General features: G+C 44.6%; 2 protein-coding genes across 4 annotated transcripts; one reads left to right on the top strand and one right to left on the bottom strand.

Moving 5' to 3' along the window:
- Nucleotides 1–25,786: 25,786 nt before the first annotated feature.
- On the top strand, nucleotides 25,787–39,861 carry LOC105029311 (stimulated by retinoic acid gene 8 protein homolog). 2 transcript variants are annotated; one of them, XM_020053186.2, is made up of 9 exons: nucleotides 25,787–25,877; nucleotides 26,189–26,366; nucleotides 27,162–27,237; nucleotides 27,454–27,535; nucleotides 28,339–28,503; nucleotides 30,410–30,674; nucleotides 32,207–32,268; nucleotides 37,654–37,762; nucleotides 39,433–39,861. In XM_020053186.2, the coding sequence occupies exons 2-9, from the start codon at nucleotides 26,193–26,195 to the stop codon at nucleotides 39,505–39,507; spliced, it is 1,008 nt and encodes a 335-aa protein (XP_019908745.2). In that variant the 5' UTR covers nucleotides 25,787–25,877; nucleotides 26,189–26,192; the 3' UTR covers nucleotides 39,508–39,861. The 2 variants fall into 2 exon arrangements, with proteins under 2 accessions (XP_019908745.2, XP_019908744.2); XM_020053185.2 differs by lacking the exon at nucleotides 39,433–39,861 and adding an exon at nucleotides 38,227–38,707.
- A 5,373-nt stretch (nucleotides 39,862–45,234) lies between these two features.
- On the bottom strand, nucleotides 45,235–143,510 carry large1 (LARGE xylosyl- and glucuronyltransferase 1). 2 transcript variants are annotated; one of them, XM_010902599.4, is made up of 15 exons: nucleotides 142,747–143,510; nucleotides 119,792–120,000; nucleotides 96,675–97,003; nucleotides 93,162–93,244; nucleotides 90,638–90,761; nucleotides 84,698–84,869; nucleotides 63,076–63,180; nucleotides 60,568–60,680; nucleotides 58,891–59,016; nucleotides 58,312–58,467; nucleotides 55,409–55,572; nucleotides 48,720–48,998; nucleotides 48,120–48,266; nucleotides 47,641–47,836; nucleotides 45,235–46,524 (listed from the first exon to the last, which is right to left on the bottom strand). In XM_010902599.4, exons 2-15 carry the CDS (start codon nucleotides 119,895–119,897, stop codon nucleotides 46,327–46,329), a joined length of 2,298 nt encoding a protein of 765 aa, XP_010900901.1. In that variant the 5' UTR covers nucleotides 119,898–120,000; nucleotides 142,747–143,510; the 3' UTR covers nucleotides 45,235–46,326. The 2 variants fall into 2 exon arrangements, with proteins under 2 accessions (XP_010900901.1, XP_034152820.1); XM_034296929.1 differs by having other exon boundaries at nucleotides 119,792–119,996.
- Nucleotides 143,511–144,179: the final 669 nt, after the last annotated feature.

The following is a 144,179-nucleotide window of genomic DNA, read 5'->3' as shown; positions in this document are numbered from 1 at the left end:
GTATTCAACCATGCATGGTTTTTGGTGTAATATTGATCACATCCTTTTGCTATACGGAAAAGGAGGGTTTTGCAATCATTCTCATGTCTTTTCACTAGACAAAAACCTCAGTTATCATTACCTGAGCTTGATACTTATTACATCAATGTCATTCACATACAAAAGAAAAACAAAATGTTGTTGCACCATGAAATGTAGCACAGAAAGAAACTATCCAGACAGACACTACCTACACAGTTACAAGCTTGTCAGACACCAGCCTGAAAGACACCAGCCTTAAAGACACTAGCCTGAAAGACACTAGCTAGTCAGACACCAGCCTTAAAGACACTAGCCTGAAAGACACTAGCTAGTCAGACACCAGCCTGAAAGACACTAGCCAGACAGACACTAACTAGTCAGACACCAGCCTGAAAGACACCAGCCTTAAAGACACTAGCCTGAAAGACACCAGCCTGAAAGACACTAGCCTTAAAGACTCTAGCCAGACAGACACTAACTAGTCAGACACCAGCCTTAAAGACACTAGCCTGAAAGACACTAGCTAGTCAGACACCAGCCTGAAAGACACTAGCCTTAAAGACTCTAGCCAGACAGCTACTAGCCTGAAAGACACTAGCCTGAAAGAAACTAGCCAGACAGACACTAGCCTGATAGACACTAGCCAGACAGCTACTTGCCTGAAAGACACTAGCCTGAAAGACACTAGACAGACAGACACTAGCCTGAAAGACACTAGCCAGACAGACACTAGCTCGACAGCTGCTACAGCAGTTAGACAGACACTAGCCAGACAGCTACTAGCCAGATGGACACTAGCCTGACAGCTACTAGCCAGATGGACACTAGCCTGAAAGATACTAGCTAAACAGCTGCTAGCTTGACAGACAATAGCTAGACAGCTACTTGCTAGAAAGACACTAGCATGAAATACACTAGCCTGAATGACACTAGCTAGACTGACAATTTAGCCAGCTACCAGCCAGACAGACACTAGCCAGATAGAAACTAGCCAGACAGACACTAGCCAGACAGACACTACATAGAAACTAGCTATCCAGACACTAGCTATCCAGACACTAGCTATCCAGACACTAGCCAGACAGCTACTAGTCAGACAGTTACTAGCAAGACAGTCACTAGCTAGACCTTCAAGTAATCGTATCTCTGTGCTCATCTATAAAGGTTAGTTCAACATTTCAGGTAATTGCTCGGTATTGCAGAACATTTCTTTAATCTGAAATGTGACTACCTGTTAATAGTGGACAGGTCATTTGACACTGTCATATCCTAGAAACACTTTTGTGAAGAAATTCCCACATTTGTTAACAAACATGAGCTGAATGGCAGGACTGGGACTTCCTCTTAAAAGCATGTCGACATTGTGTCTAGATGTGTTGCTTCCCATTTTGGTTAATTCCACCTGACATTCCTAAATGTGGAGTCACATTGTTGTTTTAAAGATGCATTCTGGGAATTTTGGCCACTGGTGGTAATATTGGCACTGTCGAGCCAAAATGAATCCCTAAAAATGACCATTTCTTGTATGCACCAATGTGTGCCCCATGTCATCAAAAGCATTTTCTTTCAAATGTTGAATTTCATAGCTAACTGAGGCATGATAGTGATTCTACTTATAGATGATACACATGAACAATATATTTAATATCCAGGCCGAAACAGGAGATTGAAACAAGCGGTGTGTCATTTAAAGTCCCGGATTGAATCAGTATGTCACTTGCAAAGGTGTGTTGGACTGTGTGCGTAAAATTATTATTTAAAATGTCGTATTCCACTACGATGGCTATATAAAGATCTACATTTAAAAAACTGTGCTTTAAAAACTTGCATCCTACTCACCATGTATTGTTGGACCCTGGTCAAAAGCAGTGCATTATATAGAGAAGGAAACAGGGTCCCGTTTAGGCCTCATTACACTGCTGACAACATCTGCGCCTGTCACACTCCTGGCAGGGCTATACGCTGAACGCTTCAGCCTCCAACACACCAAAGTGTTCGCTGCTTTGACCATGCAATCCTGAATGTCCGTGCTGTGACAGACTAGTTCACTTCAGAGCCTTTCATTACGTTAGCATCACACTGGCAAATCTCAATCCATCATCACAACTGTACAATTAAAACTGCCATCCTATTTGCAAAGAATGGAAGCTCAGTTAAAATATAACATAATTACCATTGGCCATCTAGGATCGACTATCCTTACTAGCATCATACTCAGAATGAAGCTAATGTCAGTGTCAGGCGGTCTTGCGTTCTAAGCTAATGTCAACCCCAGGCGTTCTTGCATTCCAAGCTAATGTTAACGCCAGGCAGTCTTGCGTTCCAAGCTGATGTCAGCGCCAGGCGGTCTTGCATTCCAAGCTAATGTCAACGCCAGGCAGTCTTGCATTCCAAGCTGATGTCAGTGCCAGGCGGTCTTGTGTTCTAAGGGCTATGCTAGCACTAAAACAAGTTATATGCCTGGGCCCCCTCGCTTATGATGAAATTGTAACGATCATTGGGCTTCTCCAAGCTATGGGCCCTGTGAATCGTATCCACCTTTCCCCATGTTAACGGCCCTGCTAGCGACAACCAGCAGGGGCACTGAAGCGTAGCTTGTGCACTTAGGCTGTCACCAATGGCTCCCTATTCCCAACATAGTGCACTAGGTGCTACTAAAGCCTTGTGGTACTGTAGTCGGTCACTGCGCCACCTGGACTGCCCTTCTTACTGTCTTTTTAATCTCCTCTCCTGTTCACCGTGGGTGTGTAACTGTTCATGTGTTCATTCTGAACCAGAGATGAATTAAGCCCCAGATTGCACTGCAGCAGCGTACAGTACATTATCCTCATAAGACAGACCATGTAGGTCCATTTCATCTTTATCCTAAAAGGACAGACCATGTAGGTCCATTTCATCATTGACCTAAAATGACAGACCATGTAGGTCCATTTCATCATTGACCTAAAAGGACAGACCATGTAGGTCCAATTCATCATTATCCAAAAACGACAGACCATGTAGTTCAATTTCATCATTATCCTAAAAGGACAGACCGTGTAGGTCCATTTCATCATTATCCTAAAAGGACAGACCGTGTAGGTCCAATTCATTATTATCCTAAAAAGACAGACCATGTAGGTCAAATTCATTATTATCCTAAAAGGACAGACCGTGTAGGTCCAATTCATCATTATTCTAAAAGGACAGACCATGTAGGTCCAATTCATTATTATCCTAAAAAGACAGACCATGTAGGTCAAATTCATTGTGCAAAAACAAACATCCATGCCATGCAGAAATGGTTCCTTAACATGACTGTGAAATTCACACCAAATATTGGTAAGTTAGCTGGCTATGCAGACAAGTGCGGAAGTGTTTTGTCTGTGATATCAGAAAACTTAAGATGTCATAGCTATCTGGAGATGCGGGATAACAGACTATTTCATTTTGTAATGCTTTTAAAGCAACGGCCTCCACTCCAGATCACCAAGTCAATCATGAGACAGTGCGGGCTTACAAGTGTTTAGTTTTCGTTGAGTTTACAATACAGTCTGCACCGTTAGACTGGACAACGTTCTTCATCCTGCTATGAAGCCAGGAACCTGCTATCCTTTTCTTCATTGCATCCCTGCTTCAGTGTTGCCATGTTTCCTGTAATCCTGCATTTATAGCTTTTTAGGCAGGATTCATGTGCCCATTGAACTTGAAATGTCAGCTAAATTTGGCAACCCTGCTGGCTTTCATGTTAATTTTTTTACTTTGCTATAACAACAAAATAAATTCAGATTATAGCTAGAAATGTACAAAGTTAAACATAGTATGTTTTTAAGTCAGACTCCAAATAGTTTACAACTGCATAACTGCTTTGCATGTGGATTCTTGTTGCTATTAGCAACTGAGGTAAAAAAAAAAAGCCAGAGCTTAGAGAGAGGCTTGAAGTGTGGGTATTGTAGTCCATGGGACTCTTAACAGATTTATTAAACATATTTCCTACATTGATTTGTACGTTTTTATTAACTAATGAAATTATAAAATATTTTACAACATATAGCTGTCACACATTTACGCTACTTCACAATGTACACTAAAGAGCAGGAATGTATGGTTTTGGTAGGATTGCCTTTTTAACACCACGTGAGCAGGCTTCAGTTAACGCATCTCTATTGGAGTCGTGGGACCTGAGCAGAGCGCACTTTGCAAAACCAATATTAAAAGATGAAAACCACAGAGCACACGGGGACACATCCGCCTCCAGGCTGGATCAGCCGAAAAGGGATGACGCTGCCTTGCTAATGTTAGCCAACCGATAGTGACACACACAAGCGCCCATGCTGTTAGCTAACTGTTGGTCGTTAGTCAACCACAACCTTTCTGCCGATGACTCTCATACCCCCCCCGTGCCTCCTTCACTCCTGTACACACGGCGTCACTCCCTACCCCCCCCCCCCCCTTCGCTTCATCTACCCCTCCCTTAGTGTTTGAATTAAAATCACGCGTCTGCTGGAGGCCGTTTATGCCGACCAACTGCCAAGCAGCCCCCTAAATGGTCCCAAATTGCACACTATTCCCTATATAATGCGATGCTTTCGACCAGGTCCCCATGCAGGTTCAGCTTATAAATATTAAAGTCCCTGGACAAATGAAGAGCACTACAAAGGGAATAAGGTGCCATTTGGGACACACCTACTCAGCAGGCTGGTTCCAGGTCTGTGCCATGTTAATGTATGCCATGGTAATGTATGATCTTGTGTGATAAAGAGCTGCTTACGTAACATAATTGTTTATCCCGGGAGAAGTGCAGTTATCTTAAAAACATGGTGAGCCCTTGAATTAATTAAATATGTGTAAACTCTACTGAGTATGTTGATGAGTCCTTCACTCCCTCCTCTATCCAAGTCCTACCACTCCTTCTGCCGTCTGAATCCATGTCCCCCTCACTACTCCCTCCATTTCTTTCTCCCTCACCCTGTTCTTATCCAGTCTCTGTCACTTTCCACCATCCCTTCCTGCCTTCCATCTCCCTACCCAGGTCAATAAAAGTGTTCTGTTATTGGTGTTTATGCTAATTGATTAGGGTCAGTGGCTTCATATCTTGATATCTTCATATCATTTTCATATCTTGATGAGCTGTGTTTTGACCTCCTTTACACTGCTGAGGTAAGGGAACCTGTTGTTACAAAACATTCAAAGGGGAACCATAGTACTTTGATTATGACAGCACTCAGTTTGACATTACTATTAGTTATGAATGGATTTCTAGTAATAACTATAATCAAATTGTCATTGGCATTAGCATAACAAGCATCATAGTAATTTGAATAACAGAGTCATTGGCATTGGTATAAAAAGCATCAGAGTCATTGGTATGACAGAGTCATTGGTATAACAGAGTCATTGGTATAACAGAATCATTGGAATTACAGAGTCTTTGGTATAACAGAGTCATTGGTATAACAGAGTCATTGGTATATGAGAGTCATTGGTATAACAGAGTCATTGGTATAACAGAGTCATTTGAATTACAGAGTCGTTGGTATAACAGAGTCATTGGTATAACAGAATCATTGGTATAACAGAGTAATTGGTATAACAGAGTCAGTGTCATCGGTCTAACAAGAATCAGAGTCATTGGTATAACAGAGTCATTGGTATAACAGAGTCATTGGTATAACAGAGTCAGTGTCATCGGTCTAACAAGAATCAGTGTCATTGGTATAACAGAGTCATTGGTATAACAGAGTCATTGGTATAACAGAGTCATTGGTATTGGTTTAACAAGCATCAGAGTTATTGGCACCGGATGTAGATCTGGATGTCACAGGTCAATGGGCAGAGCTGTGGAGCTCCTGGGTCCCTAAATTGAAGCCCACAGATAATATGGAGGCATCCCATTGCCAAGTGTACGTTTGTCTTAGCTTAATAGAAAGGTTAATATGCAGTTGGTCATTCATTGATATTCTGATTTGCTCTTGGTCATTGGACATTTAGTTCAACTGCTCTCCAGACAGGAAAGATCCTGTACATCTGCAAATATAATCAAAGAGAGAGAAGAATATATAAATATAGAAATATAGTCAAAGAGAGAGAAGAATAAATACATATACAAATATAGTCAAAGAGAGAAAAGAGGGAAAAAAAAGAAGGAAAAATTGAAAAAAAAGCAGAGTAAGATGGAGAAAAAGAAGTAAAGAAAGACAGAGGAGAGAGAGAAGGAGAGGGAGAAATAGAAGGAAAACAAGAAAGAGAAGCCTCTGGTCAAAAGTGACCCTGTCCTTTGTTATCTAAGACTAATGATGGATCATCTCAGAGCAGCGACAGTGAGGGTGGATTCCACATTAGACCATAAAGACTGACACTTCTCTACAGTCTGGGATGTTGTCTGTCATATCCATAAAGACTGACACTTCTCTACATTCTGGGCTGTTGTCTGTCATATCCATAAAGACTGACACTTCTCTACAGTCTGGGATGTTGTCAGTCATATCCATAAAGACTGACACTTCTCTACATTCTGGGCTGTTGTCTGTCATATCCATAAAGACTGACACTTCTCTACAGTCTGGGATGTTGTCAGTCATATCCATAAAGACTGACACTCCTCTACAGTCTGGGATGTTGTCTGTCATATCCATAAAGACTGACACTTCTCTACATTCTGGGCTGTTGTCTGTCATATCCATAAAGACTGACACTTCTCTACAGTCTGGGATGTTGTCAGTCATATCAATAAAGACTGACACTTCTCTACAGTCTGGGATGTTGTCTATCATATCCATAAAGACTGACACTCCTCTACAGTCTGGGATGTTGTCAGTCATATCCATAAAGACTGACACTCCTCTACAGTCTGGGAGGTTGTCTGTCATATCCATAAAGACTGACACTTCTCTACAGTCTGGGATGTTGTCTGTCATATCCATAAAGACTGACACTTCTCTACATTCTGGGCTGTTGTCTGTCATATCCATAAAGACTGACACTTCTCTACAGTCTGGGATGTTGTCAGTCATATCCATAAAGACTGACACTTCTCTACAGTCTGGGATGTTGTCTATCATATCCATAAAGACTGACACTCCTCTACAGTCTGGGATGTTGTCAGTCATATCCATAAAGACTGACACTTCTCTACAGTCTGGGATGTTGTCAGTCATATCAATAAAGACTGACACTTCTCTACAGTATGGGATGTTGTCAGTCATATCCATAAAGACTGACACTTCTCTACATTCTGGGCTGTTGTCTGTCATATCCATAAAGACTGACACTCCTCTACAGTCTGGGATGTTGTCAGTCATATCCATAAAGACTGACACTTCTCTACAGTCTGGGATGTTGTCAGTCATATCCATAAAGACTGACACTTCTCTACAGTATGGGATGTTGTCTGTCATATCCATAAAGACTGACACTCTTCTACAGTCTGGGATGTTGTCAGTCATATCCATAAAGACTGACACTCCTCTACAGTCTGGGATGTTGTCAGTCATATCCATAAAGACTGACACTCCTCTACAGTCTGGGCTGTTGTCAGTCATATCCATAAAGACTGACACTCCTCTACATTCTGGGCTGTTGTCTGTCATATCCATAAAGACTGACACTCCTCTACAGTTTGGGTTGTTGTCAGTCATATCCATAAAGACTGACACTCCTCTACATTCTGGGCTGTTGTCTGTCATATCCATAAAGACTGACACTCCTCTACAGTCTGGGCTGTTGTCAGTCATATCCATAAAGACTGACACTCCTCTACAGTCTGGGCTGTAGAGGAGTGTCTGTCATATCCATAAAGACTGACACTCCTCTACAGTCTGGGCTGTTGTCAGTCATATCCATAAAGACTGACACTCCTCTACAGTCTGGGCTGTTGTCTGTCATATCCATAAAGACTGACACTCCTCTACAGTCTGGGCTGTTGTCAGTCATATCCATAAAGACTGACACTCCTCTACAGTCTGGGATGTTGTCAGTCATATCCATAAAGACTGACACTTCTCTACAGTCTGGGATGTTGTCTGTCATATCCATAAAGACTGACACTTCTCTACAGTCTGGGCTGTTGTCAGTCATATCCATAAAGACTGACACTTCTCTACAGTATGGGCTGTTGTCAGTCATATCCATAAAGACTGACACTTCTCTACAGTCTGGGCTGTTGTCAGTCACTGACTGTGGTCAGTAATCAGCCATTCTAAACCTAGTAGTCTCTTGTCTGTGTGTAATCTGTCATGCTATCCCGAAACAGACAGTGGTCTGTTGTCTGTCAATAATCAGCACAGCCACAGTATTTGTATACAGCTAGTGTATACATCTATAAGAGAAAACTGACCCGAACCAGACCAGTTCATTCCAGTCAAAACCATTTCAGTCCAAACGAGTCTAGTCCAGACCAATTCAGTCCAGGGCTGAAGCTAGGATTTCTGAGGAGAAGGAGAGGGAAGGAGTGGAGGGAAGAGGAGAAGAGGGGAGCATGACAGATATATTAAGTCTTCCTGAGGCTTGTTCCTAGTCATAGGGACTGTTGGCCATCCACACACATTAATCTGGGGAGACAGGGTCCATGGTAGAAACAGAATGTGGAGAGAGTGGGTCCATGGTAGAAACAGAATGTGGAGAGAGTGGGTCCATGGTAGAAACAGAATCTTGAGAGAGTGGGTCCATGGTAGAAACAGAATCTGGAGAGAGTGGATCCATGGTAGAAACAGAATGTGAAGAGAGTGGGTCAATGTTAGAAATAGAGTCAGGAGAGAGTGGATCCATGGTAGAAACAGAATCTGGAGAGAGAGGCTCCATGTTACAGAGTCTGAAGACATGGGCAGTCATCTTGGTTAATCACAACTCCCCAGTCCTCTCTGCCGATCACACCTCTGCCAATTACACCTCTGCCAATCACACCTCTGCCAATCACACCTCTGCCAATCACAACTCTGCCTATCACACCTCTGCCAATTACACCTCTGCCAATTACACCTCTGCCAATCATACCTCTGCCAATTACACCTCTGTCAATCACACCACTGCCAATCACAACTTTGCCAATCACACCTCTGCCAATAATACCTCTGCCAATCACACCTCTGCCAATCACACCTCTGCCAATCACACCTCTGCCAATCACACCTCTGCCAGTTTTCTCTGCCAATAAACTCTTGGCCAATCACTGCTCCAATTCTTGGCCAATCACTGCTCCAATTTCACCTCCAACAGCAACCAAGACTTAATCTCCATTGTCACCCTACTGCCTGGGCAGGATCTGGTCTAAAGTGGTGCTGGACTACAGTAGTGTTCTATAGAGAGAATAGAGCCATGGTCTAAAGTGGTGCTGGACTACAGTAGTGTTCTATAGAGAGAATAGAGCCATGGTCTGAGGTGTTGCTAAGATATAAACTAGTGTAATATACAGAGGATATGGTTCTGGTCTGAAGTTGACTATTATATAGGGAATATGGCTCTGGTTTTAAAGTAGAGTAGAATACAGAGAATAGGGTGCTGGTCTAAAGTAGTGTACAATATAGAGAATAAGGCTCTGGTCTAGAGTAGAGTATTATATAGAGAATAGGTCTCTGGTCTAAAGTAGTGTACTATATGGAGAATCTGGTCCAAAATAGAGTATTATATAGAGAATCTGGTCTAAAGTAGAGTATTATGAAGAGAATTTGGTCTAAAGTAGAGTACTATATAGAGAATCTGGTCTAGAGTAGAGTATTAAATAGAGAATCTGGTCAAAAGTAGAGTATTATATAGAGAATCTGGTCTAAAGTAGTGGGGGGCTATTTATAGGGTGTTGGAGGGAAAGTCCTGCTCATGGTGTGTGTGTACGCCTCAAGTTATCCACAGACGAGGGGGCTCAACTGCGTCATGATGTAACCCTTTCCTGCCCCTTGGGCGTGCGGCCCAAAAGAGCTGTGTGTGTTTGGTGTTTTTGTGTGTGTTTTTGTGTGTGTTGAATTGCCATTCTGTGACTGGCACGTTCGATACCATGTGCTGCCTGCATCATCATCTACGCACCAATGAGCCGATTCAATTACCCAGGATGCATTCTGCTCTGTCCGCCTGTCTGCTTGACTGCCTGTCTGTCTGTCTGCTTGACTGCCTGTGGGCTACCTCCAGTAGATATATAAACTACAGTCAGTGACTGAAACTGTAATGTCCTCTAAAGCCTACATTAGATGTTAGCATTATGGAGTTATGATGTTGGATTGAATTATAAAACGATGGTATTTGTTAGCACTATGATGTTACCGTTTAATGTTGGTTAGAACAGTTGAAAATAAAAAAACAAACGTGGATTAAGTCGAAATGTTTCTATGTATTTCTATTGGTACAGGCGCACAATATGTTGGCCATCTGGGATATATTTTTCTATTTTCGCTACATTACATTTAGAAGCTGTCCTTTTCAAGTTTAGATGAAGAAACTGTTAATTGCTATCTGTTGTTCATATAAGCTGGTACCACAGCTAGGCAATACAAATCTGTTGTGGTAGTAGAAATCATTTTTGTGCGGTTGATTGGTTAGATGACATAAACATACTTTGGGATTGAGTGTGAAATACACCAATAAACAGCCAGAACTTCAGCACATGTTTTTTGGGGGGTGAAGCAGGAGATTCTGGACCTTTTCTCTAAGTGTTTCCTTGACATTTTCATGGTTGTATTTGAGTTCCTTTGAATAAATATAGGACATATATCACTGAGGAGGGCAGATACAGGACATATATCAATGAGGTGGGCTGATACAGGACATATATCAATGAGGAGGGCAGATACAGGACATATATCACTGAGGAGGGCAGATACAGGACATATATCAATGAGGAGGGCAGATACAGGACATATATCAATGAGGAGGGCTGATACAGGACATATATCAATGAGGAGGGCTGATACAGGACATATATCAATGAGGAGGGCTGATACAGGACATCACTGAGTAGGGCAGATACAGGACATATATCACTGAGTAGGGCAGATACAGGACATATATCACTGAGGAGGGCTGATACAGGACATATATCACTGAGGAGGGCTGATACAGGACATATATCACTGAGGAGGGCTGATACAGGACATCACTGAGTAGGGCAGATACAGGACATATATCACTGAGTAGGGCAGATACAGGACATATATCACTGAGGAGGGCTGATACAGGCCATATCACTGAGGTGGGCCTCAGCATGATATAAGTGTATCCCTCATTCTGGCTCATTAAATCAGAACTTACTGATTAAAGGGATGGTTTGGTCCTGGATGGTTTGGTCCTGGAGGGTTTGGTTCTGAATGGTTTGGTCCTGGATGGGTTGGTCCTGGATGGATTGATCCTGGATGGATTGATTCTGGATGGTTTGTTCCTGGATGGTTTGCTCTCGGATGGGTTGGTCCTGGAGGGTGAGGTCTTGAAGGGTTTGGTCCTGGATGGCTTGGGCCTGGATGGTTTGGTCCTGAAGGGTTTGGTCTTGAATGGGTTGGTCCTGGAGGATTTTATTCTGGATGGTTTGGTCCCGGGTGGAGATCTTGGTCCTGGATGGCTTGGGCCTGGATGGTTTGGTCCTGAAGGGTTTGGTCTTGAATGGGTTGGTCCTGGAGGATTTTATTCTGGATGGTTTGGTCCCGGGTGGAGATCTTGGTCCTGGATGGTTTGGTTCTGAAGGAATTTGTTCGGGATGGGTTGGTCCTGGATGGGTTGGTCCCAGATGGGTTGGTCCTGGATGGGTGGGTCCTGGATGGTTTGGTTCTGAAGGGTTTCATTCTGGATAAGGGGACCTGCAGAGTGTTCAAAAGTGGACAGAAGGAAACCGATAGGGTATACATTCCATCCTCCCCTGCCTCTCTGTCTACATGCCGACCCCACCCTTCTAAGGCTCAGTGTTGGCAAAAAAAATTTTTGGTTTTCCACATCAGAAATATCTTTCCCTCAATATGTCTTAAATCTGGTAATACTGTAGGCCACAGGGCCAGGAGCGGATTGGCCATTGGTCATTTCAGGCAAATGCCAGAACTGCCAGTTGGCCCAACTGCCTGCTCCACAGCTTTTTAAAATGTTGTATAGTCCATATTTATATGGCACCAACAAAGTCTATAACCCTTATCCAGGTGTTGTTTTCTCTATAAATAAAAGGGCCGGTGTGTTTGAAACACTAGGGCCGGTTTCTTGTCCCAATCCGCCCCTGTGACAGCACTGTATGGTGGATAGGGGAGCTGGAGTGAGATGGAGATCTATGGATTAGTGACGGTTAAGCACATACTTTAATGCAAAGCCCTGTGATCCCTCCTGCTGCATCTTCAGAAGGGTCGCCAAGGTCTCAGCCCGCCCGCCTGGCCAGCTCCCAGGAATCATGGGTAAAAAGCGGACAGTCCTCCCACAGTTGCGTTTCCTTATTTCACACTGAGTGGTGGGATGAGCGATGTGATGTCCTTCTGGTAGCCCACTATTTCTGAAGTGACATCATATTACCTATATTGGACCAGCTCAATTCTAGCCAGGTAACTTGGTTTCACCAGATATTGCACTTGGCATTCAGACCTAGTATTTCAGTTTTGATCTCCTCAGACCAGATAACCTTTTAGTCACTATCTCTTTTTCGTCCTTCAGGTGAAATGTCATACGCCTTCTTGAAAACACCTTTTTCAATCCAGCTGGTAAATGGTACCTCTTGAAGGAATTGGTATTTTGACTCAAGGTAGCTAATTTCAGTAGCTCTTGAAAGCCCTTGACGTCCATCACATTGATTGGTGACATGTCCTTCTCAATCATTTTGCACACTAGCTGTGATCTCACCTGCCCACCAACACTGAGGAGATGGTGGGCTGTCTGTCATCGGCCATATTTGTTCTTCACGTGTTATTGCATTGTAGTTGCACTACTGCTGAACTTTCATACGGCACCACAGAGTTTAAGTTGCACAGGACTGTCCTCTTGGATGACATTGTCCCATACAGAGCACAGTTTTGCACACTTTAATTTTTTGAGAGAGGCATGAGTAGCCTAGTAAGCTAGTAGTTTAGGCAGGAAAAACGTGCCTGCTCTACTGATGTAAAGAGGCTCTCGTTCCTATATTGCACCCACATGATAATTTTTTCCTCCCAGTTGCATTAACCGTAAAAAATGTGTACACACTTACCCATTCACTTGAATTCACTGGAGCAGGCGTGTCCAAACGTGAGTTGTATTGTGAGTCTATGACACAAGAAAATGTGGAGAAAGTGAAAGGGGCTGAATAATTTACAAAGGCACTGTAGATTGGGTTTCTTCTGCAGTGCATCACTACAGTGATACAAATGTGAGTTCTTCTTGCTGTTCTTACAGTTACCGATATAATAAATATGAGAAAAATAAAAGGAGACAGGGGAAGGATTCAGGAAGAGATGGTGAAGGAGACATGAGGGAAGAGACAGGAGGAGACAGGAGGAGACAGGAGGAGACAGGAGGAGACAGGAGGCCAAGGTTAGAGCCATACAAACACCTCAAAGTTAAACAATTCTATTCACATCATTATTCTAGGTTCCAAATATCACTTATGTAGCTTTACAGATAGAAAACATCATAGGAAATTAATAATTGAGCAAAAAAACTGAATTCCAGATGACATTTCATGTACCCACTTTACAACACATGTGAAACAGAAGACAACATGCATACATGGTGCCATAAGCCATTCTGAAGGTTTATCCTATTTTTAGAATTAAGTCTCCAACATGTCATGACACATCGTACATGATGTCATTCCTGCTGGACTATCACAGCTGATGCAGTGACTAACAGCCAACTGGACCCATCCTCGATTACAGGTCAAAACAATAAACTACTGCTCCAGCCCGCGTGGACACTCTGGAGCACTTCTATATATCCCCTGGACACGCACGCACACACACACACACACACACAAGGAATAGTGAATGTGTGCAAGCAAGCAAGTTTATTTATAATGCACAATTCATACAGAAGCAATTCAAGAAAATATCTACAAATACAATAGCATAAATACAGTGTGATCTCACTAAGCACCCTAAAGCTCACCACCTAAATGTAGATTATAGACAGCAGAAAGAGGAGCCCAAAGAAGTGCATTATATTGGAAATAGGATGCCATTTGGGATTCACAAATGATAATCTCCAAGCACTAATCACTACCACACAAAGACTAACCCTGTTTCTATAGTAACACACTAACCCTATTTCTATGGTAAGACAGACTAACCCTGTTTCCATAGTAACACAGACTAACTCTGTTCTGATAGTAGCATAGACTAACCCTGTTTCTATAGGAACAGGAAATGAAAACAACGCATGGTTTGGTACTAGGGGGTTTTGTCCAATTCACTTTGGTCCTGGTGGGTTTGTTCCAGGATAGTTTGGTCCAGGACAGTTTGGTCCTGGTGGGTTTTTTCCAGGTAGTTTGGTCCAGGACAGTTTGGTCCTGATGGATTTGTTCCAGGACAGTTTGGTCCTGATGGTTTTGTTCCAGGACTGTTTGGCCCATGAGAGTTTGGTCCTGGTGGGTTTGGTCCAGGACAGTTTGGACCTGGTATGTTTTTTCCTATGGTGTTTGGTCTGGATCCGTTGGTCCTGGTGGGTTTGTTTCTGTGCTGTTTGGTCTGGTTGGGTTGGTCCTGGTCGGTTTGTTCCTGTGCTGTTTGGTCTGGTTGGGTTGGTCCTGGTCGGTTTGGTCCTGTGCTGTTTGGTCTGGTTGGGTTGGTCCTGGTCGGTTTGTTCCTGTGCTGTTTGGTCTGGTTGGGTTGGTCCTGGTCGGTTTGTTCCTGTGCTGTTTGGTCTGGTTGGGTTGGTCCTGGTGGGTTTGAGAGATGTGATGAATGATGCTGTTCTATAATATGTTTACAATCCCTCCCCATCTCTGACTACATCTTTGTAAAACCGCAGACTAATCTTTTCTGAATCTGAACACTCTACATTAGGCTACTGAATGGGATATTTGTAACCATATACTCCTTAGAACATATACGCCCCCCAACCATATACTCCCCCCCCACCATGTACTCCCCCCCACCATATACTCCCCCCCACCATATACTCCCCCCCACCATATACTCCCCCCCACCATATACTCCCCCCAACCATATACTCACCCCCACCATATACTCCCCCCAACCATATACTTCCCCCCACCATATACTCCCCCCAACCATATACTCCCCCCAACCATATACTCACCCCCACCATATACTCCCCCCAACCATATACTTCCCCCCACCATATACTCCCCCCAACCATATACTCCCCCCCACCATATACTCCCCCCCACCATATATTCCCCTCTTCCCTCCCCCGGTTGTGACACTGATAACCAGAAAACAGCAGAGATTTTCCGCCAAATAATATTTATCAAATGGATTTGTGGTCTCTGCACCCAAGCCACATACAGTTTGACCTAACATTTATTTTAAAACTTCATTTAGACTAAAGACAGTACAAAAAGTACAGGCTGTATTAAGACCTTTATGTACTGAATGTGTTTACCGGGAAACCATACAAAACAGCGTCAACAAACCAAGCTTTGTCCAGTCAGACAGAAAAGCAGAAAGACATCTGAGAGCAAAACAATATGCGGTGGCTAACAGCCTTGCAGCTGTCGCCCTCTAGTGGTGATTCAATAACAACCTTTTTGAGAGATTTGTCATGTAGCAGATATTCTTATGTGAAGCAATGTATGCATCACAACCAGTCTGATTGCACATTGTTGTATTTCAACCAACATAACTATGGAATTCATCAGTTTGATTTAATTTCAAATTGTTCGTGGGTCTTTATGATCTAAGGGAAATGTTCGTTAAAAAGGGAAATGTTAAAAAGTGCAGCTTGTTTTGGACAGTGGGCAAAGCCTGTCTTCTCTGGAAAGCCAGGTTGCAAAATCTCTCTCACCCCCTATTTGACAGATGTGCCCAGGTGGGGGTCCTGATCTTTGCCCCGGCTTGCATCCCAGTCACAATTCTCAGGCAGGATATAGGCCAACCAATGACACACTAGGTCAAGAAAGGCTATGACCCCTATGTCTGGGATTTTTACAACTTCTGGAATACTGTTCCAGTCTGTTGACAACATGAAAGTGATTACATACAGTGAAAAGAGATAGTAAGAGTGAGAGACAGAGACTAGAGTGAGAGATTAATGAATTTAAGAAAACTTCGTACAGACTCAATGAACATTTCCTTGCTATTGAGAGAGGCCAGCACATACAGATTATGTGCAATATGAGGTCTAAACTGAGCTGCATTTCCTACCTTCCTGTCAAATGGATGAGCACATTAGAGACATTTCCCTCAGATCACAAAGACACATGAAGCATTTGAAATCAAATATGTAACTCTGATATGTTCAGGTATAAATACTACAATATGCGTTCACACCAGAAAGATTTGGGATCCGTCACCATGATAAACAAGCAACTAGTTTACACCGATCAGCCATAACATTATGACCACCTGCCTAATATTGTGTAGGTGTCTCTTTTGACGTGAAAACAGCCCTGACCCATCAAGGCATGGACTCCACTAGACCTCTGAAGGTGTGCTGTGGTATCTGGCACCAAGACAATAGCAGCAAGTCCTGTAAATTGCGAGGTGGGGCCTACATGGATCGGATCTGTTTGTCCAGCACATCCCACAGAAGCTTGATTGGATTGACCCTAACCTTGATTGGATTGACACCTTCTTCCATTTCTCTGTGGTCCAGTTCTGATGCTCACGTGCCCATTGTTGGCACCTTCGGCAGTGAACAGGGGTCAGCATGGGCACCCTGACTGGTCTGTGGCTACGCAGCCGCATACGCAACAAACTGTGATGCACTGTGTGTTCTGACACCTTTCTATCAGTACCAGCATTAACCTTTTCTGCAGTTTGAGCTACAGTAGGCCGTCTGTTGGATCAGACCACACGGGCCAGCCTTCGCTCCCCACGCGCATCAGTGAGCCTTGGCCTCCCATGACCCTGTCACTGGTTCACCGCTTTTCCTTCCTTGGACCACGTTTGATAGGTACTGACCCCTGCAGACCGGAACACCCCACAAGGACTGCAGTTTTGGAGATGCTCTGACCCAGTCGTCTAGCCATCACAATGTGGCCCTTGTCAAAGTCGCTCAGATCCTTAAACTTGCCAATTTTTCCTTCTTCTAACACATACATTTTGAGGACAGAATGTTCGCTACCCAATATATCCCACCCACTGACAGGTGCCATGACAACGAGATTATCAGTGTTATTCACTTCACCTGTCAGTGGTCATAATGTTATGGCTGATGGGAGTATATTCCTGTGTTGTTCATTTTTAAGCTGTTTACGCATTGTTACCAGACAGCATATGTAACAATACTTGAAATACCTTCCTGATATTGCAAATGTTTTGTGTTACATTTCAAGTATTTAGCTTATCTTCTCTGTTTTGCCAATTTAAATGTTTCCCATAATGTCTATGAACTGAGAGAGAGAGAGAGAGAGAGAGAGAGAGAGAGATGGGGGGGTCTGTGAAGATCAGGGTGATGAAGGGATTGAGTGTACATTATGAATGGAACTGGAGAGCATTAAGGGGATTCATGAATGATGGCTGTGATTCAGAAACTGAAAACCTTTCACAGCTGGGTCCCTTCAGTCCATAGTAGAGACATATAAGTGTGACAGTTCTGTTTGTGTTTGTACCACCTGAGCCTGTCATGTCTGGGAGTCCCTTTCTTCAAGCTCTCGCTGTGATGACAAGACCCCACTGGAAGACTCATACGCTGCCTATTGGCCTCCTTGTGTGTGTGTGTGTGTGTTTTCTGTTGTTTTGTCAGGAAGACATCATAACACACATCCCAACGCTAGAGCAGCCTGACGGAACACACTGGGAACTGGGCCAAGAAACACTCGCCACACTAAACTGTACGAAGAAACATGAGACAGAGAGAGACATAAAAAGATATTGTGACAAAGAGAGAGAGAAAGAAAAAGAGATACTTCAGGATGATGTGTTTTGTGGAGAAAAAAATTTCTTTTACACGTGTGTTACCAAAAAACTACTGCAATATGGTCATGAAATAAAGATCAGAGTGGAAATGACAGAATAATACAGCTCCCTTTCCTCTGCTGTCAGACCAGGACTGCATTCCAAATGCAAAGTAGACACCCCCTGGTTCTACACCCTCAGCCCCCTGGTTCTACACCCTCAACCCCCTGGTTCTACACCCTCCGCCCCCTGGTTCTACACCCTTCAGCCCTCTGGTTCTACACCCTCAGCCCTCTGGTTCTACACCCTCAGCCCCCTGGTTCTACACCCTCAGCCCTCTGGTTCTATACCCTCAGCCCTCTGGTTCTACACCCTCAGCCCCCTGGTTCTACACCCTCAGCCCTCTGGTTCTACACCCTCAGCCCCCTGGTTCTACACCCTCAGCCCCCTGGTTCTACACCCTCAGCCCCCTGGTTCTACACCCTCAGCCCTCTGGTTCTACACCCTCAGCCCTCTGGTTCTACACCCTCAGCCCCCTGGTTCTACACCCTCAGCCCTCTGGTTCTACACCCTCAGCCCTCTGGTTCTACACCCTCAGCCCCCTGGTTCTACACCCTCAGCCCTCTGGTTCTACACCCTCAGCCCCCTGGTTCTACGCCCTCAGCCCTCTGGTTCTACGCCCTCAGCCCTCTGGTTCTACACCCTCAGCCCTCTGGTTCTACACCCTCAGCTCCCTGGTTCTACATCCTCAGCCCTCTGGTTCTACACCCTCAGCCCTCTGGTTCTACACCCTCAGCCCCCTGGTTCTACGCCCTCAGCCCTCTGGTTCTACACCCTCAGCCCTTTGGTTCTACACCCTCAGCCCTCTGGTTCTATGCTTTCAGCCCCTTGGTCCTACGCCCTAAGCCCTTTGGTCCTATGCTTTCAGCCCCTTGGTCCTACGCCCTAAGCCCTTTGGTCCTATGCTTTCAGCCCCTTGGTCCTACGCCCTAAGCCCTTTGGTCCTATGCTTTCAGCCCCTTGGTCCTACACCCTAAGCCCTTTGGTCCTAAGATGACGTACACTTGACTGTCCCATAGAAAGATGCAACCCCTTCGTAAGGGTCAACTTTCAGTAGATGTTGTTCGGACCTCCTCGGTGCCGTACTCAAAAGCCTTGAAATGGAGTTTGAACTGGACAAGACAAAATAACACAGCGCTGTCTCCTCGCACCTCCTGTCTCCTCGCACTTCCTCCTCTGTATCTGTCAAACCATGGGTGGACACGACAGGATGATACGGTTGATGGCTGGGGTTAGGGCTGGGGTTAAGGCTAGGGCTGGGGTTAAGGCTAGGGCTGGGGCTAGGGTTAGGGCTGGGGTTAGGGCTAGAGTTAAGTTTAGGGCTAGGGTTATGTTTAGGGCTAGGTTAGGGCTAAGGTTAGGGATAGAGTTAAGTTTAGGGTTAGAGTTAAGTTTAGGGTTAGGGTTAAGTTTAGGGTTAGGGATAGAGACTTCGTCATTCCAGATATGTCACTAAGTATGGTCTGCTTTCTTCTAGCTCACTGACTCAAAACAGGAGTATCATCTCTTCTTTCGCCTCTCCTCCTGTCCTAATTCCTTTCCATCCATCTCCTCTCCATCTCCTCTCCGTTCCTCTCTCCTCTTATCATGCCACACCATACACAACTAAAATGGACGTGATCTGTGTCCCAAATGGTTCCCCATTCCCTATGTAGTACACTAGTTTTGACCAGGGCCCCCAGGACACTACTAAGGAAGTGGGGTACCATTCAGGCCACAGGCTTGTGGTAGTGTTTACTGGACTGATGAATGTCGAGCAAAGGGGGAGGAGAACACAGCGACAGCACACAAACATAAAGATAATGAGACAAGAGCTTTGTAGGTGCCTTTGTTTTCGATTCAGACCCAATCACACAGACTCTGCGCTTGGAATTGGTTTATGTATAGAGCTGTTCTACATCAGACCAGCAAGCAGCCTTCCTGGCAGCTAACACACAGAACTAGCAGCCTTCCTGGATATGATCAGCTAACATACAGAACTAGCAGCCTTCATGGATATGATCAGCTAACACACAGAACTAGCAGCCTTCCTGGATATGATCAGCTAACATACAGAACTAGCAGCCTTCATGGATATGATCAGCTAACACACAGAACTAGCAGCCTTCCTGGATATGATCAGCTAACACACAGAACTAGCAGCCTTCCTGGATATGATTGGCTAACACACAGAACTAGCAGCCTTCCTGGATATGATCGGCTAACACACAGAACTAGCTGCCTTCCTGGATATGATTGGCTAACACACAAAACTAGCAGCCTTCTTAGATATACATTGCAAAGGTGAAGCAAATTTTTACAACACAAAAGCCAGAGAGACAGGAGAAAGAGAGACAGGAGAAAGAAAGACAGGAGATAGCAATATGACAGAGAGAGAGACAGGAGAGGGAGACATGACAGAGAGAGGCAGGACAGAGAAAGACAGGAGATAGCAATATGACAGAGAGCCTGGAGTGAGATAGACAGGAGAAAGAAAGACAGGAGATATTGACATGACAGAGAGAGAGAGAGAGACAGGACAGAGAGACACAGGAGGTAGTGATATTACAGAGAGATACAGACAGGAGATAATGATATGACAGAGAAACAGGAGAGAGAGAGGCAGGAGATAATGATATGACAGAGAGACAGGAGAGAGAGAGACAGGAGATAGTGATATGACAGAGAGACAGGAGAGAGAGAGACAGGAGATAGTGATATGACAGAGAGACAGGAGAGAGAGAGAAAGGAGATAGTGATATGACATTGAGAAATCCATGAGAATGTTGTCTTGCACAGATGAGGAATGTGGCGTTTGGTCGAGGGCATACCAATAAGGCACCTCAGTCTAATTTGCCGGACCGTGTAAGAGATGCCAAGAAGAGCGAATGTCCTATGTTGATAGTTTTGTATTAATGTCATTCACGAATTAAAGAACAAGAAACTTTTATTGTGCCATGAAATGAAATAGTTTTGGCAGTGTAAAGTTCATCTTCAGTCTCACTAGCAATTGCTCAATTCTTATGACTATTCCAAGTAGAAAAGTTATTAGGTACTAGCTTTGTGGTGTGGTGGTTAAAGATACAACCTTTCACATGGGAGACCAAATTTCAAATCCAATGAGGGCAACAACATTCTTACCTTCTAATTGTGGGCTGGCTGAACTAGGCTTGCCTGGTTCTTTTTCTTGTTCTAAACAGTGATATATGAACAAAAACACTGCTGTCTGTAAAGTCCAAACATTTGAACTTAATTTACCATGTTGACCGCTTGTTGCTTCCCCATTGATCAGATGCATTGACCCCATTGATCACATGTCTGACAATACTAATTACTCTATCTGATAATAATATATTTTCACTCTCTTCTATCCTCACAGGCAGCTGAGACTTCCCTAGAACAGGACAACCAAGAAGAGTTCCCTGGAACAGGACAACCAAGAAGACTTCCCTGGAACAGGACAGACATGAAGACTTCCCTGGAACAGGACAACCAAGAAGACTTCCCTGGAACAGGACAGACTTCAAGACTTCCCTGGAACAGGACAGACTTGAAGACTTCCCTGGAACAGGACAGACTTGAAGACTTCCCTGGAACAGGACAGACATGAAGACTTCCCTGGAACAGGACAGACTTGAAGACTTCCCAGGAACAGGACAGACAGAGGCTGAAAGGATCAGTTAGACATACAGACAGACAAACTCAACCCTCTATCTGGAAAGGTGGACCGACAGAGACAGACGTAAAGACAGAACAACGTTTATTTCCTATGCTAAAGAAGCATTTGATCAGAAAAGACATCTAAATATTTAAATTATCAATCACCCTTCTGAAAACCTGTGCCTTTAACCAAATCCTTCTGTGATATCATTTATTTTTTCTAAAGAATACCTTTTGGGGGGGATTTTCTGTCTGGGGCGGAACTCTGCTCCAATGGTAATATGTACAGTGCTCTCCTGCCTCATGGATGACTACTTGGTATACTACTTTTGATCAGAGGCCTATGGGGCCCTAGTGAACTGCCTAGGGAATAGGGTTATATTTGAAATGTCCAAACAGGACTACTACTGCCCTACTGTACTGACATCTGACAGCTGCAGTTGGTGGCTCAAGATTTAACAAGAAAAACTTTCTTGAATCGAATCTACCAGGGCATGCCATCTTTAATCAACATTATGTCCTACAAGTTTTGTTTTGAAAACATTTCCAAAAATGTTGTGTTCGTAGTATACTTCATCTTGGAAGATATCCCTATCTGTGCAATATCAGTTTGTCTGTGATAAAATCTTGTGTGAAGTCACGTGGAAGTAGAACTTTGGATGACTTTGCTGATTTTATTTTATTTTTGTAATGCCATTTTCTTCTCCTGATTTCTATTTTTCTAAAGTAATAATGACATTCTATGTATGAAAAGCAAATTTAATGAAAGTCCTTAAGACAATATGATTAATATCTTCAACAAACCCTCAACAAACCCATGTTCACCTAATGTCGGTCAAAGCCATAGACGTCTGTCTAACCAAGAGCCCTGCTAGTGGCCCAGGAATCCAATCTCGTCCCCAACGAACAGAAAGGACTGCTTCAATGTTCTGCCTCTTCCAGAGCCTGTGAAAGAACAAGATGTTCTCTCCAACATGAAATGCCTCTTCTAGAGCCTGTGGAAGAACAAGATATTCTCTCTGACATGAAACGCCTCTTCTAGAGCCAATGAAAGAACAAGATGATGGTCATAGAAAATTAGTATTTTCTCTCTACATCAAAGGATTAAAGTCTGAAGTAGTTACTTAGACATTCTCTCTATCGTCCTGTGGCCTGTTCTTTTCAACAAGCATCAAGTCATTCTGTACTTATCCCATTCAATGGAGTGTGTGTCAGTGTGTGTGTGTGTGTGTGTTTAATCTGAATGAAGGTTTACAGACGTTTTCTTGTTTTTAATCTGTTTCTGCCGTGTTTATTTGTGACACCTGTAATATCCTTTAAGCTGCTACCCCTTTTACAGTCCAGAATGGATCGACTGTTTTCAGACTGGACCTACTTTCTCCAGACTGGATCTACTATTCTTCAGACTGGATCTACTGTTCTGCTGACTGGATCTACTGTTCTGCTGACTGGATCTACTGTTCTGCTGACTGGATCTACTGTTCTGCTGACTGGATCTACTATACTTTAGACTGGATCTACTGTTCTGCTGACTGGATCTACTGTTCTGCTGACTGGATCTACTATACTTTAGACTGGATCTACTGTTCTGCTGACTGGATCTACTATACTTAAGACTGGATCTACTGTTCTGCTGACTGGATCTAGTGATATCCAGACTGCATCTACTGTTCTGCAGACTGGATGTAATATTATCTAGACTGGATCTACTGTTCTCCATACTGGATCTACTGTCCTCCAGACCCGGATCCACTGATCTCCATACTGAATATACTGTTCTTCAGAAGTATTCCTTTGAGATGTAATCCTCGTAGAGCTTTTAAGTTATTAATCTATATTACATACCTCGCTCAGATTTTCTAATTAAAAACAATAGGAGCCTTTATGTACGCCAGATATTGAAGGGTGGGCAAAATTAATTTCAAATAACATTGTATGGATGGATATTTACAGGATAGCCACGTCACCTCCACTGTCTGTCCACGTAAACACTCCCATGGAGAAGTCACTGGAACACTGACAATATCATTGCGTGGCTGTGCTCTGTAGGAGGGTGATTCAATGAAATATCTCCACCAGGCCAGACTAGTCACCGAATCAAGGTCATGATAGTTCAAACCCAGGGTTACCAACCTGTTTTGGTTCTACCAGTAACTGAATTCTGCACTGCCTGGAATAGCCCTGAAGTACCCCCTCATGTTCATTTTACCCATAAGCCTAAGGTCTCCTGCGTCTTCTCTAGTGCGCCCTGTGGAGAGGACAAGTACCCCCCCTCGGATGAGAATCACTGCTTTATGCCATAATGCCATTGTTATGCCATGGGGCGGGGGCGATGAAGTGGTTACACAACAGATGGTTAAATTGAGAGAGAAAACTTCTACCTTCACACTCAATGCATTTTTCTACAACTGTGGGTAAAATGTAACTCTTGGGCAAAAAAAAAAAAACAGAAGCGGGTAAAGTGTGTTTATTTGCGTTCCCTTTCACGTCAGCATTGTGCTGAATTGGAGGGAGGGGCATCCTAGTGTCTCACTCTGCTATTGGTTGGTTCTTCTCAATCGATTCCCATAACTGTAACACTTAGGCCACCAGCCTTTGACATAGTGTTGCCTGTGAGCTGACTGTCCTCTCCCGCTCCATCCCATTAGTAGAGTATGCTGCCTATCTATATGTCTGTGAGAGTGTATCATGTCTATCTCCATGTGTCCTGAATGACACCCTCTTCCTTAGGCTGTGCATGCTTTTTGACCAGGGCCCACAGGAACTAACATAGTGGCTGACTCAGAAGTGAGGTACAGTATAACGGGAATAAATGTGACCCAAAGGGCTGTGGTTAAAAGTAGTGTACTACCAAGGGAAAAGAGTACCATTTGGGACACAAACAGGATGCTGATCCATCCAGGACCTTTGTCAAGATGTTCCTCCCAAAACAAAGATGCCAAATTGGTCTGAAGCCAAAACTTTATGATTTTTCTCTCTCTGTATGTTTAACTGGTTTCAGTGTTCAAACCCTTTCCCTTTAAATGTTATATTGTGTTTTCATGGGAAAGTCCTATTTGTTAACTTGTTGATATTTTCAGAAGATCATACAACTTATGAAATAAACTGAAACAAATAAAATATGAGTTTTGTTGTCGACTTTAGAAAAACAGAATGTGTCCTGTCCCACTAGTTGGTGACATTTACCACAGTTTTATTTGTCATACAGATTGAAAGAGGTCGCTTTTGCTTTTCATATCATCACATCTGTGCCAGCATCGGTAGCCTAACTGAGACCATCCATGTACATATTATCTCATGCCATCTTTATGAAACGAAACAGGCCTACACAATTAATACAGACTTAAAAAAAACATTAGTGTATTGGTGTCCACCTCTTGATGATGTATAACCAGTTGCACCAGGCTAAATCAACGGCATCTCAAGAGAAATAAAGCCTGTATAATATTCAGGCTTTATATATATATATATATATATATTTCAGACTGTATATATTTATTAAGTCTGGAATGATATATTACAGACCCAATTAATTACTACGATTAGCCGAGAGCCAAAGTGACACAATCCTCATGTTGTGTGAGAATTTGGGGAAGATATGAAATTCAGTCTATCCAGAGTTTAGATTGACTCAATAAAATCAAATAAGAGTCAATGAATCTGGTAAAAAAAAACATTGGTGGCTGTAAAAGCAGACATATGCTCACTCTTGACTGGATATCTTATATCCATAAATCCATCTGGTAGGGAAACATTTCCTAGTTATTACATTTCCATATATGTAATCCTCTCTGATAGGCAAATTAGGAGTGGATAATGAAAAACCTTGCAAGAAGAAATTCGTCAATACCGAACACCTCGACCAAATGAAGAAGCGCTTAGTGAAAATAACCACCGTCATATTCAGAAAAATAAGAATTAACGATCTGATTTTCCTTTTCTGTCAATTTTGCTGAACAAATATAATAACACACAATTCCTTTTATTATTATGTTTTGTTTACATGTTATTATGAGTGTTCCCAATCTTTCCAATATCAGACCGTAATAAACACAGCAAAAACACAGTGAACGGTAGCATGACCGACAGGAGTCTTGTCCTAAATTTGAAATACAGGCAGCTGCTAATTGGACGGTTGAAACCAATCACGGTACGTTCTCCCTCCACAAAAAATAACATCTAGCTACACTGCTACCAGTTCTCATAAAAAACGTGGTCAGATTTCCGACATATTCAAGGGTGAGTTACATTACAATGTATTATCTATTAGGTATGTTGCTATACTTCCAAGTTTAAACAAATCAAGTAGCTAGCTAATCAGTTAACCTGCCAAAATAACTAACCTAGCCACATAGCTAATCCAGCGATACAATACATCCACTACTGAATAGACAGCTTCATTTAGCAATTGCATTGGCTGCTATTTAATCATCAGCCGTAGTATTAGCCACATCTCACACCGTTTGTTTCACATAAACGCATGCAAAGAAAATCCGCTCAAGTGTCGTGTGTGTGTGTGTGTGTGTGTGTGTGTCATATTCATCAACTAGGAGCATGTTCAGGAGTGGTTGCGCTGGTCCACGCGGTCTTCGGAGGAAGCGGGACGTCGACGAGAAACAGAAGGAGAGAAGGCGGGCTTTGCAGGCCAGACACCGGGCTAACCTAGCCACATTGTTCGAGATGCTCAAAACCGTTGTCTGTCCCACTTCCAAGAAGATGCCGGCAAAGGTAGACCGCAAGTCACGTTAGGATGTTAAAATGTACAAAATAGAGGGCTTATGAAACTAGCTAGCTTCCTGGGTACGTTTCTTATTGCAAGCGGAGTTTTTGGGAGTAGGTCATTTAAGCCAATATCTGTATTTGATTCAGTTGTCACCTTGTTTTGATTGTAAAATCCCCCTCCAAAAAAAGAATATTCCACCGTGGGCATGGTCATTGTATTTATGTCAGTTTGGTCATTGTTTGTAACCCAGAGTCAGACATGCTTAGCGTGTTACGTTTTCGGCAATATTCGCGGTTGATCACACAGTAGGCCGTCCTACCCCGGTGAATGGCGTGTAACCGGAAGGCTGGGTATGCAACGTAGTTAGGAATATTTGAGAGTTCAGCGCGTGATACCAGGCTCATTCCAGTGAACAGTCCACTGCACCTGACCTACATGAGATCTGCCAGTCATCCACCTGAACAGGCCTGCGGTCAATGTTAGGGTACATGTCATGCAGCCCCTAACCTAAACAGCACACCTACACTTGAAAACGCGGCTTTAGCCATATGCCATAATTTTAAATAAATAATTTGGTAAGTTACTGTATTATTAAACCGTAGTGTACTTTTTTATGTGAAGTGGCCTGCAGATGTACCTAACGTGGCCCTGTTATCGACTGGTTCTAGCGATCGGGACTCAATTTAAATGCAGTGAAAACGACGGTACATTTTGCAATTATATATACATCTAGCCCACCACCATTTTGTATGGAAATGTATGGAGGTTAAATTTAAGAATATTTTTTTTTTACCTCTTAGTGGAAGATTTTGGACCATGCCAAAGGATTCCTTATAGAGCAGGAGGCCAATCTGAGTAGGCTGCTGTTACTGAAGGGTGAGCCGCTCTGTGTGAATGGACCAACTGTGGGCACTGATGAATAATGTGTTGACAGGTCAATAATATTTGAATCGATCACTATATAGTCACAATGGGATAAGGCATGCGGATACAAGTCAATGTATCTTGTACAGCCAACAGCTAGGTTGTCCATTAACCTCTTCTATTACTGGTGATTAGCATTAGGGTCAGTGTTTTGTATCCTATTTTTAGGGATTTTTCTTGGAAACGAGGATGGGCCATGCGAACTGGATGAAGTGCGGGAGGAGTACCGTCGACTGTATTCACACCGTAGGTGCGGTTTGTCTGTTGCGCCATTAGCCACTTTAGATGCTGCGTACAACCTGCAGTTAGCATAGACGGACACTAGGGGACAGCATCTGCCCATGTTATTGAACAACAGCCAGCTATGGTGTTTCCACCGATCCTGAAAAACAACTAGTTAGTTATGCAAGACTTACTCATGATGCAAGTTACTTATTTATTTAAAACCATCTATTATGTAATCCTAGATGTCAATGAGCCTCTTTTTATAATGTAAGTTTCAATGGGAACACGATGCATTCGGACACATAATCGGTTAGAAGTCCTCTCGATGTCAATTGGAAAGCCACAACGATGACATCACTGCTTGAGTTAATAACCAGAAGCCGACAAAAACAAGGATTGTTTCCTAAATTATTATTTATAGAATGAATTGCATTGTTCTATGCACGAGCCCTTATGTGATGTCATTTTGGAATACTTCAATACTAAATGATATTGTAAGCTTTTATCTGAAAACATTTATCTGTTCATTTCATTGTTATGAGGTTTAATGTTTTTTGGGAAATGTGGCCTAATATATTGCATACTAAAGGGACATCGCTAGTTATGTTTAAGCAGATAGAAATGAGGTCTGGGGCTCATTGAAATAATAGTACTGAGAATCCATGGAAAATGTTTACATCTTGGTTACGGTGTTTAGTGTCCAGGGTGTTTTACAGTCGTTGCAACAAGTAAATAAATAAAATGACACATTGAAATTGTAAGTCCCTCTCCCGCCTCTATTTCTCTTTCACCCTGCCCCCATCTCCCCCCATTCCTCCCCCATCCCAGCTCACCACGCTCTAGAAGGTCAGTTGGTCAGATACACCACAGTGGCCGAGATGGAGAGGACCAGACTGACACCACTGATGAAGACTCTGTGGAGGAAGGTGTACATGACTCAGCCCCTTCTCAGACCTCTGTCGGCTCTCTTCCTAACATCCTGGAGTTTGAAGGGTGGGGAGACTTACTCACACTAGCGTAGTTTGAGTTTTTTGGTGCCCTGGAACTGAACCACCTCACAAGTCGTCTCATGTACGAAGAACATTTCTATTAGACCTCTTGTTACCGTTGAAAAGTTTCTGTCTGTAGAACCGTGATATAGTGCTGGTCTTTATGTGGGTCAGCAGGACTTGGCAACAAGGACACATGTGTAATTATGATGGGTTCTTAAAGAGTACCTGATAATGATGGAACAGCGCAGGATTACTGACCATGGAAATCGATGATGATGGCCTCATTTGTTTTCCCGGCACAGCGGTGAAGAAGAGGTTATAAATGATATGGTTAATAAAGAACCTCCATAAAGGTGGCAATAAGATTCAGATTTATCCCTGCTGATGTGAAATGTTTGTATTCGTTGTGGATTGTCACTGGGATTCATTGAAAACGTGGGCGTGTATATTAAGTATGAGGTAGGGATTGGGCCCTGTGTATATTACGTATGAGGTAGGGATTGGGCCCTGTGTATTACATATGAGGTAGAGATTGGGTCCTGTGTAAATTGCATGTGATGTAGGGATTGGGCCCTGTGTATTACATATGTAGAGATTGGGCCTTGTTTACATATGATGTAGGGATTGGGTCCTGTGTATATTGCATGTGATGTAGGGATTGGGCCCTGTGTATTACATATGATGTAAGGATTGGGTCCTGTGTATTACATGTGAGGTAGGGATTGGGCCCTGTGTATTACATATGATGTAGGGATTGGGCCCTGTGTATTACATATGATGTAGGGATTGGGTCCTGTGTATTACATATGATGTAGGGATTGGGTCCTGTGTATTACATATGATGTAGGGATTGGGTCCTGTGTATTACATATGATGTAGGGATTGGGTCCTGTGTATTACATATGATGTAGGGATTGGGTCCTGTGTATTACATATGATGTAGGGATTGGGTCCTGTGTATTACATATGATGTAGGGATTGGGTCCTGTGTATTACATATGATGTAGGGATTGGGTCCTGTTTATTACATATGATGTAGGGATTGGGTCCTGTTTATTACATATGATGTAGGGATTGGGTCCTGTGTATTACATTATGATGTAGGGATTGGGTCCTGTGTATTACATATGATGTAGGGATTGGGTCCTGTGTATGTGACATGATTAGAGATGAAATGGTGTCAACATTTCATATCACGATTATAGTGACCAAAATGATCACGGTTACCAGTGTTATCGTGGCATTGTGTTATCGTGGCATTGTGTTATCGTGGCATTGTGTTATCGTGGTATTGTGTTATCGTGGCATTGTGTTATCGTGGAAATGTTCAAAAAGTACTGATACACTGAAATAATTTCACCAAGTTTTGAAATCCAACAAGCAACAAAAAAAAATTAGCAGCACTAAGTGCTGTTTGTGTGCATAAACTTTAAAATAATAACATCAACATTAAAGATGGCACCCTGTTGCCATGAAAGGTAAAAGTTTCCCTAATGCAGGTTTTAATGAACACAACCTTAAATAAACAAATAAAATGTGCATATATAACAATAACAACAAAAACAAGTCAAATGAACAGCACTGATGGTATGTCTGTTTTCTCCTTCATAATGAAATAAGGTGTTGCTTTCTCATCATCCTGTATGTATGTATGTATGTATGTATCTGTTCACTTGTGACTGAAAAGTTCAAATGTCGTCAGGTGGCCATGTCATGAGAGTCGTCTGTGGGATGTTGAAGCCAGTTTTCTCTGATTTCTCTCCTTCCAGATGACGGCAGGCTTTGACCACTGTGTCAACTGTCTGAACACAGCGGTTTCCTGTTTTTTTTTCAGGTGTTTCCACTGTTAAGCAGATCAGAAACCTGTCAGTGTTGTATGTCTTACCTCTGTTCTCCCCCCCCCCCAGGTACCTGTTGTTTTACAGGCAGACAATAGACAAGCTAGTCTGTAGTGGGGTGTTGAACCCGCGACAGACTGGTCTACCAGTCGTGTCTGAAGCCATTTCGGGCCTGTGGGACAGCTTCTCTCCAGAACGCCGGGCAGCGTACCAGGCCTGTTCCCCACTGCAGAGATCTCCGAGCAGGGCGGGTCCTGGATGTAACAACCACCTCCTCCCCTCCCCCAAGACAGGCAGCCAGGAGGGTACAGGCTCTCCTCCTAGTGATGAGGAGGTTAGTGGAGGTCCCAACACTGTGCTGTATTTTCCCGAGGACTTGATGAGGCTCAGAAGTGCAGAGTCCTGGAATCTCCTTCAGGTTGTTGTTGACCGGGTTACTGATTGTGTTTATTGTTGTTTATATAGTGTTTGTTGTCTTCTGTTTGTGATTGTGTTTTTGTTGATTATGTTAGCTGTTTTGATCTGTTTTTGAGCTGTTGTTGTTTTTTTTGTTGATTGTTGCGGTTGATTGGGTTTTTAATGTTTGTGTTTATATTCGCTTTGTATTTGTTGTTTTTAGCCAAGAAGAGCAAATGTCTCTTACTGAGTGAGCGAGCGAGCGACCAACCCACCCTTGTTAAGTAGCATGGTGGTTAGAGAAGCAGACCTGTAAACTATAGGTCCCAAGTTCGTATCTCCTCGCAGGTGAAGCGAAGTAGGTATTATGAATTATTCCGAATAGATGAAAACGTCATTGGAAAAAAAAAGTTTACGGTTATATTGTGACTGTTTCTGGTGGATTTGTGAATGTGTTTTGGGTCAGGATAGACAAACACATTTGCTGGCTTAACATACAGTAAGAAACATTATAGTAAGCCTTTACTGAAACTGTATACGGTTATATTGCGACCGGTTCTGGCATGGAATAGTTCATCTTCAGTCTCGCTAGCAATTGCTCAATTTATATGATTATTCCTAGGAAGTTAGTAGATAATAGTAAGCCTGTTACTGGCTAATACGCTGTTCAAACCGCCAGTGGCAAAACAATAGAGTTCATAGCCGCTATTTGTGGTGAAGGTAAACTTAATAAGAAACGTTAGTCAGTTTAACACAATCCTCAATGGAGTCTAGCGACTGCTGAAACATGTAATGTTGTGGCGTAGTGGTTAAAGACAGTGCCTCTCATGTGGAAGACTTAAGTTCGAATCTATTGAGAGCAACAACATTTATTAATTATTTCTGGTAGATTTCACGATTCTCTCGTCTTTTCACTTGATGAAAAGGTTAAATTTGCCATGAAATGAAATAGCTGTGGCAGACTCGGTAGCAATTGCTCAATTCTTATGACTATTCCAGTAAGTTAGTAGATACCGGTAAAGCTTATTACTGGCTAATACGCTGTTAAAACGGCCAGTGGCAAACACCATACATAGACGCTATTTGTGGTGGAGGTAAACTTAATAAGAAACATTAGTCAGTTTAACTGTATCAATGTCATTCACGAATGGCCAATTAACTGTTACAATGGCCAGTAGCTAAAGAGGATTTGTTCAGGATAGAGACAAGAGGCTATACTGACACCCAGCAAATGTACTGTGGTGTAGTGGTTAACAACAAAGCCTTTCACGTGGGCGAAGCTTTCTGTTGCAGGCCGGCTGAACTAGGCTTGTCTGGTTTCTTGTTTGATTGTATGTTTGTTGTTTTTGTTGACAGTGTGTTGTTGTTGATCATGTTTTATGTTGTTGATTGCGTTTGTTGTTTTTGGATTGTGATTGATGTTGTTGATTGTGTTTTAGGATATTGATTGTATTTAATGATTGTTGCCAGGACTTGTTCCAGGATGCCTATGATGTGGTGAATAAAGAGATGTTGTCTGCTACAGAAGACAGGTACAGTAATGATGAATAGAAATATTATCTAGGAGATCATCTGACTAGGATAGTTCATAATTCTGAAGTATCCCTGAAAAAGGATGATGAAGTAATTTAGTTAAACAGTAATTCTTTGTATATAGTCCCTGACAGGTGGAGGGGAGGACTGGGGGCGTGGAGGGGAGGACTGGGGGGGTGGAGGGGAGGACTGGGGGGGTGGAGGGGAGGACTGGGGGGGTGGAGGGGGAGGACTGGGGGGGTGGAGGGGAGGACTGGGGGGTGGAGGGGAGGACTGGGGGGTGGAGGGGAGGACTGGGGGGGTGGAGGGGAGGACTGAGGGGGTGGAGGGGAGGACTGGGGGGGTGGAGGGGAAGACTGGGGGGGTGGAGGGGGAGGACTGGGGGGGTGGAGGGGAGGACTGGGGGGGTGGAGGGGAGGACTGAGGGGGTGGAGGGGAGGACTGAGGGGGTGGAGGGGAGGACTGGGGGGGTGGAGGGGAGGACTGGGGGGTGGAGGGGAGGACTGGGGGGGTGGAGGGGAGGACTGGGGGGTGGAGGGGAGGACTGAGGGGGAGGACTGGGGGGGTGGAGGGGAGGACTGAGGGGGTGGAGGGGAGGACTGGGGGGGTGGAGGGGAGGACTGAGGGGGTGGAGGGGAGGACTGGGGGGGTGGAGGGGAGGACTGGGGGGGTGGAGGGGAGGACTGAGGGGGTGGAGGGGAGGACTGGGGGGGGTGGAGGGGAGGACTGAGGGGGTGGAGGGGAGGACTGGGGGGTGGAGGGGAGGACTGGGGGGGTGGAGGGGGAGGACTGGGGGGGTGGAGGGGAGGACTTGGGGTAAAGGGGATGTGTTTATGTATATGTGTTCTGATGTGTGTGTTTGTCTGTGTGTTGTTCTGAGGAGTGTATTCTGAAGTGTGTGTGTGTGTGTGTGTTGCTTTGAGGCGTGTGTGTGTTGCTTTGAGGCGTGTGTGTGTTGCTTTGAGGCGTGTGTGTGTTGCTTTGAGGCGTGTGTGTGTTGCTTTGAGGTGTGTGTGTGTGTTGCTTTGAGGTGTGTGTATGTGAGTGTTGCTCTGAAGTGAATAAATGTTGCTCTGAGGTGTGTGTGTGTGTGTGTGTGTTGCCCTGAGGTGTGTGTGTGTGTGTGTGTGTGTGTGTGTGTGTATGTTGTTCTGAGGTGTGTCTGTGTGTGTGTGTGTGTGTGTGTGTGTTGCCCTGAGGTGTGTGTGTACCTACCCCTGGGGTTTGGTGTGTGGTTGAGTCTCCTCACGTATCTCTAATGGAGAGTGTCTGCAGCATCCGGATTGAACTCATCAATCACCTTCAGCACACACACACACAGACACATATACACACCGACATACACACACACACACACACACACAGAAACATATACAGACACACACAGACACATATACACACCGACATACACACACACACACACACACACACAGACACATATACACACCGACATACACACACACACACACACAGAAACATATACAGACACACACAGACACATATACACACCGACATACACACACACACACACACACAGAAACATATACAGACACACACAGACACATATACACACCGACATACACACACACACACAGAAACATATACAGACACACACAGACACATATACACACCGACATACACACACACACACACACACAGAAACATATACAGACACACACAGACACATATACACACCGACATACACACACACACACACACACACAGAAACATACGGACACACACACATATACACATACAGACACATGTACACACATATACACACACACAGAGACACAGACACATACACACACAGACACACAAAAACACACACAGAGTGGAGCAGAACGTATATACACACTCTTTCTTTAAACACACCTGATATAACTACACACACATCTGAATCTCTGACACACATGCATCAGCAAACACACACAACAAGGTGGAGGAGGAGGAGAGGAAGGACACACAACAGGGTGGAGGAGGAGGAGAGGAAGGACACACAACAGGGTGGAGGAGGAGGAGAGGAAGGACACACAACAGGGTGGAGGAGGGGAGGAAGGACACACAACAGGGTGGAGGAGGAGAGGAAGGACACACAACAAGGTGGAGGAGGGGAGGAAGGACACACAACAGGGTGGAGGAGGGGAGGAAGGACACACAACAAGGTGGAGGAGGGGAGGAAGGACACACAACAGGGTGGAGGAGGGGAGGAAGGACACACAACAGGGTGGAGGAGGGGAGGAAGGACACACAACAAGGTGGAGGAGGGGAGGAAGGACACACAACAGGGTGGAGGAGGGGAGGAAGGACACACAACAAGGTGGAGGAGGGGAGGAAGGACACACAACAGGGTGGAGGAGGGGAGGAAGGACACACAACAAGGTGGAGGAGGGGAGGAAGGACACACAACAGGGTGGAGGAGGGGAGGAAGGACACACAACATGGTGGAGGAGGGGAGGAAGGACACACAACAGGGTGGAGGAGGGGAGGAAGGACACACAACAAGGTGGAGGAGGGGAGGAAGGACACACAACAGGGTGGAGGAGGGGAGGAAGGACACACAACAGGGTGGAGGAGGAGAGGAAGGACACACAACAAGGTGGAGGAGGGGAGGAAGGACACACAACAGGGTGGAGGAGGGGAGGAAGGACACACAACAGGGTGGAGGAGGGGAGGAAGGACACACAACAGGGTGGAGGAGGAGAGGAAGGACACACAACAAGGTGGAGGAGGGGAGGAAGGACACACAACAGGGTGGAGGAGGGGAGGAAGGACACACAACAGGGTGGAGGAGGGGAGGAAGGACACACAACAGGGTGGAGGAGGGGAGGAAGGACACACAACAGAGTGGAGGAGGAGAGGAAGGACACACAACAGGGTGGAGGAGGGGAGGAAGGACACACAACAGGGTGGAGGAGGAGAGGAAGGACACACAACAGGGTGGAGGAGGGGAGGAAGGACACACAACAGGGTGGAGGAGGAGAGGAAGGACACACAGACAGACCTCCACCAACTTTGTGCTCCCCACTACCTGAGCATAGTAGTGGTGTTATTCAGTTAAATTCCATTCATTTAATTCACATTTAATTAATTGCCAGCTGTTTCATTCAATAACGTAAAATAGTTGCAGAAACCTTGCCTGTGTTAGCCAGGTCAGACCCCATACCGGGAGATTTATCTCTGATGACACCTGACAAGTTTATTTATTTAGCATTCTAAATGAGCCAGTGGTAGCGGGAATTAATTTAGATGTAAAAACCGGAGACACGTGTCTAACTTCGCTAAAGTATTAGGTCATCAGGACTGATTGCCTTTAACAATGTTAACCTCTCTATGCTCTGTAGCGACTCTTTGTGGCAGCCTGGGCAGCGGGGAGCTCACATAGTAATACTGTATTGATGAGGTTTCCAGGGAGAACATTCTCCTTTTCGCTCTCCCTCTTCTCCATGTCTCCTATCTCCTCTTTCCTTATTGCAACAACTCTCTTCTTTACCTCCTCCGTCTTTTTCCTCTCTCTCCTTCATGTCACTTTTTTTCCTCTGTCCTCTCTTTTCTCCTCAAAGCTCCCTCTCTTTTCTCCTCTCAAAGCTCCCTCTCTCTCTCTTCTCCACTATCCTGTTCCTCAGAGTCCAGGTAGTCTTAAATAACCTTGAGGCATTTGGTGCTGTGTCTCCTTGTTGTAATTCAGTAATAAACTTGGCTGAGTGACTGTGTGTGTGTGTGTGTGTGTGTGTGTGTGTGTGTGTGTGTGTGTGTGTGTGTGTAGGACTTAGACATTCAGAACTTTAATCTCCACTATCTGTTGTCTGTCCTTTAACGTGTCTGTCTGTGTTGTGGTTATGAATTAACATGCCTGTCCTCTACCATACCTGTCTGTCTGTTGTGGTCATTTTTGAACATTACTGTCCTATATTGTATTTGTCTGTCTGTTGTGGCAATGATTTAACGTCTGTCCTCTACCTTTATCTTTTGGTCTGTTGTTGTAATGATTTAACATGTCTGTTCTCTACCGTTATCTTTTTGTCTGTTGTGGTAATGATTTAACATGTCTGTTCTCTACCGTTATCTTTTTGTCTGTTGTGGTAATGATTTAACATGTCTGTTCACTAACTTTATCTTTCGGTCTGTTGTGGTAATGATTTAACATGTCTGTTCTCCACCGTTATCTTTCGGTCTGTTGTGGTAATGATTAAACATGTCTGTTCTTTACCGTTATCTTTCGGTCTGTTGTGGTAATGATTTAACATGTCTGTTCTCTACCGTTATCTTTCGGTCTGTTGTGGTAATGATTAAACATGTCTGTTCTCTACCGTTATCTTTTGGTCTGTTGTGGTAATGATTTAAAATGTCTGTTCTCTACTGTTATTCTTCGGTCTGTTGTGGTAATGATTTAACATGTCTGTTCTCTACTGTTATTCTTCGGTTTGTTGTAATGATTTAACATGTCTGTTCTCTGCCGCTATCTGTCTGTCTGTTGTGGTAATGATTTAACATGTCTGTTCTCTACCGCTATCTGTCTGTCTGTTGTGGTAATGATTTAACATGTCTGTTCTCTACCGTTATCTTTCGGTCTGTTGTGGTAATGATTTAACATGTCTGTTCACTACCTTTATCTTTCGGTCTGTTGTGGTAATGATTTAACATGTCTGTTCTCTACCGTTATCTGTCTGTCTGTTGTGGTAATGATTTAACATGTCTGTTCTCTACCTTTATCTTTCGGTCTGTTGTGGTAATGATTTAACATGTCTGTTCTCTACCGTTATCTGTCTGTCTGTTGTGGTAATGATTTAACATGTCTGTTCTCTACCTTTATCTTTCGGTCTGTTGTGGTAATGATTTAACATGTCTGTTCTCTACCGTTATCTGTCTGTCTGTTGTGGTAATGATTTAACATGTCTGTTCTCTACCGTTATCTGTCTGTCTGTTGTGGTTATGAATTAACATGCCTGTCCTCTACCATAGCAGTTTGTCAAATTTAAATCCATCAAATGATCACTCACTTGAATCACTGCCTTCAATTGACACAGCCCTGATAATGATATCTGTATAAATGTGATTCTATTAGATTTGGTTCATAAGAATGTCTGGGAGTTCCAATAATAGTCAGGGTAATGTAGAGGGTAATGTAGAGTGTGTTGTATTATTCATACATCAATGTGTTCAGAAATGGATGTTTCAAGTAGACTGCCGGTTAAATAATGCCTCCTGCCTTTCTGCTTTGTAGACCTTTATGTTGTACCTTTTTGCAAGTCCTAACTTTTAAAAATGGTTTTGTAGACTCGTGAGTTAGGGTTTGTCTTTGTGTTAAAGTTTCGGGAGTCATAGAAAATTGATAAATTATCTGGCGTGTGTGTTTACCCTATGCGTGGGTGTCTTCTCTCCAGTTCTGTCCGGTCCCTGCCACAATCCGTTGACTTGGAGAACCTCAGAGAGATCTACAAGAACATCATGTTCTTCGTCAAGACTCAGATGGAGACGTCAAAGCTTTCCCAGGTTCGTCTGGGTCACAGCTCAGCGTGACGTGCTGGGACATAATACGTCTTTTCTCAAAACCCTCCCCTCTGGTGAAATGTAATACAACAAACGTATTACACGTTACTGTTTTTCATTAGGGGAGAAAATATCAAACATCTGTCTATGAAGTTTCACTGCTTATTTTACCAAAATATCTGCTTATGTAATTCATCAAATGTATGACTCAAAATAATTATTAGCGAAGTGTATATGAAAGTCTTGACAATTCAACAAATTCATTATTATTTTAACGGAATATAAAACGATATCTTCAAAAATTCAACAGAAGTATTACACATTCCTGTCAAACGTCCCATCATCTGTCTGAATTTTAGCTGAAACTATTTTGTTATGTGTGCTACTGATGCTCTGGCTGGGTGGTGATGCTGCGGAGGGGAATGTCCTTGCTAATATGGACGATTCGTATGCTAATGTCGCCAAAGGTCGTTGGCTCTGGTGGATGCTCGGGGTTTGAAAGGCCTGGTGATTCTAGTGTAGACGGGAGAACAGGCGGTGGAGATACAGTTTTTCCGTACGTCCGGATAATAAACGTCCCCGTATTGTTGGTATGGTTGTGTGGGATTTGTCTCTGTGTTTTAATCAGTGATGAAGAAACTGTGAGGCTGATTCCTTGACCTGTCAATGTTTTTAGTTTGCTGTTATTATGATAGTGATCTGTGTTTTACTGGGGCTGAAACAACGTCGATAATAAAAAACTGTTTGCAAAGAATGTTATCAATTAGTTGTGTCTACAAGAGACTCATGAAAAAAGGGAGGAAAGTCGCTTACGACCAAAAACATTAAAAGTACGGGACCACTTTAATTAAATGCTAAATTTGCAAGGCAGAGTGTAACGCATGAGCATGTAAAGAAAACGTGTTGTAGCCATGATGACAGCAGGTTAATAGGGCTCTGCATGGTACGTTTATATAATACAAATCCGTCATTCATTTTAGTTTTCATTCATTGAGTTCTTTTTTTATTGAGAAGTATTTAATCTTGGATGCATGGGTGAGTTAACGTCAAGTCTACTTGAGCACGTTGACTTTGTGTTTAGTTGAGCAGCTCTGGGTAAGTGTTCGCGACGTTACTGATGATTTAACTCATTAGTGTCAAATTTAGTCCTGTATATCTCGACAACAGAAATGTTGAGGCATTTAAATGCATTACAGTGAACATTTACAGTATCAGTCAAAAGGTTATCAACCAGCTTCATGATGCCCTGGAATGCTTTTCCAACAGACTTGAAAATTATTTGATAACATTTTAGTTTTTGCAAATGTTTATATAAATACTGTCTACATTTTTTTTTTTTTATTGAAGGCATTGTAAAAGGATAAGCAAACCACTGAATACTTTCATTTATTTTAAATAAATCACTTAATTTAATTCTGGTGTTGATAGTTTTTCCCATTCATTAAAGTAGTAGTTGACAGATTAATCGATTATCAAAATAGTTGTTAGTTGCAGCCCTAAAGTTGTCTGTTTTCAATGTGGAAATAAGGCAGAACAAGTCCTGTCTTGAAACAGAGATTTTTCAGTGTGCCTTTCCTGGTTGAATAAAGGTTAAATAAAACATTGATGTACTGTAAGTCCTGTCAATGCCACCCAATTCTCTCCAGCCACTAACGGTTCCTCTGTTTTTTTAGGACTCGACAGCCTTGACCGACAGTGAGGGGAACTTTCTCCAGTGCTCAGAGTCCTTTGACAGTGAAGACATGTGATGATGTCTAGTTTGCCTGCAAATGCTTGTTACTAATAATGCGGGTTCTTTAATGTTCAGGTTTTAACTGTTGCTCTTTTTAATCTTTTTTATAATGTAGGTTTTAAAACTCTGACATTCATGTTTTTATATAACATTTTAAAGTTCTGGTTAGGTTAGAAAAAGTGTTGTCTTTAATGTGTATCATTGTTCAGCCATTTAACGAACCAACCTCAGAATCACTATTTCTTCAGGCATCTCTTATGTGACTATTAATCTGAGCCCGGCTCAGACTGACAGTGAGGAATGATGCCTTCACATTCTACAGGATTCTGACTCACTGGCTGTGTTAACGGCCTATAAATAAAGATCACATGAGCCCACGTCTGGATGTCTCTTTTACCTCGTCCCCAACCCTCCCCCAGATGTGTCCAGTCTGTTGAGAACACCTTCCTCCCCACAGGCATTCGGTTTAGCTTACAGAACAGGCCCTGTCTTTTCCCGGGCCTCACATTCACACTACAGAGGGACAGATACCCGTGGAATTACCAGCAGGGTAACTAATCGAGATGTAGGAAGTGAGGTGGGTGGGGGCCTCTCATAAAATTGTTTTTTATTTTCTGTTGTGTGTTTCTATGCTGTTATCACAGTCAGAAGGTTAATCCATGGCAGGATTCGCTGTGAGGACGTCTTGCATCAAGGCTCGGTCGTCGCCACGCCAGTGGGATTTACCCAATGTTAACGAGGAGAGCTGCCGAATGAAATGTTTCTATTGATGAGCACTGAAAATGATGTGCATCCAATAAACGGTGGTGGGGTCAATCTGCCTCCATGACACGTCTTCATGCGTTTAGAAAACAGAATGATCACAGTCATTTATATTGACGCTTTGGTGGTCTTGGACTGTTCAGTGGCATTATCGACTGTTGGGGGCCCTTTCCATCCACAGACCCTGTTCCCTCTCACTCCTGTTCCCTCTCACTCCTGTACCCCTCAGTCCTGTACCCCTCAGTCCTGTACCCCTCAGTGCTGTACCCCTCAGTGCTGTACCCCTCAGTGCTGTACCCCTCAGTCCTGTACCCCTCAGTGCTGTACCCCTCAGTGCTGTACCCCTCAGTCCTGTACCCCTCAGTCCTGTACCCCTCAGTGCTGTACCCCTCAGTGCTGTACCCCTCAGTCCTGTACCCCTCAGTCCTGTACCCCTCAGTGCTGTACCCCTCAGTCCTGTACCCCTCAGTCCTGTACCCCTCAGTCCTGTACCCCTCAGTGCTGTACCCCTCAGTCCTGTACCCCTCAGTGCTGTACCCCTCAGTCCTGTACCCCTCAGTGCTGTACCCCTCAGTCCTGTACCCCTCAGTGCTGTACCCCTCAGTGCTGTACCCCTCAGTCCTGTACCCCTCAGTGCTGTACCCCTCAGTGCTGTACCCCTCAGTCCTGTACCCCTCAGTCCTGTACCCCTCAGTGCTGTACCCCTCAGTGCTGTACCCCTCAGTCCTGTACCCCTCAATGCTGTACCCCTCAGTCCTGTACCCCTCAGTGCTGTACCCCTCAGTCCTGTACCCCTCAGTCCTGTACCCCTCAGTGCTGTACCCCTCAGTGCTGTACCCCTCAGTCCTGTACCCCTCAGTGCTGTACCCCTCAGTCCTGTACCCCTCAGTGCTGTACCCCTCAGTCCTGTACCCCTCAGTGCTGTACCCCTCAGTCCTGTACCCCTCAGTCCTGTACCCCTCAGTGCTGTACCCCTCAGTGCTGTACCCCTCAGTCCTGTACCCCTCAGTGCTGTACCCCTCAGTCCTGTACCCCTCAGTCCTGTACCCCTCAGTGCTGTACCCCTCAGTGCTGTACCCCTCAGTGCTGTAGTGTTAGTGAGAAGTGGTCCTTTATGTCAACCACAGCCCAAAAGTTAGGAACATAGCAAGCTTTTCTGTGCATAGATACTCTGAGTCTTGTCTTTGAGGTCTTTCTCTAAGAATTCAAAAATGTGTTTATTGTTGCAAGGTTTGAGGTGTCATAACTGCAGCTCATTTACCTTTTCGTTTGGCATTTTAGTTTACTTACTTTAATTTAGGATGTATATTTACTTACCTTATATTTTGTAAACACTGCAGTTGTAGTATTAAATGTCTCTTGGCATTTGTTAGTGGACAATTAGCCCATTTTTGGCATTCATGTCTCCCCTTTATACTGAAGGTCCAATCCAATTTAACATGTAAGACATGCTAGTGCCTCTTCCTGCCTACCTTGTACAGACCAGCTCACTCTTGGAAACTCCTTACATCCTGCTCATTCATTATGGGAAGGCCAAGCCCAGCAACATTAATGAATTACAATACATCAATGAGCTGCTCCTTCAAGATGTTTAATTACCTGTTGGATAAGAGAGATGGTATCCAGTGATGGCCATAGATGGGGCTGTGTGTGTGTGTGTGTGTGTGTGTGTGTGTGTGTTCCTCCTACAGTCAGGGACATAATGTAATTTAGTGAGTGAGCGGGGTTGATGACAAAGGGAAACTCTATGTCCTGCTACTCCGAGGTCTCCCTCTGTTTCTCAGAGAGGCCTGGTTGTTCATATATGGCCGGTTTCCCAGAAACAAATTAAGCCTAGTCCTGGACTAAGGCCATTTCAATCGAGATTCTCTGTTGAGTACAACGTAGTCCCAGACTAGGGTTAATCTGTCTGGGAAACTGGCCCGCTGAGCTGTCTCTCATAATATATTATATACTGTGTAGCCGCGACCACACAGAAGGATGGATAAAACATGGAACACACTGCTCAAAAAAATGAAGGGAACACTTAAATCACACATCAGCTCTTAAATATATTAAAGATCAGAATCTTTACTGTACATTGTGTAATTAGATGGGAACAAAATGACGTAACAACGGTCAATGGAAACCGAAATCACCAACCGATTGAGGGCTGGATTCAAACTCACACTGAAAATCAGCGTTAACAACTGAAATCACAGGTTGTTCCAATGTGAGTTAATTTCATCACGGCAATACATTGTGATTCAGTAGCTTGTATCTGACTCAGTAGTGTGTATGGCCCCCACGTGCCTGTATGCACTCCCGACAACATCTGGGCGTGCTCCTGATGAGATTGCGGATGGTGTCCTGGGGGATCTCCTCCCAGACCTGGATCAGGGCATCAGTGAGCTCCTGGACAGTCCGTGGCGCTACTTGGCGGTGTCGGATGCACTGATACACAACGTCCCAGAGGTTCTCAATTGGATTCAGGTCTAGGAAACATGAGGGCCAGTCAATGGCATCAGTGTCTTCATCATCCAGGAACTGCCTACACACTCTGGCCACACAAGGCCGGTTATTGTCCTGCAACAGGAGGAACCCAGGGCCCACTACACCAGCGTAAGGTCTGACGATGGGTCTGAAGATTTCATCCCGGTACCTAACAGCAGTCAGGGTACCGTTGGCTAGCACATGGAGGTCTGTGCGACCCTCCAAGGATACGCCTCATCAGTCCATTACTGACCCACCGCCAAACCGGTCATGCTGGCAGAATAAGGTTCACCACGGCATCTCCAGACTCTTTCACGTCTGTCACCTGATCAGTGTGAACCCGATCTATGAAGAGAACGGGGCTCCAGTGGCGGACCTGCCAACTGTAGTGTTCACTGGCAAATGCCAATTTAGCTGCATGGTGATCGGCTGTGAGTACAGGTCCCACTAGAGGACGTTTGGCCCTCATGCCACCCTTGTGGAGTCTGTTTCTGAAAGTTTGGTCAGAAACATGCACACCAGTAGCCTGCTGAAGGTCATTTTGTAGGGCTCTGGCAGTGCTCCTCCTGTTCCTCCTCACACAAAGGAGCAGATACCGGTCCTGCTGCTGGGTTGATGCCCTTCTACGGTCTAATCCAGCTCTCCTCATATGACGGCCTGTCTCCTGGTATCTCCTCAATGCTCCTGAGATTTTACTGGGAGACACAGCAAACGTTCTTGCGACAACATGTATCGATGTGTCATCCTGGAGGAGCTGGACTGCCTGTCCAACCAGAATGGGCTGCAGGTACTGCCTCAGGCTACCAGTAGTGACAAGGACACTAGCAAAACACAAAACTAGAGAAGAATCAGTCAGGAGGGATAAGGAGAGAGCAATTTATCTGTGGCCACCACCTGCAAAACCATTCCCTTTTTGGGGGTTGTCTTGCTCTTGCCTCTTCAGTGCACCTGTTGTCACTTTCATTTGCACCAAAACAAGTGACACTGATTCGCTTATGATTCCTAACAGGACAGATTGATATCCCTGAAGTTTAATTGACTTGGTGTTATACTGGGATTGTGTTTTTTTGAGCAGTGTAGTATCCATCTCAGCTTTTATTCAGGAAGAAGAAGCATCATATCGGTCTTAGTTACTGTAGTGACCCAACTTATCTGGGTCACTACAGTGGGACACAACTACTTATACACAAGACATCAGACACGACACCTCAGACATAACTCCTCATAATCAAGACCTCATTCACAAAATCTCAGAAATTAATCCACATAAACAAGACCACATTTTCAACAACCCATACACACAAACACACTAGTCACAAATCCTCCCCTGCTTTGTACAGAATCAAAAAACCCTGACACACCCACACAGGTGAGCCCTGGTCCAATACCAGGTTTCTCACTGGGCAACCAGTGATGTCACCACCTACTGATTTCTCTGTGATGTATGGACAGGAGACACAAATCTTTATAAAACGTTTAGGCGTGGATATCACTGTTTCAACATAGTCAACTGGGTGGGATCATATACTGTAGATGGACAGAGAGAGTTCCTATTATGGTGAATGAGAGCATTGGCAGTCTTATCATGGCAGTCTTCATTTTGAAGTAGCGTGTAATATTCTTAGTTAGTAGAATGAACGGTCTGATCCCTCTTGATGACCTGTTCAGATATCATTTCCATAATGTAATATAATAATGTGTCTATCTCTGTTCTACCCGTCTCTCACATTTGTGTTAGAAACACTGTCTTTTAGATCAACCTCACGCAGCCGTCCCACATTGGTGTCCAGTTTTGTTTTAGTTCCCCTCGGGAAATGATGACATTTGTAACACTGATAAAATGGGAAATGATGAGCTGCACTTCCTGCGTGGTGAAATGGGTGGAGTTATAATGGAAGATCTTGACATGGCATCGTGACCCTGAAGGACAACATTTGACTGAAGGAGCAAGGCTGTTAAGGAGTGTGTCTTAACAGTTCAAATAATTATTCAAAGTACATCCTAGCACACTGCAAAGAATGTCACATCTATGTACATTCATAGGCCCCGAACCCATCTAATCAAAAACATCCATCAAATAAGACACCCACTTCCTGGTCCTGTCATGAAGCAGAAGTGCAGATATCCAGAATGCAGATTGTGTGAATGACCTCCAGCAGTCCTTGTGCTGTCACAGGACTCGGGGGATTAGTTTTGATCAATATCAGACGTTAAATATATTTAGTAGCAGACGGAATTTCTCACAACGTGCCCCAAATGGTGGCCTATTCCCTATTTATTGCACTACCTCTACACAGGGCTCATTAGGTTTTGGTCAAAATCAGTCAACTACATAGGGAATAGAGCGCTATTTTGGAAGCAACCCAACTGTCAATCTTCCAGATGACATTTCCATGATGTGCTCCGACATGCATTGGATTCTGCTGTTGTGGCTTGAACATTTTGTCTCTTATCTCTGAGGAACATATTAGCATTTTTCTGAAAAGTAAAACTGAATGTGCTGTCTGTCTGTCAGTCAAATCATCTTATTGTTTTATTTTTTTTGCACAAAAAAGGTTTCCAATTTCAGTGTGCTGACATTATGTAAGCACACGATGCTTCAGAGCTATCGTTGGCTCTCCTTAGCACTTGCTGTGCGTTTCTACGGGAGACAAACGCACGCACACAAACACACATATTACATTTTGCCCAACAATTAACAGCCGGGAGTGATTGGCCGGCCTTCCTGGCGTGGCACAAGGAAAGAACAAAAGTCAGTCTGCTTTCCAGGTCCAAGGCCAGAGCCAGTCTCACGGTGTTTCAGAAGGCTGTCGATCGCTCCAGGCAGTCCCAAACACAGCCGCTGTCTCCTCATCCACATCTAGAGGAAACGATCTACCGTAACACTGAGTAAAACCTACACAGCTTCCTCAGCCAGCAGCATCTCCCAGAGAAGCTGGTCCCATTCCGTCCTCTGTGGGAAGAACAATGTTTGGGATAACAATCTCACATTTACATAGAGTCACTTAGAAGACACTGGTATCCAGAGCCACTTACATGGCAATCAGAGTTACGTGCCTTGCTCAAAGGCACAATGACATACTTTTTACCTTGTTGGCTAAGGTATTTGAATCGGCCACCCTGGTTACACCCCGATTGGTTCACACTGGTTAGGCCAAAGGTCATAACCCTAAACTAAAGGGTAGCGTTAACAAGTTTCCAACCTTAGCCCTGATTGGTTGGCTGAAAGGTCAGAGAATATTGGGGGGTCTAAGACTGTTTTCATACAGGCAGCCCGATTCTGAATTGGGTTCCACTGATCGACGTTTGGAACAATCTGATCACAGCAGTGGTGAAAAGTCCAGTGTGTGAAAAAATATCTGAATTGGGCTGCTTGTGTAAACGTGGCCTTAGTTTGTCTATTCTGAAATGACAGGAAACATCTGTCTACTTCTGACTCCCTATGTGGGCAATCCATCCTTAGATCCATAGCCCTTTGTCCCTCCTGTACCTAGCCCCCCCCATGTGGTGTCTCGGAGGAGGGGTCATGGGTGGTGTAGTCCTAACAGGGGTCAGAGTGTAGTCCTAACAGGGGTCAGAGTGTCCGGCTCATCAGTGGTGGCTAGCTGTTGTTCTCCGCAGTCATGTACTTGAGCGCGGCGAAGCCATATCGTCTAGACATGTTTTGTTGAAACTCCTCCTTCAGGGTCTTCAGACACACACGGTACTGCTTGTTGGAGCGAAACTTGGTGATGTCGAAGCTGGGCGCATGAGGCATGTGGATCATATAGGCATTGGGAAGGACGACGAATTCATACTCCTGAGGAGAGTGAGAGGGAGAGATAATTACCCATGCTCCAGGATGAGAGGCGGAATCAGAAGAGACGTAAACAGAAACTAGAACAGCACAAATCCCAGGTGGCAGTTTTATCCCCCAATGTTAATTTGAAAAGGCTTAACCCTCTGCCTGTAGTGTGATTAACAGTGAACCAATAACATCAAACACAATCTACAAGGTTTCTTAAGGCAAACATCTTCAGCCTAATCAATACTTATTGACCAGTTCCGACATTAAATGAGATACGGATCATCCCTATGATTATGTCTGATAACAAAACAATGATGAAAGTTGATATTTCATGTTGAGACAGGAAGACAGAATCGTCTGGACGGAGAAATGAAAAGTCTGGATTTATAGCGAGAAGAGGGGCAGAGAGACTGGTGGATTTAGCTGACGGAGAGATGGATAGATGAATGAGTAAAGACAAAAAGATGGAAAGATGAGTGAAGACCAAAAGTTGGAGAGTTGAAACGAGTGTAAATACAGTTTTCAGTACAGATGGACAGGGTAAATACAGGAGTGTTCAGTATAGTGTTGATATAGAAGTGTTCAGTACAAATGGACAGGGTAAATACAGGAGTGTTCAGTATAGTGTTGATATAGAAGTGTTCAGTACAGATGGACAGGGTAAATACAGGAGTGTTCAGTATAGTGTTGATATAGAAGTGTTCAGTACAGATGGACAGGGTAAATACAGGAGTGTTCAGTATAGTGTTGATATAGAAGTGTTCAGTACAGATGGACAGGGTAAATACAGGAGTGTTCAGTATAGTGTTGATATAGAAGTGTTCAGTACAGATGGACAGGGTAAATACAGGAGTGTTCAGTATAGTGTTGATATAGAAGTGTTCAGTACAGATGGACAGGGTAAATACAGGAGTGTTCAGTATAGTGTTGATATAGAAGTGTTCAGTACAGATGGACAGGGTAAATACAGGAGTGTCCAGTATAGTGTTGATATAGAAGTGTTCAGTACAGATGGACAGGGTAAATACAGGAGTGTCCAGTATAGTGTTGATATAGAAGTGTTCAGTACAGATGGACAGGGTAAATACAGGAGTGTTCAGTATAGACGGACAGTGAGAGGAGTCATACCTGTGCGTCTAGTTCCATAATGTGAGCCACCTTATTCCAGCCGAAACCAACGAATCGGCGGTCGTATTCCGGACTGTCCCTCCTCACCATCACGTAGGGCTCAAAGTCGCCCTCCCACTGCACCCGATACGGCGTTGTTGCCGTCCGCCACTTGGCAAAGTTAGTGGGAGCATGACCCTTCGTCCAGACATGGTACCTGGCAGGTGACAACATTATCAATCGCTAAGTGTACTTACATCTCCAGACAGCATCTAGTAAGGAAAGGTGAGGCACTTCTCTGCTAGTAACACAACAGGTAATGACTAGTGGTCAGGACTCAGAGCTTGAACCGTAGTGGCCCAAGCTGGATTCCCAGATAATTGAAATAATATAATTCTTAATCCTTTTCAGATTAGCCTGGGCACAACTAGTATTCACTAGTTGCGTATCAAAGTCTGAACATTTCAGAAAGATCAGATCAGAGACTCAGCAAAGATTACCTGAAGGTGAAGAGCGTTCCCATGTCCAGCTGGGACAGCAGCTCAGCCTTAGACTTGGGGTAGGACAGGCGGTATCGGAGCGTCTCGAATGCCGGAACCACTAGGGCCTTCTTACTGTTAGCCATGTCGAGTTGCACCACAGACTTCCTATTGCAGAAACATTATTATAGCACGCAGCATTCCCATACGAAACAGAGATATTACAGACACATTATCATAACATACAGTATTCCTAGAGGAAACAGAGACATTACAGATGCATTATCATAACATACAGTATTCCTATTGGGAACAGAGACATTACAGATGCATTATCATAAGATACAGTATTCCAAGAGGAAACAGAGACATTACAGAAATGTTTTCTAATATATTCCTATAGGGGATAGACACTGAGACTGATGTATTTAAATAATAATGTTGGACAAACAGGCAGACACACAATACTTTAGTTCACAAAAGCAAAAATGAAAATAAAAAACTTCATCCAAAAGCTCCAGGAGTTAGTCTCTCTCCACAGACGCTGCTCTGTGACAGTGTGACATTGAATAAAAGCATTATACATCACAGTAGCGGTGTTGCCGTGACAGTCCGTCTCACCTGAGGTACTCGTAGAGGCCGTACATGGGCAGAAAGTCGATATCCGACAGGAACATATATGGTGTGTTGACCTGTCGCATGGCTACATTCCTGAGCAGGTTGACAGGGTAGAACTGGCCCTCCTTGTACACGATGTGATAGCCCACGTTCCCCCGGGCCATCAGCACCTCGGACCCCTGGGCGTAGCGGAGAAACTGCTGAGCCTCAGCGTCAGACAGATAAAGGGCCAAGCTGATTGGGCCCTCCCAGTGCTTACAGATGGCCTCCAACATCTGGAGCCTTCAGCAGAGACACAGACACTGGAGTTAAAAGAATGTATTACCCCGACCCTAACAAGAGTTATAACCCTGACCCTACCAAGAGTTATAACCCCCGACCCAACCAAGAGTTATAACCCCCGACCCAACCAAGAGTTATAACCCCCGACCCTACCAAGAGTTATAACCCCCGACCCTACCAAGAGTAATAACCCCCGACCCAACCAAGTGTTATAACCCTGACCCAACCAAGAGTTATAACCCCCGACCCAACCAAGAGTTATAACCCCTGACCCAATCAAGTGTTATAACCCCCGACCCAACCAAGAGTAATAACCCCCGACCAAACCAAGAGTAATAACCCCCGACCCAACAAAGTGTTATAACCCCTGACCCAACCAAGAGTAATAACCCCCGACCCAACCAAGAGTAATAACCCCCGACCCAACCAAGTGTTATAACCCTGACCCAACCAAGAGTAATAACCCCCGACCCAACCAAGTGTTATAACCCTGACCCAACCAAGAGTAATAACCCCCGACCGAACCAAGTGTTATAACCCTGACCCAACCAAGAGTTATAACCCCGACCTAGGGTCAGTGGTGTTGGTGCACATTTGGCGTAAAGTAGTTAGCCTAGTGACTTCAAAACAGCAAGACTAGCAAGCAAATTTATAGTGTAGAAGGAAACTTTGTAACACTAAACAGGCAGCCTGAAAAGGCCTTAACAAATCCTGCTTAACCTTGATTTTATCAGGTAATATTATAGAAAAACATACAGATCAGAAGAGAAGAAAGTGAGTATAGGAAAGCTATAAATGATAATAGCAGATTACGAGCTGCAACGTGTTTTCTTTTCATGAACTTTTACGGAGACCAGTGTGATAAACACATTGATTAGGATTCAGATTGAAGTTTGACTGTAATCTCAATCTGTGCTCATCCAACCAGTCAATCCACTGATCCCCCCAAAACCACAGCCGGCCCCTACACACTATTACCCACTATTACCCACTATTACCCACTATTACCCACTATTACCCACTATTACCCACTATTACCCACTATTACCCACTATTACCCACTATTACCCACTATTACCGGCAGAGGAAATTAGGAACCAAATGCAAAGCTGACATTTACAAGGTTGAAATCGATGGCTCCTCTGTTTCCACGTATCCAATGTCATTCCAGAAACAATGAATGCTTCACTACTAAACAGCATGAAAAAAAGAGGTGTGGCTCCAAGAGGGTGTGTCCTCTTATGGTGTGTTTCTGAGTGACTGTGTGTTTTGGTTTAACAAATCGAATTAGGACTAGGAGTTCTCACAAGGATAGTAAACAAACATGGAATAACTGCCCTTATTTGTCAGTCCCCACAAGGCGAAGTTCATTTCTGGCATCAGGTTTTGATTTCAAGTGAACCTTACTATTAGTCCCAGCATTATAATCGCGGTTACTTTAAGGTTTACGCATTACGGGTTAGGTTTAGGGTTAGGCATTACAGCTAGATTAAGTTTAGGCATAAATGTTAGGTTATTGAGGTTAAAGTTGTTGTTACACAACTATGTGTGTGTGTGTGTGAATGTGTGTGTGTGAACAACAGAACTACTGTTAATGATGACTATGATCGTTACTAAACCTTGTGTTGGCTAGGAACGAGGCAAGACTAGGACTGGGGCTAGAACTTGGACTAGGACTGGCCCTATGTCTAAGACTGGGTTAAGACTGGTTTGTGTAATAGACTTGGTACACAAAAAACATGCAATTATTTAAAATCCCAATTAGAATTTGAAACCTTAAATAATTGACAGTGCCATTCCACAGTGAGGTTTCTTGGGGCCATTCAACTGAACTTTAAAATGTGGGACAAACTACATCCAGTTGAAGCCCAGCATGAATAATTCTGTAGGGATATTTAAAAGCCTAACTGAAATCCAGAACTAGGCTTGTAGGGCAGAATTAGGTCACTATAAATTGGTATTGAAAACGGGTCATAAACAGTTTGGCAACATAAATTATGTATGTTTCTAACCCCATTTTCTACCTAATTTCTTAAATCCAATTCTCAATTTACAACATGTGAACAACTCCACAGCCGATTTGGGAAGTCGAAGAGAGGCCTTTGTGACTTTGACCACAGCGCCATCTTGGGGCCTGCCTTGAACAAAAAATAAACTCAAATGTCAAGTTACCAATTCAAAGAAATTCAGACCCAAGAGCTGAGACCTGACAGACAGTCGGGAGCTGTTGGAGTCAGTCGGCTGGTGGAGAAATTTAGATTCAGTCGGCTGGTGGAGGAACTTAGAGTCAGAAGGAGGGAGAATGACATGACCATCCACAGGGCAGTGGAGGCGTGGCCACTGGAAGATATAGGGAGAATGACATGACCATCCACAGGGCAGTGGAGGCGTGGCCACTGGAAGATGGAGAGGGAATGACATGACCATCCACAGGGCAGTGGAGGCGTGGCCACTGGAAGATATAGGGAGAATGACATGACCATCCACAGAGCAGTGGAGGCGTGGCCACTGCAAGATGGAGAGGGAATGACATGACCATCCACAGAGCAGTGGAGGCGTGGCCACTGGAAGATGGAGAGGGAATGACATGACCATCCACAGAGCAGTGGAGCCGTGGCCACTGGAAGATGGAGAGGGAATGACATGACCATCCACAGAGCAGTGGAGGCGTGGCCACTGGAAGATGGAGAGGGAATGACATGACCATCCACAGAGCAGTGGAGGCGTGGCCACTGGAAGATGGAGAGGGAATGACATGACCATCCACAGAGCAGTGGAGGCGTGGCCACTGGAAGATGGAGAGGGAATGACATGACCATCCACAGAGCAGTGGAGGCGTGGCCACTGGAAGATATAGGGAGAATGTCATGACCATCAACAGAGCAGTGGAGGCGTGGCCACTGGAAGATGGCGAGGGAATGACATGACCATCCACAGAGCAGTGGAGGCGTGGCCACTGGAAGATGGAGGGAGAGATGCATCTTCTCTTCTATGGTGAGAAATATTCTTTCCCACAACATGTACTCTTTAAAGAATCCACATTTTAAATGTTTCAAACCAGAGGAATTATTTTTTTATTCTAATGTGAAGGATCTACAGCTCTGCTTGCATTTAAGTATTTATTTTCCCACCATAGCCAAAGGCGCACTAATTCATTAAATCTGTATCAATAAGCAAAGACACCTGCTTTAATAATAATACAAATAATAAACATGTAAATATATTCATGATAAAAAATACAAAACTTTGTAAATCTCTTTCAAAACTTGCTTTGAAGATATGAGGCCAACATTTAAAATTAGAAATCGTAAATTTGGAAGGGGAGAGAAACAGGGAAAAAACAAAGAATATCAAATAAGTCAATTAGAAAAGATGATAACATGTTGCCAATATTTCAATACCAAAGAATTGTGGCAACCTACAAGCAATCTTTTTCTTTTTTATCTGAACCTTTAAAATGTTAAAGAGGGGCAAGAAGAGCGAAAAGAAAGAGGGGGTGTACATAGAGAGAAACGTTAGAGAAATGGAAAACGAGTGAGTAAATAGCATTTCTAGGCCTGCTTACAGTGATTAACCAAAATGACCTTGGTGCTGTCAGGTCCTTCAATTCTCATCAAAATGGATACTCAGACACTCAAACGCAGTTACATTTACCCACAGTCTCATTTCATTGCCTGTCTCACAAATGGCACCCTATTCCCTGTCATCTATAGGCCCTTGCCAAAAGTCGTGCACTATATAGGAAATAGGTTGCCATTTGGGACGTCCTATTAGAATCTGTTTACAGTCACAGCACTCAGTGCTCTGTACTGTGAAGGCTGAGGAAACCAAGCATATGAATTAGCATATAAATGTCGGGGGGGGGGGTCAATGGTTCTAAGGTAAACTCTGGTTCTTCTCTCCTTTGCCCTGCTGTGTGAAATGTAATCATCTTCATGAGATCTAAATCAGTCTGACTTAGGCAACAGTGGAGCAGGGCACTTAGAATCCAATAAGAAGCTTCGTTTCCTGAAGAGTTCCCTGCTTTAGGTTAGGGTCCATAGAGGACAGGAAATAGGGTGTCATTTGGGAGCCCGCCCGGTCAAAGATATCTCTTCATGGTTCTCAGCACGCCCCATTTGTTCACAGTAACCGTCCCAAATTGCAACACTTCCTTTTTAGGGCACTGCTTTGGAGCATCTCTCGGTGGCTCCTGGTCAAAATGAGGGCACTAAGAAGGAATGAGGGCACTAAGAAGGAATGAGGGCACCCTTTGGAGAGGTAAAGGCAGTGTTGTGTTTGGATTGGAAGCAGTTCCCCTGTCTTTCTTCCAATATGAAACCACTTTTCGAGACAGACTGTGTGTAAATTCTCACAGAAGTGTTTAAAAATCAGTACCTAATAAACCCACCAAATTCAAGGCATACGTAGCGAAGACGGTGCCGTTTCATAGCCCATTGGTTTCTGCGATGCTACTGGAATGAACCCTGGTGCCTTTGAAAAACATTCTAACTCACAGCAAACTATCTGAACACTTTGTTATAGTTCATTTAGCACTACACATTCTATAGTGAACGCCTGTAACTATTAGGACACTCAGTCAAGGGCGTGTGGATGGGTCATGGGGGGTGGGTCATGAGGGGAGGGTCATGGGGGAGGGTCATGGGGGAGGGTCATGGGGGGTGGGTCAAAGGGGTGGGTCATGGGGGGTGGGTCATGGGGGGTGGGTCATGGGCATTCAGACTTCAGGCAGCTCATGCATTCAAAGGTTATGCCACAAAAGACTGAACATAATATATGAATCTTTGGTTCCTTGAATTATGTACAGAAAATGCTGTAATTTCTAAATGGTAAAGCCAATCTGTACACCAATATGCTGACATGAAAGCAGGGAATTGATACTTTAACAACAAAGTATTTATAAAAAAAATACTTTCACTTTTCAAAATACTGATGGACAATCGACACGAGAGATAACAATTAGTCATTAGTCATAGCAAAGTTAAATAGCGTTGCGCTAGATTTCACTAATGCCCAGGTTTGGATCCAAAGCAATGCACCACACAGGGAAAAGAGTGTGTGTACGCAGGCCAAGCAGTGCCTCTGGCTGCATCGCTACACTGTGCTGATATCAGCAGGCAGCTATCTAAGGTGTAATTGGTAATGAGTTTGTGGCCTCTGTTTTAATTGAGTTTTCGGCCCAGAGCTTGAATATGATCTGATTAAAGAGCAGAACGCTCGTTAACACAGGAACGGTCTCCCCGGGTGACTCAATGGAGCACTTATTATGCGCCCCAAACAGGACCTGCGCCCTACAGTGGCTCACTTCCTACCAGCACTACACAGTCCAGTCAGGAGCAGTGAACTCTACAGGGAGGCGAGAGACATTTAGAACTCAGGCGAATGAATTGGCACCACAAGCCAATGACATCATGGTACAGCAGGGCGACTAGGCAGCGGTAAGTGTTACATGTTGTTGTTGTTTTGTAAACCATTTTGACCTAGAAATTAGGTAATTAAGGAACAATGTAAAATATATTTATGTGATATTTATACTCCTGCCCCAAGTCAACAGCAGAGTCATATTTATACCCCTTTTTGTGTTAACAGTGATGACATATTTTGTGGGCGGAGCCGAACTGGTAGCAGAAAGTGACAGTTACCTCGTTATAAGAAATAGGAATATGGATCACCTGTATGCCTTCTTCAGTTATTTTGTAAAGTAAATGTCATATCACAGATATAATATTATTGTACATCCCATTCATGTCTAAACTGTCTAAGTATGAGCAATTTGATTTGTTTGCATGCTAATTCTGTTTACACGCTAGCTAATGTAGCTAACGTTGGTCAATAATGTTTACCATTGTGAAATAGCCTACTGAGAATGACAGCTTTGTGGTTGCTGCCGTTATTAATATATCGTCATTAGTAGAACTACATCAGTGATTTTGCCTGTGGGTGATAAACAGTGGACACAACTTTGCCTGATATGAAATGAACACTGCAGAGACGAGAATTCTGGATGATTTAATCAGTCTGTTTAATGGCTTCCAACCATAAATGTCTGCATTTAGCTTCAAAGGGTGTCTTCGACAACGGTATTCTATAAAAATTCAGGCCATCTTTTTTTGCACTCCTATTCTGACATCCAACAGCACAACAAGCCATTATTTCCTTTATTCCAAGGATCTTGCCTGTTTCCCTACACCTGTTCCCGACGTTTTCTGCCACCACCAAACATCAGTGACGTAACCGTGACGACCACTCCAAATTGGTCTATTGGGCCTGAGAATGAAGATGTTGCAGTCTGAGCTGACAGATCTGTCCATCAGAACCAGACCCAGATTACAGAACCAGCACATCAGACCCCAACAGACACATCAGACCCTATGATGTGTCCCCACTAACGTCCTCCAGGTGAGTCCTACCTGTCCATGGAGAGCTGGGCCACCAGGGTGACATCGGTGTGGTCAGAGGTGGGCTCATACTCATAGTGAAGGAAGTACAGGTGTGTTCTGTGGACGGTGAATCGCTCCCGGCGGAACTCGTAACAGGGGTCATCCTCATCCAATTCAGACAGGGTCTTCTGGAGCTGCAGAAAGAGGATGGGGAAGGGGAGCAGGGAGGATGGGGGAGTAGAGAGGGAGGATGGGGGAGGAGAGGAGGGAGGGAGGATGGGGAGGAGAGGAGGGAGGATGGGGGAGGAGAGGAGGGAGGATGGGGGAGGAGAGGAGGGAGGATGGGGGAGGAGAAGAGGGAGGATGGGGAAGGAGAGGAGGGAGGATGGGGGAGGAAAATATAGGATGAGAAGGAGAGGATGGGGAGGAGGATAATGGAGGAAGAGAGGATGGGGTGGAGGGGATAAGATGTGGAGGAGAGGATAATGGAGGAGAAGATTGATAATGGAGGAGGAGAGGATAATGGAGAAGATTGATAATGGAGGAGGAGAGGATAATTGAGGAGAGGATAATGGGGGAGAAGATTGATAATGGAGGAGGAGAGGATAATGGAGGAAAGGATAATGGGGGAGTAGATTGATAATGGAGGAGAGGATAATGGAGGAGAGGATAATGGGGGAGAAGATTGATATTGGAGGAGGAGAGGATAATGGGGGAGAAGATTGATATTGGAGGAGGAGAGGATAATGAGGGAGAAGAGGAGACATAAGAACGTGTCGCTTCTATGCGACAAAAACTATTTCTTTACATGATTCTCAGAGGAACATCAGTAGTGAAACTAATTATCGGTGTTCAGCATTAACTGTGTCCAACACACTTGGGACAGCACTTCCTCAGAGTGTCTCTTTGGTCTAAGTTTTAATTCAAACTTTGACTCAATTAGCCAAGATGAGAGGAAAATGTGGATAAAACACCAACTTTATTACCACGGAGACTAAGGCCTGATAGGGAGAGAGAGTGCTAGCTGTTCAATTTCTCCTCCCTTCTCTTGCTTCAATCTCTTCTCTCTATTCTCTCTCTCTGTCAGAATGACGAGGCCGTATCTGATCCCAGCTGGTGTATTTGGCTGGGGGCTGAACAGGGTCACTCTGGGGAAGAGAAGAAGTGCCGGAGTAGTCCGATATCACCAAATAAAGAGAGCGTGCATACTAAATGACTTGACATGTTCTATGTAGCACACTCATGTCCCCTGGGCCTGTGTCCTTCCCCAAGATACGGCTGTGGAAAGGGTTTCCATTGGGGACAGAATCTCTGTTTTAGCGGTTATACCCTGTAGGTTTGCGTCGGTTGATTGGCTCCCAAATGAGTGTGTTTGCATTTTTCCGTGACCACTTCCTTATCCACCTCTGCAGGCTAACGCCATGTCACTTGTAAAAGGGTTACGTCTGTCTTACTCCGAAATAATACCGGGACACAGAGGCTGCTGGGATGCAATTTCTCAACTGTCACCAGAATGATAGAATGATTCTTCTGGCCCTTTGAAACTTTTAATAAGGCTGTCTACAACAGGCTAAAGCTTCAGAATACTCCTCCGCTTTGAACTGTGTGTGTGTTTAAAACATGACAGAGTCTAAGTGGCTTCAGACCTCCAGCTGGGCTTTAGGTCCAGCCAATCTCTGATGACTTCATTAGCCTAATCATTACAGTAATGAGCTTTAAATCATCACTGCTCAAACACGCAGACAGACTGCGTGAAACAGAGGGAGAAGTGTGTGTGTGTGTGTGCATGTCTGTGCGTGTGTGTTAAGGACACATTCACTTGATTGGGTGGCATAGAGGTCCTGGCTCTGTGTCGAAGGAATGTCAGGATGAAGAGTTATTATTACAGCATCATATTAACATGATTTATTAACTGACCCGGGGACTCCTCCTTAGTTATTCATACTCACACAGCAGAGCTCTGAGATGTTCTAAGCCTTTAACAACTGATTCTAGAACAGCATTAAGCATTCTGGCAGGGTCCCTCCCCCCTTCAACATCACATCCTGATGTAGGCAGGGGAAGGGGGTGCCCCAAGTCAACAGGTCGCGCCACATAGCCTCCGCTGGAGGGCATACGGGCCGGAGAGGTCGAGACCACAGAGAGCATGCACCAGGAGGGGAGGGGGACACGTCTGGCCTGTGAGGGGGGTACAGCGGGGCCACACCCCCCTCACACACCTGCTTCTCGTGTGGGATGATTCGGAGGACATAGGAAGGTCGGCCCAACGAAGAAAAGGGGGAGGACAAACAAATGATGATCTGTTATGTTTCTGTTCAGAGTAATGAGTTCTGCTTGGCGCCCGTTGCCCCCCCGCCCACCCGGCCGTTGACCCACCGTCGCCTGATACCTGTCGCCCCTCTGCCCGTCATACCCCCACACCGTCGTACCCCCACGGCCCCTACGCCCGTCGCCAGTTTCCTCTCAACACACCAGTGAGAGATTGGCTCTTGACCTCTGGCTAGGACCTCACAATGGGATGTCTGACTAACGTGCCTGAGTGAAAATCCATCACATAATAATGACCCCACGTGTAAGGCTGTGATTGAACCACAGTAAGATGCAGAGTCTTGTTCAGTTGGTGTGTGCGCAGGACGTCCTCGATGGTGTGTGTGTGTGTGTGTGTACGTGCTTCGGTGTGTTAGTTCATTCATTCATGCGAATACAAACAGTGTGTTCTAACTCCCACCAGCAATTTTCTCTGCAAAGCTGTAGATCACCTACAGTCCCTCTCCTCTGTCAGTAATGAGTTTTTTCCACCTGTATTTACTGTTCAAAATGTCCACAAACATCCTCCACCTAGATTCTCCAAATACATTCTCCAAATACGTTCTCCAAATACGTTCTCCACCTACGTTCTCCACCTACGTTCTCCACCTACGTTCTCCACCTACGTTCTCGCTGTTGTGATCGGTCTCGCTGGGGCAGCCGAAGAGCTCTCGTCTCAGCAGGTTCCCGTCATACTCCAGGAACGTGAGATAGAGGTTCCTGAAGAACTCCACATGCTTGTTCTTGACACGGAGCTTCTTAGGAGAGTTCCAATGGATCACCTGGGGAGGAGGAAGGAGAGGGGGAGGAACAGAGAGGAAGAGAGAGTAGGATACAGAGAGTGGGGGGAGAGGGGAAGAGAAAGACAAAGATGAAGAGGGAGAGAGGAATAAAGGTATGAGGAGTGGGAGAAAGAGAAGGAGGACGAAGAGATGCAGTCAGAGATCAGCGATAGAAACATCTCAAAGCAGCAGGGGACCTGACACTAACACTATTTCACACACGCACACACACACACACACCTACAGCACAAAGACGGGGACTTGGAGACAGCTTGTTTGTGTATGTGTGTGTGGGTGTGTGTATCTGCTGTGTCTGTGTGGGTGTGTTTGAGTGGGTGTGTTTGAGTGTGTACATCTGCTGTGTGTTTGAGTGGGTGTGTTTGAGTGGGTGCATCTGCTGTGTGTTAGTATGTGTCTTCTAACCTTTAGGTCTGACACGTCTTTGTAGCATTTCTCTGAGCGGGTGTGGTCAGACAGCTGGACGTTCCAGAAACATGGCAGCTGGTGAACCAGGAAGGGGTTCTGTTTGATCACAGCATTGAAGATGTCCTGCAGACAGACAGACTCATTAATAATCACACCGTTGATAACACACCAGACAATACTGATGATCACAGATCCCCATTTATACCAGAGATACCCAGTATCAACACTGATACCAGAGACCCCCCCCAGTATCAACACTGATACCAGAGACCCCCTAGTACCAACACTGATACCAGAGACCCCCTAGTACCAACACTGATACCAGAGACCCCCTAGTACCAACACTGATACCAGAGACCCCCTAGTACCAACACTGATACCAGAGACCCCCTAGTACCAACACTGATACCAGAGACACCCCAGTACCAACACTGATACCAGAGACACCCCAGTACCAACACTGATACCAGAGACACCCTAGTACCAACACTGATACCAGAGACCCCCTAGTACCAACACTGATACCAGAGACCCCCTAGTACCAACACTGATACCAGAGACCCCCTAGTACCAACACTGATACCAGAGACCCCCTAGTACCAACACTGATACCAGAGACACCCCAGTACCAACACTGATACCAGAGACACCCCAGTACCAACACTGATACCAGAGACCCCCTAGTACTATAAAGTAATATTATAAATCAAATATTTTATCTGCCACTCCAGGTTTATCAAATCTGTCTGTTGTAGCATCCAACACGTTCACAAATTTGCTTGGTAAATAATTATGATTCTGTTAGTAATATCCTGGTACTCTGAGGAAAGATCAGGCTATTTTCTTTTCTGAGATCTTGCAGATTTTTTGTGTTTTGGTTTACTACCCAATAAGATCCATAAAGCTTGTTAACATGGTCATAATGATGAACAGGGTGGTTCAGCAGATGACTGAGTGCTGATTGGAGGGTTGAACACAACCCAACAGGAGGCCGTCGGAACACTAAAACAGTTCTAGAATCTCCACACATTCCAAACCTGAATATATTACAGGACTGGCTGAAGCTTTTAATTAAAACAGAAATGTGCCTCTCATTTATGAGCTTTAAGCAGGTGGTAAATTAAGTTACGATCATTGGCATTTAATTAAAATATAATGTTACAGTCTGAAGTCTTATAACACAATTCAAGCCATTTAACTTGTTCAAGACAAGATGGGTGTGTGATTGTGATTCCCTAAGCATGTGTGGACTGTGACGTTAGTAAGACCTGTTAATTCAGTCCTCAAAAGGGTTATTATTAGCTATTCTCCACAAGGAAATAAGTATATTTCCACCATAGATTTCAGCATGAGATGTTAGGTTTAGGGTGCGTGTGTGTTACCTGGTCAGCCAGTGATGTAGACAACAGTGTGTGTGTGTGTGTGTGAGAATGTGTGTGTGTTACCTGGTCAGCCAGGGATGTAGACAACAATGTGTGTGTGTTACCTGGTCAGCCAGTAATGTAGACAGCAGTGTGTGTGTGTGTGTGTGTTACCTGGTCAGCCAGTGATGTAGACAGCAGTCTGTGTGTGTGTGTGTGTTACCTGGTCAGCCAGTGATGTTGACAGCAGTGTGTGTGTGTGTGTTACCTGGTCAGCCAGTAATGCAGACAGCAGTGTGTGTGTGTGTGTTACCTGGTCAGCCAGTGATGTTGACAACATGCTCATCAGCTCTCTCTCTGCGGTCAGTCTCCACATCTGTTCCCACCTCAGCTTCCTCAGACGGTCCAACAGCAGCAGAATCACACCTGGACCAGGTGACACATTTCCTGGTTTAACATCACTATAACCAGGCAGGCAACACATTTTCTGAGCTTCAGTGAGTTATTTGGTGCTGGAACATTCAACTGAATCAACTTTTGAGAAAGGGGTTTATTTGTATGTAAGGAAACGCCATCAGTTTTAATGGGTGGTATAAGATGTGGAATGGTTTGTATTCCTACTGCCTGTTTTGTTGAGTTGTTTTGCCACAAAAATAACAGGTATTCTCTCTTTTATTTACTTATTGATTTCATTTTTAACCTTTTCACGCGTGAGTTTCAAATATTCCTTACCGACCCCCCAGCGTGAGTTTTTTTGCACGTGACTTCAGTACTCTGTAGCATTTGAACTCATGCCAGCATTTGAACAGTCACCTTGCTAGGTAAGGAACACTACCTGCATTGCATTGCAAGCTTCTCTCGTTGACTCGAATTCTAAGAGCTGCAAAAGTTGGTTGATTTATTACTGTAGCTAGCTAGAAAACGTCAGCTAACCGCTAGCAAACGTCAGCTGCCTGCTAGCTAACAAATCGTGACCAGTTATTCAGTGCAGTGAAAATGAATAAAGTATATAAAATGCATACAACGGGGAACGTAACTTCTAGAAAGTTTTTGGAATGGTTTTGATCGGTAGTAGTCGCTAATATAATTCGTTTTTGTGCATTAGTGTTGGCTGTCTGTTGGTACGTAACTAACACTTCTTGTCCCGATTTGAATGCTTTCTACCTGGTTAATATCATAGTATGGTCTTGAAACAATTACAATCAGGAAATAAAGTTATAAACACTGTTTGAGCTAAATGTGAGTAAATAATAGCACGGTTTTACCAGCCATTGTTACGTTACTTGTAGCTAGGTATGCTAATGGTGCGTTCTAAACATGACGTTCTAATCACACCGGTGTGATCGTACGCTCCAGGGACCACTCTAGATTGATCACACCAGTGTGATCGTACGCGCCAAAGGGTTAACAGTAGTAGAGCCTCTTGCAGAATGACGGAATTCCTTCCTTTTGGGTGTAAATGGTTTTACCAAGACTCTAGAAAAATGCCATGAAACCTCACTAACCTGCTCATAAAAAAGCATTGGAAAAAGGTGTTGTTGAAGACAAGGAAGGACAATTTGGAATTTAAAAAAATACTGTGGAGAACATCATGGTGAATTTAATTTAATTCTGTTGTTACGTCTCCTCTCTGGAGTCGTTTTGTTTCTAATAAAATCCTGCAGGTTCAGTTCCATCTAGAGACTTAGACTAGAAGCCAAATCACATCCTATTCCCTAAGTAGTCACCTACTTACATCTACTTAATATCACCAGGACGGAGAGTAAGGAATAGGGTGCCATTTGGAAAGCACTCGTACAGGTCTCTCTTGTACAGTGCTGCAGAAACTGCAAAAAATAAAGATCATCTTTGTTTTGACTATAACCCAAAAACAAACAGGGGCTTCACTTTTCTTGCTTTTATTTATGGCTTCACACTGCAGAAGTACAGCAAGAAAAAGAGTTAGATACAGAGGGGAGAGTGACAGCGAGAGACAGAGAGGAGAAAAGGAGAAATAAATAGATAGGCCAAGCAGTTATAGAGAATATGATAGAAGGGCGCCCCTCGGGAATTTCACAACAGTCATATTTAGAGTCCGTTTCTGCAGGGGGAGCAGTAAGCCTTTTCAAAGGGAGCAGAGAGAAGGAGCACATCACAATCACACTGACTCTGTAAAAAACCTTACTAGGGTGTATTTTTCTGTCACATAACTTCCTGACGGAAGGAACAGCCCATCCATGGCCCTGACCAGCTGCTCAAGAGGCCATTATTGCCTAATGCATTAATGCATTACATTTAGCGGTCCCAGACCAGCCTGTTTTCTTATTGGCTCCAAAATGGCACCCAGCTCTAAACTAGTGCACTGCATGGGGAGGGGCATTTGGAACACACTGGATGTCTTCAGTTTGTAGCAGATGGCTTCAGTGTGGAGGGAGGGAGGGAGGGAGGGAGGGAGGGAGGGAGGGAGGGAGGGAGGGAGGGAGGGAGGGAGGGAGGGAGGGAGGGAGGGAGGGAGGGAGGGAGGGAGGGAGGGAGAAAGATGGGTTGCTTCCAATCCATTATCCACTCAGTCTCTACTCAACAACACGGGACGACAGGCCTTGGTGTAGAAACCAGAAGCATTCCAGGAAAACTCAATGGTAGTTCCAGCAGTAAATATATTACACAGTTCGTCAATATTATTGTATTTGTCAATATTATTGTATTTGTCAATATTATTGTGTTTGCAAATAGGGTTCAAACTTCAGGAACGTTGACATAACTGCCAGAGGGAAACCATTTACTTCAGAAAGAAAATACACAGATTTGCCTGAATGTCTGGGCGTGTGCAGGTCAACATCACCTGTATTGAATCCCCTCTCCAAAGCGGGCCATGGCCGGTGATTCTTCCACAGGTTCCCAAGGTACCAGTCACTCTGGTTCTCCACGAGACCGAGAACCTGCTGACCTAAAACACATAATACACACAGAACACTGAATTAACTACAACACAGAACACTGAGGTAACTACAACACAGAACACTGAGGTAACTACAACACAGAACAATGATGTAACTACAACACAGAACAATGATGTAACTACAACACAGAACAATGATGTAACTACAAAACAGAACAATGATGTAACTACAACACAGAACACTGAGGTAACTACAACACAGAACAATGATGTAACTACAACACAGAACACTGAGGTAACTACAACACAGAACACTGAGGTAACTACAACACAGAACACTGAGGTAACTACAACACAGAACACTGAGGTAACTACAACACAGAACAATGAGGTAACTACAACACAGAACAATGAGGTAACTACAACACAGAACAATGAGGTAACTACAACACAGAACAATGAGGTAACTACAACACAGAACAATGAGGTAACTACAACACAGAACAATGATGTAACTACAACACAGAACACTGAGGTAACTACAACACAGAACACTGAGGTAACTACAACACAGAACACTGAGGTAACTACAACACAGAACACTGAGGTAACTACAACACAGAACACTGAGGTAACTACAACACAGAACAATGAGGTAACTACAACACAGAACAATGAGGTAACTACAACACAGAACAATGAGGTAACTACAACACAGAACAATGAGGTAACTACAACACAGAACAATGAGGTAACTACAACACAGAACAATGAGGTAACTACAACACAGAACAATGAGGTAACTACAACACAGAACACTGATGTCACTACAACACAGAACACTGAGGTAACTTCAACACAGAACACTGAGGTAACTCCAACACAGAACAATGAGGTAACTCCAACACAGAACAATGAGGTAACTCCAACACAGAACAATGAGGTAACTCCAACACAGAACAATGAGGTAACTCCAACACAGAACACTGAGGTAACTCCAACACAGAACACTGAGGTAACTCCAACACAGAACACTGAGGTAACTCCAACACAGAACACTGAGGTAACTCCAACACAGAACACTGAGGTAACTCCAACACAGAACACTGATGTCACTACAACACAGAGCACTGATGTCACTACAACACAGAACACTGATGTCACTACAACACAGAACACTGAGGTCACTACAACACAGAACAATGATGTAACTACAACACAGAACAATGATGTAACTACAACACAGAACACTGAGGTAACTACAACACAGAACACTGAGGTAACTACAACACAGAACAATGATGTAACTACAACACAGAACACTGAGGTAACTACAACACAGAACACTGAGGTAACTACAACACAGAACACTGAGGTAACTACAACACAGAACACTGATGTAACTACAACACAGAACACTGAGGTAACTACAACACAGAACATTAAGGTAACTACAACACAGAACACTGAGGTAACTTCAGCACAGAACACTGAGGTAACTACAACACAGAACACTGAGGTAACTACAACACAGAACAATGAGGTAACTACAACACAGAACAATGAGGTAACTCCAACACAGAACACTGAGGTAACTCCAACACAGAACACTGAGGTAACTCCAACACAGAACACTGAGGTAACTACAACACAGAACACTGAGGTAACTACAACACAGAACACTGATGTCACTACAACACAGAGCACTGATGTCACTACAACACAGAACACTGATGTCACTACAACACAGAACACTGAGGTAACTACAACACAGAACAATGATGTAACTACAACACAGAACACTGAGGTAACTACAACACAGAACACTGAGGTAACTACAACACAGAACAATGATGTAACTACAACACAGAACACTGAGGTAACTACAACACAGAACACTGAGGTAACTACAACACAGAACACTGAGGTAACTACAACACAGAACACTGATGTAACTACAACACAGAACACTGAGGTAACTACAACACAGAACATTAAGGTAACTACAACACAGAACACTGAGGTAACTTCAGCACAGAACACTGAGGTAACTACAACACAGAACAATGAGGTAACTACAACACAGAACAATGAGGTAACTACAACACAGAACAATGAGGTACCTACAACAAAACACGGAGGTAACTACAACACAGAACAATGAGGTAACTACAACACAGAACAATGAGGTAACTACTACAAAACACTGAGGTAACTACTACAAAACACTGAGGTAACTACAACAAAACACTGAGGTAACTACAACACAGAACATTGAGGCCACTAGAACACAGAACTCCAGAACATTGACCTGCTCCAAATAAGGCTGGATTTCAGCCACTAGAGGACTCTCCCACACAGCAACTCCACGTGTAACGTCTCTATCACAGCAAGCCAAACTGGTCACTGAAGTCAGCTGACTCTCAACACTCTGGTTAACCAACCGGAAATTTCTTGGCTTGTTATCACAACCCACCACCAGACAGTGCTGTGGAGCGTCACACTGGTGGAGGAGGGGATCAATTAAAATGCCTGGGCAAGTCCTTACCTATGTGGACGATGTTGTCCGTAGATAATACCTCCCTACACAACGAGAGCCACATGTGAGCTTATTGGCTGCTCTTTCTGTGGTGACTGGTTAGATAATGTAGATAGGAGAACATATGGCCCCTACATAAGACAAGGGTCACGACTCTGATTCAGCTACAAACCCATTTGCGTTTCGGAAGAGCTGGCAAGCTCTAACCTTTGCTTCAAGAACTGCAACAACTGCAAGAAATAAAGGGAAGTTAATGTTGCCCTTCAAGCAAGAGAAAGTGCTCACATTTCTTTGAAGCTGACCGGGAAGATGATGGAGAGACTAGAGGGAGAGGTGGAATATTTAGTCAGAAAACACAAAGCGAAGCAGAGATAATCTGAGTGCAGTTGCTGCAATGCTGTCTACGCATACACCAGTGTCACAATGAGAGCTCTACTTTCATGGTGTTTTAATCTGAGCGTTTTATGTTAATGTGAGCTCTACTTTCATGGTGATTTAATCCAGAGTGTTTTATGTTGAACTCTATGTTAAACTCTTGTGTCATTGTGTTTAAATCTGGTTTAGTTTAAGTTAATGTGCGATCTAGAACCATTGGTGTTTCAATCTGAAATGCATTGTGTTTCACTCTCTTGTGCCATTGTGTTTCAATCTGAAATGCATTGTGTTTCACTCTCTTGTGCCATTGTATTTCAATCTGAAATGCATTGTGTTTCACACTTTGTGCCATTGTGTTTCAATCTGAAATGCATTGTGTTTCACACTTTGTGCCATTGTGTTTCAATCTGAAATGCATTGTGTTTCACTCTCTTGTGCCATTGTGTTTCAATCTGAAATGCATTGTGTTTCACACTTTGTGCCATTGTGTTTCAATCTGAAATGCATTGTGTTTCACTCTCTTGTGCCATTGTGTTTCAATCTGAAATGCATTGTGTTTCACTCTCTTGTGCCATTGTATTTCAATCTGAAATGCATTGTGTTTCACACTTTGTGCCATTGTGTTTCAATCTGAAATGCATTGTGTTTCACTCTCTTGTGCCATTGTGTTTCAATCTGAAATGCATGAGATCTGTTAGGTGTCGTGGTGATGCTCAAGGGGGTGTGGTTTAGGGTGGGGTTTCAGATTACCGGGATGAGGAGTTGAGGAAGAGCTAAAGGTTAATGAGGAGGTAGAGGTGACGGAAGACAGAATGACAGAACGGGAAGAAGGGATGGGGTGTAAAGGTGGCGGCTCTAATGACAAAGTTAAGGAAGATTAATGAGGCAGTGTTGGAGCCGTGGCGGAGTGTGAGCTGCATTCCAGCCTGGCTGATCTACTGCTCTCAGAAGTTCACTGCCTTTTTCTTTTGAATGCTTTGTTGGCTTTGCCTTGCAAGTTAGAACCAATCAAGTGATTTGTTTTAGCTCTCAATGCACCAGTTAATCCGTGACGTTGTGTAGCAGTTGCTTAGCTGTTGTGGTGTTTGCCGTCTTAAATCACTGTGAGGCTAGTAGGGGTGTGGTTTGGCCCTTCCTCGGCTGATTTCAATTGGTGTGAGTATTTAGGCTTCTTCATCTCCTCAAGCAGCGTCTTGTCTAGCAGTGTTTTTGCCTTTAACTAAGACTGTCATCAAGACAGTTCTGCAGAGTTATTCAAGGACGGTAAGAAGAAGATACCCAATAAATTGTAGTTATAAGCTGTTAGCCCTTTCTGTTGTCACAGGAAAAAAAAGATTGCTCTCCATTTTCTGCGATGTGTCTCTTTCCCATCCCAGTTCACCGGTCTCTTAGCAATATCTACAGTCACGCTCAATCCCGTGGCCTCAACCTTTCTAATCTGGTGTTCCCAGCCCAGACAACCCATGTGGAATACCTGCTATCTGGCAGTGTTTGGAACTCTTGATCTTTCTTATCACTGCTATTCAAATGACACACTGATTTTTTTCTCCTTCCCCCCTTCCGCCACCAAGGTGACAACACACCTCTGCTTGCCTGGCTGAAATCTCCACTTGGATGTCGGCCCTCCACCTCAAGCTTAACCTTGACAAGACTGAGCTGCTCTTCTTTTGCAGGAAGGCCTGTCCATTCACAGATTTCCCTGAATTTCCCTGAAGACATGTCCACTGTGGTTGAAAACTGCCCTCCTCCCAGAGAGCAAGGAACCTTGACTTGACCCTAGATGATATACTGTGACTCTTTGTTTGGCCACCTCTGGGCTCTTGGCTATCATGCCCCTTTAGAGAAGAGTTTCACGCTGTCAAACTCTTCTCTGTCCTGGCACTGTAATGGTGGAACCAGCTTCTCTGGGAGACTAGGAAAGCAGGGACTCTACCTATCTTCTAAATAAATCAGAAAAACCTCACCTCATAGAGTACTTAAAATAATTCCACTAACACAACCTGTGTCTGTTGTCTTTTGTTAACTTATGTTCTATCTTTATTTGTATGGTCTTCTTCCCAGAACTGACCTGATAACTAAATAATTGATTAGAATGCACTTACTAAACTGTGTGTTTGGTTCACCTGGTTCTGGATTAAAACATCTGCTAAATCACTAAAATGTGAATGCACATGTGTATGTCAGTCCCTCAGAGTTGCATCAAAGAGCAGACAGTCAGACAGATAAACAGACACTTGTTTACAAGAGACTTCATCCATCCCTCCTAATGTGAAGCAGTAAAGGATGTTCAACCAGATTGCTAATCAAAACCTTTTCCCATTGTCTTTCCATCTCATTTATTTTCTATATTGTTTTCTTTGTTTTGGTATTTGTCAACAAATATAGGTGAGCTGCAGGATCAAACTGACATCACTAATATTCTAATACACTAAACCAGCAATTTCCCAACGGGTTTACAGTGAACTAACGGCAGTTTCAGACACCACAGTGTTCCAGCTACTTTACCCCATCCCTATTAAGTCAGTATTGGCTTAAAAAGTAAAAACTGGAAATTATTATTTTCCTGTCTCCTGTCTTGTGTGCTCGCAATCAGTAAAAGAACCTCACCAAAAATGTAAACCGAGTGAGTGCGGAACATTTGTAGACTGCAAGTACTCTTGGATCTATTAACTCTGGGTCGAATTTGAGTGAATGGATGGACTGAGGATGGGTAGCTTTATGCACTCTGTATGCTAAATTGATTCGGTATAATTCAGTATGACATTTTCATGATGTGGGCTAATGCACAGATTGTATTTACACCTTGTGCTTTTAGGAAGGCTACTGTAGCATCATCTCATGATTTTACTGTGGACCATGTATCTACGGTTGCTAGCTAATTTAATGTTTTAAGTCAGAGAAACTAACTTAATGTTTTAGTCAGAGAATCATCTATGCAATGTTACCGTAGTCCCACTGGGTAGGTGCAAGGCACGCACCAACGTAAAAGATACTAGGAGTCTTTCCACTCCTCACTTCCACCAAACCCTCATCAAAACTGCTAATCGGTCTTACCTTGCAGGAATATATCATGACCAAGTACATCTCACTGGTTTTGAGGAAGTACATGTTATATTATGTCATTTTATTTTAATAAAAAGATGGCAGCAGGGCACAGATTCATGAAAGACCTACAAATTCTTATTTTCTTATACACTAACAACTGGTGAAGAGTTGAGGGGGATAGAAGAATGTGCCCAATTAATAGCCCAAAAAAGAGAGTAGCTTGTTTTAAAAAGTAGCTCTCTTTCCAAAAACGGTTGGAGACCCCTGCCAGTCTGAATACACTTCTAAAATCATCCTCATCCAAACTACACCCCTGTCAGTCTGAATACACTTCTAAAATCATCCTCATCCAAACTAGACCCCTGTCAGTCTGAATACACTTCTAAAATCATCCTCATCCAAACTAGACCCCTGCCAGTCTGAATACACTTCTAAAATCATCCTCATCCAAACTAGACCCCTGTCAGTCTGAAAACACTTCTAAAATCATCCTCATCCAAACTAGACCCCTGTCAGTCTGAAAACACTTCTAAAATCATCCTCATCCAAACTAGTCTGGTTCTCAAACCCTCCTGTTTAAGTCAGATAGTCTTTTTATTGAGGAAAGAAATATCAATATATGGGTCTTTTTCTCATCTTCAGAAAGAAGGTTCTCTCTGCCCAGTAGAAAGCACAGATCACTCTATGAAAATCCCCCATGCTCAAGCCCTCAGAAAGACTTCAGGGGCTTGTCTGCTGTTTCTAAAGCCTTTGCCCCCCCATGCAGAATCTCTGTACACTAAAGTCCCATCTCGTTTCACAGCCAATTAACATGCATTGTACTGGTTAGCGGATATCGATCCAACAGTCAGAGATGTTGGCATAGGAGGTCACGAAAACCAAATGGGATTCAATGGCTGCTATTTATAGATTAGATATTGAGACCAAACGAATACATTAAATTCCCGGTTCCCTACATGGCGTCCTGTCCCCTACATGGGTACTGTTCCCTACATGGGTACTGGTCCCTACATGGGTACTGGTCCCTACATGGGTACTGGTCCCTACATGGGTACTGGTCCCTACATGGGTACTGGTCCCTACATGGGTACTGGTCCCTACATGGGTACTGGTCCCTACATGGGTACTGGTCCCTACATGGGTACTGTTCCCTACATGGGTACTGGTCCCTACATGGGTACTGTTCCCTACATGGGTACTGTTCCCTACATGGGTACTGGTCCCTACATGGGTACTGGTCCCTACATGGGTACTGGTCCCTACATGGGTACTGGTCCCTACATGGGTACTGGTCCCTACATGGGTACTGGTCCCTACATGGGTACTGGTCCCTACATGGGTACTGGTCCCTACATGGGTACTGGTCCCTACATGGGTACTGTTCCCTACATGGGTACTGGTCCCTACATGGGTACTGGTCCCTACATGGGTACTGTTCCCTACATGGAACCCCCTGTTCCCTACATGGGTACTGTTCCCTACATGGGTACTGGTCCCTACATGGGTACTGGTCCCTACATGGGTACTGGTCCCTACATGGGTACTGGTCCCTACATGGGTACTGGTCCCTACATGGGTACTGTTCCCTACATGGGTACTGGTCCCTACATGGGTACTGGTCCCTACATGGGTACTGGTCCCTACATGGGTACTGGTCCCTACATGGGTACTGGTCCCTACATGGGTACTGGTCCCTACATGGGTACTGGTCCCTACATGGGTACTGGTCCCTACATGGGTACTGGTCCCTACATGGGTACTGGTCCCTACATGGGTACTGGTCCCTACATGGGTACTGTTCAGGAATGAAGGAGTCACCTGGGAAGCAGTGTGAGAAGCCCATATAATATATATATATATAAATGGAAAAACAGATAGAGTGAACGTTATCTAATATACACCAGGGACATTAGGTAGAGATAGATGGAGTGAATGTTATCTAATAAACATCCGGGACATTAGGTAGAGATAGATAGAGTGAATGTTATCTAATATACATCAGGGACATTAGGTAGAGATAGATAGAGTGAATGTTATCTAATAAACATCCGGGACATTAGGTAGAGATAGATAGAGTGAATGTTATCTAATATACACCAGGGACATTAGGTAGAGATAGATAGAGTGAATGTTATCTAATAAACATCCGGGACATTAGGTAGAGATAGATAGAGTGAATGTTATCTAATAAACATCCGGGACATTAGGTAGAGATAGATGGAGTGAATGTTATCTAATAAACATCCGGGACATTAGGTAGAGATAGATAGAGTGAATGTTATCTAATAAACATCCGGGACATTAGGTAGAGATAGATAGAGTGAATGTTATCTAATAAACATCCGGGACATTAGGTAGAGATAGATAGAGTGAATGTTATCCAATATACATCAGGGACATTAGGTAGAGATAGATAGAGTGAATGTTATCTAATAAACATCCGGGACATTAGGTAGAGATAGATAGAGTGAATGTTATCCAATATACATCAGGGACATTAGGTAGAGATAGATGGAGTGAATGTTATCTAATATACACCAGGGTCATTGGGTAGAAAGAGACTGATGTCCACCATCTCCAGTGTCCTTTACATCCTGAACCTCCATTCATCCATTTTCAGGATCAAGGACACTCCAAAGCTACTGATTAGTGTAGTTAAGAATGTTAGACGAGGCAGAGACAAAAAGACCGTCAGCTAGCAGGCTGGGACACTCTCCGCCCCTCCAGCCCAGCCAAGGTACTGAATGTGGCTTTCACAGATAAACAACCGCGAAGCAACTGAATGTGGCTTTCACAGATAAACAACGGCCAAGGTACAGCATGTGGCTTTCACAGATAAACAACGGCCAAGGTACTGAATGTGGCTTTCACAGATAAACAACAGCCAAGGTACTGAATGTGGGTTTCACAGATAAACAACGGCCAAGGTACTGAATGTGGCTTTCACAAATAAACAACGGCCAAGGTACTGAATGTAGCTTTCACAGATAAACAATGGCTAGGCTACTGAATGTAGCTTTCACAGATACATCACAGCAACTGGAAGAGTGATGAGCACAGCTGTACTGTTCTCTTTACATCTTAACTGTAGGCCAATCTTCAACATATTACCAAGAGCCTCCTGGGATTCCAGAAAGAAAGAGTGCAGACTGATTGGACTGTTCTGTCTATTTCTGTATTGTTTCACACACATACACAGTTCTTTACAATGTCCTCATTTTATTAAATGTTCCCAATAGCTGTTGCTCAATAAACACATTAAATAATCTGTGATTATTATTTGGGTAATATTCATGGTTATTATATCAGGCTTCATTAAGGTTTTATTGCTCAGTAAAACAAATATCAAAGTGTTGCACTTTAAGATCTGTTTGGTGTAGTGGATACAGAGACAGATTTCATCATGTGGCCATTCGGAGGAGAAAATCTGCTGCTTAATCCAACTAAGCAATGGAGGATTTGGTGTGTGTGTGTCTTTGTGTGTGTGTGTGTGTGTGTGTGCATCTGAAGTAGACAGCAACAGCCCTTGGGGTCTTTACCCTCCTTTCTAATGCCTCTAATCATCTAGCTCAGAAAACCAGAGGAAGAAAACCCATTCTGAGACATCTTTGTCCTTGACACGGCTACACTGGATATAGTCCACTTTGTTTGCTGGCTACTGGCTCTTTCTCAGTCCGTCTCCATTCCCATAATTCCAAGCATCCGTTCTATTCGCCGCCTCCGGAGACCTGATTGGAAGAGAAGATCCAAGGACACCCGTCTTAGACCTTCTCCTTCACAGGTTTTCCGAAAGACGTGAGGATAGAGGAGGGGATGAATGGAGGAGACAAATTGGAAAAAGAAACAGTGCATTTCAGGGGATGTTTTTTGAATTTGGCTTTCAAATGTACTTTCAAAGCCAAGTCTTTACAGTCGTCTGGCTGGGAGAAAGAAAAGATATGCTGGACCATTCAATCTCTTCTTCCTAACCATTTCTTATGTCCTTCTCTCTCTCTCTCCTCCTCTCTGTCTGTCTATCCTCTCTCTCTGCCTCTCTGTCTGTCTCTCCTCTCTCTCCTCTCCAAAATGACAAGCCCTCTGTCCTTTTCTTTATCTCAACTTCCTCTATGACATTCTTTCATCTTTTCTCTTCACCTATGCTAATGGTCCTTTCAGAAAACCTCTGACCTTTATTTCTGGTTAAAAACACCTGCAGTCTCCTCGTGGTTAATCTGCGGCTACTAGCAGGGAGAGAGATGACAGAGAGGACCAGGGAGAAGGGAGGACAGGGGGATGAGGGGGGAAGAGAGCAATGACCGAGGGGACAAGAGAAGAGAGAGATGGAGGGAGGGAGGGAGGAGAAAGATGGGGGGTGAGTGGGGGGGGGGCACTGCAGATCTGACTAGTTATCTTACCTACCACCTAAACAGAATCCCCCAGGAGAGCAGAGAGGGAGGGAGAAAGAGAGGGAAAGAGAAGGGGGGAGATAGATGGAGAGGAAGAGAGGGGGGGAGATAGATGGAGAGGAAGAGAGGGGGGGATAGATGGAGAGGAAGAGAGGGGGGGAGATAGATGGAGGGGAAGAGAGGGGGGGAGATAGATGGAGGGGAAGAGAGGGGGGGAGATAGATGGAGAGGAAGAGAGGGAGGGTGAGAGGGAACAGATCTTTGTTCAGATAAAGCATGGGGGAAACACTGGCAGCTGACTTAGTAGAGAGGGAGCAAGGGAGAGAAAGCGGGGGATGGTAAGGGAGAGGGTGAGACAGGAAGAGGTAGTGGGAGACAGGAAGAGGTAGAGGGAGACAGGAAGAGAGACAGAGATGCTATATTTTTATGACAGCTCTGAATCTAGCTCTGTCACCAGAAGGACAAAGCAGAATGCAATATTAAACAACCCTGGTTTTATGAAGCGGTGGTGGTTGGCTGGTGGCTTCTGGAGCCCTGGGTGGCTGGTGGCTTCCGGAGCCCTGGGTGGCTGGTGGCTTCCGGAGCCCTGGGTGGCTGGTGGCTTCCGGAGCCCTGGGTGGCTGGTGGCTTCCGGAGCCCTGGGTGGCTGGTGGCTTCCGGAGCCCTGGGTGGCTGGTGGCTTCCGGAGCCCTGGGTGGCTGGTGGCTTCCGGAGCCCTGGGTGGCTGGTGGCTTCCGGAGCCCTGGGTGGCTGGTGGCTTCCGGAGCCCTGGGTGGCTGGTGGCTTCCGGAGCCCTGGGTGGCTGGTGGCTTCCGGAGCCCTGGGTGGCTGGTGGCTTCCGGAGCCCTGGGTGGCTGGTGGCTTCCGGAGCCCTGGGTGGCTGGTGGCTTCCGGAGCCCTGGGTGGCTGGTGGCTTCCGGAGCCCTGGGTGGCTGGTGGCTTCCGGAGCCCTGGGTGGCTGGTGGCTTCCGGAGCCCTGGGTGGCTGGTGGCTTCCGGAGCCCTGGGTGGCTGGTGGCTTCCGGAGCCCTGGGTGGCTGGTGGCTTCCGGAGCCCTGGGTGGCTGGTGGCTTCCGGAGCCCTGGGTGGCTGGTGGCTTCCGGAGCCCTGGGTGGCTGGTGGGTTTTGGAGCCCTGGATGGCTGGTGGGTTTTGGAGCCCTGGATGGGACCTCAGCCTGGTCTGGCTAGACATGTTGATCACGAGATTCACCACAGGTCATCTCTGTTAGAGATGTCTCTTAGTACCAGATGGGACAGGGCCTTGGTCTCTTAGTACCAGATGGGACAGGGCCTTGGTCTCTTAGTACCAGATGGGACAGGGCCTTGGTCTCTTAGTACCAGATGGGACAGGGCCTTGGTCTCTTAGTACCAGATGAGACAGGGCCTTGGTCTCTTAGTACCACATGGGACAGGGCCTTGGTCTCTTAGTACCACATGGGACAGGGCCTTGGTCTCTTAGTACCACATGGGACAGGGCCCTGGTCAACATCACTAGCTGGTGAAATGTTTCCATTTAAAACGAAGAGCACGGTAGCCCTCCCAGGCTGAGGTAGCCCTATGTGATGGATGGTCCAGGTCCATTAGTGCCAGGAATAATGATCTGATGAACCCTAGACGTAAAACCCAAAAGATACTGCCTCTTCTCTTCTATTAACTTTCTCCTCTTCTCTCCCCTGTCATACCATCCTCCTCTCCTGTCTTTCTTTCCTCCCCTGCTCCTGTATTCCTCCCTTCCTCCACCTCGATCTCTCTCCTTCCCTGATGCCACACTCTCCTAAACCTGATATAAAGACCATTTGGTCCGCCACTATTCCTCCGCATCCAATACAGTAGAAGGCAAAACTAGTCACAGAGTGCCACAGACACCTGGTCACAGAGGGCCACAGACACCTGGTCACAGAGGGCCACAGACACCTGGTCACAGAGGGCCACAGACACCTGGTCACAGAGGGCCACAGACACCTGGTCACAGAGGGCCACAGACACCTGGTCACGAAGGGCCACAGACACCTGGTCACGAAGGGCCACAGACACCCCTGAAGGGCCACAGACACCCCTGAAGGGCCACAGACACCTGGTCACAGAGGGCCACAGACACCTGGTCACGAAGGGCCACAGACACCTGGTCACGGAGGGCCACAGACACCCCTGAAGGGCCACAGACACCCGGTCACAGAGGGCCACAGACACCTGCTCACAGAGGGCCACAGACACCCGGTCACGAAGGGCCACAGACACCTGGTCACGGAGGGCCACAGACACCTGGTCACGGAGGGCCACAGACACCCCTAAAGGGCCACAGACACCCCTGAAGGGCCACAGACACCCGGTCACAGAGGGCCACAGACACCCGGTCACAGAGGACCACAGACACCTGCTCACAGAGGGCCACAGACACCTGCTCACAGAGGGCCACAGACACCTGCTCACAGAGGGCCATAGACACCTGGTCACGGAGGGCCACAGACACCCCTGGAGGGCCACAGACATATGGTCATGGAGGGCCACAGACATATGGTCACGGAGGGCCACAGACACCCCTGGAGGGCCACAGACATATGGTCATGGAGGGCCACAGGCACCTGGTCACGGAGGGCCACAGACACCCCTGGAGGGCCACAGACATATGGTCACGGAGGGCCACAGACATATGGTCACGGAGGGCCACAAACATATGGTCACGGAGGGCCACAGACATATGATCATGGAGGGCCACAGACATATGTTCACGGAGGGCCACAGACACCCCTGGAGGGCCACAGACATATGGTCATGGAGGGCCACAGGCACCTGGTCACGGAGGGCCACAGACACCCCTGGAGGGCCACAGACATATGGTCATGGAGGGCCACAGGCACCTGGTCACGGAGGGCCACAGACACCCCTGGAGGGCCACAGACATATGGTCACGGAGGGCCACAGACATATGGTCACGGAGGGCCACAAACATATGGTCACGGAGGGCCACAGACATATGATCATGGAGGGCCACAGACATATGGTCACGGAGGGCCACAGACACCCCTGGAGGGCCACAGACATATGGTCATGGAGGGCCACAGGCACCTGGTCACGGAGGGCCACAGACACCCCTGGAGGGCCACAGACATATGGTCACGGAGGGCCACAGACATATGGTCATGGAGGGCCACAGGCACCTGGTCACGGAGGGCCACAGACACCCCTGGAGGGCCACAGACATATGGTCACGGAGGGCCACAGACACCCCTGGAGGGCCACAGACATATGGTCACGGAGGGCCACAGACACCCCTGGAGGGCCACAGACATATGGTCATGGAGGGCCACAGGCACCTGGTCACGGAGGGCCACAGACACCCCTGGAGGGCCACAGACATATGGTCACGGAGGGCCACAGACACCCCTGGAGGGCCACAGACATATGGTCACGGAGGGCCACAGGCACCTGGTCACGGAGGGCCACAGGCACCTGGTCACGGAGGGCCACAGGCACCCTTGGAGGGCTACAGACACCTGGTCATGGAGGGCCATGACCTGGCCTTCATGATTTCTATTTAACCAACCTGAAAAACCAGGTGAGTAGAATTTAGAAATAAATTAACTAATCAAATAGCTCTATTGATCTGGTGGCGTTGGAACCAAAGGGTTTCTAATCCCTGACCTATATACAGAGTTGGGGAGTAAAAATCAACATACCAACCCTGCCTACAAAGTGCAAAACTTCAACCATTCCATCTAGAACTCATTCTTCTCCGGGTTCCTGCACAGGAACTCAGTCATTTGTGAATGCAGTCTCCAGTCCCTTCACAGCAGTCTAACATGAGGCTTTCCATCTGCTCTCTCCTCACCCATCTCCCAGTCCTGTTTTCCAGGAAAGTCTGCTGCCGTCACATCTGCTCTAGATTATTCACATTCGACTGAAAGAGCGAACTAGGTGGTGCTGTCAGAAGTGCTCCCAGAGATCATTAGTGAAACAGTTCTTCTACATTATTGATTTACTGGGCTGCAGAGAACCACCCAGTTAGCATGGCTCACTAATGTAATCCCTTACCTAACGAAAAGCTTTGCATTACATACATCACTTACATTATATTCTTACTGATGCAATACCTATAATGCAGACCTTCCAATTATTAATTTCTACCCACAGAACCAACAGAACCAACATTGGAGTTGGCCTTAGTAGACGGTCTTAGACATAATGTTTTGCATTCATAAAGTCTCAGTCAATGGTACCAAGCAGTGTGGAATCATTGTTTTTTTTTACTTCTCAGATTATCAGCAAAAGTAATTTGAGGAATTTGAAGAAGTGGAAGCCTGAAATGACACCTGCTACACCAGGTTGTCCTGGGGATTTCAGACTAGATGGATGAAAGTAGAGAGACAGGAGAGAGGAGGGGTGAGTCAGGAGAGGTGAAGGGTGAGACATGAGAGGTGAAGGGTGAGACAGGAGAAAGGAGGGGTAAGACAGGAGGGAGGAGGGGTAACAGGAGAGTTAACTGGTGAAACAGGAGAGTGGAGGGATATGAGAGTAGAGTGGAGGGGCGAGACAGGAGTGGAGGAGCGAGACAGGAGTGGAGGGGTGAGACAGGAGTGGAGGGGTGAGACAGAAGAAAGGAGGGGTATGACAGGAGAAAGGAGGGGTATGACAGTATCACTCAACCTCCTGGACTCAGACCCTGAAGAGGAGGTGCCATAAACTGCACCCTATGTACTACAACACATACGCCCACACAAACACACACATACACACACGCCTGCACAAACACACACATGCACACACGCCCACACAAACACACACATGCACACACGCCCGCACAAACACACACATACGCCCGCACAAACACACACATACACACACGCCTGACAAACACACACATGCACACACGCCTGACAAACACACACATGCACACACGCCTGACAAACACACACATACACACACGCCTGACAAACACACACATACACACACGCCTGACAAACACACACATACACACACGCCTGCACAAACACACACGCCTGCACAAACACACACATACACACACGCCTGACAAACACACACATACACACACGCCTGACAAACACACACATACACACACGCCTGACAAACACACACATGCACACACGCCCACACAAACACACACATACACACACGCCCACACAAACACACACATACACACACGCCTGACAAACACACACATGCACATACGCCTGCACAAACACACACATGCACACACGCCCACACAAACACACACAATTCCATGTTAAGGAGTGGTGCCGGGACAGAGATGAAGGAGAAGAACGAGGAGATCAGAAATGGACCCAGGGTTTTACAACACAACGGGATAGAAGGGCTCCAAACACAATTAACACTGGGAAGAAATAGGACAGCAGGAAAACTCCACACACCTACCCAACACCTTGGGGATGACACCTGCCTACAATAATCAACACCACAGACCTCAACCCAACCCCATGACACCAGTCTACGGACCTCAACCCAACACCTTGACACTGGCCCAACGGACCTCAACCCAACACTGTGACACCAACCCAACACTGTGACACCAGACTACGGACCTCAACCCAACACTGTGACACCAGTCTACGGACCTCAACCCAACACTTTCACACCAGTCCACGGACCTCAACCCAACACTTTCACACCAGTCCACGGACCTCAACCCAACACTTTGACACCAGTCCACGGACCTCAACCCAACACCTTGACACCAGTTTACAGACCTCAACCCAACACCCTGATACTGGTCTACAGACCTCAATCTGATAAATCTAATAGATTTTTTCTTGTTTTGCTTAAACACAATCCACTTCAGTCTCGACCTATACACCCCCAGCAAAGCCTCCACTGAGGGAATAGGTCTGTCTGATAATAATGCTGATATTTAAAAGGATTAACTAAAACATTCCATCTGGATGGTGTTGGTCTGTGATTGTGATAATCACACTTAGAGTATCGGCCTTGAAGAACAATGAATGATCCGTTTGACATAGTGAGAACATACACAAACAGGTCTCTTTCCTGTTCATCTCCTCTTCCTCACAGTCCCCCTACTCCTCTCCATCTCACCCTACTCCTCTCATCTCTATTTCACCCTCTTCTATCTCTCTCTCACACATCTCTCATCCTCTCCATCAATATCTCACACTCCTCTCATCCTCTCCATCTATATCTCACACTCCTCTCATCCTCTCCATCTATATCTCACACTCCTCTCATCCTCTCCATCTATATCTCACACTCCTCTCATCCTCTCCATCTATATCTCACTTCTCTCATCCTCTCCATCTATATCTCACTTCTCTCATCCTCTCCATCTATATCTCACTCCTTTCAATCTATATCTCACACTCCTCTCCATCAATATCTCACACTCCTCTCATCCTCTCCATCTATATCTCACACTCCTCTCATCCTCTCCATCTATATCTCACACTCCTCTCATCCTCTCCATCTATATCTCACTTCTCTCATCCTCTCCATCTATATCTCACTTCTCTCATCCTCTCCATCTATATCTCACTCCTTTCAATCTATATCTCACACTCCTCTCCATCTAAATCTCACACTCCTCTCATCCTCTCCATCTAAATCTCACACTCCTCTCATCCTCTCCATCTAAATCTCACACTCCTCTCATCCTCTCCATCTAAATCTCACACTCCTCTCATCCTCTCCATCAATATCTCACACTCCTCTCATCCTCTCCATCAATATCTCACACTCCTCTCATCCTCTCCATCAATATCTCACACTCCTCTCATCCTCTCCATCAATATCTCACACTCCTCTCATCCTCTCCATCAATATCTCACACTCCTCTCATCCTCTCCATCTATATCTCACACTCCTCTCATCCTCTCCATCTATATCTCACACTCCTCTCATCCTCTCCATCAATATCTCACACTCCTCTCATCCTCTCCATCAATATCTCACACTCCTCTCATCCACTCCATCTATATCTCACTTCTCTCATCCACTCCATATATATCTCACTTCTCTCATCCTCTCCATCTATATCTCACTTCTCTCATCCTCTCCATCTATATCTCACTTCTCTCATCCTCTCCATCTCTCACGCACTCCTCCTCTCTGTCTTTACCACACACTCCTCTCCTCTTCCATCTGAGAGCTGACAAAACACAAGCGAATGGTGACAGCAGCAAAGAGTGACTCATCAACACCTGCTGTAGTACAAGGTCATCCTGCCGCTCGCTCACACACACACACACACACACACACACACACATGTGCAGACACACACGCAGACACACATGCACACATGTGAAGACACACCCATGCACACACACAATAACCAATGAGCTGGAGTATGATAGAGTTATCAAGCTGCTGCTGATATTCAGGTACTGAGATCAGCAGGACAGTCATTCTTTATTCTCTATAACTGCAGCGGAGCAACAATGGACTAAAAATACATACTAAGATTAATCGCATGAATTGATTCACTAAAGAATATCTGCATTTAATATAAATACATTTATTATATATATACACCAATCAGAAGGCTTTGCATTTACAGCTTCCTTCCATCCTTCCAATGCACATACAGTGCATCTCTTTCTGTCGATCAACTGACTAAACACACTCTCTGTCTGTAGATCAACTGACTAAACCCACTCTCCGTCTGTAGATCAACTGACTAAACCCACTCTCCGTCTGTAGATCAACTGACCAAACACATGCTCCATCTGTAGATCAACTGACCTAACACATGCTACATCTGTAGATCAACTGACCTAACACACTCTCCGTCTGTAGATCAACTGACCAAACACATGCTCCATCTGTAGATCAACTGACCTAACACATGCTACATCTGTAGATCAACTGACCTAACACACTCTCCGTCTGTAGATCAACTGACCAAACACATGCTCCATCTGTAGATCAACTGACCTAACACACTCTCCGTCTGTAGATCAACTGACCAAACACATGCTCCATCGGTAGATCAACAGACCTAACACACGCTCCGTCTGTAGATCAACTGACCAAACACTCTGTCTGTAGATCAACTGACCAAACACATGCTCCATCTGTAGATCAACTGACCTAACACACTCTCCGTCTGTAGATCAACTGACCAAACACATGCTCCATCGGTAGATCAACAGACCTAACACACGCTCCGTCTGTAGATCAACTGACCAAACACTCTGTCTGTAGATCAACTGACCAAACACATGCTCCATCTGTAGATCAACTGACCTAACACACTCTCCATCTGTAGATCAACTGACTAAACACACTCTCTGTCTGTAGATCAACTGACTAAACCCACTCTCCGTCTGTAGATCAACTGACCAAACACATGCTCCATCTGTAGATCAACTGACCTAACACATGCTACATCTGTAGATCAACTGACCTAACACACTCTCCGTCTGTAGATCAACTGACCAAACACATGCTCCATCTGTAGATCAACTGACCTAACACACTCTCCGTCTGTAGATCAACTGACCAAACACATGCTCCATCTGTAGATCAACTGACCTAACACATGCTCCATCGGTAGATCAACTGACCTAACACACAACTATGGGCTCTTAGTTAAAAAGTAAAACTTTAAGGAAACAACATTTCCAGTTCTATGCGCACCTTCTTTCACAGAGTGTTGTATATGGAACCCAAAGTGGTTGTACATGGAACCCAAAGTGGATGTACATGGAACACTAAGCGGTTCTACAAAGGGACAGCCAAAAACACCTAAAATCATTTAGTTACATTTTTTTCTTAGAGTAGCAAGTTGAACATTGCATGCTGGGACAAAAGTTAGGCGAAGAGGAAGCAGAGTCAAGTGTTGGAACATACACAAACACTACCAACACACAGCTGGGGGTCTGTATCAGCAGTATCTAGAATTTTCTCTCTCTTTCCCCAAGCACATAGATATCTGCTTCATTGAGTTGTGTAGTAGTCCTATAAGCAAAAAGTATTTGGAACAGCGCATCTTGAAAATAACTAAATTATCAGTGTAAATTAAAATCTGAAACATAACAATGGAACTGTACTTTGTGTGGAGCAGACATAGGAGAGGTGATGCTGATATTTGAAATTCAGACCATTAAAACCCATATGCCTGGGTTATGGAGCTGGCAATCCCCAGTTGGGAAATAATGATTGGCTGGCTAGATAGAACAGTGAGGATTTAGAATTCAAATGAAACAGAAAGTGCTATTGAATGCTAAACATTAATATAGGAATAAATTATGGAAATTCAAATTATTCATACTGTCACAACAGTTTCAGAATTGTGGACGGTTGGTGGTTTCATGATTGGTATCATAACCAAAGTGCAAGCTGTTTTCCATAGTTAAAATTAAAGTAAAAAAATATTTAACCGCCCCAACACAGGATCCATTATACAGTCAATAGTCAATTTCAACACGGCTTAACTTCAATGGACAAAAGAAGACTCAAAGACATGAGAATGGTTAGATAGAGGTTGATGGTGGAACAGATGGGGTGGAGGTATGGTTGGCTTGATGGAGGGGGTGGAGGTATTATTAGACAGAGGGGGTGGAGGTTTGGTTAGATAGAGGGGGTGGAGGTATGGTTAGATAGAGGGGGTGGAGGTATGGTTGTATGGGAGTGGGAGTATGGTTGGATGGGGGTGGAGGTATTATTAGACAGAGGGGGTGGAGGTATGGTTAGATAGAGGGGGTGGAGGTATGGTTAGATAGAGGGGGTGGAGGTATGGTTAAACAGAGGGGGTGGAGGTATTATTAGACAGAGGGGGTGGAGGTATGGTTAGATAGAGGGGGTGGAGGTATGGTTAGATAGAGGGGGTGGAGGTATTATTAGACAGAGGGGGTGGAGGTATGGTTGTATGGGAGTGGGGGTATGGTTGGATAGATGGAGGGGGTGGAGGTATTATTAGACAGAGGGGGTGGAGGTTTGGTTAGATAGAGGGGGTGGAGGTATGGTTAGATAGAGGGGGTGGAGGTATGGTTGTATGGGAGTGGGAGTATGGTTGGATGGGGGTGGAGGTATTATTAGACAGAGGGGGTGGAGGTATGGTTAGATAGAGGGGGTGGAGGTATGGTTAGATAGAGGGGGTGGAGGTATGGTTAAACAGAGGGGGTGGAGGTATTATTAGACAGAGGGGGTGGAGGTATGGTTAGATAGAGGGGGTGGAGGTATGGTTAGATAGAGGGGGTGGAGGTATTATTAGACAGAGGGGGTGGAGGTATGGTTGTATGGGAGTGGGGGTATGGTTGGATAGAGGGGGTGGAGGTATGGTTGTATGGGGGAGTGGGGGTATGCGTGTATGGGGGGTGGAGGTATGGTTAGATAGAGGGGGTGGAGGTATGGTTGTATGGGGGAGTGGGGGTATGCGTGTATGGGGGAGTGGGGGTATGGTTGGATGGGGGTGGAGGTACGGTTGTATGAGGGGTGGAGGTATGGTTAGATAGAGGGGGTGGAGGTATGGTTAGATAGAGGGGGTGGAGGTATGGTTAAACAGAGGGGGTGGAGGTATTATTAGACAGAGGGGGTGGAGGTATGGTTAGATAGAGGGGGTGGAGGTATGGTTAGATAGAGGGGGTGGAGGTATGGTTAGATAGAGGGGGTGGAGGTATGGTTAGATAGAGGGGGTGGAGGTATGGTTGTATGGGAGTGGGGGTATGGTTGGATGGCGTGGAGGTACGGTTGTATGGGGGGTGGAGGTAAGGTTAGATAGAGGGGGTGGAGGTATGGTTAGATAGAGGGGGTGGAGGTATGGTTAGATAGAGGGGGTGGAGGTATGGTTGTATGAGGGAGTGGGGGTATGGTTGGATGGGGGTGGAGGTATGGTTAGATAGAGGGGGTGGAGGCATGGTTAAACAGAGGGGGTGGAGGTATGTAATGAATGGGGAAGGAAATGAACTGGCTTTGAGGTGGCTAATGGTTAATTGAGTAGGAGTGAACTGTTAATGAAGACTGATCTAAAGCTCTGCTGGGACACTCAGGGACAGTAGGGAATCATAAATCTCTGAGATCCACCACCCCATTCACCTTCCTCCTCATACAAAAACTATTTCTATTAACTTCCTGAATTGACAACTGAATTAAGGACCACACAGAAGGACAAACTGATCCAATCTAAAACAGTCCTTTTCCATTTGTCCTTTCACCAGGGTGTCCAAACAAATACACTGGTTCCAAGCAACACAACACACACTTCACTCAACAGGAAATGTCACAGTATCCCCACCTCTGAACTTGTGGAAGACGGCCCAAAGCTCAGCGATATCCGTGGCGAAGGTGATGTCTGTGTCCAGTACGATGACTTTCTGCAGGTCAGGCGGTAACGTCTTGGTGAGGACCAGCTTCATCAGACCGTAGATTCCAGAATAGTGCTTGTTTGGGATCCACGACACCTCGGACTAGGAGACAAAAAAAACGACAACCGAAGGCTCATCAGACAAGATCACAAAACCACACAGTCTTCCATTTTACGGAATTATCTGACTGAGGAGAGAGGACACATTGTAGATGAACAGAGATGCGCCGGACAGTCAAACTGAAACTACACCCTCATACCGGACGAGTGGCTGCTAGAGACTCTCCAGGATACACTATATTTTCATTGAGAGTATAACAGTTTTCAAATGGAGGTCAATGGAGAATGACGTTCATAATGTTCTCTTCAAAACTGGTTCAGGGGCCATGTTCACCTAGTAAGTATCTTACCAATTCCAACAGAGGACATGAACAACATATGCAAGGGAATCACATGCCTCAAACCAAATGGAAAAGAAAAAAACTCTAAATTTCATTTTATTATAATAATAATAATTGATTTTACATTTTGGAATTGTAACTCAAAACAGTACACCTGTGAAACATCCAAAGGTGCTAATATATTTGGTAGTATCTGTATGACTGAAAAGACAGCAGAAAACACAACAAGGGAAACTTAATCTGTTTAAGTAGACTGAAATCTTTTGGACCCAAAATAAGTAGGGGATTTGAAAATATGAAGTGGAGCCTGACTATAAAAGCTTAATGTCCATTGGGTCTCCCTGCGTTACCCACTCGCAGGTAAGTCTTTCTGCGCACGTATAAAACAAGCTTGGGAACCCACACTACAAGGTTTCATATCACACCACCCAGAGCAGAAGGGAATTCTACAGGACTCAGATAACAGAACAGTAGAAGAAAACAGGGTATAGGTAGTGAATACAAAAATATTTGTTAATGGCGTTCTTGCTACAGAGATGACACTTTCTATACACTTTCTAACCACTAAATGCCCTTCATTAGCCTTGAACTCCCAAATGATGAAAGCCTATCTGTGATGAATACTAAACACTAGCAAAAGGTGTCTCTGCTGTTATTACTTCACTCTTACAAAGGGGAAAAATGCCATGTTTGGGAAATTGGTAGCTGAATCACTCAGGGTTGGACTCAGTGTCAAGGATTAGTTGTGTCACATGGCCACGGCCGCTCTCCCCCTCTCCATGTGCTAGATACAATTATATGGATTAAGGAACTTCAGGGGCGAGAGCAAGAAGAAAAATACAGAGGAACGCATGGAGAATCCTCCATAACCTAAATAATTACTCTACCACTCCGTTGACAAACAAAAATGCCTCTTTATCGGCCTATTCTAGTCTTTAAAGACATCATCACCGGGCTGCCATCACACGATTCGAGATGCAGAGATGGGTGTGGTCACCTGGGTGTCGGAGGGGGGAGGGAGAAGAGAGGCTGAGTGTCACCTGGGTGTCAGAGGGGGGAGGGAAAAGTTAGGCTGAGTGTCACCTTGGTGTCAAAGGGGGGAGGGAGAAGAGAGGATGAGTGTCACTTGGGTGTCGGAGGGGGGAGGAAGAAGAAAGGCTGAGTGTCATCTGGGTGTCGGAGGGGGGAGGGAAAAGTGAGGCTGGGTTAGTAAACGTGTTCAGTGGGCTAGTAAACCTGTTCCGGGGGTTAGTAATCCTGTTCAGTGAGCTAGTAAACCTGTTCCGGGGGTTAGTAATCCTGTTCAGTGAGCTAGTTAACCTGTTCAGTGAGCTAGTAAACCTGTTCAGTGGGTTAGTAAACCTGTTCAGTGAGCTACTAAACCTGTTTAGTGGGTTAGTAAACCTGCTCAGTGGGTGAGTAAACCTGTTCAGTGGGTTAGAAAATTTGTTCAGTGGGTTAGAAAATCTGTTCTGGGGGTTAATAAACCTGTTCTGGGAGTTAATAAACCTGTTCAGTGGGTTAGTAAACCTGTTCAGTGAGCTAGTAAACCTGCTCAGTGGGCTAGTAAACCTGTTCTGGGGGTTAGTAAACCTGTTCTGGGGGTTAGTAAACCTGTTCAGTGGTTAGTAAACCAGCTGAGTGGGCTAGTAAACCTGTTCAGTGGGTTAGGAAACCTGTTCAGTGGGTTAGGAAACCTGTTCAGTGGGTTAGTAAACCTGTTCAGTGGTTAGTAAACCTGTTCCAGGCGTTAGTAAACTTGTTCAGTGGGTTAGTAAACCTGTTCAGTGGGTTAGTAAACCTGTTCAGTGAGCTGGTAAACCTGTTCAGTGAGCTAGTAAACCTGTTCAGTGGGTTAGTAAACCTGTTCAGTGAGCTACTAAACCTTTTCAGTGGGCTAGTACACCTGTTCAGTGGGCTAGTAAACTTGTTCCGGGGGTTAGTAAACCTGTTCAGTGGGTTAGTAAACCTGTTCAGTGGGTTAGTAAACCTGTTCAGTGGGTTAGAAAATCTGTTCAGTGGGTTAGAAAATCTGTTCTGGGGGTTAGTAAACCTGTTCTGGGAGTTAGTAAACCTGTTCAGTGGGTTAGTAAACCTGTTCAGTGAGCTAGTAAACCAGCTGAGTGGGCTAGTAAACCTGTTCAGTGGGTTAGGAAACCTGTTCAGTGGGTTAGGAAACCTGTTCGGTGGATTAGTAAACCTGTTCGGTGGATTAGTAAACCTGTTCCAGGTGTTAGTAAACTTGTTCAGTGGGTAAGTAAACCTGTTCAGTGAACTAGTAAACCTGTTCAGTGAGCTAGTAAACCTGTTCAGTGAGCTAGTAAACCTGCTCAGTGGGCTAGTAAACCTGCTCAGTGGGTTAGTAAACCTGTTCAGTGGGTTAGTAAACCTGTTCAGTGGGTTAGTAAACCTGTTCAGTGAGCTGGTAAACCTGCTCAGTGGGCTAGTAAACCTGCTCAGTGGGTTAGTAAACCTGTTCAGTGGGTTAGTAAACCTGTTCAGTGGGTTAGTAAACCTGTTCAGTGAGCTGGTAAACCTGTTCAGTGGGCTAGTAAACATGTTCAGTGGGCTAGTAAACCTGTTCAGGGGGTTAGTAAACTTGTTCTGGGGGTTAGTAAACCTGTTCAGTGGGTTAGTAAACCTGTTCAGTGAGCTAGTAAACCTGTTCAGTGGGCTAGTAAACATGTTCAGTGGGCTAGTAAACATGTTCAGTGGGCTAGTAAACATGTTCAGTGGGCTAGTAAACCTGTTCAGGGGTTTAGTAAACTTGTTCTGGGGGTTAGTAAACCTGTTCAGTGGGTTAGTAAACCTGTTCAGTGAGCTAGTAAACCTGCTTAGTGGATTAGTAAACCAGCTCAGTGGGCTAGTAAACCTGTTCCGGGGGTTAGTAAACCTGTTCAGTGAGCTAGTAAACCTGTTCAGTGAGCTATTAAACCTGTTCAGTGAGCTAGTTAACCTGTTCAGTGAGCTAGTTAACCTGTTCAGTGGGTTAGTAAACCTGTTCAGTGGGTTAGTAAACCTGTTCAGTGGGCTAGGAAACCTGCTCAGTGGGCTAGGAAACCTGCTCAGTGGGCTAGGAAACCTGCTCAGTGGGCTAGGAAACCTGCTCAGTGGGCTAGGAAACCTGCTCAGTGGGTTAGGAAACCTGCTCAGTGGGTTAGGAAACCTGTTCAGTGGGTTAGGAAACCTGTTCAGTGGATTAGTAAACCTGTTCAGTGAGCTGGTAAACCTGTTCAGTGGGCTAGTAAACCTGTTCAGTGGGCTAGTAAACCTGTTCAGTGGGTTAGTAAACTTGTTCCGGGGGTTAGTAAACCTGTTCAGTGGGTTAGTAAACCTGTTCAGTGAGCTAGTAAACCTGCTTAGTGGATTAGTAAACCTGTTCAGTGGGTTAGTAAACCTGTTCAGTGGGTTAGTAAACCTGTTCAGTGAGCTGGTAAACCTGCTCAGTGGGCTAGTAAACCTGCTCAGTGGGTTAGTAAACCTGTTCAGTGGGTTAGTAAACCTGTTCAGTGGGTTAGTAAACCTGTTCAGTGAGCTGGTAAACCTGTTCAGTGGGCTAGTAAACATGTTCAGTGGGCTAGTAAACCTGTTCAGGGGGTTAGTAAACTTGTTCTGGGGGTTAGTAAACCTGTTCAGTGGGTTAGTAAACCTGTTCAGTGAGCTAGTAAACCTGTTCAGTGGGCTAGTAAACATGTTCAGTGGGCTAGTAAACATGTTCAGTGGGCTAGTAAACATGTTCAGTGGGCTAGTAAACCTGTTCAGGGGTTTAGTAAACTTGTTCTGGGGGTTAGTAAACCTGTTCAGTGGGTTAGTAAACCTGTTCAGTGAGCTAGTAAACCTGCTTAGTGGATTAGTAAACCAGCTCAGTGGGCTAGTAAACCTGTTCCGGGGGTTAGTAAACCTGTTCAGTGAGCTAGTAAACCTGTTCAGTGAGCTATTAAACCTGTTCAGTGAGCTAGTTAACCTGTTCAGTGAGCTAGTTAACCTGTTCAGTGGGTTAGTAAACCTGTTCAGTGGGTTAGTAAACCTGTTCAGTGGGCTAGTAAACCTGCTCAGTGGGCTAGGAAACCTGCTCAGTGGGCTAGGAAACCTGCTCAGTGGGTTAGGAAACCTGTTCAGTGGGTTAGGAAACCTGTTCAGTGGGTTAGGAAACCTGTTCAGTGGATTAGTAAACCTGTTCAGTGAGCTGGTAAACCTGTTCAGTGGGCTAGTAAACCTGTTCAGTGGGCTAGTAAACCTGTTCAGTGGGCTAGTAAACCTGTTCAGTGGGTTAGTAAACTTGTTCCGGGGGTTAGTAAACCTGTTCAGTGGGTTAGTAAACCTGTTCAGTGAGCTAGTAAACCTGCTTAGTGGATTAGTAAACCAGCTCAGTGGGCTAGTAAACCTGTTCCGGGGGTTAGTAAACCTGTTCAGTGAGCTAGTAAACCTGTTCAGTGAGCTAGTTAACCTGTTCAGTGGGCTAGTTAACCTGTTCAGTGGGCTAGTTAACCTGTTCAGTGGGCTAGTTAACCTGTTCAGTGGGCTAGTAAACCTGCTCAGTGGGCTAGTAAACCTGCTCAGTGGGCTAGTAAACCTGCTCAGTGGGCTAGTAAACCTGTTCAGTGAATTAGTAAACCTGTTCAGCGGTTAGTAAACCTGTTCCAGGCATTAGTAAACCTGTTCAGTGGGTTAGTAAACCTGTTCAGTGGGTTAGTAAACCTGTTCAGTGGGTTAGTAAACCTGTTCAGTGAGCTGGTACACCTGCTTAGTGGGTGAGTAAACCTGTTCAGTGGGCTAGTAAACCTGTTCAGTGGGCTAGTAAACCTGTTCATTGGGCTAGTACACCTGTTCACTTGTTAGTACACCTGTTCATTTGTTAGTACACCTGTTCATTTGTTAGTACACCTATTCAGTGGGCTAGTAAACCTGTTCAGTGGGCTAGTACACCTGTTCATTTGTTAGTACACCTGTTCATTTGTTAGTACACCTATTCAGTGGGCTAGTAAACCTGTTCAGTGGGCTAGTAAACCTGTTCAGTGGGCTAGTAAACCTGTTCAGTGGGCTAGTAAACCTGTTCAGTGGGTTAGTGGTTAGTAAACCTGTTCAGTGGTTAGTGGGTTAGTAAACATGTTCAGTGGGCTAGTAAACCTGTTCAGTGGGTTAGTTAACCTGTTCAGTGGGTTAGTTAACCTGTTCAGTGGGTTAGTAAACCTGTTCAGTGGCTAGTGCACCTCTTTAGAGGGCTAGTGGACCTTGCACTACCACCTTCACATCCGCATAGAAACCAGGGACCCATGCCTACTGTAACAACTCGCCTTGATCTCAACTGTATATTACAAGAACGTTTAAATAATGAAGAGATGGTGGCATCCATATATAAGTGTGTTTTTCTCACCTTGTGTTTGTGTGTATGTGTGTGCATGTCTCTCACCTTGAGTTTGTGTATGTATGTGTGTCTCACCTTGAGTTTGTGTATGTGTGTGTGTCTCACCTTGAGTTCATCGGCATCATAGAAGTCCACCCTGACAGCTGGAACCATCCAGGTTTGAAACAGGGATGCCAGGATGTGCTGCGCCGTGGAGTCAGTTATGATGTGGAAGTGAAGGGGGTTCCGCCTGCAAGACACATTCAGTGTGGAGGAGAACAATGTGAACCACTGTAAGTCAATACACTGAAAAACATGGGACCCAATTAGCCAGCTTATACAGTAAATATTCCTGATACGGCCTGGCAGTATGGAGCACGTACATTTGAATGAATGTAAGCTGAACTCACTCACACACACACACACACACACACACACACACACACACACACATACAATGTATTTATGTATTCTGGCATTATCAATTCAATCTGGCATTATCAATTCAATCTGGCATTATCAATCCAATCAGGCATTATCAATTCAATCAGGCATTATCAATCCAGTCGGGCATTAACCAATTCATGTAGACTTTCAATGAAACACAATAATGAATGACGGACTACACACCCACAAACACACACACATTCTGTGCACTGAACTATGCTGGGTGTATTCTGGCTGTCGGACACCCCAGCTGAGCCCAGATGAGTCATTATTCACACACGACCATTCAGCTCGTCCAACTAGGAGGTCACATGTGTGAAAGGGGGGGTGAGGGCACCGAGCCTCACCTGATGACCCCAAACCCCCCCCCCCCCCACCTCCCCCCGTGCTGCTGGCTGTTCTGCTAGCCCCATGACATCCTCGAACAACGAACACCTGCTCTGTAACCAATCATACTCTAAAACAGTAAGGTGGAGAACTGTTGGTGTTCAGGCCAGAGAATGATGAGCCTATAGCAAAAGGCTGATTTACAACTCAGCTTCCATTACAGCCTGTTAACAGGAGCCCGACAGATTTCAGTGACGAGGTCTATATCTCGCTTTAATGAAAGTTCATGACATATTCGATATGTCATCAGAAAGCAGCGTTGAGGGGAAAATTAGAGGATGCACCAGGAAAGTTCAGCTGATCGATTGTATCCTTCCCACAAAACCCGGGTCATGACAGCACATAAGCTACTGTCAATACTGTCTATGAAGGCCCAAGATGGCAGTTCATCAGGTCCAAGGAATGTTGCTTACACCGTTTCTGTGCGACGCAAAATGAAAAATTCTCCTGAAAAATGACACAGACTGCAAACACTAACAGAGGAATGTGTAATCACATTCCCAAGTGATTTAGTGACTAGTGATTAGCGATGGCCATGTAACTAACAGCACTGGACAGGCTCATCTAGACACAGAAAATAAATCTTCACAGAAGAGTGCAAAAGAGATTTCTTCTTTTCAGCACATTTCCCCCCCAAAGAAATGTGCCCGGTGCTTCCTAAAGGCATTTGGATTTAGAAAATAAATGGATATATAAACAGCCAGCCCACTCAACTGTGTCAGTCAGCAGGAGTTCCAGTTGACTTCATAACAGTTTAATTTACGTCCCAATCGCTGTTTTGATTAATTAACCTGCTATTTCAGAAGCTAATTAAGAAGTAGAGATGCTAAGGACATCCCAAATGTCTTCCTATTCCCTTTCCAGTGCACTACTTTTGACCAAGACCCAGTGTAACAACACACAGTCCAAATGGAATGCAGCCTTTATGTACATTTCTTCCAGTACTGACTGATAACTAGTCACCCCTCGGAATCCTTACTGACTGATAACTAGTCACCCCTCGGAATCCTTACTGACTGATAACTAGTCACCCCTCGGTATCCTTACTGACTGATAACTAGTCACCCCTCGGAATCCTTACTGACTGATAACTAGTCACCCCTCAGTATCCTTACTGGCTGATTACTAGTCACCCCTCGGAATCCTTACTGACTGATAACTAGTCACCCCTCAGTATCCTTACTGGCTGATTACTAGTCACCCCTCGGAATCCTTACTGACTGATAACTAGTCACCCCTCTGTATCCTTTCGGACTGATTACTAGTCACCCCTCTGTATCCTTTCTGACTGATTACTAGTCACCCCTCTGTATCCTTTCTGACTGATTACTAGTCACCCCTCGGAATCCTTACTGACTGATAACTAGTCACCCCTCGGTATCCTCACTGGCTGATAACTACTCACCCCTCGGAATCCTTACTGACTGATAACTAGTCACCCCTCTGTACCCTTACTGACTGATAACTAGTCACTACTCAGTATCCTTACTGGCTGATAACTAGTCACCCCTCGGTATCCTTACTGACTGATAACTAGTCACCCCTCAGTACCCTTACTGACTGATAACTTGTCACTCCTCAGTGTTCTCAATGACTGATAACTAGTCAGGCCTCTCTCTTCTCCAGAGACCACCACAGAGTCATGTGACTTGGTCTCTCTCCTCTGCCACCGAGGGGTTCACTGAGGTGGTGGTGTTGCCAAGCAACAGGGAGTAGGCGGGCAGCCTCATATTCAGATCGCTGAGAGTAGGGCTGCAGATAGGCCCAGCTGTGTGTGTGTGTGCGTGTGTGTGTGCGTGTGTGTGTGTTTACCTACCTGTGAAAGAGAACGGACTTGACGAGAGTCACCACATCACGGCTCGCATTGTAGCCGGCACACACAATGGCCACATGAATGGTCTGAGAGGGAGCGAGAGGAAGAAGAAAAAGAGAAAGGGACAACAAGAGAGAGGAATAAAAAGGGGGGCAGAGACAGAGAGAGACCATGATGGAGGGAGAGAGAGAGACCATGATGGAGGGAGAGAGAGGGAGAGAGACTAAATCAACATTGTTGTCTATCATGTAATTCTCTGTCTGACGTCACTACAGCCCTCTGAGGGTCACTGAGCAGCATTTAGTTTTGGTAACAGCGAAGTTCATAGCGAACAGTGTTGAGATCAGATGTTAGAACCCACCAGCCAGTCATCAGTCACCACCAGGATTCCAGCAGCAGCTCATGTTTCTGTCCAAATCTAACATTGGACTTAGTTGTCTTACAAGAGTTGAGTTGTAACTTGGAATTAATTGTCCAACCAGCTCTAACAACATGGAAACCAACAGTAATTACTATGGAACGTCTGAGGGGATCCATGGGGGAAGGTTGGAAACTTATATGTCGTAAGGAAGAGAACAGTGGCAGAAATCCTTTGTAAAAAGTCTGAATGGACAGAATGTATTCTATCGTCCTGCTGAGTTCAAGTGAAATAATATTGTAAATAGCAAAATACTTTTTTTTAAAGACTCCTAAGCAAGACTCCTATGAGACTACCATATAAATTCTATATGACTTCATGTCATTCTGCTGTACTGTCTATCTGGTATCAAGGGACTTGTTCCAGTCAGTAGGTGGGGTACAGGGCCTGCGAAGGCAAGGCTGTGTTGAGGTCCAACAGGGACTCTATTCCCAGGGAATCACTACTGTAAGGAAAACATATGCTAAATGACTGAACTGTAAATGCAGTGTTAAATGTTCCTGGCCCACATTTAGCCCATGGACAGATCCTCCACTAAACACGGATGACTCATTCTATTTCTCCCCTATTCTCAAAGGCTTCATTCCATCACTCCGTTCCTCCATCACTCCTTTCCTCCATCACTCCTTTCCTCCATCACTCCTTTCCTCCATCACTCCTTACTCTAAAACTCTCTTCTCCAGTCCTCGGCCCTTCCTCTACTCCCAACGCATGTCTCCTCTCCTGGTTTAACCCAAAATGTTTGAAGGAGAGGAGGGGGAAAGAGTAGAGGACAGAACAGGAAAGGAGGGGAGATGAGAGGAGAAGGAGGAAGAGGGGGATCGATGCTGGCTCATCAGCTAGGTTGGAACTTGTACTGCGGTGGTCAGCTTGGCCGTCGTCATCACGCATCCTGTATCGCCATGGCTCGCTAAAAGCCTCGGCCGCATCATGCAACACACTTGGTGCCAACACCCTTAGCATGATGCGGAAAAGTAAAAACTCTCATGGTGGGCCCGGCCTCCGGCACTAAGACAGATTGTCAGCACGGTCATTACATCAAAACGGTCTTGGATTTGCTCGACAGGCTCCACAGCCCAGCTTTAGGAAACCCAGACACTCATTGTGACCGAGCATTTAACAGCTCAGTCTTTGACCTTATAGCTAATGTGTCCCGGTAAGGGCGTGAGCAGAGGAAATGGAAATGTCTCCACCTTTCTAAAAGTATTTTACAGTATGTACAGTACAGAACTTGCTATGGATGATTTATGTTATTTATGTTATAGATTTTGGTCAGCGAATCCAAAAAGCTCTTAACCCATATCTTAACACAAATCTAACATATCTAAGTTGCAGCTTAACTTTTATTTTGACTCTTATCTAACTGTTACTTTAACTCCTACTGCCCTTCTTTTATGTTAGGGCTATTCTTTTCTATTCTATTTCTATTTCAACAAACAAGAAGCAATAGGATCCGGATGCTAAAATGCTAATCAGCATTTGTGTAACTGGCATGTAATTTTTTTTTTTCTTTAATAGACTAGAAAAGAAAGACTTATCCCGATGCATAAACAAACCTGTTTGCAGTCCACATCATCCCAGTCCACATCATCCTAATTACAGTCAAGGCTTCAACATATACATATATACATATACATAAATATAATTCAAGCTCACAGAATCATATGTTTGGTTTTCATCCAAGAAAAGAAAAAAAACTAAAACAAGCAAAGGTTACAGGAAAATACATTCTGAATATGAGTCACCTGCATTAGTAATGCAACCTGGCTTTTATCATGTATGCCGATAATATAGCCAGGATAAAAAAGGGCTGTCCGCTCAATGTTGATCTTTTAACAAAGCTTTTGTGATAAAGATATCCAAGCCCTCTCATGAGCCAAAGCCTTTATGGAGAGTCTTGAATAACCAAGCTGCTTGGCAACTGGACAAAAAACAGGCTTCATTGTAGAGCCGATGCCTGTTTTAATCAAATGAAAGGAAATGGAGGAAAAACATTTACAGGCAGCAGGAGGACACTACTGTTGTTTCATGAATATAGCTTGAATATAGCATGAACATGGGCTGAATATAGCATGAATATGGGCTGAATATAGCCAGAATAATGGCTGAATATAGCCTGAATATGGACTGAATATAGCATACATATGGGTTGAATATAGCCAGAATATAGCCAGAATATGGGCTGAATATAGCCTGAATACAGGCTGAATATAGCCGGAATACGGGCTGAATATAGCCGGAATACGGGCTGAATATAGCCGGAATACGGGCTGAATATAGCCGGAATACGGGCTGAATATAGCCGGAATACGGGCTGAATATAGCCGGAATACGGGCTGAATATAGCCGGAATACGGGCTGAAAATAGCCTGAATACGGGCTGAATATAGCCTGAATACGGGCTGAATATAGCATAAATATGGGCTGAATATAGCATAAATATGGGCTGAATATGGGCTGAATATAGCATGAATATAGCATGAATATAGCCTGAATATAGCCTGAATATTGCATGAATATGGGCTGAATATAGCATGAATATGGGCTGAATATAGCATGAATATGGGCTGAATATAGCATGAATATGGGCTGAATATAGCATGAATATGGGCTGAATATAGCATGAATATGGGCTGAATATGGGCTGAATATAGCATGAATATGGACTGAATATAGCATTAATGTGGGCTGAATATAGCATGAATATGGGCTGAATATAGGTTGAGTATAGGCTGAGTATGGGCTAAATATAGCATGAATATAGCATGAATAAAGCCTGAAAATCGCCTGAATATGGCCTGAATATAGCCTAAATATGGGCTGAACATAGCCTAAATATGGGCTGAATACAGCATGAATATATCCTGAAATATGGGCTGAATATATCCTGAAATATGGGCTGAATATATCCTGAAATATGGGCTGAATATATCCTGAAATATGGGCTGAATATATCCTGAAATATGGGCTGAATATAGCTTGACTATAGCATGAATTAAGCATGAATATAGGCTGAGTATGGCCTAAATAGAAATAGGATCACACCCAACCTAAGGCCCAGCCTCAACACCAGCCTCATATGGATCGTTCAGACTCACCTCACATTTGTCCACCGGCGGCTGTTGGACACACTCTGAAGCGTTACCCGAGGTGACAGCCTTTAGCCCCGCCTCGTTGTCTCCAGTCCCCTCCTCCGAGTGAGTTTTGCTTTGGTTGCCATGGTGATTGGCATGATGTGGCCGTTGGCCAATGCCCACAGGATTCCTTGGGGGTCGGCTGAGTTCACGGCGGAGAACCCGGTTCTCCTCTTCAACCTCACGGACACGCAGCTCCAATGCTTCTCTGGCCACTCCCCCTCCCAAGGCCCCACCCCTGGACGTTACTGTGGATGACTGGGTCTCCAGGGGCGACAGGGGGAGGGGCTTCACTGGAAGGAGACAAACAATAAGAAATTGAACCGATCGTGATAAATTTACTAACAAATCAGGCTGCATCGAAGAGAATCAAATCTGATAAATTTTGTTGGCTGGATGTTTGAAACGGAAACACATTCACCTGGTAGCACATCCGTCTGGTTTAGCCACCTCCCCTTAACTTGGATGAACACACTGACCGTGGACTATTGTTTCTGTCTAGGGCGTAACACACCGACAGTGGACTATTGTTGCTGTCTAGGGCGTAACACACCGACCGTGGACTATTGTTGCTGTCTAGGGCGTAACACACCGACCGTGGACTATTGTTGCTGTCTAGGGCGTAACACACCGACCGTGGACTATTGCTGCTGTCTAGGGCGTAACACACCGACCGTGGACTATTGTTGCGGTCTAGGGCGTAACACACCGACCGTGGACTATTGTTGCTGTCTAGGGCGTAACACACCGACCGTGGACTATTGTTGCTGTCTAGGGCGTAACACACCGACCGTGGACTATTGTTGCTGTCTAGGGCGTAACACACCGACCGTGGACTATTGTTGCTGTCTAGGGCGTAACACACCGACCGTGGACTATTGTTGCTGTCTAGGGCGTAACACACCGACCGTGGACTATTGTTGCTGTCTAGGGCGTAACACACCGACCGTGGACTATTGTTGCTGTCTAGGGCGTAACACACCGACCGTGGACTATTGTTGCTGTCTAGGGCGTAACACACCGACCGTGGACTATTGTTGCTGTCTAGGGCGTAACACACCGACCGTGGACTATTGTTGCTGTCTGGGGCGTAACACACAGACCGTGGACTATTGTTGCTGTCTGGGGCGTAACACACCGACCGTGGACTATTGTTGCTGTCTGGGGCGTAACACACAGACCGTGGACTATTGTTGCTGTCTGGGGCGTAACACACCGACAGTGGAATATTGTTGCTGTCTAGGGCGTAACACACCGACAGTGGACTATTGTTGCTGTCTAGGGTGTAACACACCGACCGTGGACTATTGTTGCTGTCTAGGGCGTAACACACCCACCGTGGACTATTGTTGCTGTCTAGGGTGTAACACACCCACCGTGGACTATTGTTGCTGTCTAGGGCCTAACACACCGACCGTGGACTATTGTTGCTGTCTAGGGTGTAACACACCGACAGTGGAATATTGTTGCTGTCTAGGGCGTAACACACCGACCGTGGACTATTGTTGCTGTCTAGGGCGTAACACACCGACCGTGGACTATTGTGTAGGACAAGCTCCTGTCTGTGAGTATATCAGTCACCTATTCTTAAGGTTCATTCAGATCAGAAGTGATTTAGTTAAAACCAAGGCAGTGTGTTACGTCCTTGAAAAGCCCAGGCTGGATTTTATACATTTTCTTTCTTGGACTTTATTTGTTTAAAGGAAATCCTCCTCCCAACTGCGCTGATTGTGCCTGATAAAATAAACGTTAAGTTGTAAAGTCAGAGACACTTTTCCTTCATTTGTTTGGTTTGTTTATTCATCCACATCCTGCTTGGTTGTGGATGAAGGAGAATCAGCAAGAAATGTAATTCAGTACGACTACCGACTCCACTGAATCAATAGGAATTGTTAATATTACTGGAACACGAAACATGAATCCAAAGTACTATTACCGCAGAAGGTTTTGAAAAAAGGAGTACATCAAACATCTAGGTGACAGCAGAAGAAGCAGTTCAACATTTCAGTCCACTGACTGATTGAAACTGGGATCACCAATAAACAGCTAGCCAGCCAATTGTGTAGGACATTGTGGTGGAAATTTGAAACTGAGAAGCAAAATATGATATTAAGCTGGCATTGTTTTTATATTAATTTCCAATTCGTACTATTTAGTTTGTTGTGAGGAGTTTGTAATTCAATGCACAAGTAATCTGAGTAGGACTGGCCAGTGAAGTAGTACAAAGAAACCAGATGTACAGAAATCCTTTGATTACTTGTAGTCTATACATACATAGGTGGCCGTATTTTCATGGTCACATGTGCAAGAAAAAATTTAAAGGACCTCAATAGAACTTCACACTCAAGAGCAATTATTTTGTTTTACAACAAAAAAAACGCCAGCAAATCACCTCAGGACATATAAATAATGTACTATATAAAAAAAGTTTCCAAGTATTCTCATAATAGAGTGCTTTACAGTTTCATATCGTAAAATAATACCGGCCTGAAAGGATTCTGTTTTTGTCAAATACTGTTTGGGAGTTCTTCTGTAAACCCCCCACTAAAGGAAATCTCCTCCTACGCCTTAATGTAATTGGGGTAATGTGATAAATGTATTTTGCCCAGCGTCGGTTAACTGCCTCCGAGCAGCAGGGTGGGGACTGCCTCCGAGCAGCAGGGTGGGGACTGCCTCCGAGCAGCAGGGAGGGGACTGCCTCCGAGCAGCAGGGAGGGGACTGCCTCCGAGCAGCAGGGAGGGGACTGCCTCCGAGCAGCAGGGAGGGGACTGCCTCCGAGCAGCAGGGAGGGGACTGCCTCCGAGCAGCAGGGAGGGGACTGCCTCCGAGCAGCAGGGAGGGGACTGCCTCCGAGCAGCAGGGAGGGGACTGCCTCCGAGCAGCAGGGAGGGGACTGCCTCCGAGCAGCAGGGAGGGGACTGCCTCCGAGCAGCAGGGAGGGGACTGCCTCCGAGCAGCAGGGAGGGGACTGACTCCGAGCAGCAGGGAGGGGACTGACTCCGAGCAGCAGGGAGGGGACTGACTCCGAGCAGCAGGGAGGGGACTGACTCCGAGCAGCAGGGTGGGGACTGCCTCTTAAAGGGCCATAGTGAGGAGGGGGACCCAGAGGGCCCAGGTGTTCACACATCCTCAGCCTTGGAGCACACAGATACCATTCAATCGATACCCGTGATACAGAGAGCAGAGTTCAAGCTCAGACCTCACGTGCACCGGCCTCTAATCTGAGGCAGAAGCAATTTCCCCTCATCCCCTCTCATGAAACGACTCCAGACGTAAGACAATAACATACCGATAGGTCTACTATGACAGAGAAGGACAGAGAGGTACGACAGGGAGACACAGAATGAGAGAAAAGCGAAAGTGTGTGAAGGAGAGAGGAGAAAGAGACAGGGTGTCAGAAAACGAGATGAGAAAGTGGAAAAGAAAGAAACATTAAATGACGGGATGCAAGGGAGGCAGCAGAAAGTAAGAGAAAGAGAGAGTCTGAGTACATAACAAAAGAGTACAAGGCAAAACCACAAATAATACAGAGGAGAATGAAGACTAAACCCAAAAATGCAGAACCAAAAGACTAAACCCACTAATGCAAAACAGAATAAAGACAGAACCCCTTAATGCAGAGCAGAGGAAGGACTAAATCAATTAATGCAATGTAGAATAAGGACTAAACCCACTATGTAGAGCAGAATAATGACAAAAACAACTAATGCAGAACAGAATAAATACTATATCCACTAATGCAAAACAGAGGAAGGTCTAAACCCACTAATGCAGAACAGAAGGACCATACCCACTAATGCAGTACAGAAGGACCATACCCACTAATGCAGTACAGAAGGACCATACCCACTAATGCAGTGCAGAAGGACCATACCCACTAATGCAGTGCAGAAGGACCATACCCACTAATGCAGTGCAGAAGGACCATACCCACTAATGCAGAGCAGAAGGACCATACCCACTAATGCAGAGCAGAAGGACCATACCCACTAATGCAGAGCAGAAGGACCATACCCACTAATGCAGAGCAGAAGGACCATACCCACTAATGCAGAGCAGAAGGACCATACCCACTAATGCAGAGCAGAAGGACCATACCCACTAATGCAGAGCAGAAGGACCATACCCACTAATGCAGAGCAGAAGGACCATACCCACTAATGCAAAAAAAAGAAATAAGGACTAAAACCACCAATGCAGATCAGCATAAAGCCCATATCCACTAATGAAAAAGGACTAAACCCACTAACACAGAGCAGAGGAAGGATTAAACCCACTAACACAGAGCAGAGGAAGGACTAAACCCACTAACACAGAGCAGAGGAAGGACTAAACCCACTAACACAGAGCAGAGGAAGGACTAAACCCCACTAATGGTTAAAACGGTTACATTCTTCACTACTCTAAAGGCTAAATATTCTCAAACCTTCCATAACAAAGCCCACACCTACAAAGAGATCAGATTGCTGGTCCCCCAAGACTGCAACACAGTTTGAACCAAACAAACCACAAGTTAACCAAAACAGAATTATCTGACAGACTGTAAATAATCGACCAAAAAAGTAACAATTTGGAATACGTGCATAACCCACAAAATCCAGATCATAACCTCATGCCAAATAAACGACCAGATTGGACAAACGTTTCCCATATATTTATAAACTCCCATATCTGTGGTGAAATACTGGAATTTGCAACCACAGTAGCAAGATTTGTCACTCATTATACTTTCCCTTGTCATACTTCTATTTGAACTATTTGAACAGTTGATATATAAATATAACATTGTAAATGTCCTCTAGCTTTTGAAATGTTTGTTGGTGAAATGTTTACTTAATACATCTGACTATTTGTTTCAAGTTCATAGGTTTATTTTCTACAGTTGCTGTAGCAATGTAACATAATTTCCATAAGTCAATAAAGCCCCTTTGAATGAAGAAAGAGAAGAACGATCTGTGGATCAAGGAGATTGAAGAGAGTGGGGCTTTAGAAGAAACAAAGTGGGGCTTTAGAGGGTGAATTCAGCTCTCTCTCACAAAAACAACATAAAGTCCCTGGGTGGCAGAGCCAGGAGGAGAGAAGGGAACGACGGGGGGAAAGGAGGGGGAGACGGGAGAAAGGGAGGGGGAGACGGGGGGAAGGGAGGGGGCTGCCCTGGGATGGAGGCCATTATACAACAAAACCGGGTCCCCACCTATTAAAAAGGACTAGGACGCAGCGATGGGGACCAGAAACAGGACAGTGAAGATGTTGAAGCAGGAAACCTCTGAGTGTTATAGCCTGATCAATTGTTGAGGGTGGTTATTGTTCCTGCTCTTATTGATCAGAAGCTGGAGACGGATGTATTTCTTGCATGACATCATGAGTAATTTCCTCTTGGGAAATCCCCTCCTTGCCCTCCAAGTGGACAAAATCCTCTGGAAACCTACGCTATTTGATCATTATATCAAGAGATATGGGGACTGTGGAGAGGGATTTAGAGAGGAGTAGAGAGAGGTGGAGAAAGGAGAGAGGGATGGAAAGGGGAGTAGAGAGAGGTGGAGAAAGGAGAGAGGGATGGAAAGGGGAGTAGAGAGAGGTGGAGAAAGGAGAGAGGGATGGAGAAGGGAGTAGAGAGAGGTGGAGAAAGGAGAGAGGGATGGAAAGGGGAGTAGAGAGAGGTGGAGAAAGGAGAGAGGGATGGAAAGGGGAGTAGAGAGAGGTGGAGAAAGGAGAGAGGGATGGAGAAGGGAGTAGAGAGGTGGAGAGAGGGATGGAAAGGGGAGTAGGGAGAGGTGGAGAAAGGAGAGAGGGATGGAGAAGGGAGTAGAGAGAGGTGGAGAAAGGAGAGAGGGATGGAAAGGGGAGTAGAGAGAGGTGGAGAAAGGAGAGAGGGATGGAAAGGGGAGTAGGGAGAGGTGGAGAAAGGAGAGAGGGATGGAGAAGGGAGTAGAGAGAGGTGGAGAAAGGAGAGAGGGATGGAGAGGGGAGTAGAGAGAGGTGGAGAAAGGAGAGAGGGATGGAGAGGGGAGTAGAGAGAGGTGGAGAAAGGAGAGAGGGATGGAGAGGGGAGTAGAGAGAGGTGGAGAAAGGAGAGAGGAAAGAGGGATGAAAGTTGAGAGTACAGTGGAGAAAAGGGGATAGAGAATGTGGAGGGTGAAGAGTGACCGTTCTTCTATAATATACGCAGCGCTTGGCTAGCACAATGGCTGTGCATCTGTAATACTAACAGCGCTACGCTAGTAGAGCAACCGTTCATCTATAATACAAGCAGCGCTATGCTAGCACACTGGTTGTTCATCTGTAATACTAACAGGAATACACTAGCAGAGTGACTGTTCATCTAAAACACAAGCAGCGCTAGGCTAGCACAATGGCTGTTCATCTGCAACAGGCTACTAACAGTGCTAGGCTAGCACACTGGTTGTTCATCTGTAATACTAACAGCACTACGCTAGCAGACTGACTGACTGTTCATCTATAATATAAGCAGTGCTTGGCTAGCAGATGGACTGTTTAGTGCTAAATTAGAAAAGTGACTTCTCCTCTGTAATACTAGCAGTACCAGCCAAGCAAAGGTCATTGTTCGTCTATAACACTAGAAGTGTTAGTCTAACACCAGTTAGAACCAGTCCATCTCATCAATTCAACTAGCAGCACCAGGCAGGTACTATGACTTCATTTCATCTATAATACAATAGGCTAACACAGCACCTGTTCATCTCATCTATAAAACCAGCACCACCAGGCAAGCAAAGTGACCATTCATCTCGTTTAGTCTGAAGACTAAGGCTCTTTTCCTAAACAGTTATAGGCAAATTGTTTGGCAGACAGAGTGTGTTGTGTTTTGAAAGGGCCCCTGGTCTTAGCGTGATCTGAACGCCAGCCAGTGGGGATGGGCAGCCACTGGCCACGTCTAAATGAAATGCCATTTTTTTCTTTCTGCTCTGATTTATAGTCCCGTGGTCCTGGTGGGATGTGCACGCAGAAACATGAGTGTCCTTGTGCACGCAGACACGCACACACACAGGCACACTGAGCGCCCCCGAGCCAGACCACCAAGGCCCCTTCTGGGCTCCACTTCATCCAGGCTCTAAGTCATTTAACTGAATGGATTGGCTGGGATTGGTCCCAATCGACTGGCTGGAGGGACTGGTTTCACTCCCCATGTAGTGAACTACTTCAGACAAAGACCTTCGGTGCTCTAGAGTGACCTTGTATAGTGTAATGTAGATCGCCACCTGTGGCTGGTCCTACTGAAGGGCCTGGACTGTATGAACATACTTTGGCTTTCTTATGCAATTCTTTCTGTGATTGCTTAAGACATTCCAAACAGGAACGATTCTGTAGATCATCCTATTTCTATGGATGCCCAATTAATTTGGCATTCAGGCAATTTTGCTGGTTTTCCCTGTAAACATCCTTCTATTTAACAGGCAAGAAAGTGGATTTCTCTGTTAGGAAATCAGAGTGCATTCAAATGTATTGTTATAAGAACCATAATGTATTCAAATGTATTGTTATAAGAACCATAATGTATTCAAAAGTATTGTTATAAGAACCATAATGTATTGTTATAAGAATCATAATGTATTCAAATGTATTGTTATAAGAATCACAGTCTATTCAGTGGCAATGTTATGAGTTTGAAATGAACTGATTCCTGCTCACAGATAAAACTGTAGATATGCATCATTGAAATAACAAAAAACTAATTTACTTATTCAAACATTCAAAGATATTTACCACGTACACCATCTCAACGAAATATGCCAGACATTATACCTAAGAGATGCCTTTATGGCATAAAGAAGGCAGCTTAAAATGTGAAATACTCCCATTCTGTGAATGAATTGTTTACGACTCATTATGAATGTGCCATATCGGGCTGTAATGTAAGGAGGGCATTCGTCTGCTGATCAGCACTATGAATGCATAACTAACTAGCCTGATCTGAAGTCAGCATATTGGAAGGGCTTTTCAATCCATCATTCTTCATAAAACCCACTGGAGCTGATCTGTACGGTGGACCCATTGGAGCTGATCTGTACAGTGGACCCATTGGAGCTGATCTGTACAGGGGACCCTTTGGAGCTGATCTGTACAGTGGACCCATTGGAGCTGATCTGTACAGTGGACCCATTGGAGCTGATCTGTACAGTGGACCCATTGGAGCTGTACAGTGGACCCATTGGAGCTGTACAGTGGACCCATTGGAGCTGTACAGTGGACCCATTGGAGCTGTACAGTGGACCCATTGGACTACTTAAACATCTCTGCCAGGTGACAGCGACTCCAACATCCTGATTGTAGATCATCTCTGCCGCTCATCCCTCGACAACGCTCACTCAACACTCACTCAACCTAGCCGACCTCTCAGCCAATCAATGTGTCCATATAAAAACCAACATGTGATCACCACTACAAAACTACACCATATTTTCCATTTAGGGCTCTTAGGGGTGATGCATTAAAAGGGGTAAAGGCTATCACTTGACCCATGTGATGTACGGTCTGTTTGGATGCCCTGCTACAGGGTGAGGCTGCCTGGTCGTTCATGTATGACACGTTTAATTGGCATCTCCTGTCATGCTTCCATCCACACTGTTACCGTGGAGACGCCTGCTGGGCAGAGCATCCTTCATGTGACAGCAGCTGCTCACATGACAAGCGGCATCATTCACCTGGCGACAGGTGCTGAGCCTGGCAGGGAGCGACAAACAGGAGCCATTTTGTAAAGCCCTTGAGTGAGGGCACCTCCTTAGCAGCCCAACGCCGGAATGATTATTCACTTAATGAGGTGTCAGAGCTCGGGGTGCATAAGGCAGAAGGCATACTGAGCTATGCCAAAATGCATAAAGGACAGACACCTGAAGCAGACAGCAGGAGGAAAGACACATGAAGCAGACAGTAGGAGGAAAGTCACACGAAGCAGACAGCAGGAGGACAGACACACGAAGCAGACAGCAGGAGGACAGAAACATGAAGCAGACAGCAGGAGGACAGAAACATGAGGATGGATTTGTTTAGTATTGGATTGGTACTGAAGTTCCACTCCAGTGCTAACACAGAGGAACTGTGTTAGGAGGGTTGTTCTGCTTTAACCAGCAGAGGGTGGGCCTGGCGTTGTTTTGACACAAGAATGCCAACATTGGTCTCTGTCCCACATGCTGAGTGTCAGGGCCTAGATGACCTTCATATCTCACAGTAACAGCTGGTTCTCTGTAGTGAACACAGCTGCACACACATTCTTCAGATCGGTAAGCATCCATCATCGGTGCTACATAATAATGTGTCATTATGCATATAATCAATTTCCTAACAGTTCTGTGTTTTATAATCAACTATTAGAAAACCAACCTACATGTAGAGCAGAGCAGCTGCTAGCAAACCATGGCACTGGCTGTGTTAATAGAGCAACTGTTTTTAAGTAATCCAGTGTTCCTACACTTTATAACATGAATGCAATGTTGTTTATTAAAGAACATGTATGTTTAAAAGCTTCCTGTACTGGAATGGTGTGAGTGTACCCCAACAAATGAACTGTGTGAGCGTTCCCCAATAACAGAACAATGTGATCCTCCCACAACAGAACGGTGTGAGCGTACCCCAACAACAGAAAGGTGTGAGCGTACCCCAACAACAGAACGGTGTGATCGTAGCCCACCAACAGAACGGTTTGAGCGTACCCCAACAACAGAAAGGTTTGAGCGTACCCCAACAACAGAAAGGTTTGAGCGTACCCCAACAACAGAAAGGTGTGAGCGTACCCCAACAACAGAACGGTGTGAGCGTACCCCAACAACAGAAAGGTGTGAGCGTACCCAAACAACAGAAAGGTTTGAGCGTACCCCAACAACAGAACGGTTTGAGCGTACCCCAACAACAGAACGGTGTGATCGTACCCCAACAACAGAACGGTGTGATCGTACCCCAACAACAGAAAGGTGTGAGCGTACCCCAACAACAGAACGGTGTGATCGTACCCCAACAACAGAACGGTTTGAGCGTACCCCAACAACAGAATCGTGTGAGCGTACCCCAACAACAGAAAGGTGTGAGCGTACCCCAACAACAGAAAGGTGTGATCGTACCCCAACAACAGAACGGTGTGAGCGTACCCCAACAACAGAACGGTGTGAGCGTACCCCAACAACAGAACGGTGTGAGCGTACCCCAACAACAGAACGGTGTGAGCGTACCCCAATAACAGAACGGTGTGAGCGTACCCCAACAACAGAACGGTGTGAGCGTACCCCAACAACAGAACGGTGTGAGCGTACCCCAATAACAGAACGGTGTGAGCGTACCCCAACAACAGAACGGTGTGATTGCACCACCACAATAACAGAACAGTGTGAGGGTATAAAAATCATCAAAAATATTGATGAGATTAGACTGCAGGTTTTTTAAATAGTCAGTTTCAAAGTCTCTCTCAATTACTTTTTCGCGATAACTCTCTCAAAGTCTCTCAAGGTCTTTCTCTCCGTGTCTCACTCCCTCTCCCTTTCTGTGGCCCACTCATCACGTGTATAGAATACATCCTAAATATAGAAACGTGGACGTCTTTTCGATTATTCAAAGTCTTCCCTGTGTGTACCATCCATCTCCATCTAAGGCAGACTGCTAGCGCAGCATTGAGGGAATTAACATAACGCCGTCGCCTGGTGGGCCTTCTTCCCATCGCCATGGTGACATAATAATGAAGTGTTCCGTAAACAAGAATGTCCCAATTAATATATAAAGTTGGGGGTGTTTTTCTTCTGCTTCTGGCGTAAACATGTTGACATATCATGAGAGGGAACAGGAAGTTAATGAGCGACAAGGCCGAGTTCGGCCTAGCGGCGGTCACAATGGTCATCTAGTGAAACCAGAGTCAGCATAATTTTATATTCTGGCCACCAGTCAGCGCCTGTACCCGTGTGTATGATTTTACCTGACTGAGGTGCTTTTACCTCACCACAAAGTCTCCTGGGAGGCGTGTGGCTTATTAAGCCTTCCCTTGGAAATAACAGCTCGTTGGAAGAATAGCATCTTCCTGCACACAGATATTTCTAGTTCTCTCTCATCTGTGTTCTTGCTTCGGAGACAGAGGGATTTAAAAAAAAATTGGGCCATAAAGTTTGTCCTGCGTTCTCTGTACTCTATGACCCAGAAATATATAAGTCAAATGGGAAAAGTGCCACCCCCCACCCACCTTTTGAAAGCCACCTTCTAATCAAGCAAAATCATGTATCTCTCATTGGATGTATCCCACATGTCCATCCACCAACCACAATGCAAAGAACCTTGGCATGACCCTAGACAACATTCAGCCAACAAACCACTGCAACAGATTCAGAATGCCACGGCTCGTCTAACGTTCAACCTTTACAAGTTCTAACATGTCTTTCCGTTCGTCCATTGTCTTCACTGGCTTCATGTTTGTCTACAGAGCGGGGATGTGTGGTTGTTCCACCAAGCAATCTTTCAAGACATGCAAGTCGCTCTGAATAAGAGCACCTGCTAAATTACTTAAATGTAAACATTTTGAATGTTTTCTTGCAGAGACAAACACTCAGGCGATTCACCGCTGTAAATATGATACAAACACTCAGGTGATTCACCGCTGTAAATATGATACAAACACTCAGGCGATTCACCGCTGTAAATATGATACAAACACTCAGGCGATTCACCGCTGTAAATATGATACAAACACTCAGGCGATTCACCGCTGTAAATATGATACAAACACTCAGGCGATTCACCGCTGTAAATATGATACAAACACTCAGGCGATTCACCGCTGTAAATATGATACAAACACTCAGGCGATTCACCGCTGTAAATATGATACAAACACTCAGGCGATTCACCGCTGTAAATATGATACAAACACTCAGGCGATTCACCGCTGTAAATATGATACAAACACTCAGGTGACTCACCGCTGTAAATATGATACAAACACTCAGGTGATTCACCGCTGTAAATATGATACAAACACTCAGGCGATTCACCGCTGTAAATATGATACAAACACTCAGGTGACTCACCGCTGTAAATATGATTTAGCAGACATGAGAATTGTCATCCGTGTTCCCTCCTCGATTACCTTTGACCTTTTTCATAAGGAGGCAAGGAAGTGCAGGGGTTGAGCAAATCCAATTGAGAAAAGGAAAGGGTGTTATTATGGTTACATCTTCCCACCCAGGACATCCTCTAATTTCATCCCGCCACCCCCAACACCCAGGCTTCCTCAGAGTTACCAGCCAAACGGGCACAGAGCTAAATCAAGTTAGAGGACCACCTGATTCTGTCAACTCGGCAGGAGACTAATAATATAAAGTGGCCTGTTTCCGATGGAGGCTTTAAGGACTGACATTGTGACGCAATCAAGGTCTTCTGGAAGTTAAACGGGTGGTTTTCTTTTTCAAGTTGTCACTTAGGAATGGTAAAGCAATAACAGTCGGTAAAGGACAGGCAGACTGAGGAAGTGGTAAAGCAATAACAGTCGGTAAAGGACAGGCAGACTGAGGAAGTGGCGGTGAACCACACAATTACTGGTGGGAAGTTAACAACACAGAAGACACGGTCGGGGCACTGTTAGCAATAATGCTGTCAAATGAAAAGGAAAAGTTTCCATATATAGTTCTCGTATGTACAACAACAAGATGAGACCTCCTGAGTTGCTGAGTGTGGTTTTGCGTTGACAGTAAGTCTCCATGCATCCCATCTCCCTGCTCCCCAGAAAGACTAGCTGTCGCCATGGTGTTAGCTAATAGGGATCCAAACAAATAAATCCCATCTCAGTGCTGAGTCAGAATACCGGGGTGGATGGGGACCGGACCAAGCCATCCTAATCCATCTCCCTGACTGCTGCCCAGCACAGCAGAATGTTGTCCTGTCTCACCATCCCCTACCTGTCTTACTGTTGTCCTGTCTCACTGTTGTCCTGTCTCACAGTCCCCTGCCTGTCTAACTGTTGTCCAGTCACACAGTCTCCTGCCTGTCTAACTGTTGTCCTGTCTCACCGTCCCCTACCTGTCTTACTGTTGTCCTGTCTCACTGTTGTCCAGTCTCACCGTCTCCTGCCTGTGTCACTGTTGTCCTGTCTCACTGTCCCTTGCCTGTATCACTGTTGTCCTGTCTCACCGTCCCCTGCCTGTCTCACTGTTGTCCTGTCTCACCGTCCCCTACCTGTCTCACTGTTGTCCTGTCACAGTCTCCTGCCTGTCTCACTGTTGTCCTGTCTCACCGTCCCCTAACTGTCTTACTGTTGTCCTGTCACACTTTCTCCTGCCAGTCTTACTTTTGTCCTGTCTCACTGTCCCCTGCCAGTCTCACTGTTGTCCTGTCTCACCGTCCCCTGCCTGTCTCACTGATGTCCTGTCTCACTGAAGTCCTGTCTCACTGATGTCCTGTCTCACTGGCCAGTCTGTTTTATTGTTGTTTTTTCTCACTTTTGTCCTGTCTTACTGTTGTGCTGTCCCAAACTCATCCTGTCTTACTGTCTCACTGTTGTCCCGTCTCTGCCTCCTATCTGTCCATCCCTGCAGCCTCTCTGTCCATCCCTGCAGCCTCTCTGTCCATCCCTGCAGCCTCTCTGTCCATCCCTGCAGCCTCTCTGTCCATCTCTGTCCTTGGCTGGTTGATTCGAGGTGTTAAGGTTGTGAATGGCCATTGCAAGAGCATCGATCTTGAGGAGTCAGTGTGGACTGTATCCAGTGTTCACAGCACTTTAAAAGCTCTTCAGCCGAAGCTCAGAAGTGGCGCTCCAGCCCAGTACCAACAGCCAGCATCGATCCTCAGGTGTCAGTTTGTTGTGGAACTATAGCACCACTTTAGAGAGGCCATCTGGATCCACACACTCACAGCACAAAGACCTCGGAAAATGCATTCAACCCACTGTGTACAGTTCTACAATAACTCCAACTAAAACAAAGTCAATAAGTAAGCTACAACAGAGTTACTCCTGAAAGCTCAGTGAAGTTTAGGTCAGCAACTAACTAATGTTTTGATAATCAATTAATCTGTTGATTACTCCTTCGATTAATGGAATAGATGTAGTACATCATCGGAAAGAACACACCATTCCAAGAATTAAATTAAAAAGTGTTTTATTTAAAATAAATGAAAGTTTTCAGTATTTTTCTTATCCTTGTACCATGCCTTCATTAAAAAATATATAGGCAGTAGTTATAAAGGGTTATCATAAAACAATGTTCAAGACTGTGGGAAAAGCATTCCAGGGTACTTACATGAAGCTGGGTGAGAGACTTTTGACTGATACTGTAAATCAGCGGTTATACATAACTGGGAAATGTCCCCCTACTTATCGAAATGGCATTGTCCCCCCCCCAGCTGTTATCAGCAGAACTCTATTATTAGAGAAGCTCAAACTCTGTGCTTTAGATGTGTGGAGGCAAGGCGGTACGCAACTGCATGATTCGAACCAGACTGGCTTTAGGACCATGTGCGGGCACTTTGCTTTGAGGTAGTTCCTGGAAACATGATGGGCACTTTGCTTTGAGGTAGTTCCTGGAAACGTCATGGACATGATGCTGTAGAGGTAGTTCCTGGAAACGTCATGGGCACGATGCTGTAGAGGTAGTTCCTGGAAACGTCATGGGCACGATGCTGTAGAGGTAGTTCCTGGAAACGTCATGGGCACGATGCTGTAGAGGTAGTTCCTGGAAACGTCATGGGCACGATGCTGTAGAGGCAGTTCCTGGAAACGTCATGGGCACGATGCTGTGGAGGCAGTTCCTGGAAACATCATGGGCACAATGCTGTAGAGGTAGTTCCTGGAAACGTCATGGGCACGATGCTGTAGAGGTAGTTCCTGGAAACGTCATGGGCACAATGCTGTAGAGGTAGTTCCTGGAAACATCATGGGCACAATGCTGTAGAGGTAGTTCCTGGAAACATCATGGGCACGATGCTGTAGAGGTAGTTCCTGGAAACATCATGGGCACGATGCTGTAGAGGTAGTTCCTCGAAATGTCATGGGCACGATGCTGTAGAGGTAGTTCCTGGAAACATCATGGGCACGATGCTGTAGAGGCAGTTCCTGGAAACGTCATGGGCACGATGCTGTAGAGGTAGTACCTGGAAACGTCATGGGCACGATGCTGTAGAGGTAGTTCCTGGAAACATCATGGGCACGATGCTGTAGAGGTAGTTCCTGGAAACGTCATGGGCACTTTGCTGTAGAGGCAGTTCCTGGAAACGTCATGGGCATGATGCTGTAGAGGTAGTTCCTGGAAACGTCATGGGCACGATGCTGTAGAGGTAGTTCCTGGAAACGTCATGGGCACTTTGCTGTAGAGGTAGTTCCTGGAAACATCATGGGCACGATGCTGTAGAGGCAGTTCCTGGAAACGTCATGGGCATGATGCTGTAGAGGTAGTTCCTGGAAACGTCATGGGCACGATGCTGTAGAGGTAGTTCCTGGAAACATCTTGGGCACAATGCTGTAGAGGTAGTTCCTGGAAACATCTTGGGCACAATGCTGTAGAGGTAATTCCTGGAAACATCATGGGCACGATGCTGTAGAGGCTACCGTTGCTAAAAGTGATCCCTGGATCAGGACATTTCGGTAATCAATCAATTAATCAAAAGTATTTATAAAGCCCTTTTTACATCAACAGTTGTCACAAAGTGCTTTTACAAAACACCCGGCTTTAAACCCCAAGGAGCAAACAACAGTAGTGTTGAATTTGGGTAATCTAAAACATGCAGGGTGGGGGAACATCCAGGAGCAGGGTTGAGAAACACTGTTCTATTGAAAATAGGGTTTAAATAATTGGATTCTGTTTTTATTTACATTTACTTTTTAACTTTTTTAACTTTTTACTTTTTTAGAAAAGGGGTTGTAGTAGAAGTATGTTGAGTCGACCAGTGTAGTCATGCCAAAGAGCCCGAGAGAAAGAGCCTGAGAGAAAGAGCCCGAGAGAAAGTGGTGGAGCTTGGGAGGTGAGTTTGTTATATCAACCACATACACTGAAATACAGAAGTCTGTGAAGTAGCTCTTCACTAAGAGCACACATCACATACAATATTGTAAATGAGTAAAATGTTGTAGTGTTTAGTAGTATTTTGTGTTTATTCTTGCAGAATCAAAGATATGTTGTGTCCTATATGAGGTTGTTGTACATCCCATTCCAAAATTACGGGCATTTGCAAAGAATATTTGTCCCCCTCACATTTGAAATCATACCTATGCCCCTGCTGTATATGTTTATTCAAATAGGAATGCATTTAAATACCTCAACATTTCTATTGAGGAGGAATGCATGAGGGACTTGTTCATTCTTAAAGTGGTCCCATACGTTTGATGTTTTCCCTCCTGGGTTACCACCACCATCTTTCAAATGATTTGCTGCATCTCGTGTAGACCCAACTAATCAATACTGACATTGGTTTTGTAGACCCAACTAATCAATAATGACATTGGTTTTGTCGACCCAACTAATCAATAATGACCTTAGTTTTGTAGACCCAACTAATCAATAATGACCTTAGTTTTGTAGACCCAACTAATCAATACTGACATTGGTTTTGTAGACCCAACTAATCAATACTGACATTAGTTTTGTAGACCCAACTAATCAATACTGACATTAGTTTTGTAGACCCAACTAATCAATAATGACCTTAGTTTTGTAGACCCAACTAATCAATAATGACCTTAGTTTTGTAGACCCAACTAATCAATAATGACATTGGTTTTGTCGACCCAACTAATCAATACTGACATTGGTTTTGTAGACCCAACTAATCAATACTGACATTGGTTTTGTAGACCCAACTAATCAATAATTACATTTATTTTGTAGACCCAACTAATCAATAATGACATTAGTTTTGTAGACCCAACTAATCAATACTGACATTTGTGGAGTACACTTGTGTATTTCTAAAAAGACTTCCTCAAGACTGCCAACGAACAGAAAACTCTCAAAATAGACTGCTGATTTCTAACCTGATTTAATCCAGTTCTGAGAAGTGAAAACCAAGCATTCTATCATAATTTTGAATTGTTTTTATTTAAAACACTGCTTAGAAAATGTTTCCGTTATTTTACTACTGATGTAGTAAATTCTCCAACCTAACCTAAAACTCAAGGACCTGGTATCGCTAACAGAGTACGAGTTAATAGATTTTTGTGCAGGTGTTTGTAGTTTTCACCTGACACCACAAGTTGCACTGATTTAGGTGTGGAAGGTTGTTTCATTTCGCACATACAAACATACCACACACATGCAGACACATCTACACAGAGACACAGCCACAAACCTAGACACATCCACACAGCTAAATCCACAAACAGTACAAATAGATACATCCACACCCAGACATTGACACATCCACACCCAGACACATCCATTGACCATACATATAGACACATCCACACCCAGACCCAGACACACCCAGACCCAGACACATCCACACCCAGACACATCCACAGACAGTACATATAGACATATCCACACCCAGTAAAGAGACATCCACACACAGCACACATACACACACAGTACATATAGACACATCCACCCACAGTACATATAGACACATCCACACACATCCACCCACACACATCCACACAAAGTACATATAGACACATCCACACACAGTACACAGACACATCCACACACAGTACATGTAGACATATCCACACACAGACACATCCACACACAGACACATCCACACAGACACATCCACACACAGACACATCCACACACAGACACATCCACACACAGACACATCCACACACAGACACATCCACACACAGACACATCCACACACAGTACATATAGACACATCCACACACAGTACATATAGACATATCCACACACAGACACATCCACACACAGACACATCCACACACAGTACACAGACACATCCACACACAGTACATGTAGACATATCCACACACAGATAAATCCACACACAGACACATCCACACACAGTACATGTAGACATATCCACACACAGATAAATCCACACACATAAAAAGCTAGCTAAACAACCATGATACCAATATGTTTAAGAAACAGGTGCTCACCGTGATCGTATTTGTTGTGGGTAAAGAATCAACCTGTAATCAACCTACTAAACAATCAACCTGTAATCAACCTACTAAACAATCAACCTGTAATCAACCTACTAAACAATCAACCTGTAATCAACCTACTAAACAATCAACCTGTAATCAACCTACTAAACAATCAACCTGTATAGACCGTTCTACTAGTGCATCATATTGCTAGGCATTGTTGTAGTTATACTAGTTCATGATATTGCTAGACAGTACTGCTAGTGTATTACATTGCTAGGCAGTACAGTACAGTTCTATTATTCTATTAAATTGCTAGGCAGCACAGTACAGTTCTACCAATGTATAATATTGCTAGGCAGTACAGTGCAGTTCTACCAGTTTATTATAATAAGGGATTTTCCTGCATATAAAACTCAAAGGCGGCTGCCTTCCCAAAATCTCGCACCGCCTCTATGTCGGCATGGTAAAAAAGTTATTTGATACCCAAGCATGTCAAAATAATTCAATATAACTTAATAACACCTAAACTACATCCAATCCGCATGACATTTGTTTATGTTTCAGGTGACGTCTAGGAGAATCCAAGATTTCTTTCAATGGATTTCAGGAGACAGACAAAGATGACTGGTGAAAAGACAATAAGATTAGGGTATGTAGGCTTCTGTCCTCAGCAAAAATGTTTATGCAACATACAAGTATAAAAATACACACTTAACATATAAGTCACTAACAATATAAACATAGGAACGTGAAGATATGGCATGAGTGCAAGCAGCATAGTCAAGAAGCCTACAGTTGAAGGAATTCGAGAGAGGGGGGAAATGATGTGGCGTCAAGGCAATGATGGAGGAAAAAAAACAACATAACAAGGCTGTAATATATTGGCCTACAGCTCTGATGCATTTTTAATGCAAGTCAAATTAACAAGAACATAGTATAACAACAAAAATAGAAAACAATAATATTGACTGTGATTAATTATAAAGCTTGATGAGTGATTTCATATTTTAATGAACGTAGTTTTGAGGCTCAATGGCAAAATGTTTTCGGGCGGCTCAGACATAATGAAGAGGGAATGATATGCTCTGTATGCTAGAAGCATTGTGGAGCCAATGTGTTTGGGGCTTAGTAAAATAGCCAAGCAGAAACTATAGGCTGGATACACTAAAATCCAATAAAATGTCTACTAGTCCTGGACAGGGAGAGGAGAACAAACAAAACACGAGGGAAAAATCTTAAGTGTGTAAAAAAATTAAAATATGTAACATGTTAATATGTCAAGAATGGATTTATTGGATACTATTGTATTACGGAGGGCATTGTAGTGTGCATCAGCTGCTCAAGTGGACATGGACAACAAGGCAGATTTAACACTAAAATAGTTCTTTTTAAAAGAGGCCAAATATTATATAAAGTATATCCAGATATTATATAAAGCATATTACAGAGGAATGCAGTTCTACCAGTGTATAATAATGTTAGGCAGTACAGTGCAGTTCTACCAGTGTATAATAATGCTAGGCAGTACAGTGCAGTTCTTCCAGTGTGTAATAATGCTAGGCAGTACAGTGCAGTTCTTCCAGTGTGTAATAATGCTAGGCAGTACAGTGCAGTTCTATCAGTGAATAATAATGCCAGGGAGTACAGTTCTATCAGTGTATTATATTGCTAAGCAGGGCAGTTCTACCAGTGTGTTATATTGCCAAGCAGTGCAGTTCTACCAGTGTGTTATATTGCCAAGCAGTGCAGTTCTACCAGTGTATTATATTGCCAAGCAGTGCAGTACAGTCCTAAACAAAGTATGAGTCCAGCTGACATCAATTAGCATTGGAGCATCTGTGTGTTGGAGGCACTCGATGTGCGTTTCATGGGAAGTGAACTGTGAAACTAAAGCCTTTATTTTTAATCTGTCAGTTTTGCTGGGTTTTACTCTCAGTGGTTTCTCAACCCTCTCACTCTCTGGCTTGGTCCTGCTTCCCCTTTCACTCTCTTCACACCCTCTCTGCAGGGTCATAGTCTCGTAGCAGCTTCACAGCTCTGCCCGTCTGAGCCACCCCTAGAGAGACATTAGTCCTGCTTTCTCTCTCTACCCAGCAAGTAACAGTAAACACACAGCAGGTGAGAGGGAGAGAGAAGCAGAAGGATGGGAAAGGTGGCTTTAAAACCAGCCAACTGTCAGACCCTCTTTCAAAGGAGCCAGAACGCAACTTACCGTCACACACAGGCCCCGCCACAAAGAGAGTACAGAGGGGTGAAAGAGTCAGCTTAGTGCTACGATCACCTTCATCTTTTGTCCTACCTGGATAAACCTTAGAGATTTAATTTACTGAAAATGAGCAAGATTTAAGAGAGCACTTTGCTGTTTTAGCATTTCACTTTGAATTAAAGCTGCGAGCAGCGTTTCAGGGGGCCAAGCGGGGCATAGGAAGCATCTCACTGCATGCTCTCACTAGAGAAAGGTTTTGCAATGCCGCTAGTAGTCAGGATGTCCAATCGAAGGAGAGAAAATCAAAACAAAACAAAAAGACCTTGAAACCAGAAAAGGAACCAGGCAATCCTAGTTCAGGCGATTAGGAGGGATGAATATTGTTGTGGCTCGCAGGTTTCAATTCCTGGTTTTCTATGAGGCAGACTGTCTTTAATCATTACACAATTTAAACAGCAGAATGCAACTTTTACCTCAGCCATTACATTTTTGCTGAAATAACGTGGACAAAATAACATTTATTAACGGAACTAAAGAGTAGTCTTGCACAAAGACTATATAGCTAATAGCTATACATCCTAATTATAACGAGAACAGTGATTCCAATCACTTCATGGCTGATTTGTGTCTTTGGAAAACAATAACAATATATAAGGGTCGTAAAAAAATTCTTCTCTTAAACATATGAGAATCATGGTATTACAGAGGGGATATATATTGTTGTGTGAAGGGTAAAAAGTACCAAGTGGATATACATATATGCAGGTTGTCCCTACAGATCTCTATCCTCTCCAAATGTAAATTTTACCCCAGCCATTACAATTTTGCTGAGATAAAGTTGGCAACAAAACGTTTGTAACGGAATTAAAGTGTACTGTACTGAATTTCTAGAAGCAGCCAGGGGTCGGAGGGTGTCAGGTTTGGGGACCACACGATTGCAGATGATGTTGTCGTGTTGGCCCCTTCAAACCAGGACCTTCAGCATGCACTGGGACAGTTTGCAGCCGAGTGTGAAGCGGTTGGGATGAAAATCAGTACCTCCAAATCCGAGGCCATGGTCCTCAGTCGGAAAAGGGTGGCTTGCCCACTTCAGGTTGGTGGAGAGTTCTTGCCTCAAGTGGAGGAGTTAAAGTATCTAGGGGTCTTGTTCACGAGTGAGGGAAGGATGGAACGGGAGATTGACAGACGGATCGGTGCAGCTTCTGCAGTAATGCGGTCGATGTATCTGTCTGTCGTGGTGAAGAATTTACTGGTCAATCTACATTCCTACTCTCACCTATGGTCATGAGCTTTGGGTCATGACCGAAAGTACAAAATCCCGGATACAGGCAGCCGAAATGAGCTTTCTCCGCAGGGTGGCTGGGCGATCCCTTAGAGATAGGGTGAGAAGATCGGTCACACGGGAGGAGCTCAAAGTAGAGCCGCTGCTCCTCCACATCGAAAGGGGTCAGCTGAGGTGGCGTGGGCATCTGTTCCGGACGCCCAAGCCACCTGTTCCGGGCCCTGTATATCTGGAACTTGGTTGCATGTCTCTACGACATTCGGTTCATGAGATCTGAGCTTCACTTTTTCAATTTTTGACTGAGTGCTACAGCGCCACCATGAGGAGTATGGGTACCATGATCTACAATCAGGCAAAGTTTGGAGCGTTTTGAGCCAGAGGGAACCGAACTATGGACCTTTGAAAATGGCCCTGGGGAATAATAATAATAATAAAACGTAAAACATAAAATATGTGAACTCATAGGAAATTATAATTTGTCCAAAGCACCAAAATTAATCATGCTCGTCCTATCAACCATCCAGTTTGACATTTACGTGTATGTGTTTGGTCTACAAGGTTTGAGGTTGTTAATAAATGCTTTGAAAAGTACTAGTATCGGGCTAGTTGACCAGCTTCATTTCCATCCTTTGGTGTAGCAAAGCCAGTCTTTAACGTTTAGCCGAAAGCAAACATTTGGTCTCCATAGTTTGTAAAACAGTTTTTTTTTTATCTTGATAGAGTAACACGACCACAAACTATGAAATCAAATGATTACTTTGCAGATGTTTGTAGCTAAGGCATTATGACTGTCCATTCAAACCGGCTGTGACATTGAGTCCAAATTATCAAGTTAACCATAATTAATAATATAACAAAGCTGCAAAGTTTTAGGCTAATCCTTCAATACGAACTCATTAAAACTACAGGTATGTGTCACAAATTGCACCCTATTCCCTATGAAACTGGTCAGAAGTAGTGCACTACATCGGGAATAGGGTGCCATTTAGGATAGATAAAGGATTAAATCATCAGAAGGTAGAAATCAAATTCAGACCGACCTCAGTAACTCATTAATATGCGACCACACACATGGCGCATGGAGACAGAACATTTCTAATCATGATTAGCTACCTATGGGATCAGATGAATATACCAAGAAAGATTGAAAATTCTCCCAAAAAGGGGAGAATACTTGAATTAACTTGATTTAATAAATACTGTCTATGATGACATTATACTCAGTTGTTCCAGATCTGGAATATATTGTTTTGGATTTCTAATTTATCTTCATTTGCAAAGCACATTTGCACAATTCTTTTTTATGTTTCCATTTGAAAGAGAAAGTCAGTAAAGAAATTAGTAAACATTTAGCAGCATTATCATCAAAGGACATTTTGGTTTAGGCACACAGAGTTTGACATTATTCAAAAGCAAAGGGTTCTGAATTTCTGAAAAACCTAGCAACTTTGAAATGATTTCTGGAACCATAATTATTATTTTACATAAGAAGAAACACCTGTTTAGAAGACAACGCATACGTGTTTTGCCAGGAGAACAAAAAACAGACAGACACAGAACACACTACCTTGGAAGTTTCCAGCAGATAGGTAGAGCCAGGTTAGCGCAGGGATGAAGAGGAGGGCGAGGGAGGCAGCGAGAAACTTCCTGCGCCCGCGACACATTCCAGGCATCCTCTGGGGTGACGGCAACAACAGAAACACGAGGCAGCGGGACCTCTAACCTCTGGCCTCTAGGTGGGGAGCAGCTGTAGGCCAGAGGGGGGCATGGTACTGTCTGGGGAAAGGGGGGTAGGGGTTAGAACATACAAAATGATCGGCATAGCTACAATACTTTAGTTATGGCAGCTTTCACAGTGAATGGCATAGCTACGATCCTGCACAAGTATTTCTTTTTTGGGACATAAAATGTGAATGTGGGGACTAAAACTTTAGCCTACCAGAGTAAAGAGTTGAAATTACAGGGCAAGACATCAAATAACTAACCGATTTCATGCTTTTGAGCAGCAACAGAACAAATTCTCCCAACTAGGCAAGTGATGCGGTCTCTGTCACCAAGGTAACCCTCCTTCCAGGGGGAGCTGGAAATGTCTGATCTGTGATGCTTTAGCTTGGAGTACTGTACAATGGCTACTGCTTGTGAAAATTCAGATAGCCATGCTAGCATCGCCCCCAAAATGTTTCGATTGTAGGCGTGCTTGTAGTGTGCTGGCTTTATGATATGTTGTTTAGTTGTGTATCAAGATTTGTGCATAGCCAGAGGTCAGATTAAAGAAATCCTGTGATTGGTCAGGTTTGCATATAGTCAGGGAAAAGCTGGACATTTTCTTTGCCTCCCACGCCCTGCATGTGCTGCTTAACGAGCCACTCGCCCCCCACCCCCCGCCCCCCACCCCCCGCCCCCCACGCTGTCCACTGAAACGAGACAAAGCAATCCGACGTGCGGTTAGCTGTGCAGTTAGACTCAAATCACCAAGTTACGTCTTCCTAGAAATATTTTGATACTTTAAGAAATATGAATACTAACATGAATACATATTGGGTTAATATCTTACTATCAGGCTCCACCCCCAAGGAACAGCCATAAATCAGTCTTGTGGTTCAAGCCATTTCTCAGTCTCCAGGTGTTGACATTTTCTGTTTTTAAAGAGGCCCTGGTCAAAAGTAGCGGACTAAATAGAGAATATGGTGCAATTTGGGACAATCCCCAAATGTTCATAAATAATTCATTACATATGCAAATAACAAATTCAGGAAAATAAGTTCTGTGCTTCTGAACCATCTGTAGAAAATGTAAGTATAGCCTGCCATTAGATTTAAGCAGGTGGGTTTGTGCTTCAATACACAGCAGAACATAGAGAATTAGACTCACAGATTAGTTATCCTCTGTACCAAGCTTAGATCTCACACACACACACACACACACACACACACACACACACACAGTAATGACGACCCCTCCCTGAACAGAGCTATTTTAGTCAGTTGTCATCATACTGTGAAGCAGACAGTGCAAAAGCCTCATTATATGATATCATAATAAATCCTCTTTCCAATTTGTTCAATTAGCCAGGCAACCCGGGTCGATGTTTAATCTCCACCAGGCGTTACCAGGAATCAGAGTCCACTGCACACCCCTCCCCAACCGGGACGCGGGGCCCTCCCCAACCGGGACGCGGGGCAGCAGCTAGCGAGTTATTGTTCTGTGTCAGAAGTCATGGGCAGTAGCTAGCGAGTTATTGTTCAGTGTTAGAGGTCATGGGCAGCAGCTAGCGAGGCATTGTTTAGTGTCAGAAGTCATGGGCAGCAGCTAGCAAGGTATTGTTTAGTGCCAGAGGTCATGGGCAGCAGCTAGCGAGGCATTGTTTAGTGTCAGAAGTCATGGGCAGTAGCTAGCGAGTTATTGTTCAGTGTTAGAGGTCATGGGCAGAAGCTAGCGAGGTATTCTTCAGTGTCAGAGGTCATGGGCAGCAGCTAGCAAGGTACTCTTCTATGTCAGAGGTCATGGGCATCCTTGCTTTGTGGAGAAGTACGCTTTATCTGTATCCCAAGCTAATTCAAGTTTTTTTTATGTATTTGTGTATGACCTATTAATACACACTACTCAAACTCTAGTGATGGCAGCATAATCATCTAAAGACGCCCTACTCATAGACTGGCCTATCAGAACGCACTGCTCATAAACAGGCCTATCAGAACTATATATTTATTACCAGGAGCTTGATGGCCACCTGTTTTGTTTTATATTTAGTAACCTAGCTGTAGTTCTTCTGCTGGGAATATACACTGAACAAAATTATAAATGCAACACCTTTGTTTTTGCCCCCTTTTATCATGAGCTGAACATTTTAGAGTGGCCTTTTATTGTGGCCAGCCTAAGGCACACCTGTGCAATAATCATGCTGTCTAATCAGCACTGTGATATGCCACACCTGTGAAGTGGATGGATTATCTCGGCAAAGGAGAAGTGCTCACGAACACAGATTTAGACAGATTTGTGAACAATATGAGAGAAATAGGCCTTTTGTGTACATAGAGAAAGTCTTAGATCTTTGAGTTCAGCTCATGATAAATGGGGCAAAAACAAAAGTGTTGTGTTTATAATTTTGTTCAGTGTTACTAACAGTTTTGATGTCAACCAACTGAGGCTCTAAGTGATTCTTTGACCTTCGCGTGGTACATGTCTGACGACTCGAGAGGGACATCTAATGCTAATGAACACTTCTAATACTGATGAATGTTGTGATAATGCACACTGTGATCTAATACTGATGAATGTTGTGATAATGCACACTGTGATCTAATACTGATGAATGTTGTGATAATGCACACTGTGATCTAATACTGATGAATGTTGTGATAATGCACACTGATCTAATACTGATGAATGTTGTGATAATGCACACTGTGATCTAATACTGATGAATGTTGTGATATTGCATACTGTGATCTAATACTGATGAATGTTGTGATAATGCACACTGTGATCTAATACTGATGAATGATGTGGTAATCCATGTCTACAGTATGGTAACGGCTACATCCCAACTTGTCAGAGCATCTATTGAGAACAGAGGCATCCATTACCACAACAACATACCGTGAAACAGTTCTGGCACAGCAGGCACAGACAGACAGCACAGCCAAGCTATGAGCTGAGAGCCGTTCGACACGAGAGATAAGAGAGAAGCGGGTGTCCCAGAGAGCAGGCAAGTTCACTCTAACAGGCACCCTGGCCTTCCTTCCTGATGAAATGCAGGTTGTAAACTCTATAGGATATTGAGATGAGAGGAAAAATAAAAGGTCAAAAGCGGGGTGTTTATATTTGTTCTGTTCCAGACACGTTCCAACACATGGCAGTGTTTATACATATCCCAACTCCCTCTGAGACTAGGAAGCAAACACAGTTAAGGAGCTTGCTCAAGGGCAGATCACTGTCAGGTGGGGGCTTCAAACCAGCACCCTGTCGGTTAACACAACCCCTGCCAGATTCTGCACCCCCACTGTTTCATAAAGGCAGGTGTCCATGCCTGCTGGCCCTGTCTGGCCTCCACCAGTTCACACACTAACAGCCTTGTTCGAAGCCAAGCACAGCAATGGCTGACAATGGTAGCATAGCAGCGGGCATCATAACCAGTGCTGAGGTTTAAATACAATTTCAAAACATTCAAAATCCTTTAATCTGCATTTGATTGAGCTTGCCTGGCACAGAGGACCAATGGAATAACGTGCAACTCCGCCCGGCTGGCATTCCCAGCAGAAAAGCTCAAAGTATTTGGAAGATTTCAAATAGAATTTCAACCCTGGGTTGCTCCATTCTAACACGATAATTTTATTAAACACATGAGTGAAACGTTGATATCATGCAGAATCTGCCCTGCCCCCGCCCTGTGGTGTTGTAGAAAAAACTGATGTCATTATTCCTATATCCATATTCCACTCTCATTCTAGCTTCATTCAGGTTTAATAGTCATTGGAACAGATACCTGCGGTGAGTTCTCCATCCCTGCTCGACGCTAAGTTAATGGAAAATGGGATTTCATATCCAAAGCCACCAGTAAACTGCAGAGTGTTGACACTTCAGGTGATGAGTGATAATTGCGCGAGTCATGGTCTGTTGGCTGGAAGACGCAACAGAGAAAAGGGATATGCAGAGAGGGGATGGGGAGGTGGAGATTGAAGTGGAGACAGAGGTGATGGAGAAGGAGGTGGAGAAGGAGGTGGAGAGGGAGAGAGATAGCTGGTTCATTGTCTCCACCTGGCAGTCTCCAGCTGGCTGTCGCTAGCTGGCTGTCGCTAGCTGGCTGTCTCTAGCTGGCTGTCTCTAGCTGGCTGTCGCTAGCTGGCTGTCGCTAGCTGGCTGTCTCTAGCTGGCTGTCGCTAGCTGGCTGGATGTCCCTAGCAAGATGTCTCTAGATAGTTGTCTCAAGGGCACTCTGAGAAGTTTCTGGTTCCCCGGCCTTCTCTGCTGACACAGATCTCAGAGATAAAACTATAGGGACAGAGACTGGGAAGGGTCCCCACTCACAGCTAGCTTTTCTGGGTCTGTGGCTTTCCCTGGCCATCAGTTTGTCCCCAGGGCATTCTGGGTAATGTGGTTCTCTTTGCACTCCCAAGCGCTAGCGGGCTGACAGAGACCTGACAGGTCGGTGGCATTAAAGAGATCTAGGCGACAGGACTCTCCTTCTCAGTCACCTCTATACCTGTGCTTTGTCAGGGGCTCAGCTATCCAGACAAGCTATAGACCTTATCACTAAACCTCTGATGGTTTCGCAAAGATGGAAGAGGCCCGGATGACAGGAACTTTAACTCCTTTCTGAGAGAATCAGCTCAGGCAACCAACTACGCAAAAATCTGTTGTGTTCAAAATCGTGATCAAAGTGTTCTAAGATGACCTCATCCCAATCCATTAACTGTTATATGGGTGTTCTATGTGGACCTCATCCCTAATCATTAATTGTGTTACTCTATGTGGACCTCATCCTAAACCATTAACTGCTAGCTGGGCGGTCTACGTGGACCTCATCCCAAACAATGAACTCTTAACAGAGTGTTCTATGTGGATCTCATCCCTAATCCTTTATCATGGTGTTCTACTGTAGATGCATCTCATCCCATCAAGACGTTCTGTGCAGGCCTAATCTCTTCATTACTGTATATTTTCATCCTTTCCAATCCCTTCAGACAAAACAAGAAGAACATTAACTTAGACTGAAGGATAGGAAATACTGCCTTACAGGTTGACATGGCCGGGGCTCAACGCCACCCTGTTCCCCAGTTAAAACCAGAGTGCACTACAGAGAAATACATTGCCCTTTGGGACCCACTGGGTCCAGTGGAGGTGTGATGAATCCCCCAGAGGCCTCTTCCATAATGATTATGTGTTATTTATGGACCTGATGAAGCAAAGGAAATTACCCTTTCACCTCTTAATGGCTCTTTATGGAATAGATGGACCCGGTGGCCATCGGAGGGGGATTGAAACGTAACATAAACGGAGGCTATAATGAATTAACTCAGAACAACAAAACTATAAATCTGAAAGCGGGGGGAGAGCAGAATGAGAAGGCCGTAAATTAATCATGGATGGGTCTGAAATGGCACCCTATTCTGTCTATAGCGCACTCCTTTTTATCAGGGTCCATGGGCGCTTTGACTTATCTAGTCAAACGTAGTGTTCTATTAAAGGGAATGGCGTGACATTGGAACACATCCTGTAAATGAATCAGAACGGAAAGCACGACACAGAGAGAGATGGATGGAATGGATGTCTTCTCAATAGTTGCATTGTCTGCAGAACAGAGTGGACCAGACAGTCTCAGGTTGGAGCTCAGCCTGAAAAGTTATTAACTGTTTCTCTGCTTGTCTTTCCGTCGGTCTCTCTTTCTGTAGGTCAGTCCATTTAGTCTGTCTTCCTACCTGCCTGTCGGTCCTTCAGTCTCTCTGTCTGTTTTTCCCTCTGCATTGCTCATGCTTCTCTGTCTGCCTGTCTGTCAGCCCGTCTGCCTGTCTGTCAGCCCGTCTGCCTGTCTGTCAGCCCGTCTGCCTGTCTGTCAGCCCGTCTGCCTGTCTGTCAGCCCGTCTGCCTGTCTGTCAGCCCGTCTGCCTGTCTGTCAGCCCGTCTGTCTACCAGTCTGCCTGTCTGTCTACCTGCCTGTCGACTACTGTGGTTCTCAGAAGACTTCCTTTCTTTCTGCAGTACATCGATCATTAGGAGCACATTACTGGACCACTGGAGAAATGGAATATTGTCCTAAAACTTTAGTAATTCCTCAAACTGAAATATGACTCAAACTGAACTGAAATATGCCCTCAAACTGCTATAATTCCTCAAATATGACCAGAAACTGAAATATGACCAGATAATAAAAGCAAAAAAGCGCACGAAAGAGAGATGAAAAGAAACTGTTTCAAGCTGGAATAAGGACATGACTGCTTTAGTGCATTTAGAATAAAACTACTGTATAACAAAACTACTGTCTAAATTATTCACCCCCTCTACTGCTTGACAACCTCCATTTCTGCGCAGTATCATTTATTTTTAACATAGAGTATGTAGTCAATTCTGTATTTAAAAGGGAGGGATAAATGTCTAATAACATAGTAAAATGCACGTAAAATTTACTAACAATGAACACTTTTTTTGGAGGGGGGGGTTGTTATTTGTTGGCAGTCATGCAGTAGCCCTCCAGACCGCAAGATGAACACGGCACGATGAACACGGCACGATGAACACGGCACGATGAACACGGCACGATGAACACGGCACGATGAACACCGCACGATGAACACCGCACGATGAACACCGCACGATGAACCCCACTGCTCTGCATACATGTAGTAGATCTGCAGGGTAGTGCAGGGTAGGGGCACCAAGATGGAATACAGTCAGGGACTGGTTAGGACAGCACCAAGATGGGATACAGTCAGGGACTGGTTAGGACAGCACCAAGATGGGATACAGTCAGGGACTGGTTAGGACAGCACCAAGATGGGATACAGTCAGGGACTGGTTAGGACAGCACCAAGATGGGATACAGTCAGGGACTGGTTAGGACAGCACCAAGATGGGATACAGTCAGGGACTGGTTAGGATATATATATGTATTTGTGGCTTAAACCCATTTCTGAGATGCTTTTGGGTGGAATATCATTTATGTTCAAATATTTTTATATTTCCAACACACCCTAATTCTAACACATCAGCCTATATTCATAATAATAGATTCCAAATATTGGTCAGATATGGTGATTTCTAGATTTTCGGTATATAGCATTTGGCACAAATGCCCCTGCCCCTCAGTCTGGTTGTCCAATCCAGTTAATCACAGTGTCACTATTCTGCAGTGCTTCCTGCGCCTGTCACACCACGAAGAGGCAACCAGATATAATCTGTCTGATTAATTAAACAACTGATGGATGGTGAACTTTGTTCCAAAATGTCCAGCTACTTCTAAAGCGTCTCACGTCAAGGGAGAAAGTGACCTTACATGCGAAAAATGGCTAGCCAACAAAGGAAGGAAAGAACCAGCAAGTTCTGTTACAACAATCAAACTATGTTAGAAAATAAAAGATGGAACAATGAAAGACTAACCACCAAACTCAGAAAGAGAAATGAACAAACAACTGATCAAACACTGGAAGACCAGATTTTGAAGGTTGGAGTGACACAGGACCTCATTCAGGCGTTAGTAAAACCAACAGATATTCCTCCCAAGAGTCTGACTCTAAATGTCCCCGTCAGACTTCAGATTCAATAAATATGAATACGGACACTGGGCTTAGACTCCATAATGTGCTTTGTGAATCCATTTCTGAAACCAAAGTGGGGGAAAAAGCATGACCAGTTTTATCCCAGAACCCTGTGTAGAAAACTGGCCTGGGTGCAAGGAGAAGGAAAAGCCCTGCTGTGTCTTGAAAATGCTGAAATGCTGCATTAGTCTTGTCACTTCCTGTTTGATTCTGAGCCATCATTCACTTTGAGCAGCGGCTTGGATTTTAACTACGCTTTGAAGTGGGAACATGAAAGATGTGGCCTGCCCTCCTCCCCCACCATGACCACCATATGGACGTACAGGAGAGAGCGAAGGGGGAGAGATGGGGGGCAATGCAGAGGAAACATTCTGAGCACAGTCGGGACAATCAGACAATGGGTCTGGAAACAGGAGAGAGAGAAAGGGGGAGAAATCAAGGCAGGATGATGGGAGGGAGGAAGGGGGGAGGGAGGGAGGGGGGGGGCGAATATGCAGGTACAATGGAAAACCCTGAATAGGGCATAAAGAGCTGAATTAGAACTAAACCTACTAACCATTCAAATCCAGAGGACTAGTTGTTCATTTCACCCCCACCTGATGGAAAGTTGTCCACCACAGTGGCACAGCCACACCAATCAAGTCACGAGGAAGAAATGAGGACCACCAGACTTGACACACTAGATACAATAATACGATTTGGTTGATTCGATTATCACAAAACTTATTATTACAGCGCTACCTTGCCCTGAACAGAGAGTACACACAGTCGCAGATCAGCCGATCATAGTGGCCGAGCCGAAATTAAGAACAACTTTGACACCGCAAGCGTAGCCTTGCTATCGAGAGAAGCAAACACAGGCTGTCATCGAACATGAGCCAAGCCGGCCTAGGTGAAACCTGCCCACAAAATGAGATGGAAATGAAGCAGCCCTTCCTAACGTCCTGCCAGATGAATGACCGAAATGAAGCAGCCCTTCCTAACGTCCTGCCAGATGAATGACCGAAATGAAACAGCCCTTCCTAATGTCCTGCCAGATGAATGACCGAAATGAAGCAGCCCTTCCTAAAGTCCTGCCAGATGAATGACCGAAATGAAGCAGCCCTTCCTAACGTCCTGCCAGATGAATGACCGAAATGAAGCAGCCCTTCCTAACGTCCTGCCAGATGAATGACCAAAATGAAGCAGCCCTTCCTAACGTCCTGCCAGATGAATGACCGAAATGAAGCAGCCCTTCCTAACGTCCTGCCAGATGAATGACCGAAATGAAGCAGCCCTTCCTAACGTCCTGCCAGATGAATGACCGAAATGAAGCAGCCCTTCCTAACGTCCTGCCAGATGAATGACCGAAATGAAGCAGCCCTTCCTAACGTCCTGCCAGATGAATGACCGAAATGAAGCAGCCCTTCCTAACGTCCTGCCAGATGAATGACCGAAATGAAGCAGCCCTTCCTAACGTCCTGCCAGATGAATGACCGAAATGAAACAGCCCTTCCTAACGTCCTGCCAGATGAATGACCGAAATGAAGCAGCCCTTCCTAAAGTCCTGCCAGATGAATGACCGAAATGAAGCAGCCCTTCCTAACGTCCTGCCAGATGAATGACCGAAATGAAGCAGCCCTTCCTAACGTCCTGCCAGATGAATGACCAAAATGAAGCAGCCCTTCCTAACGTCCTGCCAGATGAATGACCGAAATGAAGCAGCCCTTCCTAACGTCCTGCCAGATGAATGACCGAAATGAAGCAGCCCTTCCTAACGTCCTGCCAGATGAATGACCGAAATGAAGCAGCCCTTCCTAACGTCCTGCCAGATGAATGACCGAAATGAAGCAGCCCTTCCTAACGTCCTGCCAGATGAATGACCGAAATGAAGCAGCCCTTCCTAACGTCCTGCCAGATGAATGACCGAAATGAAACAGCCCTTCCTAATGTCCTGCCAGATGAATGACCGAAATGAAGCAGCCCTTCCTAAAGTCCTGCCAGATGAATGACCGAAATGAAGCAGCCCTTCCTAACGTCCTGCCAGATGAATGACCGAAATGAAGCAGCCCTTCCTAACGTCCTGCCAGATGAATGACCAAAATGAAGCAGCCCTTCCTAACGTCCTGCCAGATGAATGACCGAAATGAAGCAGCCCTTCCTAACGTCCTGCCAGATGAATGACCGAAATGAAGCAGCCCTTCCTAACGTCCTGCCAGATGAATGACCGAAATGAAGCAGCCCTTCCTAACGTCCTGCCAGATGAATGACCGAAATGAAGCAGCCCTTCCTAACGTCCTGCCAGATGAATGACCGAAATGAAGCAGCCCTTCCTAACGTCCTGCCAGATGAATGACCGAAATGAAGCAGCCCTTCCTAACGTCCTGCCAGATGAATGACCGAAATGAAGCAGCCCTTCCTAACGTCCTGCCAGATGAATGACCGAAATGAAGCAGCCCTTCCTAACGTCCTGCCAGATGTATGACCATGGCGTATTGGAAGCATGAGGAAAAGTTTGGTTGGACCTTATAACTAAAACAATGTTATGCAATAATGTGATTTTAATCCCTTCATTAGGGAGGCATGTCTCACAGATAACACACCATATGTCTTAAGCAATAACAGCAAAGAAACTTGTGAGCCATAGACTTGAGAAAGGGGCAACCAGTGGAGCACAATAAACACTGTAAACATAAGCGATATTTATCCCAGTCACACTTTAACTATTTGCACATTGCCACAGCATTCCACACATAACAATAAATGTTAAATGCTTATTACTTCCTTGGGAGAGAAAGACCATGATGAAAAGCCCACCCCAGTATCTCTCCAAGTAGGCAGAGAAGAGCGTTTCACTCTCTACCTTATAATCAAGTGTTGCCACAGGTTAAAACAGTAGGCAATTATGCTGATAAGACTACAGAGATGTTCTGGGGGAGTAAACTGGGACTGCTTCAGAAAACATATTGATCGCAGAGAGACTGTTTATTCTGTCCTCATTCCCGTATCTAACTGGAACACTACTCAACATTATGTTACCAAAGCTAAACACTACTCAACATTGTTACCAAAGCTAAACAGTTCTCAACATTATGTTACCAAAGCTAAACACTACTCAACATTATGTTACCAAAGCTAAACAGTTCTCAACATTATGTTACCAAAGCTAAACACTACTCAACATTATGTTACCAAAGCTAAACACTACTCAACATTGTTACCAAAGCTAAACACTACTCAACATTATGTTACCAAAGCTAAACAGTTCTCAACATTATGTTACCAAAGCTAAACACTACTCAACATTATGTTACCAAAGCTAAACACTACTCAACATTATGTTACCAAAGCTAAACACTACTCAACATTATGTTACCAAAGCTAAACACTACTCAACATTATGTTACCAAAGCTGAACATGAATTAACAAGTGTTCATAAGTACCCAATCTCTTTAGTCTCTGGGTAATGAACTAGTCTAAAAGATTGTACATTCTCCTTAGTTAGCCTTGGTTAATGGACAAGTCGTCAACATCTACCGTCAACATCTACCGTCAACATCTACCGTCAACATCTACCGTCAACATCTCTGTATTACCTCGACGCCTCTGTGTATTACCTCGACGCCTCGGTGTATTACCTCGACGCCTCGGTGTATTACCTCGACGCCTCGGTGTATTACCTCGACGCCTCGGTGTATTACCTCGACGCCTCGGTGTATTACCTCGACGCCTCGGTGTATTACCTCGACGCCTCGGTGTATTACCTCGACGCCTCTGTGTATTACCTCGACGCCTCTGTGTATTACCTCGACGCCTCTGTGTATTAACATGACATCTTGGAGTATTACCTTCATGTCTCGGAGTATTACCTAGCCCCTGTGAGTCCCTGTGATATAACATAATGCTTACTCAGCAGCACACAAGCCTAGCATATATTTACCCAGCATCCTTCAGATTAAGGACTACCTCATCCCTACAGTCCCTGGGGACTGGAACCTTTAATCGTTGGGACAGACCAATTAATCACACATAACTCAGAGCTGGAAGGAAGGAAAAACATGAGCCTACTGAAACAATCATCTCCAACACCACTGCTCTTCTCACCCAACCCCCCTTGTTCTCTGTGGTTTTATGGGCTAACTGGTTATCTCTAACCCTGGTCCCAAACCACTTCAACCTAATCAACCGGAATCTGTCTCGTTGTTGTGCTATTCTCTCGTCTCTGTGCCGAGGTTAAGGCAAAACACATGGAAATGTTGCTGATATCACAATGTACAGCCCATCAAGCCCTGAGCAGGCCCAGCTGAACCCTTATGACATTGCTTGTTATAAACCGGGTGATTCGAACGGCTAAGTGCTGTATCCAGGCTCTCTGTGATGTGTCGTGTCTAAGAACAGCTCTTGGCTGTGGTACATTGGCCATATGAAAGATTGCATATTGTGCATTATTCGTTTTCCTTATTGTTAAACTAACCATTCCTGGATGTGACCTTAACAGGGGAACAGCCCTGGACAGAATTTTTTTCCTGTAATTGTTAATGAAACAAGTGGTAGTTAAAACAAATTAACTTGTTGTAATGACTTTGTACAATGGAGTGATATATAACCCAGTTTCCAAAAACTTTGTGACGCTGTTTAAAATTGAAATAAAAACACGATGCAAAGACATGGGAATCATTTATACCCTATTTTCAATAGAGAAATAGTACAAAGACAACATATCATTTGTTGAAACAAGTATATATTTCCTTGAACATTTTTTTTTTCACTTTTAATTTGATGCCAGCAAAACCTTTAAAAATTATTGTGACAGGGGCAACAAAAGACTGGAAAAGTTGTGTAATACAAAAACAAATCTGGTGGAACATCTCACAACTAATTAGATTAATTGGCAACAGGTCAGTAACATGATTGAGTAATAAAAGACCATCCTTGAGAGGAGGAGTCTTTCAGAAGTAAAGATTGGGTGGGGTTCACTACTTTGAAAGAATGCATTGGTAAAATATAAAAAACATGAAATTATTTTTAGAAATCATGGACACCACGTCCTCCAGACTAAAGGAGAAGGACCATCCGGCTTATCAGCACATAGTGCAAAAGCCAGAATCTGTGATGGTATGGGGGTGCATTAGTGCAACATGGCATGGGTGACTTGCACATCTGTGAAGGCACCATTAATGCTGAACAATATATACAGGTTTTGAAGCAACATATGCTGCCATCCAGACAATGTATTTTTCAGGGAAGGCCTTGCTTATTTCAGCATGACAATGTCAAACCACATTCTGTATGTATTACAACAGCATGGCTCTGTAAGAGTGTCCAGGAGCTAAACTGGTCTGCCTGCAGTCCAGACCTGTCACCCATTGAAAACATTTGGTGCATTATGAAACGGAAAATACAACAAAGGAGACCCTGAACAGTTGAGCAGCTGAAATCATATATCAAGCAAGAATGGGAATAGATTTCACTTTCAAAACTACAACAATTGGTCTCCTCAGCTCCCAAACACTTGCAGTGTTGTTAAAAGAAGAGGATATGTAACACAGTAATAAACATGTCCCTGTCCCAACTATTTTAAAGGTGTTGCTGGCATCAAATTCAAAATGGGCAAACATACCCCCTGTCCAAAAACAATTAAATGTCTCTAGTTAAACATTTGACATGCTGTCTTTGTACCATTTTCAATTAAATAAAGGGATTAAACGATTTCCACATTATTGCATTCTGTTTTTATTTAAATTTATGCAACGCCACAACTTTTTGGAAAAGGGGCTGTACATTGGCATGGATTTATCGGATGTTATTTTATTAAATCAGTCTGTAACATACATTTATTTTCTTTCACGCCCTGCTATAACACACATTGTATTTTCTTCTACAGGCGTTTATTTGTATGCTATTATTCATTCCGGAGATCCTCATCCATGCATACTGTACTTCATCAGCCATTTAGTAGGAATAATATGCATGCATACACGTTTTGTAGATCAAAGGTGTTTCTTAATAATCATTAGTGTCCATTCTGTCTGGGTAATCACAGCATAGAGGGGATGTTTAATGAGAATGAGTTCACCCTACAGGCACACCATACTGACACTGGCTGGGTGTGTTTTGCATGTTACAGCTGCATGCATGCAACCTGACACTGGGTGGGTGTGTTTTGCATGTTACAGCTGCATGCATGCAACCTGACACTGGGTGGGTGTGTTTTGCATGTTACAGCTGCATGCATGCAACCTGACACTGGGTGGGTGTGTTTTGCATGTTATCGCTGCATTTATACAACCTGGTGGTGGCTAGTTAAGTCTTGAATCTGTAGAGATAATCTCCACTTAACTGAACTTCCAAAAGCCGTAGTCTCGCCTGCGCTCAAGCCATGCACACACACACACACACACACACACACACCAACATACATGCCACACACACACACACACACCCCAATATACATGCCACACACACACACACACACACACAACATGTAATAAACAATAACATGCATATATCCTCTCAGACGTCTTCCTCAGCACAAACACACACACACACACACACACACACACATATACAATTCTTCACAGAACACACAGCCGTAATCCCACCACCTTCAGTGCTCGAACTAGTCCATGGGAATTCTAACTTAATCCATTTGTTCCAATACTAAAACATGGCTCCAGCCTCCTCCCTATGTAGAGCAGTCTGATTGGTCTGGAGCAACAGGGAAATGGAGTTCCTATGTAGAGCAGTCTGATTGGTCTGGAGCAACAGGGAAATGGAGTTCCTATGTAGAACAGTCTGATTGGTCTGGAGCAACAGGGAAATGGAGTTCCTATGTAGAGCAGTCTGATTGGTCTGGAGCAACAGGGAAATGGAGTTCCTATGTAGAGCAGCCTGATTGGCCTGGACCCACAGGGAAATGGAGATCCTATGTAGAGCAGTCTGATTGGCCTGGACCCACAGGGAAATGGAGATCCTATGTAGAGCAGTCTGATTGGCCTGGACCCACAGGGAAATGGAGATCCTATGTAGAGCAGTCTGATTGGCCTGGACCCACAGGGAAAAAGGCTTCCATTCAGGACACAGATCAGTGTGGCTCCCATCAAAACTGAATCATTTTGCATTTCATTTTTCATTGATTTTTTTATTTTTTTGTTTTATTTTTGACTCTTAGTTTCAGCTAAGGGCTATAAATCGCATTAGCGAACACAGCAGGGAAGCACAGCAGCTTCGCAATGTTCTCCTCTGCTTCTTAGAAAACGGACATCATTTCCCACCACGCATGTTAAGCAGGAACCCTGCTAGAGGATCTCAAAACTGTTTTATTACTACCTAATTTGCGCATTGATATTTACATTAAAACAAACTCCAGGTGTTTCTTTGTAGCACAAACAGAAGTTGTAGCCATCAGAAGCAGCTAGCTAGTTAGCCTAAGGCTAGGAAACCAAAATAAAATATACAAAGCTATGACTGAATGCCCCTTGATTCATGTCTTACTTCTTACAGTTTTTATCTTACATATTTTATGAGTTTCCCTGAATTTTTGCCAAAAGCATGCTTCAGCAGTTCCTGCGAAGGAACCCTTTTTTGGTTATAGATGGAAACAAAAGGGTCAACCAGGATTCATAAAAACTTTATATAGCTGGAACCCAAAAAAGCTTTCCCTTAGGGCAGTGTTTCTCAACCCTGTTTCTCAACCCCCTGCCCTGCATGTTTTAGATCTCCCCCTGCCCTGCATGTGTTAGATCTCCCCCTGCCCTGCATGTGTTAGATCTCCCCCCTGCCCTGCATGTTTTAGATCTCCCCCTGCCCTGCATGTTTTAGATCTCCCCCTGCCCTGCATGTTTTAGATCTCCCCTGCCCTGCATGTTTTAGATCTCCCCCTGCCCTGCATGTTTTAGATCTCCCCCTGCCCTGCATGTTTTAGATCTCCCCCTGCCCTAACATAACTGATGAAGCTCATGAAGGACTTGATAAGGAGCTGATCAATGTTCCAATACTATCATGATCATGTGTGTGTGTGTGTGTGTGGGGTTGAGTGTGTGTGTGGTTGAGTGTGTGTGTGTGTGGTTGAGTGTGCGTGTGGTTGAGTGTGCGTGTGAGTATGTGAGTGGGTGTGTGTGTTTGTGTGTGTTCGTGTGTGTGGTTGAGGGTGTGTGTGTTTGCGCGTGCTTGTGTGGTTGAGGGTGTGTGTGTGTGTGCACGCGCGTGTGGTTGGGGGTAAGTGTGTGCGTGTGTCTAGTTGAGTGGGTGTGTGTGTGGTTGGGGGTAAGTGTGTGTGTTGTTGAGTGTGTGCGTGTGTGTGTGCGTGTGTGTGAGTGTGTGGTTGGGGTAAGTGTGTGTGTGGGTGGTTGAGGGTGTGTGTGTGTGTGTGTGTGTGTGTGGTTGGGGGTAAGTGTGTGTGTGTCTGTGTGGTTGGGGTAAGTGTGTGTGTGTGTGTGTGTGTGGTTGGGGGTAAGTGTGTGTGTGTGTGTGTGTGTGTGTGTGTGTGAGTGTGTGGTTGAGGGTGTGTGTGGTTGGGGGTAAGTGCGTGTGTGTGTGTGGGTGTGGTTGGGGGTAAGTGTGTGTGTGTGTGTGTGTGGGTGTGGTTGGGGGTAAGAGTGTGTGTGTGTGTGTGGTGTGTGTGTGGGTGTGTGTGGTGGTGTGTGTTTGAGTGTGTGTGTGTGTGTGTGTGTGGTGTGTTGGGGGTAAGTTGTTGTGTGTGGTGTTGGTGTGGTGTGTTGTTTGGGGGGTAAGAGTGTGTGTGTGTGTGTGGGTGAGGTTGGGGGTAAGAGTGTGTGTGTGTGTGTGTGTGTGTGTGTGTGTTGTGTGGGTGTGGTTGGGGTAAGAGTGTGTGTGTGTGTGTGTGTGTGTGTGTGGGTGTGTGTGTGTGTGTGCGCGCATGTCTGTATGGTGTTTCAGTCTGTTTAAAAGGCCAGTCAATCATTCTAGTCCATGAGTTATTGAAACAGACCTTCTGCCTGTCAACCAGTCAAACTCTCTCTCATACACACTGTACATACAGCACACACACACACACACAAGACTCAGGAGACTAACATCAAACAAAAACAACTTTTAAATATTAAACATAAAAGTAGTTTTTTTCATTAGCAATGAGCATTTGTGCGCAGACAAGTCAGATCAATGAAGGATAATGAATAAGTAAACATGTTTGAACTAGTTTATTTAGGACAGTAGCTCCTTATTAATGTTGGACAGAGATGGTGCAGAATGGGAAAAGAATAGTAAGCCCACTGTACAAATTACAGCCAAAACAACACACTTGAAATCAATGTATTACCAGAGCAGTCCTATGATGAATTTCAAAAGCGCAAATGAAAGTGCTCATCACTCACTCAGCTTATTCACAGACTCAGATTTCACAGACAGATATTTCACGATATTCAAGTAAACAATTGAACAAAGTCAAGTTGGAACTGGAACTGGCTTTCTGATATTTCCTTGTCTGAATCTCCAATCCCATACTTGCATACTCAAGTATGTGATTTGGAGCTGAAGCCAGCAGGGCAAAAGCAGTGGTCTTGGTGCACTGTGCTTGGTAAGTACCCAGCCATCCTTACAAGGAAGTAAAAGTGAGGGTCGAGGGCAACATCACATTTGTTTCTCCTCTATGAGAATCAGAACAGACTAAAATTTGTGGAGACAGCCTCATGCAGGCTTTTTGGGGATGACTTCTCATATTAACTTGAATGATCAACTTTGGTGTCGTTCAAGCCCAGTTTTAAGCCCAGTGGATGGAGACCTGTGTTATGTTCATTCTATTTCTATCTGATAGCCCAAATGGCAGAGACACTGGGCCAAGCTGATCTGATCTGGATCAGTGTTCAGACAAAGCTGCTCTTTGTCCCTTCTTTATTAGAACACAAATGGGCAACATTACAGTAGGTAACAACATAACACTGCTACTTAAAGCAACCCATTGTTTAACAGTGGAGGATCTGTAGCTGACCCATGACACTATATTTGACCAATTACTTTACGGTAGCTGACCCATGACTTTACTGTGGTTGACCAATTACGTTTCTATAGTTGACCAATTGAAATGTTCTTTACAAGTGCTGTGTGTTTGGAAACAAGGGCCAATCCATCCCCTGACCAGAATATAAACTCCAACCTTCCAAAGATCAACCTTTCTGCCTCTATCATTGCTGCAGCTTCAACTGACCGCATTGCAGATCTCCTTCTTTACTCTTCTTCTCTGCACTCTTCCCTGCCCTGCGTCCCAAATTCAGAATGAGCACATTTGTTTATTTTCTGCATTTGGCTTGCTAATTCCCCTGTCCGTTCATGAGGAGACGCAGGCCAAGTCGAGATGATTAGAGACATGCAGAGGCCCTGTGTGTGTGTGTGTGTGTGTGCCTCATGAGTTTAGTGTGTGTTTGTTTTTTATGTCTCACAGGTTCTTCCTTTTCTCTCTTTGTGGCTCATCGTTAGGATTCTAAATACAGACAATGCTTTGTCATCACCTTCCCCCAGAACTCATTTCCGCTGAAATTATGCATTTTATCGAAATGGGTTGAATATTACAGGCTCATATTCTGTGTTGCGTGTCTCCCCGTTTATCTTGTGACATATTTAGAGAGATGAATTGTATTAATCTACCCTGACGGCTTTGTGTCTGATGAGACAGTGACATTTAGCGATGCCTTTTCAAGCAGCTGAAGGAATGTCTCTCGTTTTTAACCAATCAGAGTGCATCGTTTGGTGGCCAAGAGGATGGATGTCAATTGGTCAGAACAAGCCCTAGTATTTTGAGGTCACTGTAGTGGGAGGTGACGAATCAGGACTTGTGTCTAATGATTGAGGGGTTGTTTCTGATTCGGCCAGAGAACAGGGATATAGAACAGGGATATAGAACAGGGATATAGAACAGGGATATAGGGCCCACACACATGATAACGACAGACCTCTAAATGTGGGGTTTGGTACAGAAGTGCACCATATGAGAAACCTGCTATTTACTATGTTTCTATTAAAGGGGGTGCTTTTGACAGAACGTGTGTGTGTGTGTGTGTGTGTGTGTGTGTGTGTGTGTGTAAATGTAGGTTTTTACTGTTCGGGTTTGGAACAAAAATCCATGAAATGATAGGAAACACAAAGCATACTTGACAACACAGAGACCTGCATGTCATCATAAGGAGGACTCATTTCAGCTCAGTGTGTGTGTGTTTGTGTGTGTGTCTGTGTGAGAGAGAGTGTGTGTGTGTGTGTGTGTGTGTGTGTGTGTGTAGATAGTTTAACTCACTGGGAACCTAATGTATGGGGGCATGATTGTGTTGACACCTGTGTGTTTAGAGTGCACATGTGTAAGTCAGTAAGCCATGTGAAAAGCCAGAACTGCTCATTGTGTGTTGAGAGCTTATGAAAAGTGTGTGGACCAGAAAATCCAATAAAACTGGTTTTCATAGGAAAAGACATACAGAATGTTTAGAATTCAGGGCCATGTTAGCAAATGCAGTTAAATCATGTAAAACCACAAATCCCCTACAAAACGTATTCCCAACTTAGTAACAACATAGTAATAACCCCTTATAAAAAAAATGTATTTCTATTTTTCTAACTAAATACTCCTTACTAAATCAAACCAATGTATACATTATTTTGTATTTACATTTATACTTTTTCTTGACTGTGTCCAGCTCGCTACTAATCACGGAGTTGAAAGCTAAACCGTCCGGGCACTTTGAACTCCTAAAACCATGGACATGGGACTCTCATTGCAAAATCAGGCAGTTTGGAAATGCAACCTATTTTAGAGTCACCCTCTGGACATGGCTGCAGATGGGACATGATCCCTGGGGCAGTTTGATAATCAAGCCACTGTACGCTGCTATTAATTCCAACTATCTGCATCCGCAATCAAAGTTGTTAATGTCCCTGGAGGGCTCATGTCTCAACCACTGCACAGCATTAACACAGGACACATAAAGGCAATATGTCTAGATAGCCTGGATGATATGCTGTTTGGTCTGTGGTTTATCTCCCTTGCTGGCTTGCTGCAGATGCCACCAGATTCATATCAGTCATCTGGGGACAGGCAGAAAATTCAATCACCCCACAGAATGGCCTTAGCATCATGATAAAAACGATATTCAATTACGATGATAATGCCTCCAGTTCAGTCTTCTGTGTTCCAGTAATCTCTGGCACACGCAGCCCCCGTCACCAGAACAACCGACGACAGGCTGAAAACCATTTAGTCAAACAGAGTTTATGTTGAACAATACCACCTCCAGTGTTCAACTATGTTCCCTATTAATATTGGCCACAGGGGGTACATTCATTAGACCAACATTTAATCTGGTCCAAAAATGGTCTACAGCCAGAAGAGTGAGCCTTCTGGACAGGGGACACAGACCGCCGGACAAGGGGACAGACCGCCGGACAGGGGAGCAAACTGCAGGACAGACCGCCGGACAGGGGGGACAGACCGCCGGACAGGGGAGACAAACTGCAGGACAGACCGCCGGACAGGGGGGACAGACCGCCGCACAGACCGCCAGACAGACCGCTGGACAGGGGGGACAGACCGCCGGACAGGGGAGACAAACTGCAGGACAGACCGCCAGACAGGGGGGACAGACCGCCGGACAGACCGCCAGACAGACCGCCGGAGAGGGGGGACAGACCGCCGGACAGACCGCCGGACAGGGGAGACAAACCGTCGGACAGGGGTGACAGACCGCCGGACAGGGGAGACAGACCGCCGGACAGGGGAGACAGACCGCCGGACAGGGGAGACAGACCGCCGGACAGGGGAGACAGACCGCCGGACAGGGGAGACTGCAGAGCCTTAGGACTGGGCAACATTTGATATTTTAGTATAAAATAGTGTTGATGCACAAACCAGTTAGGGTTTGAACTGCGGTAATGTCTGCTTTCATAGTGAGTCAGTCTACTGATTGAGTCATCTCTCTCTCCTGAATGCAGCTCCCCACACCAAGCCCCACCCCCTGTCACTAAAAAAGCTCCACCCCCTGTCACTAAAAAAGCCCCTCCCCCCATCACTCACTGCTATGTGAATCTCACTCTGCATAGGGAAAGACGCCACTTCCACATTTTCTTATTTGTAATTTTTACCAATCTGTTTTAGCCAATCCGTTCTCTCATTATGGCACCACAGCAGGTGAGGGGCAGTCGAAGATCCAAACATATTTCTTCCGAGGTACGTCTGGACAAGCTGTTCCACTTCTTATCACACTGCTTCCTCAACCATTACGCAATAGTTGTGTATCTCACTGTCTGAAAGAGCTAGTTTGTGGGGGTTTTATAAGTCAAGGTTAAAATAGATTGTGTTAGCGGCAAATCATGATTAATCTGGCTAAAGAACAAAATGCACTCAGAGAAAATGTATCTTACACAACATAATACTGATAAAGAAACAGCCTGACACAGTGCTGGTCACTATGCATTAATATCATCTAAATCACAAGACAAAGGCTACCTATATACCTACAAAGAAATCCTGTATGTAACAACGTATTGGGTCCTATGGGGAAAAGCCCCACCCACTAGATTCCAACCAGTTAATTGTGATAATTATATTCAATAATATATTATTCCAAAACACTGGTTAAGTAGACCGAGATTTATTCATTTTTGGACACAGAATGGCACAGTATGAAAGCCAGAACAGAAGGGGAGAAAATGTCTGATCGGTTATTGTTGGAAGTTTTACTGATAAGTATAAAATAATCTCATTGGGGGAAGAAAAGGTTTTGCAAAACATTTTACTGCCAAGAGGGGATCCAAATGGAGCTGTACTTTACAGATAAAACCAGTCTGTCTTATTCTAATATTAATTTGTTTGACGAAATGTTTATTATTTTAAAGCATGAAGAATAATAGAATCAAATGAGAACAATTTTATTTTAATTACGTTAATAAATGTTAAATTGCCAATAAAAAAAAAACGTGTAAAACCTCAAATTTGTTAAAAAAATTATTACTTGGAAAACAACAAAAGTTACTCAATTTTACTAAATGTACTAATATTTGTAAAATGTATAAAACACGATTAAGTGTTAAGTAATCTTACTAACCTACGAGTTACAATTTTACTGGTTCGAACAGGAGATGTGTGTGTAGCCACTACTGAATTTCTACAATGAGTTACTTCAGTTTACAGTCATGTCCAATCAGTGTCCGTTAGCCAACCACTCCAATAACATTTACCCTGATCACATTGTGATGATCGCTGACTGCGGAGCCTGGCTGCATCATAGAGAGCAGCTTTAATAGAGAAATCAATGGAGCAGGGAGCAATACCGGCTTGGTTAACCCAACACTCACAATCCCATACTGAGAGTACAGCGAGGGGTGGTATCAAATATGATGGGCCATAAAATCAGTTGAAAGTGTAAATACAGCTTTTCACACACAGGTCACAGGTAGCATCTCCCACAGACACGCATACAACTGATATCAATCATTTGAAAGTAGTCTAATGAATTAGGCAGCTGTCTTTCATAAGCGCACGATCTATGTGAATTATGATCTGGTTAGTAACCACATACATGCGGCACAGGATCTATCCAACCCGTGTCCCATGGTGCTGTATCAGAAAATCCTTCAGGAACGGGAATCTCGGTTCCCAATCAACTGATACTCCAGTTCTAACTGATTTTAACCTTCATTAGCCCTTACGTACAAACGTAAAGATTGGTTAACACTACAGGCATATAAGTTAGCTTAAGTGAAGTAGAATTTCCTTTTGTATTTGTTTTAACCAGACTCAGTTTAACCAGAGATGTAAAAAAAATAAGAAATGTCGCCAGGGTTCAGAACCCACAAGATGAACAGCTCCCAAACTGCCGCCGACCAACACTTCGCGCTCACATTAAATAAAGTTATTTCAAAGTTCGTTACGTAGGCCTATGCAGCAGGTGGATTCGACATTTAGTATTTTTTGTAATTTTTGTAATTACAAAAAAAGTCGAAGGTAACAAAACACGAACTTCCTAAACGTTACACAGCATCGTCAACCTGAGTGATAAGGGGTATTGAATAAAGTGTGTGGTGGTGGCGTAGGTTAGTCGTTGATAATGAAAAAAGTAAGACGCCATTCCAGACCTTCACTTAAATGAGCTCTGGAGAGTTGTTCTGGTTAGGCGATACATAAAATGTCCAAATGGGTTCATTTATCTAATTAGAGACTAAAAACATGAAAGCGTTTGGCTTGCGGAAGTAAATCAAAGGTAGATAAGTGTTAGTCGAGTTCAGCAGCCTTACAGAATGTAATCTAAAATGCGTAATTTGGTAAATCAGTTTCCTGGTATTAAGTTGACTCACCTGGAATCGTTGATCCTCTTATCCCAAGACAGCAAACCTTCAGCGCCCAAGACCGAATAACCACTCGACAAATATGGTGATGGTCCTCAATGCAGCCCCAAATTCAATAGGTTTGCCACAAAAAGCGCAAAAAATATCCTACATGATATTTATATCTTCTACCTTGCGCAAAAGGTGGATGATTAAAAAGGCTATTTGTTAAATACAGTTTGTTGTACTTAGACAGTATCTCAAGGTAATCTGCAGTAGTGGTGCTGAATCCACTTCTTCATAGACACGGCTTTGATACCGTTAGCACATGCTAACGAACATCTAGCACCAGTCCCATCCCAAGACGGTCGGGCCCTGCTTTTTGGACAGCCGACGAGTTTTACCTAAAAAAAGATTCCGAACAGTTACGCAGCGATCAACAAATTCCTTCTGTAGAAGTCTTTGGAATCAGTGTAGACAGACCGCTCTTTCAATAGCAGCTGTGTGTGTTTGTATTATTGTGTGAAGCCAGCAGCTGCCAGCAACAAACCAAAGCAACAAGAAATGCGGCACCCAGTGAGGCAGGAGAAATCGACACGGATTGTCCACTTCTCAAGCTCCGCAATCAATGTTCAGCCATTGTAAGGTGGTAAGCGTACATCCTCACTAAACAGCCGACGTATGATCCCCCAGATCAGTCATTTCAGCGGCAGTGATTTTGTGTTCCACTTTCTAGACTGCCTCGATACACACAACAGTCCTTTTCTTCCCAACCTCCTCCGGTTCTGACAAGAACCGCGCGGCCAATCCACGAGCTCGCCCGCCGACCCCCTCCTTTCTCTGACGGTAGCGTACTTGGTAAAATATGGAGCGGGGACAATCCCAGTGGATTGGATTCAGTCAAGAACGTAACAGGGCATTTCTATCTGCAGCCAGTTAATACAAAATATAAGCGCACAGTTGATCGTTTATAGCTGCGCGATGATGTATGTGGTCTGCTGTTATACATGCTGGCATGTAACCAGTGTAACCAGTGGCTTTATAACGCATGGTCAATATCTATGCTGAAGAGCCACAGTCCAGCACTCAGTCAATCAGACTGACAGACCCAAAGGCAACCCTCAGATGATGTATCATGATAGGGTGTACAGACAGTTCCCCCCAGAGAATAACTGCCCGGCAGCAATGAGAAAAGTCAAACTTAAGAAACATTTACTTTTACATTGATGTGGGCTGCAGTGTGATAGAAAATCCCCAAGACAAAATACTATTTTTAGAGGAAATAAACAGAACATTGATGGATTGCAGGCAGTCAGTATTCTTCCCTCTCAATGGATTAGACTGTGAACAGGGTGAATAATGATGTCATTCAGCCCCTAACCATGAGGTCCGCAGAGATCATTGAGATGGACAATAAAGCACCAGTTTCCTCAGTTGTCTTGATCAGGGTTTGATACAAAGGA

The sequence above is a fragment of the Esox lucius genome, chromosome 14 (assembly GCF_011004845.1).
Source record: "Esox lucius isolate fEsoLuc1 chromosome 14, fEsoLuc1.pri, whole genome shotgun sequence".
Classification (NCBI taxonomy): domain Eukaryota; kingdom Metazoa; phylum Chordata; class Actinopteri; order Esociformes; family Esocidae; genus Esox; species Esox lucius.
The sequence above is the reverse complement of the archived record's forward strand: the minus strand, read 5'-3'. Positions and strand labels throughout refer to the sequence as shown.

Coding starts and splice junctions, on each gene's coding strand:
- LOC105029311 (XM_020053185.2), top strand. CDS start 26,193: ATGTTCAGGAGTGGTTGCGCTGGTCCACGCGGTCTTCGGAGGAAGCGG. Junction 26,367..27,161: donor CCAAGAAGATGCCGGCAAAG/GTAGACCGCAAG, acceptor TTTACCTCTTAG/TGGAAGATTTTGGACCATGC. Junction 27,238..27,453: donor TAGGCTGCTGTTACTGAAGG/GTGAGCCGCTCT, acceptor TCCTATTTTTAG/GGATTTTTCTTGGAAACGAG.
- large1 (XM_010902599.4), bottom strand. CDS start 119,897: ATGCCTGGAATGTGTCGCGGGCGCAGGAAGTTTCTCGCTGCCTCCCTC. Junction 97,004..119,791: donor ATCTGCTGGAAACTTCCAAG/GTAGTGTGTTCT, acceptor GTCTCCTTCCAG/TGAAGCCCCTCCCCCTGTCG. Junction 48,999..55,408: donor GCCCAGCTCTCCATGGACAG/GTAGGACTCACC, acceptor TCTCTGCTGAAG/GCTCCAGATGTTGGAGGCCA.